Genomic DNA, 144,179 nt, shown 5'->3' on the forward strand with positions numbered 1-144,179 from the left:
TTACTTAGATATCTTATTTAATTTTCAAAGCAACTGTGAGTTAAGTACTGTTTTTTTTTTTTGCCTTTTTTTTTTTAAAACAACATCTGCATTTTACATCTGAGAAATATATGTCTCAGGTAATAGTGATAGAAGTACAGGAGGATCCGGGCAGTTTGGCTCAGTTTTCCTTTCTTGTACAATTTCCTGCACAAAGCAAGCAGGGACGAGAGTTAGAGGTTGTGAAGGGAGGAGGGAGAGAAGAGGAGGGGAAGGAAGAAGAATATGGTGGGCTAGAGGGGAAAGAAGAGAGGAGGTAGAGAAGGATGTGGAAGAGGAGCAGGAGCATTGGGAAGAGGGATAAATAGTATGGGATAGTGACAGCAGAAAAAAATGGGAAGAAGGGTCAGAGGTTACCCTGCAAGGAAAGCTGAAGCAGCAAGGCTCTGGAGTTTGAAAGAGACCCTGAAAATTTCTGCCTGGAAAATAATAGGACTGCACAATTATTCTATGTACTTTGTATCCATTATCTCATTTATCCGTTTTATATCCACTTTGTATCCATTATCTGATTAATCATCACAACCAGACAATGAGGGAGAGAGATATTGTTATCCCTGTTATATCTAAGGTCAGAGAAGATGGATGGCTCTTGAGTCATTTTCTCTTCCTTGGGGAATTTAGAAAGAAAGGGTGGCTTGTGGCACCTAAAGCAACCTTTGAGCCCTTCTTGGTCTCCCCAAAGGCCTGTCTTTCTTGAGCTGATCCCCAAAAGTCAGCGTGTGTTCAGCTAATCTTCTACCTCTTTTCATTTGGTTCTCCTTTTGTGAGCACTCCACGGGGCTGCTGTCCTCTGGCAGCTTATGACTGAAACGGGGTGGGGGTGGCAAGGCAAGAAAGCAATATTATAACATGATTTACACAGGTGTTTCAGGAGCATCTGGCAGGGTCTTCTCTCCCAGATAGAGGGGGGAGTTTGGGAGATTTGGAGGAGATAAAGTCTGTTTTCCTGGATGAGAGAATGCTTGATTTAAATTTTGATGCATGGAATTGAGAAGTAACAGGATGCAGAGGTCTGGAGTTTATCCAGAACTAGAACAAAGCAGGTGGTGCTCAGTCAAAATTTGCAGATTTAATCAATGAAGCCATGAGCTCTTGTTTACCTTCATACCCACATCATCACAGCTGTGGCTGTTGGATGTATTCAATTATCTAAACACATGGCCAGAAATTCACTGAACTGTGCATATGGTACCCTGGCATGATATACCAGCAACCCAAAAAGAACCCCCCTCTTATTCCCAAGGATGGAGCACTTAGAGGAGCTCCTGTGCAGATTGAAAAAAGGTGCCCTTCCTCTAGGCAGACTTTTATGTGCTCCCATTCACCGCATGGCTGGTAAGGCTGTGCAGTGAACAATATGCCCAACTTTTCATAGAGCTCCTGATAAAACATACTAGGGAAGTTAATTGCTAAACCTAGAACTCTAATGGGACTCCATAAGACATCACTGATACAGGAAGTCTCTTTCAATAATTCCCCTCTCATATTCTTGTCTTCCCATAGAAACTCCCATTCCTGACCTGATATCTTTCAATTTTGTCCATTTTCTGAGCCAGGGTAGTCTATCCATGTTTGGAACGTTAGTTGCTGTTTTTTTCTTTTTTTCAATGTGCAATTAAAATGAAAGTGAAAGGTCTTTTATATCTATATTTCTATCAAAAGTTTGAAAATGAAAAACAGATGGAGAAAGCTCATATATTATAAAAACTAGCCTTGTGAAAATAAAGAATATTCTCACCCTTTTAAGATGCAAAGTATGCCTATAGTAACAAAAGAATACAACTTAAGAAGACAATAGGAAAGAAGTTGAAGGAAGAGCTATTATTTGGAAAAGATGTGTGATGGTAAACTTAATGAATGGAGAGAGGAAGACTGAAATTTCAACCAGGGGGTTGATTTTTTTAATACAAGTGAAATATGTAGTTGTATTAGTCAGGGTTATCCAGAGAAATAGGACCAAGAAAGTGCTTGTGTATCATATGAATGATTGGTTTAGGGGATTATGGAGGCTAACAAGTCCCCAAATCTTCAGGTGGCCAGCTGAAGACCCAGGATTGCTGCTGATACAGCTCCAGTATGAAGGCCAGCAGGCTTAAGATCCAGAAACAGCTGATATTTCAACTTGAGTCCAATGACAGAAAAAACAAAACAGAAACATTGTCCCAGCTTAAAGAAGGATCACTCTTTTTGTTGTATTCAGGCCTCCAACTGATAGATAGAACTGCCCGTTTTAAGGAAGTTAATTCTGCTTTACTCAGCCAACTGATTCAGATGTTAATCTTATTCAGGAAAAAAACCCTCATACATACCCAGAGTCATGTTTGAATAAATATATGGGTACACTATGGCCCAGTCAAGTTGTTAGATAAAATTAGCCATCACAGTGATAGTGCCTTGAAATTATGGCATATTAAATGAAAACAAAAATTGCTCAGGCAACAACTACAACTTCTTAACCAAAGGCAAGTTTACAAAGAATGTTTGTTGAAAGTGAAAGAAAGAACAGGTCCTAAACAGAAATTAGCATTTAGGAACATAATAACTACAAATTCTATTGCTCAGTATGTTGGAAAAACAGCTCGGAACTTGCAGGATAAATGGCATTTAAAAATCAAGTTATTGGGGATCCCTGGGTGGTTCAGTGGTTTGGCGCCTGCCTTTGGCCCAGGGCGCGCGCGATCCTGGAGTCCCGGGATCGAGTCCAGCGTCGGGCTCCCGGCATGGAACCTGCTTCTCCCTCTGCCTGTGTCTCCGCCTCTCTCTCTCTCTATGTCTATCATAAATAAATAAATAAATCTTTTTAAAAAATCAAGTTATTTTGGGGCATTTTCTATTGCAAGTGGATAATCAAGTAGATAAATAAAAGCTATTTGTGTTGTTGAAAATTTTGGTATGACTAAATATCATCTGGAAATGGTGTCCCCAAAAGGCACATCATTAGGAAGTGGCTTTTTGTGTGTGTATGGAGAAGAATTTTGAGAATTTTAAAGTAGATTTGTCAGAATTGGTAACCATGATTACAGATGGGATTCCTGCAGGGGTCATTTTTAACATCAGACTTACGAAACATAAGCACAATGTGACAAGATTTTGTCAAGATGCAGAATTTTAGCCAATTTGTTGTTCCATTGACTACAAACCATTTTGAACTCTAAACTTTAATACTATACAAAAATAACAGCCATGGTAGTTAACCACATAGTTCATGTTCCAAATAGTTGTAAATGGATGTAGTGGATGCTAAGAAAGGTTTGAATTCCAGAAAGGAGATTTACTTCTTAATGTTATCAAGGAAAATATCTCCACTTTGGCTCATCAGTGAGGCCTGGGTCAGATTTAGTTGCTTTGGTTGGTGATATATCTCCTTTAAATATTCTGATTTCTTAGATCTCCCTTTAAAAAAAAATCACACCAAAATAAACAAACAAACAAACACACACACACACAAACTGATTTGTCCATAGATAGCATAATTGTGTCTTTGGGAAACTTATCTGGCTAGGAATAATCTAGGTATTTTTCTGCACAGAAACTGGTTTCCAGATATGAAAATTCTGGCCTATCCTCATACTGTAGCATCAAGACTATGATCCAAGAAAGGTACCCCAGTTTAAACACTTAAACTCTATGATAATACTGCTTAACTTTTCAATTCATATCATTAATATGAATGAAAATAACACAGGGAAGTTTTGCTATTTAAGGACCTATATAATAGCCTCAATTCTGCATTTTGGCCTGGGAAACCTAAAATACACATATGATACTTTACAGAAAATGTTTGATGAACCATTCTTTAAATCAATGTTCCACGACAATGTTGATGCCCTCCCTTCCACCCACCAGCCAACCCTGGAGAGCACTTGAAAATTTGGGTGGGCATTCTTTTTAGATTTATCGTTGTCACAGTAATTGAGAAGGTGGATGATTGATACTAGCTTTAGCAGGAAGGAACCAGGGAAGCTAACTATCCTGAAATATATGAGAAAGTCTTGTAGAATGAACATTTGTTCCTTGTCTGGCATGGGCAAAGCTTGTTTATCATTTTTTTTTGCATCTAGAACAGGTTTATATGTATAAATGCACAGCAAATTCCACATTTTTTTTTATTTGCACAGAGGTTTCCAGGAATATTACTGTTGAGTGAAAAGAGGGAGGACTATACTTTACTTGGAATTATGAGTTGGTTGGAACTGTAGGAAACTAGATGAGTTGTTCCTCATTTCAAAAAATCATGTCATTGCAGTAATACTGCTTTTGTTATTTGAGCTGACAATGCAGTACACCTGTACCACTCTGCATTCATAGCACTTGCATTTATGGTGACTCACATATATACATATTATCACACATACCCTTATATAAATACATATAACATCATCTTATATGTAAATTCTAATATGTGCTACATAAGTAAATATATGTATTTAGCCTTTCCTTAACAAATATTACATGTAAATTAGAAGTACTGACAATATTAAGCTGGTTATTTTAAATCTAAATTTAAACATTAGAATCTACAGATATTAGAGAAGTGTCCTGTATATTATGGAACCCTGTCCCCCCTCCTGCAGTCTACTGATGAAATTTCTAGTTGAACTGGAATGTTAGCTCTGTCAATTCTTTGGTTTCCCCAGTCAGATCCAACACCTGTTTCCTGTGAGCTCATCCCTATACTTTGAGGCTTTTCATATTGTACTACAACCTGGAGTTTTAGACGCTCTAAATGTTGACTCAATCAGTGAGAGAATGCTGCTTTTATAAATTTTTCTTTAAGTTTCTTTAAATTGAAGAACTTCATTTTTCTTTTAATTAGTCCTTCAGGTTCAGAGCATGAAAGCCAAATTGTTGAATTTGCTCCCTGACAAAAGCTTCCCATGGAAGTTTTTCTGTGCGGAATTTGTATTGAGGAATAGATTGCCCACTAGGGGGTGTGCATGTACCACATATATTTCAAATGGTCCTCGTTTGAAAAAGAATGAGTAATTTAAAAATAGATGTTCTTGGGGCAGTCCGAGTGGCTCAGCGGTTTAGCACCGCCTTCAGTCCACGGTGTGATCTTGGAGACCGGAGATCGAGTCCCACGTCGGGCTCCCTGCATGGAGCCTGCTTCTCCCTCTGCCTGTGTCTCTGCCTCTCTCTCTCTCTGTCTCTATGAATAAATAAATAATTTTTTAAAAAATAGGTGTTCTTGGATCTATCTGTTCTTTGATTTTCTATTTACCTTTTTTTTTTTAAAAAAGATTTTATTTATTTATTCATGAAAGGCACACACACACACACACACAGAGGCAGAGACATAGGCAGAGGGAGAAGCAAGCATGCTCCTCACAGGGAGCCTCATGTGGGACTCTATCACGCCCTGAGCTAAAGGCAGATGCTCAATCGCTAAGCCACCCAGGCATCCTTCTATTTACCTTTTTTTATAACAATTTTTTAAAGGTTACATTTATTTTGTAAAAGGAGTGAAGTTTTTCTAAATGGGAGGAACTGAAGAAAAAAATACATTTTTGTCGTCAGCCTAAGGGATAATGCAAACAAAGGTAGCATAGTTAAAGGATGCCTAGATCTAAAATAAAACAAAACTCACAATTCACTTTTAAACTGAGGAATTATTTTAAACCATGAATGACACTTGGTTATAGGCATTATTCTGCACTCAGTTTGACAAATGTTTTTTGAACACCTAGTACATGGCAGAGATATGAAAATATCCTTGTGTTTGGGGAGTTCATAGTCTAATGGGAAGACAGTCATCTAAATGCAAAGTATATTGCACTGGTAGATGCTATAACAAAGATATGAAAAAAAAAATACTCCAAGAATCTAGAAAGGATGAAACTAACTATAGTAAAGGGTGTTGTCACAGAGAAAGGGGCATTCCTGGTCCCAACTAGCTAGCTGCTCTTATCCCAACTGAGCCCCCCCAATGTCTATTGACAGATTTCAGCCCTTGTCATGAGGATGGATGTTCTGACTTCCATCTTTGTGCTACTAATCCACAGCCCAACTGCTAGCCATTGGGTAGTATTTGGATATTTATACGAAAAAATCTTAGCACTACATTTGCCCAAGCATTCTGGTTTTCCTAGTCGTTTCATCCAATTCTGGGATCAAAGGACACCCAGGCAAATAGTTTAGTTGAATGAGGCAATAAGGTGTAAAAGTGAGAAGCTGAAAGACTTTGAAGAAGAGTAGGTCTGAAGGAAGTCAGCTGCGTTGGGCTTTGGAAATTACTGGAATCCCAGTTAGCATGACATTAGTACACTTAACTGACTAGTGAGTTGCCAATGGATCCCATGGCATAGAAAGCTTTATTTCACTTGTGTTTCTTAAAGTAAATCTCGATTGTCAGAATTTGCTGGTTTTAGGGGAAAAGACTCTCCTAAGCTTAGGTCCTATGTATGGGTATGTGTGGGTCTGCATAGATATGATTAAACATATGCATGTGGATGAGCTAGATGAGTACCTAGAGGAAGGACGAGCTTATAAAAAGATGGTCATTCCTGTTGTAGGACTCTGCTGCTCTTCTCTACCACCCAGAGTGGTTTTGAGAGAGGGAGATGACCAGTTGGAAGCCTCAGAAAGCTGTAGTGTAAAGTGCCCTCAGTGACACTTTTATGAGACTGCTGTTAAAGGAAATGAGAGTCTAGACAAGGTTTCATACTTTTTAAAGCAGCAGAGTTATTTTTTAAATGAAAGAAATAAAAGGGATGAAAACGAACAACACAACTTGATTTAAACGTCAACACTTCTCTTATCCTCTCCAGGGTAAGTGCCAAAGAGTGGGTGGGCAGGGGGAGGGTGAAGGAAGCAACACCTTGGTATGGATTTTAAAACATTAGGAAACCAAGGGCAAAACAAATAACAAATTTAGGTGAGCGTTTAGGTATTTCTTGGATATTTTGTGAAGCTCTACCGTTAGCTTTTCATTATGAAAAAATTATGGAAACATATACACGAGATTTTTAGCATTTTTATGAAAAGAGGATTATTTGTGAGTCAAGGTTAGAGGGAAACAAAGGATTCCTGATAGTTCTGCCAGGATTTTGGAATAATGATAGATGAAATTTAAACTCAACATAAGCAAGGTAATGCTGCAGAAGCTGAGATTTTCAATAGCTATGTTTATGCATTGTGACAGCTTATAAATTAAAAACCTAGCAACTCTAAGGAAATACACTCAGCCATCACCAAGGGTAATGTAATAGAGGTGACTGTTCTATAAAAAGGAGAGTTTAGACCTGATGCTATATGGAAAATGGAAGAGGAAGTCAATTTGAAAGTAGTATTTTACTGATTATTTGGTGCATTTATATGTCCTACAATGAAAAATAATGAATGCAAAAAACCTCAGAAGCTGCTATGAAATAAGTAGGCCGGGTAAGAGTGGCTAGGAGTATAGGTGCAAAATATATTAACTGTAGATTCAATTAATAAAACTATTGCTTTTTAACTTCTTTGTATAATTCATTAATGTGGAATATTATTTACAAGAGACAAGACAATGTAAGTTGCCCTGATTACTCGGGGGTGGAGGGATGGTGGGGTAGGAGAGAAAACTCAAAATAAGTTAAAATGAATTATAAAGTTAAAATAAGAAAAGTCAAAAGTAGCTTGTGAAATTACTACCTTAAAGAATTTTTAAGAAGTCTTGAGACATCCTAAACTCAAAACCAGAAAATTAAACTATTTTTAAAAGGATTTTTCATTTATTTCTCTGGGGGGGGGGGGAGGAGAGAGAGAGAGAGAGAGAGAGAGAAACAGGAGCAGGGGGGAGGGGCAGAGGGAGAGAGAGAAGCAGACTCCCCACTGAGCAGGGAGCCCAATGGATGCTGGGCTAGACATGGGGCTCTATTCCAGGACCCCAGGATCATGACCTGAGCAAGAAGGCAGATGCTTAATCAACTGAGCCACCCAGGCACCCCCAAAATTGAACCATTTCAATGTAGTCATGTATGATCTTGGCTAAGGCATTAAACTTCTCCCAACCTCTATTTCCTTCTGTCTTGAAGGGTAAACAAATGATTTCTTAGATGCCTTCCAGCTGCAAACTAGTTTTCTCTTGTCTGAAATTATGTTTAATACTAACATAAGTAAGATCAAAGACATTTTGTCATCCATTTTCTTAACTACTAAATAGTTTTGCTCTGAGGCCTACATAACTATCTTCCACTCTTCCTCTGACTCAGTGTATTGATCTGCTTATCTCAGGCTGAGAAAAGACCCTGACATGTTCATAAATCGTGACCATTGGCCCACCATGGAGGGATTTTTTTCTTTTCTTAAAAAAATCTGTTTTTTTCAATGTGTAGGGGGAAGAATATAGACAGGGTATTCAGATAACCCTGGTGTTGAAACCTATTACTTACCAGCTGAATGCAGTAGCAACTGTGTTTCCTTATCTGAAAAAATAGGGCTAACACCCACCTTGAAGAATGAGAGTATTATTCAGCTCTCAGATCAATACATTTGGAGGTTTCTGTTCCCTTTCTTTCCTATTTATAATCTGCTAGGGCCTAACTAGAAAAGAAAACAGATTTGATTATTTTTAGAGTGTTAAACTAAAGAAATCACTGCTGGTGTCCAATAAAAGCTTTATACCAAACGGAGTGAAGTAAGCCTCACAAATAATAAAAATCAGCCTCTGTAACAGCGTTTGAATACCAAGGAGATTTTAGGCAATAGGCATTAAGTCAACATGCACCTCCAGGATTCTTCTGCAGAACATTATAATCGGTCATTTCTTCGCTTATGGGCAAGATTTCCAGAATACCATGGGAAAATTAACCCTCATTTCAGTATATTAGGCTTTGAAGCCGGAATATAAAAGCAGCCGGGGTCTATTTCTAGACGCTGGAGGGTTAGAATGCGTTTAAGTCCTTTCCCCAGAGCCTGGAGCTCTTCCTGGGTGTCAAGACCTGAGGGCATCCCATCCCCTCCCTGCTTAAGTCTTCTGAGCTCCCGCCCCTCCCCATTCGGCTCCTTCTCCTTTTCCATCTTCGCTTTCACCCATAAGTGGTCAAAATAGGAAACGGAAGTATTTGCTGCTTGGTGTAGTGCTCGAAAAGGTTTTTTTAAATCGAAAAACAAAAAATCCTCTCCAGGTTCTTCATTTCGCAGTGAGTCCGAATGTCGGTGGGCCCCCCCAGTCCTCCCCCACCCGAGCGCCGCCGCTTCCGTGCCGAGGCTCGGTCTGTCGGAGGGGCCCGCGCCTCCAGCCGCGCCGAGGTCCCGGACAGCGAGCGAGCGAGCGAGCGGGATCCCGGGAGGCGCGTGGAGCACCGCCCCCTGCGCGGCGGGGAGGTGCGGGGGACGCGGCGGCCCGGCCCGGCCCGGCCCCGCGGGGGAAGCCCGTCCCGGGAGCTCCGGGGGCTCGGGCGGCGGCGGCGGCGGCGGGGACGCGGCGCGGTTGCCGCAGGGGAGCGGCGGGAGCGGCGGGAGCGGCGGGAGCGGCGGCGGCGGCGGGCGCGAGGGGCGGGGCGCACTCCGCAACTTCGGCCGCTGCCTCCCGGGCGCGCTCGGCCGAGACGCGCGGCTGCTGCGGGCTGCGGGCTGCGGGCTCCGGGCTGCGGGCTCCGGGCTGCGGGCTGCGGGCTGCGGGGCGGCCGGGGAGCCGCGCGTCCCGGGCGTCCGTCGGTGCCGGAGGCGCCTCCCGCAGGGAGTCCGCAGCGGCCGGGGGGCCCCGGGACGTGCGGGGCCGCGAGGCCGAGCCGAGGCGCCCCCCAGTGGCCGGCGCGGGCCCCATGGCTGGGCCGGGCGGAGCGGAACCGGCGAGGTGAGCCCCCGGGCCGGCGGCGGGAGCGCGTGGCGGGGGCGCCGGCTCCATGGGCAGCAGCGCACGGCGGCACGATGATGGACGTTAACAGCAGCGGCCGCCCGGACCTCTACGGGCACCTCCGCTCTCTGCTCCTGCCGGAGGTGGGGCGCGGGCTGCCGGACCTGGGCCCCGACGGCGCCGGCCCGGGCTCGGGCTCCTGGGCGCCGCCCCTGCTGCGCGGGGCCGCAGAGGCGACGGCCAGCCCCGTGCCCACCTGGGACGCGCCGCCCGACAACGCCTCCGGCTGCGGGGAGCAGATCAACTACGGCAGGGCCGAGAAAGTTGTGATCGGCTCTGTCCTGACGCTCATCACGCTGCTGACGATCGCCGGCAACTGTCTGGTGGTGATCTCGGTGTGCTTCGTCAAGAAGCTCCGCCAGCCCTCCAACTACCTGATCGTATCCCTGGCGCTGGCCGACCTCTCGGTGGCCGTGGCGGTCATGCCCTTCGTCAGCGTCACCGACCTCATCGGGGGCAAGTGGATCTTTGGCCACTTCTTCTGCAACGTCTTCATCGCCATGGACGTTATGTGCTGCACGGCCTCGATCATGACCCTGTGCGTGATCAGCATCGACAGGTAAGGGCCGGCCGCGCCGTCCCGGGTCCGGCTGGGGGTGTGCCGGCGCTCGCCTTTCCGGGGAGGATCAGCCGGACTCGGCCGGATGAAGGGCTGCGCCTAAAACGGCGGCGCCACACATCAGCCCTCCACCAACCGAGCAATTTCGGTTACGGCATAGTCCCCATTCGCCTTTAAAAGAAGAGCCCAAAGTGTTCTAGTTTACTGTGGTGAGGATTGTTAAGACCAAAGTTAAAGTATTTTAAGCATTAGCAGTTCCAGCAGGGGGTCCCTTGGCTTGGTGTTTAGAAGGAACGGATTTGATCCTGGCTAAACTTGACAGACCTTGCTGTGAGTCTGAAAGTGTCGTTTCTTACTCTAAGAAACCAGTCCTTGAAAAGCCTCCTTGCTTCCAGATTGTGGGAGCTGCTCCCAAGGCCAGTGAACGGACTGAGGATGGGTGCAGAATGGGGGGTTCTACATGTCTGAACGTTGCACTTCTATGGTTGCTGATCCTGAATCTCATTCTCCTGGAAGTCTGATTCTGGTGTTTGACAATGTTGTTTGCATCCTGCAGGCTTGCTGACTGGAGCCTTACTCCCTGTCTGAATGGTTGGTTCTAGCCTTTCATCATACCCCTTGAGAATTTTCTCTTGAGAACCGCCCTCCCCCCCCCTCCCCCCCAGTGGAGTAATTGAAACAGAGGCTGACCATCTGTCAGAGATACTGGGGAAAAAATTCAGGCCTTGGGTGTCAGATTGGGCTAGGAGACTCCGAGGGTTTCTTCAGACTCTAGAATCACAGGATTCTGCTATGGAGCTGGTCTTTGGTCCCGGAAACACTGTATTTAACTGACAACTCCAAGTATGGTCCCAGTGCACTTTGGCCACCTTATAACTGTTTCTCTTGAAACTGAAATAGTAAACCTTAGGATTCACCCACATAATTCTGTTGTTTTAAAACCCGCTTACAAGACTGGTATCCTGTTGTGTTTGATGGTACAGAGAAACGATGGCTTATTTATTTTGTGGACTTACAGAGCCTTTAAATGTGTAAACCCTCAGCATAGAAGAAATAATTGATGCCTCCACACTTCAAATGATAGTCCCTCTAAAGATAGTCTAGCATGAAACAGATTTTCTTCCTTTTCCTCCCAGTGAACACTGCTGTTTGTGGTTTGTTGATATTTAACATGTTGTCTTGTTTTACTGCTTGACTAGGGTTTATAATTACTGAATAAAGGGAATGATAGGTAAAGGGATATTTTCAAGAAAAAATATATTGTAACTGTGTTTAAAGATTTAGGTTTTTTTTTTTTTTTTTAATTGATCCTGCCATTTTACATATCATGTTAGGTAGGAACTTCTGAGAGCAAACAAGGAATTATTTTTAAGAAAAGTGCATGAATGGCATATATGAGAATATTAGCTCCAAACTTGACAGCTGAAGTTTTGAATTACTGCAGTTAAGAATGACAAAAACACATGCACTCACAGTCTGGCTGTGGCAACAGGAAATAGAAGAGTGCACTCAATATACATAGTAAGTATATAAATGAATTGTGAGCATAAAAATTGGACTCCTAAGCCAACCAAATCAGTCATTCTTGCATGAATGGAGTCCTTTTAAATGGAATTGAGTGTAATACAACAAATAGAATTTTTGCTTCAAGAAATGCATTTATAATTTGTTTCCTTTCATAAATGATAAATGATACATAAATAGCACAGTATACTAAATCATCTCCTAACACAGCCAGTGCTTCTGCTCTGCTGGGCTCATTCAGGTTTGGTTTGGGACTACCCTGAGATTCCTGTATATTAGCTAAAGGCTTTCTTCACTCCATGTGCACATGTGACTTACCAGCAAGCAGCAAGGATGTCTTGAATACAAGGAAGAGGTTAATTCTTTTTGGCAAGAGTTTTCAATTTCTTCATCCAGCATATCCTATGATTGTCACAAACCGGGATAATATAGGGATGTAGAGTCTGTCTCTTTATTTCCTATGAGAATTGCTCCACTGGTGAATTCTACTTAAAAATTATTTTGGAGGATGAACAGAGCATTTTTTTAAGATAAAATAAAGAACTGATAACACTGGAAGACACAGATTGCTTTTCTTCCAAGAAAACACAAAAATAAAAAATGAGAAAAAGGAAAATACATTTGATATCTAAGGTGAATTATTTCTGAAGAGACTGTTTTCTTCAGTTTCATTGTAGAATATGACCACGGATATACAAATGTGCTAAGAAAATATGAAAAATTTTAATATTTGTATATTCATTCCCTCTTGAGTACAGGGTTAGGTTACAGTGTGCTTTGTGCAGTACTAATCAAAGATGAGTAATAATATTCCTGCTTTTGAGCTCTTACTGTATTGCGAGGATTTGGATATCCGGTGAGCCTTTAATGTGTCCAAGATGGAACCTTTGATTTTTCTTAATGACATCCACCTTACAGGGATGCCTTTCTAGCCTTTTCAATGCAATTTCATGCTGTTCTTCTTCACAGGCTTCAACACTCCCTTCCCCATCCTTTTCAGATAATGATTCATGATCATTGAAAAAGTAGCAATCATTGAATGGATACTTCAATATCTTTCCACCACCAGTCTTTCCTACATCTGTTCCCTTTTTATTTCTGTCCAGTTAAAAGGCTAGAAGACATTGTGTCCCAGCAAAGACCAAACCACCTGCACTTCACATCCCATCCCTTCTCATCTCAAGGATTTTGTTCCTTCCTTGATCCCTCCTCTCTCTTCTTTGCCTTCAGTGTTTCCTCTCAACTGGGTCAAGCTTGATCTTCTATTTAACTTTGGCCTTATGTCTCCCTCAATTTACTGCTCCACTTCACAGTTAAGCTGCTCAAAGAACTGTGCCCACAAGCTGTCTTTATTTCTTTCCTCCTTAGGTAGCTGAGTTTGGCATTCTCAGGTCTACCGAAGTATTTTAACTGGCCTTGTTGGTTTCATTTCCGTCCATCCTTCATTCATTGCCTATGAATGATCTCTTTTTAAATAATTTAAGTGAGATGATATTTACCTATAGTGAAATGCACAGATATTAAATGCATAACTTGATGAGTTTTGACATATGTCTGTACCTATGGACCCACACTCCAATCAGGATGTAGCATATTTTTATAATGCTAGAAAGTTCCCTTGTGCCCCTTTATAGAATCATCTTTTAAAAATAGAAATCAGAGGTGCCTGGGTGGCTCAATCATTTAAGCATCTGACTCTTGATTTTGGCTCAGACCATGATCTCAAGGTTGTGAAATAGAACCCCAAGTGGGACTCTGTGCTCAGCGGGGAGTCTGCTTGAGATTCTTTCCCTCTACCCCTTCCCCCACTCATTCTGTCTGTCTCTCTCTCTCTAAAATAAATCTTTAAAAAATAAAAATAGAAATCAAATTACACTTTATATATAGTTTAAAAACATGTGAAAGAGTTCTATACATTGTTTAGGTGAATTTATATAAGGAGTAAAGGAAAAAAGAGTGCAGAGGGATGGTGAACACCAAACCAAACTCATGGGAGTCCTTATCTCTGGTGGGGTAGGTGGAGGTGTAATGAGGCAGTAGCACACATACCAACTGTACTGGTAATGTTTTATCTCGAATTTTGATGGTTGATACAGTCTTGTTATTTGTTTAATTTTCTGTATGTCTGAAATATATGTTTTAATTTTTTTTGGAAAATACATATAGAAAATGAACAATCCTAAGTATAGAGCTTGACGAATTTCCAACAGGTGAACACTTTGATGTAATCTGCCACTAGATCAAGAAATTGAAAATTACCGACCCAGTAAGGGGGGAGATCCCAGAGATCCCCTTCTGCCCCTCTCTAGTTTTTGATACTTCAAGGATAACTATTATCCTGACTTTTAGGATCATGAATTAGTTTTACTTGGTTAGAACCTCTTGTAAATGGAACAGCTTAGTATGTACTCTTAATTCTGGCTTCTTTTGCTCAATATAATATCTGTGTGATCCATCCATAGTTTTTAGTGTGTCTGTATTTTATTTTGTTTTATTTTACTTTTTTGGTGAGTAGTATTCCATTTAATTTGTCTATAAGTTCACCTGTAGATAGACATTTGAATTGTTCCCAGTTTCTGGATATTACTAATAGTGCTATAAATAAATAATAAATAATAAACATTTGTTTGTTTACAAGTCATTTTGTGGACATGTTTTCATTTGTTTTGGGTAAACACAATGCTCTATACTAAGGTTCCATATTGTATTTTAATTCTCTTTGCCCCCTTACATCTTTTGTGTTGTTTTAATGCATCTTAATCTACATATTTAAAAAGTCTCTTATATATTATTTTTGTTATTTTAAACAATCAGTTTTTATTCTCAGTTCCCCACAGGTTCACCTTTGCATTGTATTTTTTCCTTCATTACCATGCTTTCATCTGGGGTTATTTTCTTCTGCCTAGTTAAACTTTCATTAGCATCTTTTTAAAGTGAGTTTGTTGGTAAGAAATCTTGTCAGTTTTTATTTATCTGGAAATGTCTTAATTTTGCCATCATTTTTGAGTGACGTTTTCTCTGAGTATGTAATTATATGTGTGAGGGGTTTTCTCGGCACTTTAAGACATTCTTCCATTGTCTTCAGGCTTCCATCATTTCTGTTGAAAAATCAGCCATTAACCTACATTATTATTATGCCTTTGAAGATAATGTGTCTTTTATCCTCTGGTTCCTTTTAGGATTTTCTTTTTGTCTTTAGTTTTTATCACGTTTTCTGTGATGTCTCCAGATGTGGCTTTATTGATTATTTTTTGCTGTTAATTTGCTGTCAACTCCACTGGGATTCTTAGTCATTTTTCTTTTTGTGCACTGATATCTCTGATTAGTTTGTTGTTATCTCTTTACATAGTTTTACTGTACCATTTTTTCTCTCTTCTGTGTCTCAAACATACATAATGTAGGACTTTTTTTTTTAAATTTTTTATTTATTTATGATAGTCACAGAGAGAGAGAGAGAGAGAGAGGCAGAGACACAGGCAGAGGGAGAAGCAGGCTCCATGCACCGGGAACCCGATGTGGGATTCGATCCCGGGTCTCCAGGATCGCGCCCTGGGCCAAAGGCAGGCGCTAAACCGCTGCGCCACCCAGGGATCCCCCATAATGTAGAACTTTTATTCTATCACACGTCTCTTATGCTTTTTCTTTATTTTCCATTTTACTCTGTGGTTTAATGTTGAAAAATTTTTGACCTGCCTTCCAATTTATTAACCATCCTTTCTGCTATGTCTAATCTGTTGTTTAGCTTATCTATTAAGTTATTAATTTCACACTCCTAAAAGTTCCATTTGACCCTTTTTTCCTGTATTTGATCCTTTTTGTTGATTTGAATTCTCTGCCTTTCCATGTAATTTCTCCTTAATGTTATTATACTCTTGAGTGTACATAGGCTCTTTTTATACTAATTCCAATATCTGAGTTACTTGTGGTTTCTTTTTGTGTAATCTGCTTTGGATTTTTTTCCCCTAGGTTTTGGGTCTATGTCTTGGCATGCGAAGCACCTTTGATTATATACTCAACATTTTGTACACAAAATTATGTATGTTGTAAATGATGTTATTTTCCTTAAGAGAAAATATCTGTGAGGCAGGCATATTGGTGGACTTATTATTGTAATCCACTTAGGGGTTGTGCTGACTACATGCTATGTTTTAGTTTTTTTTGTTTTTTTTGTTTTTTTTTTATGTTTTAGTTTTGATAGAGCTCTATCTGCTACTGGCTGATGCCTCTATTTAAGGTGTAGCCTTTTTGGGATTTCAGCTAAGAGCATAAGGTGTTCTCAATGACCTCTCTCCCCTGGCTTGTGTGGAACTCTTGATTGTTCTCTCTTCAGCACTGAGAGACTGTTAAAACTCCTATTGAAAGCCTTTGGGGAGCTTTCTTTTTGGCTTCTCAGCCTCCTGCTCTGCACAGCTTCAGAACTCAGCCAATGTCTTGAGGGGAATACTGGCCAAGTATCGGGCTTAGTTTTCTACTTCTTCCTTCTTATTGGGATCTTGGCCTCTCAGGTTTTTATTTTCAATAGACTACCAAAGTTTTTTCTCATATTGTTGCCTCTTCATAAGCAGCTCTGCTGAGGCTCTTTGCCTGGATCCTTACCCCCTTCCCCTCACCTAGTTTTGGCAAATGTCCCAAGGGAAAAAATGGCTGCAGAATTTTGGCTCACCTCTGTGGTTCTCTCTTGTCCAGAATTATTTTGTCCCCTCAACTCCTGGTTGTCTCAAAAACTGTGATGGCTACAAGCAGGGGTGTGTCTCTGCTTTACCCAGTTTTTTTTAGTTGTTTCAGCAGAAGCAATGGTCTGAAGCATCATGTGGCCTCATCATCGCTAGAAGTAGATGTGTGCCTGAGATATTTTAAATATATACAAATAACAGAAGTGTAACTATGTAAATTGCTCTTCTGAAAACCTTTCATTGGCTTTTCATTTCACTTAGAATAAAACCAAAAGTGTTTAGCACATCTATAAGGTCCCTGATTTGCCCCTGCCTTACTTCTCAATAATATTTTGTACCACATTTCCTCCTGCCTTCCAAAGTATAGTCCCACTGACCCTCTCAGTTTCTCCATCATGCCAAATTCTTTCTGAAATCATACAAACCCACCAACTAACATATTTGCAAAACTATGCATGTCTGGAGTTCTATTCCATAATATATCTATTCCCTAATACATATTTTTGATCCCAGGTTGGAAAGCCTGAAAGTATTTGGCAGAAACACTCCAGAATGGCAACAATTAAAATACCTGAAAAATACCAAGTATTGACAAGGATGTAAAACAAAGGCTACTTTCATATATTACTAGCAGGATTGTAAATTGGTGAATCACTTGAACAAGAGTTTGGCATTATTATGTAGTGTTAAAGATACATACAGCCTGTGATTTTGTTATTTTACCATTAGGTATGTATCAGAGAGACTCTTGTCACCAAAAGTCTTATATAAGATTATTTATAATATCCACAAACTTGGAATCCTAAAACTTGAAATAATATATTTGTGCATCAATAGAATGGATAAATAAGTTGTGATTCATTTGTGTAATAGAATACTATTTGATAATGGTTATCCAATTTGAACATGTATCAAAACTATCTGGAGAGCTTATTAGAACACACATTGCTGCGTCCTACCCCAAGTTTCTGATTCAGTAAGTCTGGGGTAGAGCCAAATAATTTGCATTTCAAATTCCCAGATGATTCTGATGCTCCTGGTTTTGGGACCTTACTTAGAGAATGACTGCTATACTACAATGAAAATGAACCACGGTTAAAATGAATCTCACAAAGTAATTTAAACAATTTGTTGTTATAAAAAAATTGAAACATATTTAGAAGTCAGGAGTATAGTATGAAGAACCTAATGTATCCATTGCCTAGCTTCAATAGGGATCACCATTTTCTTCAACATATCCTTTGAGACTCCTCCATCCTCACAGTATCTTAAGTCAAATTTCAGACATCATGTCATTTCACCCATAAATACTTTGGGGTCACAAACACAATGCTGAGCAGAAGAAGCAGAGTTCCTAGGAACACATACAATGAGATTCCACTATTATTTCAAAAATTTGAAACAAACAACTTTGTTTAGAGACCTAGGTAAGTGGAAATTTTAGAAAGAAAAGGAAAGACATATATAACATGAGAACAAGGAGAGTGATTACTTCTTGGCATGCTTTTGAAGTGCTGTAATGATTTATCTCTTGAACTGTGGTGATAATCACATGAATATTCACTTTTAAAATTATTGTCAAAGCATCCATATATATTCTAAGTACTTTCCTGCTTACACATTTTGTTTTATAATCAAAAGGACAGAAGTATTTATTTAATGACAACTTGTGAGGGGCATTTGGATTTACATGAGATGTGTGGTTAATCTGAGCAGATGCTGGTACTCTTTCAGTGTGATCAGCAGCCATTTATTTTTTTGCTTCATGCATGAGGGCAGGAGTCATCTTGAGGTTGTTAACAGTCACAGGAACTCATCTGACTTATTTGCAAGATCCATACTCCTTGGTTCTGACTGGTGTCTGGCTGAAACCTCGCCTCCTTGCCAGGTACCGTGACTCATTTGCTTCGATAATCTGAGCTGCGTTCTTGGCTTTGATTTTGCTGTTATCAGCAGTGCAGGGAGCATTCTGGCTTCCGTGGATCACCTTTCTCTTTAAAGAAGTCATCTTTGCTCATCTCTAAATTAATTTTCAGCTTGTAGGGACCATTTAAGTATTGATGGAATCCTCTTCTAGCTTTGCTATGGGAAGGTGAGAGGGAGGAGAATACACAGGTCTTCTGCTCTTTGTGAGTGATGCTTCCCAGAAACTACTTTTGTTTCTTCTTATGAATTGATGAGCAGGGTAGAGATGCTAACAGCTAATAGGTGTTTTAGTGCTTTATTGTTCACAGACCACTTTCCACACACAGAAATCTTTGGTCCTTCCTTCAGCGTTGTGAGGTGGGCATTGTTGTCTGTACTCAGTGTGGGAGGACCTGGAGGGAGAAAGTGACTTGTCCAAGACAAGGTGAAACCTATATTCAAAGCCCATTCAAGTGCCATGTACTAATGTATATGTCTTTAAGGAAATAGTAGAAGTTTAGATATGGCCAAGATGGAGTTAAATCCTGATGGAGGTCTCTGAAGAAATGTTGAATTAGACTGGTGATGGAAAGGTGGAGAGTTTCCAGGCAAGGGGAATAGAGATGCCAAGAGGCTGGAGGCAGTGAATCAATCTGTGAGTGAACAGAGAAGGAGCCAGAAGGCAACCTGGGTGAGGTAATAGCACAGGAAAAGCCCAAGTCTGCAAGACCTTGCCCCTTGTGGCAGATGCTGCTGGCTGACTTTCTTGACACCTATCATCTTCTTCCTCCTTACTTACAGGAATTCCTGTTTTCAACTGGAAATGTGGCTGCCCAGAATAAAGACTACATTTTCTAGTCTCCCTTGCAGCTAGGTGTGGCCATGTTACCAAATTTTGACCCAAGAGATGTTAGTAGAAATATTGTGTTTCAGCTTCTTGGAAACTTCTTTCAAGACATTTGGTGTGTGCCTTCTTCCTTCCTTTTTTTGTCCTTGTCTCCATCTTGTTGCTTGGCATTTAAATCTGGTGGCTAGAGGTCTAGCTGTTATCTTGGTCAAGAGAGGACCACACTTGGGAAGGAGGGGCAGTGTGCCAGCAGGGTAGCCTGGATCCTGATGGATGGTGGTTTCCACAGGGTTGCCGGAACCCTGACTTCTTAGTAATGGGTGAACAGATACCATTATGTTGTCTGTCACAACTGCTGAACATAAGAGCCAGTTTCTGACCCCACTCATTGATCATTCCATGGATGTCCACATGTATATATCGTAAAACATTATGGAGAGTGTCACTGTGTCATTTTTTTTTTTCTTTGGAAATCCTTTAGAATTAACAACTACCATTTTTGAGAGCCTTTGGTGCTATGTAAATTCCTAAAGATTTTACACACAATATCTCATTTAATTTTCATAACAAGGATGTTTACTGAGTGTCTCTGCTGGCCAAAGGTAAAAAAGAAAGTGTGAACATTTTAAATTCCATTTTGTAGATGAGGAAGCTGAGGGAACACCATATTCTGTGTGGCAGGAACAGCATCTGGATCAAAAGCCCATGTATCCTCCTGTATCACTGTAACCATTGCCTACTGTGTGAGTAGAATACTGTTATACCAGCATTCAAGGCCCTTTATGATTTAACTCCAGATTCCCTTATTGCCTCAATATGACTAACTCCATTATAGACCCTTCCTCTTCAATATGTCAGAACAGAGCTAATTCTCTTACCCCCCCTGCCAAAAAAAAATACTTGTTCCTCTCCCAACATTCCCATCCCAATCAATGACATCACTCTGCAACCATTTGCTTTGCTAGATATTTGGGTCCATTTTTGAAACTTCCCATTAAGCCCCCTACTCTCACCAGCCGGTCACCAAATCCTGCTGATTACCTCTCCCATTTCCCTCTCCCCTCAGCCATGTTTAGCAGCTCAACTGGAGCCTCTATCATCTTTCATTTGGACCACTCAAAGTAGCCTCCCAGGAAGCTCCCTGTATCTACTGCCTCATGGTAATGCAGCGTGTATAACCCTAGCTGAAGAATAGAATTACCTGGGCAATTAAAAAAAAAAAATTACAATTCTTGGAGCCCAGCTCTAGAGTGATCCTGATTTAATTGGTCTGGGTGGGCCTGGGCATCAGAATGTTTGAAAACATCCCCCAAGTAATTCTAGTGTGTAGCAAGATGGAAAGCCCCTCAGTTAAGATGTTCTTTTCAAAAAGCAAATGTGGGATGCCTGGGTGGCTTAGCGGTTAAGTGCCTGCCTTTGGCCAGGGTGTGATCTTGGAGTCTTGGGATCGAGTCCCACATCGGGCTCCCTGCATGGAGTCTGCTTCTCTCTCTGCCTCTCTCTCCACATCTCTTATGAATAAGTAAATAAAATCTTTGAAAAAAAAAAGCAAATGTGATTTTATTCACAGTACCCGAACTTATCTGCACATTAGAGTCACCTGGGAATCTTCAAAAAATTCCACAGCCCATACCCAGGCTATACACGAGCCCAATTAATGCCCAGTCTCTGGGGGTTGGATTCATACATCCAAATTTTGGAAGCTCCCAAGTTAGTCCAATGGGCAGACAGGTTTGGGACACTAACTAGATCGTGCTGTTCTGCTTTTTTAATGGGTTAACGAGTTCCCCTGTTCATGGGGTAAGATCCTAAATGTTCATTGTGACCTAAAAAATTATATAACCTGACCTCTGCCTATCTCACTAGATTGGGGGTTGGCAAACCTTTTTCTGTAAAGGGCTAGATAAGTATTTTAGTAAATATTTTAGGCTTGTATGTCACGTGGTCTCTGTTGCAACTACTTTGCCATTGAGGCTTAAAAGCAACCATAGTCAGTATGTAGTAGATATATGGGAGTGGTTGTATTCCAATAAAACTTTATGGATACTAAAATTTGAATTTCATGAAATTTTTACATCTCATTAAATATTCATTTTTATTCAACTATTTCAAAATATAAATACCATTCTTATCTGGGGGTACTGTACAAAAAACAGGCAGGCCAGATTTGATCCTGTTGGACTTTGCCAACTTTTGCCCAAGATTCAATTTGATTCAATTCAGTTCAGTTCTCTGTCAGTCAGTCAGTCAGTCAGTCAATCTTCCCATCTCCGCCATGCCCCTAATATTCTGGCAACCTTGTTCTTTTTTTAGTTCCTCAACATTTTGATGTTCAGGGCCTCCGGAAGTCTTTTTATTGTCCCTCCCTCCTTTTCTACCTCTTTGGCTGGCTAATTTTTACCACTCTCTAAACAGGTCCTTGGCTAGATGTTTCTGTAGCATGCAAGTTTTCCTAGAATCTCCAGACCATCTTACATAGTCTTATAACTTTCTGCATTTTTTCTTACTAAGACTCACTTCAATTTGTAATTCATGGTTTGTGAAATTAACTGTAATGCATGCATGAACTATGGGATCAATCATCCATACATTCTGCATGGCAGGACCTGTACATTCTTCATGGAATTATTCTTATATTTTGCATGTCAGGAGTCTGTCTTGTTGGAGACTGTCTGCATCCCTAGTGTAGTGCTTGGCACATGGTAGGTGTTTAGTTAATCGTTGTGGATTGATTTGAAGAAGGAAGATGGGTACCTCAGATTCCCAAAGGTCTGGCTTTGACTACTTATTTTCCAGCTTTCTGTGAAACATTCTTCTTGGTGAAAACATAGACGTTTCCCTGGGAAACCAAATTAGGATCAAGGGATTGATGGACCAGAAGCAGCATGGAGGCAGTAGGACAGCCCCAAGAGATTTTCCCATCAAGGTCTAGTAGGCTAGAGAGTCACTTTTCACTCCCATGCATAGGCAGTACACTGATTTTAATAAGGTCCAAGTGACACCAAAGACCTAGCAGCTTAGAGCCAGGGATTTTCTCTTTATTATAATCATTGTTGCAGAGGGAGAATGCAGGCAAAATTGAATGAAAATCCCAGAGCCTTTTTCTTTCAGTGGAGAAACATGCTCGACCAAGCTCAGGTATCTCAGAAGGAGAGTCACAGGTGTCAGGCATGAGAGTGATACTCAAGTAGGAGAGCGCAGTAACTGGCATTTGCAACATAATTTGTTGAGTGCATACTTTGTGTTAGGGCCACTGCCAAGGGCTTTATGTAATTCATCTCACTTCCTCCCCATGACCACTCTGTGGGCACTCTCATCCTGGCCACCTGTGTGATGAGCAAAGGGAGGCTGTTAGAGCTTAAATAACTTGCCCAAGGGCACACAGGAAGAAAGTAGTGGAATCACATTTGGCTGGGGAAATTCTGACTTCAGGTCTTTTGAGACCCAGAGGGGTGTTGACTTTGTGAACATCAATTGTGAACCACATCAAACACTAGATGTTTTCTACCACCTTTCAGAGAGGACAACTGTGATGTTATTATAATAGTAATTATGTTAGCATAAGTTCATAGTCTCTTAACTAACATTCTCAGAGCCAGATGTGTTTTGGCACCCTCTCCTCCAGTGTTGATCCACGGCATCTCCACTACAGTCCATCTGTATTAGCTTTTGGGCTAGGGTTAGGGTAAGTTCATTATGGAATATTAAGATCCATTTCTTCACAGGTTTAAGAAAGACTCTAGACCAGCAGACCTTAACAGAGAGGCCAGGTGTGTGGTGTGTGTGTGTGTGTGTGTGTGTGTGTGTGTGTGTATGTGTGTGTAGAGAAAGGGAGAGAGAGAGGATGCGTGAGCAAGCCAGAGAAGATAGTGGAGCTGAGATTTCTTTAATAGGGCAAACCCTTGTTACTTGTCTCCTAGATATTTGAGTACTGTGGTGATACAAAGGTGAATAGAGACATGGCCCAGACTTCAAGAGGTTATCTAGTTGAGCATGAATTAATATTATTTATTCACATATCAGAAAATTTGGACCTTTAAAAAGTTAGCTTATATCTATTGTTCTGCAGTCAATCCCTGTGTGCTTTGACCTTTCTGGAGGAGTTTATGAGTCATTCAGCTTCTAGTTGCAAACAGTTGGGTTGTTTGAGTGCTTCCATCAATAAAAACCCAGGGACTCTGTGGTCTGTTTTTGAACAGCCTTTCTGTGCCTGAATTATTCTTGCTAAGGGTGGCTGCAAAATTATGGCTCCTGGGCCAGACCTACCTGCCCACTCTTCTGATGTTGTAGTGAAGCGCAGGCTGCCAGCCTCTGGGGACTAAGCAGCTGTGGGCCTTGAGGGGAGCACTCCCAGTGCATCTTTGTGGAGAGCTTGAGTTTTGCACATTTAGCTGGTTTGCATTCTCACTTTCATCATGGACTCTGTTCTGATTCAAATTCCCGAGCATTCTGTATTTCTGGGCATTCTGATAATATTTTTCTACTCTTTCAAAGAATGGCAGCCGGAAAGCTTTCTTCCTTCCTAATGGTTAATTCAGAACATCTGGCAGAACCACACACCTATAGAGGGCTATGAGCCTTAATGGTTAAACCTGGGAGACTTCAGTGGCATGCTATTACAGCCCAGCTATGATCGACCTGATCCAACTGCCTGAATATTTCAGAATTGTATTTTGAGAAATATATATTCTGTATGTTTGGTGTAAAAAAGTCCCTGATAGTCTCAATAAAAGTCTGAAAATTCTTCTGTTTTGATAAATATATTGCCTATGGTTTCATACTTGTTAGTTTTTGGGGATCACAAAGGTTATAGGCCTTTATTAACAACTTCTTAACATATCGAAATTGTCTTTTCTTATTATGGGAGTCATAGGGGATTTATCTGTTCATTTCTTCAACCTTTATTGGTTCCTCAATCTTCATTAGTTACTCTTCTATACCCTAAATAAGACAAAAATAAGACCTTTTCTCTCTTGAATCTTACATTCTGGTAAGAATAAATAGGCCAGAAACAGATACACTTTTAAAAAACACAGTCATTCATTGGTAACATGTGCCATAATGGAGAATTAAAGCAGAGTGATGTATTAATTTAGAGTGGGTTATCACGGAAGATCTTTCCAAGGCGGTGACATGTATATTGAGATATAAATAACATGGTGGCTCCTTCCACAGTTTGGCTATTGTGGACATTGCTGCTATAAACATTGGGGTGCAGGTGTCTTAGCTTTTCACTGTATCTATACTTTGGAGTTAATCCCCAGTAGTGCAATTGCTGGGTTGTAGAGTAGCTCTATTTTTAACTCTTTAAGGAACCTCCACACAGTTTTCCAGAGTGGCTGTACCAGCTCACATTCCCACCAACAGTGCAAGAGGGTTCCCCTTTCTCCACATCCTCTCCAACATTTGTTATTTCCTGTCTTGTTCATTTTCACATTTCTCACTGGTGTGAGCTGGTATCTCATTGTGGTTTTGATTTGTATTTCCCTGATGGCAAGTGATGCGGAGCATTTTCTCATGTGCTTGTTGGCCATGTGTATGTCTTCTTTGGTGAAATTTCTGTTCAAGTCTTTTGCCCATTTCATGATTGGATTGCTTGTTTCTTGGTGTAGCTTCTTTATAGATCTTGGATACTAGTCCTTTATCTGATATGCGATTTGCAAATATCTTCTCCCATTCTGTAGGTTGTCTTTTAGTTTTGTTGACTGTTTCTTTTGCTGTGCAGAAGCTTTTTATCTTGATTAGGTCCTAATAGTTCATTTTTGCTTTTGTTTCCCTTGCCCTCATAGATGTGTCTTGCAAGAAGTTACTGTGGCCAAGTTCAACAAGGGTGTTGCCTGTGTTCTCATCTAGGATTTTGATGGATTCTTTTCTCACATTTAGATCTTTCATTCATTTTGAGTGTATCTTTGTGTCTGGTGTAAGAGAATGGTCTAGTTTCATTCTTCTGCACGTGGCTGTCCAATTTTCCCAGCACCATTTATTGAAGAGACTGTCCACCATTTGCTTTGACATGGATGGAACTGGAGGGTATTATGCTGAGTGAAGTAAGTCAATCAGAGAAGGACAGTCATCATTTGGTTTCACTCATATGCGGAATATAAGAAATAGTGAAAGGGATTATATGGAGAAGGAGGGGAACTGAGTGGGAAAAATTAGAGAGGGAGACAAACCATGAGAGACTCCTAACTCTGAGAAATGAACAAGGGATAGTGGAAGGGGAGGTGGGCCGGGGGATGGCGTTACTGGGTGATGGGCACTGAGGGGGGGCACTTGACGGGATGAGCACTGGGTGTTATACTATATGTTGGCAAATCTAACTCCAATAAAAATATACAAAAAATAGTGTGGTGGAGCTGGCTCCTTAAAGTTCAGGAGGAGAGCATGCTGGCAAAGGCAGCAGCCGGTGCCAAGGCCCTGGGCTAGTTGACCGGAGTAGAAGGATGAAAGGAGAGCCTCTAAGGAAATGAGAGTAGAGCAGTGGTCACAGATTATATTGGGATTTGGGCCAGGTAAAGAGTGTGGATTTTATTCTAAGTGCAGTAAATCCAGCGCAGAATTTGAAGTCTGGGTGACATGATCCCATTTATAATTTTGATAGTTCACTATGGTTACTTTGTAGAGAATGGATTGGAGAAGGGTAAGAGTGCAAGGCGGAGACCAATCAGAAGGCTTCTGTGGCAGTCAAGATAAGAGATCACTGGGAATAGTGAAGATGGGGAAGAGGGAGGGATGAAGATATGTCTCAGAGGTGCATCAGCAGGGCTAACAGGGTTGGATGTGGAAAGTGAGGGACAAAGAAGATAGAGGACAACATGCTTTTGGCTCAAGCCACCCAGTCAATGGTGATGCTATTTACCAAGTGGGAAAGTCGTAGGACTGGTGGTAAAAATCATGAGTTCTATTTTGAATGGTAAGTTTGATACCTGTGGACATTTGGATGTAAGTTTCTAGAGTTCCAGAGAGAAGTCAGGTCTAGATATACACATTTGGATGTCATTGTAAATGATATTTAAAGCCTCTGTCTGGAATGCCCTCCCCTTTCCTGCCTATTTCCTAAATATTCTTCAAGATTCAGCTAATATATCATGGTCTCTGGGAAGCTGTCCCTGATCCCTAGGTCTGGGTTCGGTTCTCTCCCAGGCTCCTCCTTAGCCTCTGTTATCATCATGCTGAAATGTACTTGTTTCTATTTCTTCCCTACCCCACACAGCAAATGCTGAGGATCCTTGGGAACAGGGGCGTCTTACTCATCACTGTTTGTTCCCAGCTTTTCTTGGCATGTGGAAGGTGCTCAATAAATATGTGATGGATAAGTAAATGAATAAATGAAGGAATGAAGGAAGCATTCATTAATTTACTCATTTGGGTCTTGGGTATAGAACAGGTAGGCAGGGAAAATGAAGAACGTAGGAGCCACACCATTTATGATCCAGTTCTGCCTTGGTGCGCCTTGTTTCTTTTCTCTCTGGGTGGGGACATGATCATAGCTGCCAGGAGCACTTTTTCTGGCTCTGAATGCACAGTTCTGCTTCTCACGATTTATAAAGTCACTGTGGATTTCATTGTCAGGATGTTCTGTCATTAAGGTCTCTTTGTAAGGGTGGTCGGTATAACAGGGTTTTTACCTGCGTGGTGCATTACATGAACATCCCCAGCAGCCTTATTTGATTGGCTTCTGAGCCCCAGAGGCAAGACAAGATGCTGGAAATCGTATAATAGGATCTACTACAGCCACATATATTTCAAACATATCTGAAGAAAGTGGGAAATCACATAATAAAATGTAACCTTGCCTCTGGAACCTCTCATTGCTCTATCTTGGGTGAGTCAGAGGCATTTTTACGATTATACATTGGTTTCTGTCTTGATTCTTCTTCCCTGGAATAGCTCCTATCCTGGTAAATTCCTACGAGACGGTTACGTTCCCCTCAAATGTCACTTGTACATAGCCTTGTGATAGATTATAAAAGTGATCCCAAATTCTTCCCATTCCTCTATGCATATGCCTTTCCTGTGTGACTTTATAGCCCTTCCCATATTGACTCTATGCTTGGCCTTATACCTTGCTTTGGCTTATGGGACTTTAGCAAACATGATGCAGGCAGAGACTTGAAGAGAGCATATGCATTGGAATTTGCCTGATTTTGCTGCTTTGGGGGGCCCTGTGACTGCTTTCATGTGAAGAAGCCTGTTCTGGGTAATGAGAGACTCATGGGTTTGTCCTCCTACTTCTCTGGCTGCCAGTCTCCAGTCAGGAAAATGAGGTTTTCATAAATTACTAAGGCACCAGCAGATCTATCACTTGACCACAGACATAAGAAAACCCACTTGAGATGAACTGAACCAACCTAGACCAGAACAGTGCACTGGCCCACAGAATAGCAAGCTGAATATATATGGCTAGTGTTTACATCTCAAGATTTTAGAGTAATTTCTTATATAGCAGAAACTGATAGCAAGACTTCAGTGATTTGATCTTCCTCTTTCCTGAATTTATGTTCCCATGTTGATTTGTTCATGTTATAGCACAATGTCCATCAAGTTCTCTGGATGTTTGTTTATGAGTCTACCTCCCCAGTAGATCTTGAATACTCCAAGAACAGTAGCAGTATCTGGAGGACTTGTTGGATTTGCCCAACATAAGGCTTATCCCAGTGCCAGGTACCAAGAATGCACTTTGGAAATGTGGGCAGGTTAAATGAATGTATGCAACTCAATTGCAGTATCTTTGAATCTTGGCTTCTGTTTTTACCAACAACCTCTGTACTCATTTCTTCCCCACTCCCTAGCTAGATATCAAGTATCTGATGTTCACTCTACTCTTGACGTTTTGTATTTCCACGTTCTCTTTTATAGTTATGGTGGTCTCTTACCAATCCTTATAATTTCTTAGCATATCCAAAGGTAATAGCAAAGTCCCCCAAATTTTTATAAAAATGAGAGTATGTAGTCATAAAAGACACTGGCCAAAATAAAGCCTTTTGATAAGTATCCAAGTTTCCTTTTTCTAAATTGTATTTTTCAAGTGGCATTATGTGATGACTGATTTTTATTTTATTTAGATTTGATTCGATTTTCAGTGTGTAGGATTCATATTTTCCAAATGAACAGTTTCCCACTGAAAGTTCTTAATTTCATCTTGTCCAAGGTTATGACTTTTCAAACAAATTCATTTTATCTGTAGCTTCAATAAAGATCCCTGATCGATTGTTGGCATTTTGGGAGCCCTAGAAAGTTCTGTGTAGGAGTCTTTCAGAGTTGAAATGAAGGAAGTGAAAGGTAACTTAGGTAAAAATCATTAACAAGTCCAAGAAATTTTTGTTAACTAAATGCCCAGTGAAAGATTAAATGTTACCCTCTATCTGTAGGACTCTGTGCTACATGCTGACCATTTCACTGACTTTTTCCAACAGTCCTGTGTAGTAGATTCTGTTATCTCCATTGTACAAATGTGGAAGGGGTTTGATGAGGAAGAGAATTTGATCAGGTTACTTGGGGTCAGAATCTGGAATCAAACTTGGGTATATTTGATTCCAGAGCTGGTGTCTTACCTCTTATGCTTCTCAGAGAAGGGGATGGAAAGTATGGTCTATTCCTGGTAGATCACGTGTCTTCTTTTAAAGATGAAAATCAAATAATATATCTAGACCTTGGTGATTCACCTCGGGGCACAATATCAGCACCTTGAAATATGTTGACGTTGGTGTGCATGTTGGCTTCTCTTTATCCCTGATTGTCCCAAAGTTCCAGGTTTGGCATGCCAGAGGTCAACTGAGATCAAGTTATCCTGTCCTAAATTACCAAACAGAATCAGAGAATGTGAAAACTGGAAGGGACCTCTGCTAGTTGACATCTCCAGGTCTACTCTCTACTTTTCTCCATTCTGTTCTCTTCCCTGGGAAACAGATACCCTTTCTGGCTTTGGGTTGGGTTCAGCAGGTGGAAAGTTCAGGGAAGTTTATCAGAGGGAGATCCTACCTTCCTTTGGGTCCTCTTGCACTGACTATGCCCCTTGACTTGAAGTCATTGTTCCTTTCCAGGTGGCCCTAGCTACCTGACTCCTTCCTGCTGGGTCCTGTAACTGCCTCCTGCCCTCCTCCCTTTGCACATGGGGTAGTTATTGTTCTGTTGCTGCACTGTCCTTTGTCATCCCCTTACCTCCTGCTCATACCTCCATAAAGAGATTCCTTAAATTATCCTAATTTGAGGGTGCAATTTTTTTCTTGCTGATATTCAGATTGGTATGAACTTCTGGAGGTTATGTAGTCCAACCTTCATGGTTTATAAAGGAAACCAAAGCATAGAGAAAGCAAGTGCCTGCTTGAAGCAACTGACTGCTAAGTGACAAGACCAGAACTGGAAGGCATACCAGACTGACTTCCGATCCAGTAATTCTCATGTACACTCCAGTGAGGACAGCCTAGTAGCTGTGTAGTAGTAGTGTCTAGTAGTTTAGACAGTTTGTTTTATTTCCTTTCCTTGTAGAACAACTTAACTGAATCACATCTTCCTGTAATGACTGTGACCCAGGTGATTCCTCAACTGCACTTGGGCAACCTGTCAGCTATGTCTTTTGCCTTATCTTGGGTGCTCCAGAATAAAAAATGCCATGAATGGGCTTCTGTTTTTATCTGGTTATACATTTAAAAGCAGTGTAGGCAGATGGCTTGTATGTGAGTGTAATTAGCATCTTCCAGGATAAATGGTTTTTGTTCTTTAAGAAATACAGGGTTTCCATGAGCTTAATAGCACCCACAAACCACAATGGCAGTGAATCCGGTTCTTACCATCAAGGGAAGGAATTGTCACACTGATTATGGATACAATTTTCAAATGGTATTCGAGTTGCAGTTACTGAAACTTGGCTTTGCTGATGCACTGGCTCAAGATAAACAGTCAATCAATATTTGTTGTTAGTAGTAGCACCTAGTCTGTCTACAGCATTGCATATTAATTCTTTGACCTCTGAGGCATTCTCTGTTGGCTGTTGATGCAGCCTGATACTAATTAGAATTCAGATGCCTTGACTTCTTTTTATTTTTTCTGTTCATTTTCCATACCCATGATGACGTAGAAAACACACTGCATTTGGAATCCAAAGGCCTCACTTTTGGGTCTCATTCTGTGACTTCCTTATTAGCTATAAGACATCAATTCACTCTCTTTGAGCCTCAGTATCCATATTGTAAAGTTGGGTTGATTATACCTGCCTCATAGGATGTTTTGGTGGTAAAAAGAAAAACGTATGTACAAGAATGTTCTTTTGTAAGTGGAGATGAGTGGAGAGTATTGATTTTCCTGTAGCATAATTGTCTTTGAAATTACAGACTTGGTGGACTGTGGGTCCTATGTTGACGTTCTGATCTGTGTGCTTTACTAGTTCAGATGGGATCTTCTCTCATTATCTGTGAAGCTTGTGATTTGGATGATTCTAAAGAGATGACTCAAGAAATGATTAGAAACCTCATTTCCTATAGCAGATTTTCCATGTTGTGGGCTGGGGTGTTCTAACAGCATCCAGGTTCTTGCTCCAAGCAGCAATGGTCTGGATTTGTGTCCAAATCTTTTTCCCATTGAAACTTTCCACCTCAACACCTCTTTCAGTATGTTGGGGTTCTTCCTCTCCTTTGTCCCCACCCCTTGCAAAATTACAAAAACAATATTTAAAAGCCACAGTTCTCGTAAGCTGCCCGAGACCTGTTTGAAAGGTCTGTTTGATCTTTATTTTATTATGCAAATTAAGTTACCTCCCATCAGCCTCTATCTCTCTCATCAGATCAGCCTACAGGCTGGCTTCCCTTTAGCTTCCCTAGAGGCTGTTGTTCCCTAAGAGCTGCAACATCCTAAGAAAAAAATGACCTTCTTCCCCCTGACATAAATTCTGCACTTTCTCAGAATGCAGAAGCAGCTGGAGTAAGTATTTCTCCCTTTTAAAAAATAGCAGATTTTCCTTCCTGGTAAATGTAGATGTGATTATGATTAATAAAATGCAAATTCACTTAAGAGCATTTAAGCTAGCATAGCGTTTTGTCATTTTGTACTGCTTTAGTCAACTGATAGTAAAAGTGCAATTACTACTAAGTGTGGGTTTTAAAAATGTTTTGACATTTAAAAGGTGTCCTCTTTTTTTGAAGAATAATGGGAATCCCTGGGATATACCCTTTAGCTTATGAGATGCTGCCTGAACTCTATCCTGCCCCAGAACAAGGGGGAAGCTAGCTGATGTCAGTCTAAATAAAGTTCTTGGCCCAGGATCTGGGGTGGTATTAAGGGTTTTTGTATCAGGTTTATGCATTGAGAAATAAAAGTGTCCAGGACAAAAGTGAGTTTGGGAATGAAGAGGACAGTTGGGAGTGGGTAGACCCCAGAAGTAGAAACCAGATACGAGGTGAAGACTTCATGGGGCAACTTGGAGTTGTAACTCTAAGTTATCCACAAATCAACAGATATATGGGAACTCTAAGTTATCCACAAATCAACAGATACATGTAGCTCTAAGTTATCCACAAATCAACAGGTAAGGGAGAATGGGGTATACTGTTCAAAGATAGGGTCTTAAACCTAGCAGATCTCTGTTGACCTTGGGTCCCCAGCCTGAGGCATCTCTGCTTGTCATGGTGGATAAAGAGGCAGTATTTGTGAGAGTGGAGTAGGAGAGATTTTTCTGGGAAGGACTGCAAATAAACACTTAGATTTGTACAGTGGTTCTTATTTTATCTTTTTTGTTGTTGTTTAACCGTTTTATTGAGATATAAGTTACATACCATGGAATTCACCATTCTAAGTACACAGATCAGTGATTCTGAGTGAATGTATAGGGTTGTGTATTTATCACCACAATCCAGTTCTGGAATATTTCCAATACCCCTTCCTCCAAAGACATATATGTATATCTTGCAGAAAAGCATTCTAATGTATGGATATACCACATTTTGTTTTTCTGATTATCAGTTGAAGGACATCTAGGATGTTCCACATTTTGGCTATTATGAATAGTTCTATTTAAGAATATTTGTAGACGGGCAGCCTGGGTGGCTCAGCGGTTTAGCGCCGCCTTCAGCCCAGGGCATGATCTGGGGACCTGGGATCGAGTCCTGTGTCAGGCTCCCTGCATGGAGCCTGCTTCTCCCTCTGCCTGTGTCTCTGCCTCTCTCTCTCTCTCTCTCTCTCTCTGTGTCTCTCATGATAAATAAATAAATAAAATCTTTTTTTTTTTAAAAAAAGAATATTTGTAGACAAGTCCTTTGTGACATTATTTTTATTTCTCTTGGGTAGATGACTACAAGTAGAACTGCTAGTAAGAACATGTTTAGCTTTTTTTTTTTTTAAAAAAAGATTTATTTATTTGTCTGTTTATTTATGAGAGATAGTGAGCATGAGTGGAAGGGGTAGGGGAGAGAGAATCTCAAGCAGACTCTGCACTGGGAGTGGAGACCTACATGGGGCTCAAACTCCTGACCCTGAGCTCATGACCTGAGGTGCAAATGAGAGTTGGATGCTTAACTGACTGTGCCACCCAGGTGCCTCTGTTTAACTTTCTAAGAAATGATCAGACTATCAAACTATTTTCCAAAGTGGTTGTACATTCCCAAAAACAATGTATAGGACTTTGGTTTCTTCATGTTCACCCTGGTATTTTTTATTATAGCTACTCAGTTGGGTGTGTAGTGGAATTTTGTTATCATTAAATTTGTGTTTTCCTACTGATTAATGATGCTGAGTTTCTTACTGGCCAATTGGGTATTATGTTTGGTGAGATGTCTATTCAGAACTTTTCTCCACTTTTTAATTGGGTTGTTTATGGCTTTATTATTAATTGTAGGAGTTCTTTGTGTATTTTGGATACAAGTTTTTTTTTTATCAGATACAAGAATTGCAGATATTTTCTTCCATCCATAATCTATTTTTAGTACTACGTGAATTATGTTATTCATTTACTGTTGGTGAATATTTATTAGTACTTACTATAGTATAGATACTGCTTAACACATTGGGATTTAGAGAGCAAATAAACCAGACCAGTCCTCATTCTCACAGACCCTTGGATGTTCTTGGAGGGAGTTAACATATAAATCAAAACACAAACATAATTGAAAGTAATTTGTGTTGTGCAACAAATTAAAACATGGTAACACTAGGCAGTGAAGTGCTGTTTTACATTCTCTCTGGTGTGAGGACATTTGAACAAATATCTGAATAAAGTTAGGAGGCCAGTTGTGTGATTATGCAAATGGACTCACCTATAAACTTTATTTTAAAATTTTTTTGTAGTTTCAAATTTTTATTTAAATTCCAGTTAGTTAATGTATAGTGTAATATTAGTTTCAGGAATAGAATTTAGTGATTCATCATTTACATATAACACCCAGTGCCTTCCTTAATCCCCATCACCCATTTAACCCATTCCCCCCCACACCTCCCTTCCAGCAACCCTCAGTTGTTTTCTATAGTTAAGACTCTCTTTTGTGGTTTGCCCTTCACTCTTACCCCCCCCCATTCATCTGTTTTGTTTCTTAAATTCCACATGAGTGAAATCATATGGTATTTGTCTTTCTCTAATGGACTTATTTTGCTTAGCATTATACTCTCTAACTCCATCCTTGTCATTGCAAATGGCAAGATTTCATTCCTTTTTATGGTTGAGTAGTATTCCATTGTATATATATATATACACCACATCTTCTTTATCTGTTCATCAGTCAGTGGACATTTGGGCTCTTTCCATAATTTGGCTATTACTGATAATGCTGCTATAAACATCAGGGTGCATGTGCCCCTCTGAATCACTATTTTTGTATCTTTTGGGTAAATACCTAGTAGTGCAATTGCTGGATCAGAGGGTAGTTCTCTGTTTGACTTTTTGAGGAACCTTAATACTTGCTTCCACAGTGGCTGCACCAGTTTGCATTCCCACCAACAGTCTAAGAAGGTTCTCCTTTCTCCACATCCTTACCAACATCTGTCATTTCCTGTGTTAATTTTAGCCATTCTGACAGGTGTGAAGTGATAACTTATTGTTTTGATTTATATTTGATTTGATTTGTATCTCATTGTATTCAATTTGTATTTATATTGAGTGATGTTGAAGGTCCTTTCATGTGTCTGTGGGCCATCTGCATGCATGTCTTCTTTGGAAAAATGCTTATTCTTGTCTTCTGCCTATTTCTTAATAGGACTATTTGTTTTTTGGGTGTTGAGTTTGATAAGGTCTTTATAGATCTTGGATACTAGCCCTTCATTAGGTATGTCATTTGAAAATATCTTCTCCCATTCTGAAGGTTGCCTTTTAGTTGTTGATTGTTTCCTTCGCTGCACAGAAACTTTTTCTCTTAATGTAGTCCCAGGAGTTCATTTCTGCTTTTGTTTTCCTTGCCTCAGGAGTTAAATCTATTAAGAAGTTGCTGCATCCAATGTCAAAAGAAGTTACTGCCTGTGTTCTCCTCTAGGATTTTGATGGTTTTCTCTCACACATGTAGGTCTTTCATCCATTTTGAGTTTATTTTTGTATATGGTGTAAGAAAGTGGTCCAGTTTCATTCTTCTACATGTGGCTGTCCAGTTTTCCCAACATCATTTGTTGATGAGATTGTCTTTTTCCATTGGAAATTCATTCCTGCTTTGTTGAAGATTAGTTGACCATAGAGTTATGGGTCCATTTATGGATTTTCTGTTCTGTTCCCTTGATCTGTGTGTCTGTTTCTGTGCCAGTACCATACAGTCTTGATCACTAAAGCTTTGTAATATAACTTGAAGTCTGGAATTGTGATGCCTCCAGATTTGCTTTTCTTTTTCAAGATTTCAGTCTTTTTCAAGATTGCTTTGGCTATTTGGAGTCTTTTGTGGTTCTATACAAATTTTAGAACTATTTGTTTTAGCTCTGTGAAAAATGCTGGTGCTGTTTTGTTAGGGATTGCATTAAATGTGTAGATTGCTTTGAGTAATATAGACATTTTAACAATATTTGTTCTTCTAACCTATGAGCATAGGATATCTTTGTTTCTTTGTGTCATCTTCAATTTCTTTCAAGAGTGTTTTGTAGTTTTCAGAGTACAGATCTTTTACCTCTCTGATGAGGTTTATTCTTAGGTATCTTATGATTTTTGGTGCAATTGTAAATAGGATCAATTCCTTGATTTCTCTTTCTGCTGCTTCATTATTTTACCCATAAACTTAAAAAAAATTGTTACGGTGTTTTCCACCCTGTATATTTCAGTGTCCTGGGGCAAAGCCCTACTCATGAAAATCTGGGATGTTATTAAAAAATATTTAATTATTGCTACTAACCAGTCACAGTAGACGTAGGTCATATGGCTAGATGATGAAGTGGGGCCACTCAGGAGCTTCCAGCAGCAGCTATATGCCAGCTAGTAGGGAAATATCATGGTATTTTAACAACTAGTACAGTAATATCAATGTATGTACCTGATATGAGATGAGTCTTACACCAGATATTGTCAGGCATTTTGAAGGAAATAGGACTTGAGTCAGAGCAGGGTCCCCAGAAGATGAGTGTGAAGGTACCAATAATCAACCAACCTTGAGTCTCATCAGTAGACAGTAGGGCTTTTAAGGGTCCGGATATAATGTAGGCAAGTATGGAGGCTCAACGGGCTCAAGGTATTTGTCTGCAGCATTAATTCATAACCTGGGCGCCTATGGGAATCATTTGAAGATCTCTTTACCTAGGTCCCAACTCAGGCCGATTAAATCAGAGTATCTGCAAGTGGGGCTCCCACTCTTGCTTTGAGTGAGATTGTACCCAGTCCTGAAGGAGCTCAGTAAGTGAAGGTACTACGTTAACTTTTGCCAGCATGCCTTCTTGTGGTGCTTGAGGGAATGTGGAGAGGAATAGCAATATCAACTCATTTTTTTAAAATTTTTATTTATTTATGATAGTCACAGAGAGAGAGAGAGAGAGAGGCAGAGACACAGGCGGAGGGAGAAGCAGGCTCCATGCACCGGGAGCCTGATGTGGGATTCGATCCCGGGTCTCCGGGATCGCGCCCTGGGCCAAATGCAGGTGCCAAACCGCTGCGCCACCCAGGGATCCCTATCAACTCATTTTTTAACACTCTTTAAAGCACATGACCTCATGTAATCCATTCGTTTTTGTCCCAGGTAGACTTCATTCCCATTATATATGTAAGCACATTGAGGCCCAGAATGATTACAGTTTACTTGAGATCACACAGTTCAGGAGGGGAAGGATTCCTCCTTCTTAGAGGATTAGCGTTCTTTATGTAGACAGTCCTAGAAGCCTTTACTATTGTACTATAAACACGTTCCCCCAACCTGAGGCATGGAAAAGAGACCTCCAAATCCCCACAATGTATGACCCAAGAGAACAACATTAAGACTCCTACTTTGTGTTCTAAGAATACTTTTCCATTTAGATCATGCTTATTTTTGGTATAATTCTAATAAGGTTGCTTATCTGGTTCCCCAGTTGTCAGATTAGAAGCAGAATATTGGAAACTGGAGAGGCGTTGCTCACGGTAGGCACATTAAAACAGCTAAATGTTGCAGGCAGAGCCTCAGGATGGAGAAGAAAAGTAGTTTGCTCCCCTGTGAGATGAATAGGTTGCATTAGTTCATCTCTAGCTGTACAAATCAAGATGTTTAAGATAAAAGCTCAGAAAAGCTATAGAGAACCACACAAGAATGGGGGGGGGGAAAAAAAACCAACCAAAACAAACCAAAAACCTAGAAATCTTGACCAGAGTGGGGGAAATAGTCCTAGAGAACTTGGTATCTCCTGAGGGCTTACCTGTGTCTGAGACAGCGCCGTGCTTGATGCTTTTGATGATGACACTGAGTCATCAGGAAAACATTAGATGTTCTGTAGATGCTGTTTCATAATGTGAAAAAGCACACAAATTATTTTCCAAAGATATCATTTGGTAATACTTATCAAAATGATGCTTCAAGATGCACTGTTTGAAAGTTTTACTTAGTAGGACATCTTCCTTGCTACTTTCTTCATTGTTTTATGAAGTTTTTGTTCCTTGATAGAATAATTCAGTTCATTGTGACAGTATCTTGCATTTGTCTGTTGTTTTACACGAATTCAAAGCATTTTTCTGTCCTAGATTCCAGTTAGTACTTTGACTAGGTTGGTAGTTCTTCTTATAGTGTATCCTTAGTACAAAGCCCTCTTGCACCTCTCATGTGGTTCTCTGCTTGGCTGATAATGAGTCTGTTAGACGGACCGATGGCTTCTTGAGGGCAAGAACAGGGTCTTCTTCATTTTGGTATCCTTTGAGTCTCAATAAATGTGTGTTATATCGAGGAATCCATGAGTGAATGAACCCTGGAAGAATGCAGTCCCTCAGTGGTCCTGTGGCTAAGTCCTGCCTGTAGATTCGTCTCTCACAAGGCAATGCCTGTTGCTTACCTTTCTTTCATTCCCATCGCTACTACCCAAGATAACCACTAACAAATAAATGCCTGCATGCTTGTTGTAGAAAATTTAAGAAACACAGAAAGGAATGTACATGAAAGAAGAAAAAAAAAAGACACCAGGAAGCTCACCGTTTAGAAATAACCATCACTGCCATTTTAGGGTATATCTTTCCAGTCTTTTTGCTTAGGAATTTCTTATATAATTCAAATTTCAGCTGCCACCAGCCTCCTCTTTGAGCTTCCCTGGAAGAATCCACTTGCATAAAACTATTTGTAAGCAATTTATAGTATATTGCAAATTTTCTTTGATGATGGACTTTTGGCTTTCTTTCTCCCTCTTATGGCCTACCATCTTGCCAGTTCCTGCCTTCTTTCTCTTAGTTATTTCCTAGATGTCTAACATCTTGTGGCTGTATTGTTTATTATTCAGAGAGTCTTTAAACCTTTGTGCTCATATCAGATTCTTCTTAGGAGATAGTGATGGTTTAGGTGGTAGAACAACATGATCATTTTTTATAAATGTCTTTAAAAAATGGGTTCATACCTAGTTCTTTCCCCCATTTAAAAAATTGTGGTAAGAGTGCCTGGGTGGCTCAGTTGTGTTAAGTATCTGCTGTCTGCTCAGGTCAGGATCCCAGGGTCCTGGGATAGAGCTCCCTGCTCAGTGGGGAGCCTGCTTCTCCCTCTTCCGCTCCTCCTTGATCATGCTCTTTTTCTCAAATAAATAAAAACTAAAAAAAAAAAAAAAAAAATCTGGTAAAATAAGATTTACAACCATAACCATTTTCAAATATGGTCCAGTACTGTTACATACATTCACATATTTGTGCTACCGGTCTCCAGAATTCTTTTTTTTTTTTTTAAGATTTTATTTATTTATTCATGATAGTCACACAGAGAGAGACAGAGAGGCAGAGACACAGGCAGAAGGAGAAGCAGGCTCCATGCACTGGGAGCTCGATGTGGGATTCGATCCCGGGTCTCCAGGATCATGCCCTGGGCCAAAGGCAGGCGCCAAACCGCTGCGCCACCCAGGGATCCCACCAGAATTCTTTACATCCTGCAAAATTGAAATTATAAACATTAAACAACTCCTCATTTCCCCTCCTCTCAGCTCCTGGCAACCACCATTCTATCTTCTGTGTGGGTGAACTTGACTATTCTAGGTGCTCCACGGAAGTGGAATCATACTACACTTTTGTCTTTTTTCACTTAGCATATTGTACTCAAGGTTCATCCATGTTGTAACATGTGTCAATTTACTTCCTTTTAAAGGTGGAATAATATTACATTGTATGGATAGATCACATCTTGTGTCCATGGACACTTGGGTTCGTTTTACCATTTGGCTGTTTTGTTTGCATCCTGCTGCATGAGCATGGACATATGAACATGAGTATATGAACATGGGTGTACAAATATCTCTTCAAGACCCTGATTTCTAACTTGTTTGGGTATATACCAGTAAGTGGAAGTGTTGGGTCATATGCTAATTCTATTTTTAATGTTTTGAGGAATCACCATTCTGTTTTCTGCAACAGCTGCATCATTTTTACATTCCCACTGTAGATAGAATGTTATATTTTACTGTTTTTCACTTAAAATTATGTTGGGAACAATTAACACATCCTTAAGTCATTTTTCAAAATTATGATTTTTGGTGACTACATAGTTATCTATCATAATTTATTTGGTGATTTCCCTGTATTTTGATATTCAGGTTGTTTCTAGTTTTGTATTTTGATATTCAGGTTGTTTCTAGTTTCTATGTAGATGAAAATACTTCTTTGCTGCTCTGATTATTTTCTCAGGATAATTTCTTGTAAGTGGAATTTATAAGAATTTATGTATTTTTAATATTTATGACATATATTGTTACATTCTTCAGGAAGATTGTACCAATTTAGGTTCTACCCAGAGAAGTGTATATAACAGTGTTTCATTGCATTCTTGCCAACACTGGATAGTATCATTAAAATAGTTTTAACTTTGACAAACATGGCGTTTGTTTTGGTTTGTATTTTTGATTAGAGATGTCCAGCTTTTGCAATATATTGACCAGACTTATATTTTTTTATGAATTTTCTTTGTGTGTTTATCTTCATTTTACTAATTTAGAGATAACTTTTAATTCTGATTGTGAAAATACTGGGTTTAATGTAGAAAATTAGGGATGTACAAAAAATATAAAGGAAATAAAATTCTTACTTTAACCACTTAGTGATAAATACTGTTAAAATGGTGAAAAATAAAATAAAGCAAAATGGTGAATATTCAAATAATCTTATTTGTTTGCATCTCAGTATCTGTATTAATTAAGGATTAACTTTTTGGAGCTCTTTATATTGAAGATAATCCTCTTTTGTCATATATGTTGCAGATTATTTTTCTGGATTATCATTTGCTTCTTAATTCTGTATTTTTTAATGTAGTCAAAGCTATCTTTTATTTCTTAGATTGCTTTTTTGCTTAAGCTGTCTTTATCTTTTGACAATTGAAATATTTGTGATTTATTTTAGTTAATTCATTGAATTTTTTTTTACATTTAGTTCTTGAGTTATATTCATTGCTGTAATAAAGTGTGTTTTACTTTGTTCTGAATACATTGTTGCACTAAGATCTGTTCCTGAGCTATTATTCTGGTTAATTATCAATTTTTATAACAATATTTTGCTGTTTTAATTTATTATCTAATGAGACTATTTCCTTTTTAAAATTTCTTGGCTAATATCATCTAAATATTCTTCTAGATGAGCCTTAGAATCACTTGACTCATTGTAAGAAAACACTCTATTTCTAAGATACAATTTTCTGTATCAATTTTTACTTTTTAATGGGTTCAATATCTTGTCTGATTCTTCTGGGGATATGAATACTTTCAAAAATTATATTTATTTTAAAGTCTCTCTGTGTTTGCTCTAATAATTCTTCTTCCTCTGGTATTAGTTCTTGGTGGTTGAGTTTGGGGCTTCATTTTGGTGGTTTTGGTTGTCCCAGATGTTTTATAGTTCTTGGTTGTGGGCTCATCTTGCCTTTCCATGTAGTGTGCTCTGCTAGGTAGTGTTTTGAGCATGGGAGTGAATAGAGAGTGACACACTTGTCTACCTGTCCCTGCTGTGATAACCATCCCCACTCAGATGACACTGTTGGTTGTCCTGGAGCTTCTTCCTTTACCCATCCCACTTCCTAGCACCTTCAGAGAGGCTCGCTCATGTTTTTCAGCAGTCATTTTCTGTGAGGGTTTTGGACTGCAGTTCCTTTTTAAATCCGATCTAGTCTACCTTTTATCTTTAAGGGATTCTTTTATGATTTTTGGTTCATTGAGAATGCCCCTTCTTGCCTTTCAATACTGTTATGGATTTTTAAAGAACTCTCTGTACATCAAGGAATTGGTGTGTAAGGGTTGAGGCTGTAGTATATACTGCTCTGTAATTCTGAATTGATCTTATTTTTTTTGTTTTTTTAAGAGTTTTTTAAAAAAATATTTTTAAATACAATTATTTTTTCATTATATATTACTATATACATTCAAAATGTTCAGCATAAAAAAAAACTTGTTCAGCATATATATATATTGATATACTACTGTATCATATAAATAAATTTCCTAACATTAAACTATGCTTGCATTCTTGGGAGTGCTTCCTCCATGGTAATTATGAATGATTCTTTTAGTTTACTTTAAAATTCTGTTGTCAGTATTTTGTTGTGATTTTCACATATTACATATCTACCCCATCACACTTATAATTACTTGCTTAATGGCTAAACCATAAGTACCAGGAAGACAGAGACCATATTTTTCCTGATGTTTTAGCATATTGCAGGGTAAATAACAGGCTCTGTCTTATCCCTATTAAAATTAAAGACATGGGACTGGTCTGTAGTTAATTTCAGTAGTTTATTCTTACTTGGTGCTATTTTTTCAGATATTAGAATTATTATAATATATCTAGACAATAATATATATTAGAATATATATTATATAATTAGAATTATATCTGCTATGTAGATATCAGGTTTGTACAATGAGTGGATTTGCATTTTTTTGTCTATAGTAGAACATCTGGTTCTGGAGCCCTTTTTTTTTTTCTTTAATCTTTCAGTTTCCTTAAGTATTATTGGTATATTTACATTGTCTATTTCTTTTGGGGTCAACTTTGGAAATTTATATTTTCCCATATATATTTCAAGCCAGTTGGATTATATACCCTCCTTTACCTAATATTATTATCACCATATGTGCTTTTTAAAAATTGTGTACCCAGTGAATCTGCTTATCCTTCAGCTCTCTGTGATTTTAAAGATGTGTGTATTTTAAGTTTTATTGTATTTAGTATTTTAGTATTAGTATTATTGTATTTAGTATTAGTATTTTTAAAGGTCACCTGAGGGTACTTGTTAATAGGTTATTCACTTAAGTGATTTTTTAAAAATATGTTTTATGTCTTTGGTTTTCTTTTTTTTTTTTTTTAAGGTTTTATTTATTCATAGAGACACAGAAAGAGAGAGAGAGAGAGAGGCAGAAACACAGGGAGAGGGAGAAGCAGGCCCCACGCAGGGAGCCGGACGTGGGACTCCACGTGGGACTTGATCCCGGGTCTACAGGACCACACCCCGGGCTGCAGGCGGTGCTAAGCCGCGGCGCCACCAGGGCTGCCCTATGTCTTTGGTTTTCTTTTCTTTTCTTTTCTTTTCTTTTCTTTTCTTTTCTTTTCTTTTCTTTTCTTTTCTTTTCTTTTCTTTTCTTTTCTTTCTTTTCTTTTTTTTTTGTCTTTGGTTTTCATGAGGAATGTGTATTTTTATGGGAAACAGGGAGTCGCTGCTACTGGAATGTTGGCCAGTTGTCATTTTCAGTGATGCTTATTGTACAACTCCGGACTGAACTTTCTGATTTTTGGCTCCCTCTTTTCAGTCTATTTAGTCTATTTCCATCCTGCTGATTTTCCTAAAACACTCCTTGGATCATTTATTTTTCCATTGAAAGTCTCTCTATTATCTTCAGAATACACTTAAGGTCCTTGAGGTGGCACTTAGTTGTCTCTACCCACAGGTGTGTCTTCTCTTGGCTCTCATTCAGCCCTTACACAAAGCTGAATCCGCCTTTGTATTCTCTATAGTCCCTCGGTAAACCTGCGGTAGAGTTTTTTTTTTTTTTTTTTTTTTTATGTTTGAACTTTGTTCAAGCTTTTATCCATGTTTGAATATTCTTTTCCATCTACCCAAATGCTACTGATCACCCTTGATCAAAATCTGACCAGCTCCACTGAGTCTTTCCTTAGTCCAGCAGGAAGGGGCTTCACCTCCTGTGTGAGGGTAGGCAGAGAAAGGGACAAGAAAGGTGTCCATGGGTGTGAATAGTTGTCTGCATTCTAATTCTAGGGATGGATGGTACATTTGTGGTGTTCATGATATAGTTTTAAAAAATATTTTGTTTATTTATTGGAAAGAGAGAAAGAGAGAGAGAGCAAGTGCACAGGCTGGAGAAGATGCAGAGAGAGGGAGAGGGAGAAGCAGGCTCTCCACTGAGCAGGGAGCCGGATGTGAGGCTCAACCCAGGGGCCCTGGGATCATGACCTGAGCCAAAGTTAAGTGTCTGCTTAACTCAACTCACTGAGCCACTCAGGCACCTTGCTCATTATATTATTTTTAAAGATTAAAAAAAAAAAGAGGGTCATGCCTGGAACAATGTTGACAATATGTTTTAAACCAAGGGTTATGATAAATTTCCATCTGGTATGGCTGTAGTAAAAAAAAAAAAAAAAAAAGACAAACCACAAAAAACAAACTCCTATTATTTATAGATGTTATATTTTATCTCCCCAATTAGACATTGAAATATTAGAACCAAGGACTTCATGTCATATTTTTGATTCACCACTCTACCCTGTGTGAAGCCAAGCTTGGATTGGAAGTCAAGAAACTTGAAAATGAGAATCATGATCATGGTTATCTTCCTAGCTCTGAGAGCTTGAGGGCTGAACTTGTGTGACACTTAAAGAATTTTTAAGTGTGTTTGAGTTAAAAAATGGTCTCATCTTCTGTTTTATTTCATCCCTTTCTCAGAATCATCTGAACTGAATGGGTCATAGATGCATGAAAATGATGAGTTTGAGTTACACAATTTTCCTTGAATTTTTTACTCTTCAAAATTCTTTCATTTCATTCTGTCTCTTTACAAACCCTGCTGAAAACTGATTTGGAGATTTTTGAGGTAAATAACAAAGAACTCTAGGGAGCAGCTGTGACTAGATATTTCAAATTTGAAAAACCCAGACTTCTGTCAAATATTGTAATATTTTCATGTTTGTGAGAAATTGTTAGGAAAGATGAAGAAACAAGAGGATTACCAAGCTTCAGTTTACTGGAAATTATAAGGATATCTTGAGTGACAGAAAAAACTGGAAGGGAATATCAGCAGAGCTCACTTTAAAGATTATTCTCTTTTGGCTCTTTAGATCTAGGACAAATGCAAAATGTACATCTTTAGGTAAAATTTCAGAAACTATGTTTCAGATTACGCTAGCCTTATTATCTCTTTCCCCTACCTCCTTCAGTGAGCATGAACAAAAACGTATACACATACACTTGGATCACTTATCTTTCTTGAGCATTTCCTGAATCTTTTACTACTTTATCTTTCCTTGGTATGTTCTATTTAATTCCCCTATTAAATTCTATTCAGTATTCAATGTGCTGCTTAAATACTGATTATTTATGGAACTTTCCTCTAACTTCCTAGTTGAAATTAATAATCCTTCAATCTACATCTTCATTCCTTTAGGTATTTTATATATGTATAATGCACATACACACTTTGATGGCACTTTGCATATACTGCCTTATTCTAAAAGCCTTCTCCGGACTTAAACTTTTTTGTGGACAGGTACTTGGTGTTATTTTTCTTTGTGTCCCACCTAAGAACCATCATAGTTACTAGCTTTTGATAATTGCTCACTAAAGAGAATAACTTGGAATGAAGTTTTCTGAACCTTCTTTTTAAATACCATGTAGGATTCAAATATGTAGAAGAGATTATGGGGAGATTTTATTAGTATAAATATGTGACTTCAAATTTGTGATGTTTGGGGCAGCCCGGTGACTCAGCAGTTTAGCGCTGTCTTCAGCCCGGGGCGTGATCCTGGATACCGGGATCAAGTCTCACATTGGGCTCCCGGGATGGAGCCTGCTTCTCCCTCTGCCTGTGTCTCTGTCTCTCTCTCTCTCTCTGTCTCTCATGAATAAATAAATAAAATCTTTAAAAAAAATTTGTGATGTTTGGTTGTTAGAAAATCATCTTAAAAAAGCATCTAAAAAGTTTATTAAATGAGGCTCATTTAATAAACTTCCAATGAAATTTGTGTTTATGGAAGACAGTTCCAGCCACATCAGTCTAAGCATCCAATTTAATTCTCTCTCTCTCTCTCTCTCTCTCTCTCTCTCGCACATGTACTCTCTCTCTTTGTATGGTATCAAGAAAATGTGAAAAAAAAAAAAAAAGAAAATGTGGACTCATAAGAGTAGTTGTGAATGACAGTATTTTTAAAAATAGCTTTCTTTTCAATTTAATGGATACAGTAACTTAAAAGAGTAGTGAATACTTGTCTCATTAAAATCCCAGCAAGTAACAAGTGCATAGGGTTATTAATTAAGTATTCAGCTTTAAGAATCAATTAATGGTTACTCATTTTAATTTGTCAGCATTTGTCAGAAAATACCATATGAATGTACCTTGTCATTTAATGTAGTGGAGCACACCTATGTTATAGGATTGTATTTGCTTGTATGATTTTGTGTGAGTAGGTATGTGCAGGTCTGAATTTAAACAAAACAAAACAGAGCAAAACAAAAAGACCTTCAGTCTTCTTAATCAGAGTCATGTTGCCAAGAAGTTCAAATATATCCACAGAAAAGCTTTATCGTAAGGACTCTGGAATAAAGCAGAGTTAACCGGGCAGCACACATTAAGTTCTTTGGGGTCTTGTTTGCATTAAATTTTGATAAAGGACATTAATGAATATGATTGATGTTTTGCCTTATAGTTGTAAAATAATTAACATACTTTAATAATGAAATTTGAATCAAATGTTTGCAGAACCCTGGGGAGCACACTTTGACTATTCGCATGACTAGGATAGGAGATGTTGGCATGAGAAATTTTCCTTGTGTCTGACCTTTTCACTTTTCCAGATAGGAGCTGCAGTGATATGTGTGGAAGTCTCCAGCATAATATCTAGTATATGCACTCAATATTTATTTTCTTGAAGTACTGAATAAATAAATGAGAAAAGAGAAATAATAACAGTTAATATCTGTTGAGTGTTTACTATATGCCAAATGCTCTGCTAAGTGCTCACAACAAACCCATGATTGTGCTATTATTACTCCCATTTTTACAGATAAGAAAACTGAGGCATAAAAAGATTGAGGAACATGTATTAGGTTGCCCAATTTATATATGGCCAAACATGGATTTGAATTCTGGCTCTGCGATAACCCCCCATTCAAACATTTTTAACCATTACGCTATACCAACAAGATGCATTTAGCAAGTGCAGTGCTTTTCCTGGTTATTGATTTTTGTTTAATTGTAGCTGATTTTATGAAACTACATAAGGCTAATCCTTCTGTTTTATTTATCATTTTTTATGGAAATACAGTGATTCTTAATTGTGTGTTGACCTTCAGCAGTACATTTGCCAATAGCACTTAAATAAACAGATCATGTCGAGGCATTTGGGTTTATAAAGCAGATTTGATGTTTCCAGTGAGCCTTTCCACATTCTTTTCAGTTCAGGTGGATGCACTGATGTGTGTTGGGTATCCCTCCTGACAGTTTCATCTAGGCAGAACAGATGAAAATAGCATTGGAAACCAAAGCCCTTGGTTATTTTTTTCTACTTTATATTTCAGTGATTGTCGATTTTGTAGCTTGGGAGGACTAGTTTTGAAGACCATACACAGAAAAAAAATCACAAAAGGAAGAGTCAAAGCAAAGGCCTTGAGAACTGCTGTATCTTTGAGTTACTTTCAAGAGGCTTTTGTTGCATAATAATACAAAGTATGGCTTAGTAAGAAGGAAGTGATATTGTTTTTAAATGACTGTTACTTACTTCTAGTTTCAGTAGTCCTATCACTGGTAGATGTGGTGAGAAACTTGGTAAGAAAGGCCTCATCGCTTCTAAGGGACAAAGACAGGTCAGTGCATAATTATAGTATGATGCTATATTATATCATAGTGTACATATCAAGTACTATGGGATCTCAATAATGAGAGTAAGCAGCTAGAGGAGGAGCACAGCTAGGAAAAACTTCACTGTGGAGGCGACACTTGAGCAAGGTCTTAAGGGATGAATAGGAGTCTGCCAAAGTTATGCAGTAGGGATTAGAAGTCTTCCTGACTTTGTCACTTTGGTCTTTGACTCTGTTTCCCTGCATTTTTCCATATACTTTTCTTTTTCTTCACTTTACATCAAAGGGGAAAGCAACTGAAAATAACTGAAATAAAATACTCCTTTATTTTTCGTATTTTGCTAAGAGGTATTTAAAGAAAGAAGTAAATTCAACTTATTTGTTTTACTTTAAGCAAAGTATAGATAGAGCCTTTATTCATACATTAATACATTGATATTATAATTACTATCTTTTTTTTTTAAACAATTTACTAATACTTAATAAAAGAATGGGCAAAGAATCGAGTTCCTGTAGAAGCAGGGATCAGGAACAAGCATTGTCATTTAGGCTTTCTATCTGGGCCCAATCTAATTTTTGGTCTCTGAGTGATTGGTTTTATCTGCTTTAACAAGATTAGTGCAGTTATTTGTAGATACATATATATAGATCATCCCTGTGAGAGTTTAGGATCTTCCCTATTGTATTTTGACCATGATCATGACTGTTCTAGAAGAATTTTATTTAAAAAATTCTGCTCCATTGATCCCTTGAGAATACCAAGGCTTGATCTGTTCGGGATAGTGTTAACTTTATATACTAGGTGATTAGCTTTTGGTTATATCACGTTGAGTGTGAGAGGTCTGTAGAATGATGGCAAGGTACCTGCACAAGGACATTTACCTGAATTATCCAGATAATTGCTTTAATCCCTGGCTACCTTTGGGCTGTCAATTACTTGGTCATGGTGGCCTTTCTTGTGCCAGGCTTCTCTCCACTAATGGCGCTAATATTTGCTGTTGCGGCTCTAGCCCAGAGTAATTTAGTAGTAACAGGTGAATCATTTATTCAATAAATAGTATTGATTACCCAAGAACCAAACTTGGTAGGGATTGTGAGTGGTGAGTTGCAAAGATAACAAGGGTGCAGACCCTACTTTTGGGAGGATATGGTCTTTATTGTATACAGGTAGCAAGGTAGCAAAGTAAAAGAGGCCTTAAGACCGAGAGGCAATGCAATGAAGGGGTTAGGCATGCAGATTCTAGAGTGAGAGTGCTTGGGTTCACATCCGAGTTCACCCACTTACTATGTGCTAGCTAAGTTACTTAACCTCTCAGTGTCCTCATTTGTAAAATGTGAATAGTAATAGTACCTCTGTCTCAGGGCTGCCAGGGCATTATGTAAGCCAAATATGTATTTAGCATTACAGCTAATGTAATCGTTGGCTAGTCATTCCCTACTCCAGCTGTGACAGGTAAGCCCAATGAAGGCAGGGAGCTTAGTCTGCATTACTTACTCGTGGGTCTTCAGTGTACCAGGCCGAGTAGGCACTTGTCCTGAATCAATATGTTGTAAGGGAAGGTTTGAGGATGGACTTTTGTGGGCCTAGCTGAGTGAGTGAAATATGGAACTGTAAGTCTAAAAGGGACTCTAGACTTTCTAGTTTACTCACTTTGTTCTAGATTTCTGTCCTACTTGTTCTAAAGAGGTATGTTTATTATTAAAGAATGCTATTTTTATAGGGAGGCCTTCCTGAGGCCTCATGCAATAATGCAGAGGATGGTTTTCCCCATGTATTCTGCTAGAGGAAGAGAGCTCCCAGAATGACCTTTTGCCCCCTCAGGACCTCTTATGGGGGGCTAACACCCCTGGGCATTGTGGTAACCACTCCTCTTATCTGCTTCTCCCTTGCTCTTTCTCTTTACATTGAACAAACATCTTGAAGGCAAATGTCAAGACTAGGAATAAGAAGAGCTTAATTTGTCACATCGGTACAGCTGTGTTTGGAACTGCAATTTGCATTTTAATGTCCTGCTTATTCCAGAAAAGTGGCATTTTACAGATTTCCTGTATTATTCATGAATTTCAAGGCTTTGTAGTTTAAAAATAAGAGTTCAGGTAATAACCGAGAATAAGGGAAGTTAAACTCTGTCAGGTTTTTTCTCTCTTTGCTTGTCTCATCAACTTTTCCATCTGTGTAAGCATTTCTTAGCCAGTTCCTAATGTACCCCAATGTCGGGAGCAAGCACACATGGGTATGTTAACCCAGGCATCACATGTAGTCACCTCATCAGCTTCAACGTTCCCAGGAGAACATGTATGGTAAATATATGAATAAATAAATAAAAACCACTGACCTGCATAAAGAAATATGAACCAGATACCTAGAAGCAAGTAAGTATGACAGGCATTTTCCTGCTGCTGAAGCAGATGAACCATCTTTAGCCGAGGCCTGCCCTTGACCACTTGGCATCTACAGAGAGCTAATGCCTCCATGGTGGGTAGCCTGCTTATTGAATGTGTGGGCAAATGCTGAGCAAAAATCAGGTGTCAACCTGCCTACTTCTATAAATTTTGTGTTTTTAATGAAGACGCCAGGTGGTGCAGTTCAGACATAAACCTGGGCACAATGTGTTGTGGAAGTTCCCTCAGCAGAAATGCCTGCAATGAGCAGGGTTTAAGATGGAAGCCAGAGGGGTATGGAAACACCTTGCAGAAAGGCCACATCCCTATGGTCACATGAATTTGGGTGAGAAAGCACACTCCAGGGGCGGACACATCCGATGTTGGGCTGCTCGCAGGTAGCACAGTGACTGTTTTATGGGCTCTCCTGAGAAGTGACTCCACACAGCTATAGGGCCTTATGTTTGGCTGCATTTGGGGCTCAGTCCATGTCGTGGGGTATGTGGTGCAGTTTGAGGAACAGTAAAACATGTTGGAGGAAAAATACAATTTTAAGGACTAAGTAAAGAATAAGAGAAACCATAGTGTTATGGTTAAAATATGATCAAAATATATCACAAAACGGAGGCTCAATGTGGATTGTGGGAATTCAGTGCTGGTTCTTGGCTGAAGGGTCTGTTGCCATAGGCAAAGTATTAGGATTGATGGGGGGAAAACAGCAGGAGTGCCATTTAGTCATTCAGGTAACATTTATTTAGTGCTTATATACCAGGTACTGAATCATGTACTGTGTGGACAAGCGTCTGGGGAGGTGAGGGTGGGCGTGGGAGAGGAACAAACAGACGGATGGGGGAGGCTACACAGCTAACAATGGAAGTTGCATCTAGGACTTCAAAATCCCCTTGATTCTACTTGGCTTTCACAGAGAAGACAATGTTCAAAGTGTATGTTCTGCTACTTTTTCAATTTGGTCATCTCAATTAGACATTTAGGTCTGTCTGCTCAGACATCTCTGATATCATGCCTCTAAGTGATATCTATAGGATAATTAAGTCTTTTACTACATACAGTTCTCTGCATTTTTCATTCAGTCATTCACTCACTCATACAATCAATGTTTATTTAATGCCTGTCATATTAGCCATTGTACTAGGATTTGGATTTAGTTCTAAATAAGGACATGGTTCCTGTCCTAATGCACCTTATGTTACGGAAAAGCCATACAAATAAGTGGATAACCATAGAAAGCCAGGATAGTTGATGATGTGATGAGGAGATGTCCCAGAAACTCCAAGCAAGGAATTCATTGGAACTGGAGAGTCTTTCTGGAGGAAATGGCATCCAAGCTGCCTTCTAATGCCTAAGTGCCTAAGTAAGACTTAGCTGAAGAAGGCTATGGAGTGTTTCAGGCAGAGGAACAGCCTGTGCAAGGGCTGGGAGCCTGAATCTCCCAGCGTGGTCATTGCTAATGAATGAACTGGACAGTAGTACAGAACTATATGTATTGGTGCTAATGCTGCTGCGTCACATGATCAGTGATTACACCTTTTGAAGCAAGGCAGGTGCCATTGACTTTATCCTGACTGAGCATCTTGGAGAATGGGTTGACTACAAAGAGGACCAAGTAGAAGAAGTATTAAAGTCAGCACACATTAATCCTCACTCCTTAAACAAACCCCTGGCTTCCTAAACTCTAATACTGGGTCAGTTGTCGTCGCTATTCCAGTTGGGATAATGCTGGGTGGCTAAATTTTTAAAAATTAGATATTAATAGAATTTATTCTTACAGCTGTCAATGATTGAAGACAGTATATGTGTCTTCACATAGACCCTGTACCAGGGGTTTTACAAACCTTCTTATTTAAACACTGATAGGGTCATGTGAGGGAGGAACACTTATTCCCATTGTGCAGGTGAGGACTGGAGGCTCTGAGAGATAAAGTGACCTGCTCTTACCTTCTTACCTGGTAAGGATTAGAACAGGGATTCAAATTCAGGCAGTCTCAGAGGATGGGCATAGAATCCAATGCTTGAGCTTTAGAGAAAGAACCACACCATGTATTTAGTATGTGATGCAGCAGTTATTAATAGATCTTTCCAAAGTCCTTCGTGATTAATTTTAAAGTAATGGAAGGATTCTAGTGGGTAGACAGTTAATATTTCCTGAGGTGGTTGGCAACACAATTAGACAGTTTTGTATGTGGTGTGTTTGTGAAAGATAATGTATAAGATGCTATACTATTCCACATCATCTATTTAAAAGGATCTGTCTTAGCAAGAATGCCATTAATCTCCATCTTTCTTTGTGTAATTGTATTGTACCTGTCAGGAACTAAATTTTCTAGAAATCTTGCTTGAAGTCACAGTATAAAAATAATAATTATATAGTAACCTTTCTCCTATGGGCAGAACTAGTTGGAAAAATTCGTGATAAAGTGCCATACTTTATCACTTTGGAAGATGAGTGGGGAAATAAAAGAAAACTCAGAAGTGAGTGAGTAGGGGCTTTAAAGTCGAGCAGGAGCATTATGATTATTAAAGCAGATGATGAGGAGGAGAGGCAAGCACAAACCATTCAAACAACACGGTGAAGAAAATACTGAGTAAATTTTAACATCACATGAAAATCCAGGCTATTTCTGATAGTATTATGGATGGACTAGATATTCTATAAAACCCATATAATGTAAAACACGGTGGATAAAATGATAAAAATGCATGTCATTTTAATTGCATGGCTGAGCTGGCAAGTAAATAAGAAGAATCCTCAGAGGCCAAAAATGGAGAGGAAACAAGTATCCAGAGAGGTAAACTAGCATAGAAGCTGGCAGCCTCCCTTGGGGTGAGCTGCTGATTTCTGGTGACCTAGAGCCTTAAATACGAAGGCTGCCTTCCAGAGGCAAGAAGTAAGCCCAGGAGTTTTATAAAGTGTGAAGTGAGATCAAAGCTGCTACAAATTTTGAGTGAATCTTGAAAGGCTGACCTAAGGGGCAAATTTGCACAGAAGTTAGTGGGGAAATTTGCCTTTCTTAACCTTGACACTGGGGAGTGAAAGGTCTCTCTTGATAATCTGCAACCAGAAGCAGGCACTCATAGGGCTTAGGGTCGAGTTCATACTACTCCTGAGGTCCAGGAAAAATAAACAAGCAAAATATCCAAACTAGAATTGGGCTTAAAGCAGCCCTGGATGGGCAGTGTTGTCCGGCCTGGCAGAAATGCAAGCAAATGGTCTCTGGAGAAATACACCCTGGACACAGGCCTCAGAGAATTCCCAGAGTTAAAGTTCCAGTAAGCTGGGGCTCATAATTTCCAAGTTATAAAGCTCCTCAGTAAGCCAGTCTTTACCAGCAAAAAGTACACATGGGACAATTGAATCTGCAGAGTTTAGATGTCATTATTAAATATTGAACATAAGATGCCTGTATTTATGGTTCTTAAATAGAATCACAAGTGTGAATGAGGAACAAAAATGCTCAAAGATAGTCAAAGAGATTTGTGGGAAGGAGAAGAAGTGCTCCAGGATGGATTATACAAGCCTCATGAGCATTCTTGAGGAGCCTCAGGAACATGGCATAGGCAAGGGTTTACTTTGTTTCTGAGGATCCTGGCTGAGTCTAGTTGGCCATTTAAGGCACTGTCATGGCTTTTTTCAGAGTGCCTGTCCTCTGGAAGGATCTGGGCCATCTCATTCCTTGAGATATAGGAAAGGTGATGGGGCATGATTCTAGGGGTTCAGTTGCTCAGGGAAGTCAGGAATTCCAAACACTTTTTTGGAGAGGTCAGCGTCTTCACCATTGCCATCATCACTGTCATCTCTCTGGACATTTATTAAGTACATCTTGTGCTTCATACATTGTGACGAGCACACAACTGGATTATTCAATGTTATGAAATAAGATTATGCTTTATTTAATCTTATTGTATAAGTGTTGTTATTAACCCTCTTTTACAAATGAGGTAATAAAGTCTTAGGAAAATGGCTCCTCAAGCTAATGAAGTTAAAGTCGGATGTGAACTCAGTCAGCCTGGCTTCTGAACTAACATTCCTAAACTTCAGCACTTCTGGAAAGTGCTCAGTGCCCTCTTGGAGAGGCAGTGCACTCAGTGTGGTATCCTGAAGGGCCAGGGGCGGTTGGGTGCATTGTCCCTTGCCTGTAACTGGAATTGAAAGTGCTGTGGACCCACATAAAGTGGTGTCTAGGAGCCTCTCCAGGATGTGGATGGACCACCCCTCCTATTTTTGTGATGTCCATTAATGGCAGGAATCAGCCTCCCAGGGGGAAACAGGGCACAGCCAGAGGTCCCTGCTTGGTCCCGGAGTCCAGCTTGATCCAACCCAAGCAGGGGCATGACAGAACCAAGTTCAGGAGCAAAAGGAAGATGTGCCCAGAGCAAGGAGCAGGGCCATGGGAGTAATTCTTGAGTAAGATGCAGACTGGAGCTTCTTGCTACCAGTACTCACTGTGGCTGGTTATGCCAGAAACATTTAGTGGTCAGAGAATAGCAAAGAAAGGTTATATTCCAGTAAATCCTGATTTTGATCCAGAAAATCTGACACATGAGTATTTCTTTAAATTGAATTGGAGAAGGCTTTTAATTCAGATTCTCTTTTTGTGAGAAGATAAAAGAAGAGCCCTTGTTATATAACAGGACAGAATGTTTGAAATCAAGACATTTGAAATCAGATTCCTTTTTCTGATAGAATCATGCACAACATTTTCTATGGAGAATAAGGCATTTACTTTCTCAGATTCTTATCTTCACTTGAGAGATGAATGGTTATAATAATGTTGACCATTTATTACCCTTCTGATATCTTTTCGATTTTCTGTGGAATATGAACTCAGTTTTCTCATTGTTTACAGAGGACAGTTTTTGAAGACACTTTTCCCATTCAAAAGATATATTTAAAATTCCAAAAAGTTGTGGCCTCTTTGTCAGGGGTTTGGCTCAAATTCCTTATTCTCACTATTCAGCTGTAAGATAAAGGAGGTGTGTTTCTATGTACTGATTCAGAGATGTCCCCTATATACAGTGAAAAGAGCAAGTTGTAGAAAATGTAGACTATGATCTTGTTTATATGAGAAGGTTAAATACCAACATGTGGAAATATAATATGCATAGTGATTTCTGGAAGAATAGACTGCTAACAGTGATTACTTCTGAGAGCGGTGTTAGGGACCTAGGGTGGAAATGGGGAGGACACTTCCACTTTTAAATTCATACCATTTTGTATTATTTGAAATTTTAATTTTGGGTCATATATTATTTTCTAATAAAAAATGAGAAAAGTTAAAAAACTTCAGATTCCAAGCCACATGTCTCATAGATGTAAACATATATTTGTTGTGAGGCAGTTTTGTTTTTGTTTCCTTTGCAGAGCAAAGGAAAGTATCAATGAAACTAAAAGGCAACCTAATGAATGGAAGAAGATATTTGCAAATGATAATCTGATAAGGAGTTATTATCCAAAATATATAAAGAACTCATACAATTAACACTACACAAATAGTTCTATTAAACAAATGGGCAGAGAACCTGAATAGACAGTTTTTCAAAGAACACATACAGATGGCCAATAGACATATGAAAAGATGCTAAACATCACTCATTAGGGAAATGAAAATCAAAACTCCAATGAGACATCACTTCATACCTGTCAGAATGGCTAAAATAATAAACAAAATAAACAAGTGTTGGTGAGAACGTGGAGAAAAAGGAACTCTCTTGGACTGTTGGGAACACAAACTGGTACAGCCACTCTGGAAAACAATATGGAGGTTCCTCAAGAAATTAAAAATGAGATTAACATATGCTCTGGTAATTCCACTCCTGGGTATTCACCCATATAATACCAAAACACTAACTTGGAAATATAGATGCGCCCATATTTTATTGCAGCGTTATTTACAATAGCCAAGATATGGAAGAAACCCAAGTGTCTATTGATAGATGAAGAAGATGTAGTGTATAATGCTAAGCAAAATAAGTCAGAGAGAGACAAATACCATATGATTTCACTCATATGTGGAATTTAAGAAACAAAAAAAATAAACAAAGAAAAAAAGATAAAAAAACCAAACTAGTGGATGCCAGAAAGAAGGTGGATGGGGAGGATGGGTGAAATTGGTGAAGAGGATTAAGAGTACTTATCATAGGGTACCTACCTGGGTGGCTTAGTTGGTTGAGTATCTTCGGCTCTTGGTTTTGGCTCATGTCATGATCTTGGGGTCTGGAGATCAAGCCCCATGTGAGACTCCATGCTCTGGACAGAGTCTGCTTGTCCCTCTTCCTCTGCTCTTCCCCAGCTGATGCACACAGATCACTTCCCATAATTCCATTGGATTTTCTGTCTTACAGATTCACACATGTGGAGAATTTGATTTTGTCCTTCTTGATGATGGCTGACCTTCACACTGGATGTGGATCTGTCTGTTCCACTTCCCTGTGGCATTGTGCCTCTTGCTGCTCTTGGCTCTTCCTGAGTTGTTACATGTTTATTCATTTAGTCATTTATCACATATTTTGGAATCCTTTACCATGTACCACACACTGAACTCCACACTTGAATTTTCAAAAGACAAGTAACAGACCTTTAAAGTGTGTCATTTTGTGAGTAAAATAAGCAAACAACATGACAAGTGTAGACAGGACAGAGTTCTAATGGACTGGGTGCAGGCCTGGATGGTGAGGAATAACTGAAGGAATAGAGGTTAACCAAGGAAAGGGGTGGGGGCAGGGCAGCCTCTGGGGAGCAGCCCCTCCTAGAAGCTAAAGTGTAGAGGTGAGAGAGAACATGGAAGGTGTGGCAGCTTATTTGTGTTGCTCAGCATTATTTCCATCTGTCCTTCTGCACTTGTGGTGGACTTACTTCCCTGCCAGTGTGGTTAGGCACTGCTATGTAATATGCTTTAGCCAATAGGGTGTGAGTGAAGATGGGAAATATTCTTGGGGGGGGGGGTTCATCTGTGGGTGTGGGGTCTCCAGAGCACTCTTTCCTTGAAATGGGATTCTGGAAGCATGGCTTGACAGAGACAGGGTGCTTAGCTAGTCATCACTAAGGAAGAGAGCTGGCCTGAGGAATTGCCTGCACTCACAGAAGATGTGACACCAGTCGAGAATGAACATTGAATAGGATTTCAGAGTTGTTTCTCATCAGACCAGAAGCCAGCTTCTTTGAGCTGGCACAGTATGTGGGAAACAAAGAGCAGGTATAGGAAGAGAGTAGCCTGCAATGAAGTTGGAGCCAAAGGCAGGGGTCAGAGCATAGAGACCCTCATTCATCTCTTGCTATCTTCTTCCTGGGACAAAACACTTACCACCTCCCCCAGTCACGTTGGATTTTATTTTATTTTTTTTCTTTTTATTTTTTAAAATATTTTATTTATTTATTCAAGAGAGCGAAAGAGAGGCAAAGACACAGACAGAGAGAGAAGTAGGCTTCTGTGTGGGGAGCCCAAGGACTCCAGGATCACACCCTGAGCCAAAGGCAGACACTCAACCACTGAGCTACCCAGGAGTCCCAGGATTTTATTTCTCAGCAGATTTAGAAATGTGGAGAGTTTCATTTTGTCATTCTTGATGGTATTGGTCCCTCTTCTGGTCGTCCTAATTTCTCTGTTTCAGCGCTCTCTGCTCCAAAGGGGGGGGGGGGGATGGAGGAGAGCTTACTTTTGCTGGAATTCTTTTTAAACATCTTCAAGAGGCACATACATTTCCTTGGGGACTGCTCTCAGGGACAGCTCTCAGGGGCTATGCAGGCCAGCACCACCCTCAGGTGGCAGGTTTAGTATCCTTCCTCCCACTGGCCCATCACCAGCACCATGACCAGGATCAGGGCAGCGACTCTCGCTTTGGGGTGATTGACTCCTGCAGTCAGCACACTGTGGAAAGTTAGGGTTGCCTGATCCTCCGTCTGATAGCCAGGACACTAGTTGGAGTTGAAGCTGAAAAATCAAGTTTAGAATTGAGAGAGGCAGGTAGAAGAGGACCACATGGACAATGGATGATGGCTGTCCAGGTATGGAGCCATGTTTGGACGGAAGAAAAGGAACGCCCCGTGTGAGAGGCAGTGGGTGCTGGCAAGTGGAAATGGCCTGAATTATTTACAGAGATACAGGGCAAGGATTCAGTGTATGTTTCCGTGGGAACCCAGTTCATTGAAAGGAGTCCTGTTTGAGCAGCCCAAATGGTGAGACTTTTCTTTCGGTTTATTCAGATTCTTTGAGTTTATGATGACTCAGCATGTCCAGTGGTCTACCTTGCTAGTTGAAATGGCTGGCAGAGAGAGACAGGTCATCGTCCTTATCCTTGGGATCTACGGTTTACCTAATTAGAATCCACTTTAGGGGAAATGGAAGAGGAAAGAGCAGGAGGAAAATTTCTATTTGGAAGTGTCTATGGAGTCCAACACTGCCTGAAGATGAAGAGACAAAGAGGCACATGTTGTTTGGGATGGAGGGTGAGGAAGTGGCATGGTTATTGTTGACGTGGTTATTTGTTCTCTTGTACTGATCCTATCTGTTCACTTTCCATCTCACTGCCATGAGATTAGGGCATTTGGGAGCCAATTCCCTTTTCCCCACAATTATGCCACGGTCCCTGTATGTGCAATTGCTGGTTACCTTTTCCAAATCCATTCTTTTATCTTTCTTTATTAACAAGGCTCTGGTTCTGTTTAGAATGGCAATGCATCCAGGTGAAATACTAACTCCCCAACCTCTCTTGGTGCTGTGGTAGTCAGATTACACAATCCTGGCCAATGAGACTGAGATGAAAATTCTTGGGAGTGACTCCTGGAGAAGTCCTCAAAAAGGGACAGATTTGGTTAGCCTTATCTTTTTTTGTCTTTTGGCCTGTCTCCTGTCTTCTAACCTAGAAGACGGTTGGCATGCTGGTTTTTGGTAGGTGCCATCTTAAGGCCACAAGATTAAGTTTGTTACAACTGGGAATTTAGAAGGATAGGTCCATGCTAGCATTGTAGAAGCACCATTGCTGTTAGGACTCCTCCAGGGGAAAACAAACCTCACTTTAGAGAGGTTATTATATTTAGCCAAAAGCATTCCTAGCTAGTATACCCTCACTTACTCTGTAAAATAATAATTCTCATTTGCCATGCTATAGGGAATTCTGGCCAGACCGCAACTAAACTAAGATCTTAAATAATTGGATTTTCTTTCCTTTGTACTTTTGTACATGGATAGCTGTTATTCAGAATAATAACACTGAGTCTGCATAACTTCTGGAATCATCAAAGGAAAATCTATTATAGTCAGTAGACTAAACTTAATTAATGGAAATCTGCCTAATATATTTTAGAAAGATTTTTCACAATAAGGAGCCAACATTAACTTTAGAATTCAATTAAAAACCATCTTATTCCCTAAGTACTCTAGCTAATCAGCATTTTTATACCTAATAATTTAATTTTACTCTGCCTAAATGTCGATTTTAAAATGTTAAAAAAGTTTTATACTTTCAACCTATGCGAGGTATGAGGTATGAAGTTTTATGAAATTACTTACATGATTAAATCAAATTTAGATCATAAACTTAAGAGAAAGAGAAAATAAATTAGCTTCACATCGTTTCTAAGGTTGGTGGAATTTATCTAGTTAATTAAAGCATATAAAGATGCCCAGCACTTTGCTTTTTCAAATAAATATTCTGAACAGAAGCTAGCCAGAGTGTGTATTTGAATTAAAGTATTTGAAAATAAAAAGTCTAAAGAGACAATAGAATGAGACAATGTCTATCCAACATATTGGAGTGATATTGGATATTAAAGTTGCTCAGACCTTTTATAATTAAAATGTTTATGAAATTAAGTTTTCAAATATTAAAGGCATGAAATAGCATAAGGGATGCATTAAAAAGAACAAAGAACAGGTGGAAACTGTTGTCCCAGACTTCCATGTCCAATATGGTAGCAGAAGCCATATGTGGCTTCTGAGGGCTTGATGTGCAGTTAGTAAGAATGGTGATGTGCCGTATGTGTGATAGACATTAGGTTTCAAAGACTTTATATAAGGAAAAGACTATAAAATCACTCGTTAAAATTTGTATGTTATGTGTAGAAATGATAATATTTAGGACATATGGGTTAAATACAGTATATTAAGTTTAAGTTCACCTGTTTCTTTTTAAAAAAATTTTTTACTAGAAACTTTACGTGTGTGGCTTACATTATGTTTATCATGGACAGTGCTGGTCTAAAACAAGTAACTGAAACAGACTCCCATAAATATAGGAGAAACCTAGTGTATAAAAAAGGATTGTTCTTGTAAATGGGGAAAAAATGAACTTAAAAAGCTGTCAGAGAATCTTGAGAAATCTGCTTCCTAGAATCTTGTCTCTACATAGTCTCTTCTCCACAGAGCAGTCCCAGTGAGCATTAAAAATGTAACTCAGGCTCTGTCTCCCTTGCTCAGCTCTCCAGGGACTTCCCTCCTCACTTAGACTAAAACCTGGTATCCCATAATGGCTGGCCAGGCCCCATAAAGTTTGGTTGCTGACCACTTTGCAAATTGATCCCTTACATTTCTTCTTCTTTTTTTTTCTTTTAAGATTTTATTTATTTATTCATGAGACACACACACACACACACACACACACACACATACACACACACACACAGGCAGAGGGAGAAGCAGGCTTTTCACAGGGAACCTGATGTGAGACTCGATCCTAGGACCCCAGGATCATGACCTGAGCTGAAGGTAAACGCTCAACCACTGAGCCACCCAGGTGTCCCTACATTTCTCCTGGCCAGTATCCTGTGCTACTCTGGCCCTTTTGCTGGTTTGTGAGCATGGCCGTGTGCTGCTCTTAGGGCCTTTGCACATCTGATGTGCTTTCTCTGTATGCTCAGGTGGCTCACTCCCTCACCTCTGCTCAGATGGACCTCCTCTTAACTTGCTATGTTGTTTCACCCCTCTGTATACTCCTCATCCTTTAAAATTCATCCACATAGTACCTAACACTGCCTGAAAAGAACCTATAAATTATTTGTCTCCTTGACTTTATCACCAAATTTCCATTGCCTTTAACAATAGTGGAACATAGTAAGTCCTCAGTAAATATTTGTTAGACAAATGAATAAAGTAGTTTTAAAGGAAGCTACCAAAAATGAAGAAAAAAAACACAGTTTGGAAGGAAAAACACCAAAATGTAAATACAGTCTATTTCCAAGTGATGGATAATTTTCATTTTTTTCCTGCTGCCTACCCACACACATTGTTAAAAGAACCATATTTTGTCTAGGCACTCCCTCTTCTATGGTCTTGTTTCACTAAACCACTCATGGAGATCTCATATTTCTTTTTTTTTTTTATTTTTTTATTTTATTTTATTTTATTTTTTTGTGTGTGATGACTTTATTTTTTTTTTTATTGGTGTTCAATTTACTAACATACAGAATAACCCCCAGTGCCCGTCACCCATTCACTCCCACCCCCCGCCCTCCTCCCCTTCTACCACCCCTAGTTCGTTTCCCAGAGTTAGCAGTCTTTACGTTCTGTCTCCCTTTCTGATATTTCCCACACATTTCTTCTCCCTTCCCTTATATTCCCTTTCACTATTATTTATATTCCCCAAATGAATGAGAACATATAATGTTTGTCCTTCTCCGACTGACTTACTTCACTCAGCATAATACCCTCCAGTTCCATCCACGTTGAAGCAAAAAGGGGGTATTTGTCGTTTCTAATGGCTGAGGAATATTCCATTGTATACATAAACCACATCTTCTTTATCCATTCATCTTTCGTTGGACACCGAGGCTCCTTCCACAGTTTGGCTATCGTGGCCATTGCTGCTATAAACATCAGGGTGCAGGTGTCCCGGTGTTTCATTGCATTTGTATCTTTGGGGTAAATCCCCAACAGTGCAATTGCTGGGTCGTAGGGCAGGTATATTTTTAACTGTTTGAGGAACCTCCACACAGTTTTCCAGAGTGGCTGCACCAGTTCACATTCCCACCAACAGTGTATGAGGGTTCCCTTTTCTCCGCATCATCTCCAGCATTTGTTGTTTCCTGCCTTGTTAATTTTCCCCATTCTCACTGGTGTGAGGTGGTATCTCATTGTGGTTTTGATTTGTATTTCCCTGATGGCAAGTGATGCAGAGCATTTTCTCATATGCATGTTGGCCATGTCTATGTCTTCCTCTGTGAGATTTCTGTTCATGTCTTTTGCCCATTTCATGATTGGATTGTTTGTTTCTTTGGTGTTGAGTTTAAGAAGTTCTTTATAGATCTTGGAAACTAGCCCTTTATCTGATATGTCATTTGCAAATATCTTCTCCCATTCTGTAGGTTGTCTTTGAGTTTTGTTGACTGTATCCTTTGCTGTGCAAAAGCTTCTTATCTTGATGAAGTCCCAATAGTTCCTTTTTGCTTTTGTTTCTTTTGCCTTCGTGGATGTATCTTGCAAGAAGTTACTATGGCCGAGTTTAAAAAGGGTTTTGCCTGTGTTCTTCTCTAGGATTTTGATGGAATCTTGTCTCACATTTAGATCTTTCATCCATTTTGAGTTTATCTTTGTGTATGGTGAAAGAGAGTGGTCTAGTTTCATTCTTCTGCATGTGGATGTCCAATTTTCCCAGCACCATTTATTGAAGAGACTGTCTTTCTTCCAATGGATAGTCTTTCCTCCTTTATCGAATATTAGCTGACCATAAAGTTCAGGGTCCACTTCTGGATTCTCTATTCTGTTCCATTGATCTATGTGTCTGTTTTTGTGCCAGTACCACACTGTCTTGATGACCACAGCTTTGTAGTACAACCTGAAATCTGGCACTGTATTGCCCCCAGATATGGTTTTCTTTTTTAAAATTCCCCTGGCTATTCGGGGTCTTTTCTGATTCCACACAAATCTTAAAATAATTTGTTCTAACTCTCTGAAGAAAGTCCATGGTATTTTGATAGGGATTGCATTAAACGTGTATATTGCCCTGGGTAACATTGACATTTTCACAATATTAATTCTGCCAATCCATGAGCATGGAATATTTTTCCATCTCTTTGTGTCTTCCTCAATTTCTTTCAGAAGTGTTCTATAGTTTTGAGGGTATAGATCCTTTACATCTTTGGTTAGGTTTATTCCTAGGTATCTTATGCTTTTGGGTGCAATTGTAAATGGGATTGACTCCTTAATTTCTCTTTCTTCAGTCTCATTGTTAGTGTATAGAAATGCCACTGACTTCTGGGCATTGATTTTGTATCCTGCCACGCTACCGAATTGCTGTATGAGTTCTAGCAATCTTGGGGTGGAGACTTTTGGGTTTTCTAGGTAGAGTATCATGTCATCGGTGAAGAGGGAGAGTTTGACTTCTTCTTTGCCAATTTGAATGCCTTTAATGTCTTTTTGTTGTCTGATTGCTGAGGCTAGGACTTCCACTACTATGTTGAACAGCAGTGGTGAGAGTGGACATCCCTGTCTTGTTCTTGATCTTAGGGGAAAGGCTCCCAGTGCTTCCCCATTGAGAATGATATTTGCTGTGGGCTTTTCATAGATGGCTTTTAAGATGTCGAGGAATGTTCCCTCTATCCCTACACTCTGAAGAGTTTTGATCAGGAATGGATGCTGTATTTTGTCAAATGCTTTCTCTGCATCCAATGAGAGGATCATATGGTTCTTGGTTTTTCTCTTGCTGATATGATGAATCACATTGATTGTTTTACGGGTGTTGAACCAGCCTTGTGTCCCAGGGATAAATCCTACTTGGTCATGGTGAATAATTTTCTTAATGTATTGTTGGATCCTATTGGCCAGTATCTTGTTGAGAATTTTTGCATCCATGTTCATCAGGGATATTGGTCTGTAATTCTCCTTTTTGGTGGGGTCTTTGTCTGGTTTTGGAATTAAGGTGATGCTGGCCTCATAGAACGAATTTGGAAGTACTCCATCTCTTTCTATCTTTCCAAACAGCTTTAGGAGAATAGGTATGGTTTCTTCTTTAAACGTTTGATAAAATTCCCCTGGGAAGCCATCTGGCCCTGGACTCTTGTGTCTTGGGAGGTTTTTGATGACTGCTTCAATTTCCTCCCTGGTTATTGGCCTGTTCAGGTTTTCTATTTCGTCCAGTTCCAGTTTTGGTAGTTTGTGGCTTTCCAGGAATGCGTCCATTTCTTCTAGATTGCCTAATTTATTGGCGTATAGCTGTTCATAATATGTTTTTAAAATCGTTTGTATTTCCTTGGTGTTGGTAGTGATCTCTCCTTTCTCATTCATGATTTTATTAATTTGAGTCTTCTCTCTCTTCTTTTTAATAAGGCTGGCTAATGGTTTATCTATCTTATTAATTCTTTCAAAGAACCAACTCCTGGTTCTGTTGATCTGTTCCACAGTTCTTCTGGTCTCGATTTCGTTGAGTTCTGCTCGAATCTTTATTAACTCCCTTCTTCTCTTGGGTGTAGGATCTATTTGCTGTTTTTTCTCTAGCTCCTTTATGTGTAAGGTTAGCTTTTGTATTTGAGTTCTCTCCAGTTTTTGAATGGATGCTTGTATTGCGATGTATTTCCCCCTTAGGACTGCTTTTGCTGCATCCCAAAGATTTTGAACGGTTGTATCTTCATTCTCATTAGTTTCCATGAATCTTTTTAATTCTTCTTTAATTTCCTGGTTGATCCTTTTATCTTTTAGCAGGATGGTCCTTAACCTCCACGTGCTTGAGGTCCTTCCAAACTTCTTGTTGTGATTTAGTTCTACTTTCAAGGCATTATGGTCTGAGAATATGCAGGGGACAATCCCAATCTTTTGGTATCGGTTCAGACCCGATTTGTGACCCAATATGTGGTCTATTCTGGAGAAAGTTCCATGTGCGCTTGAGAAGAATGTGTATTCAGTTGAGTTTGGATGTAAAGTTCTGTAGATATCTGTGAAATCCATCTGGTCCAGTGTATCATTTAAAGCTCTCGTTTCTTTGGAGATGTTGTGCTTAGAAGACATATCGAGTATAGAAAGAGCTAGATTGAAGTCACCAAGTATAAGTGTATTATTATCTAAGTATTTCTTCACTTTGGTTAATAATTGATTTATATATTTGGCAGCTCCCACATTCGGGGCATATATATTGAGGATTGTTAAGTCCTCTTGTTGAATAGATCCTTTAAGTATGATATAGTGTCCCTCTTCATCTCTCACTACAGTCTTTGGGGTAAATTTTAGTTTATCTGATATAAGGATGGCTACCCCTGCTTTCTTTTGAGGACCATTCGAATGGTAAATGGTTCTCCAACCTTTTATTTTCATGCTGTAGGTGTCCTTCTGTCTAAAATGAGTCTCTTGTAGACAGCAAATAGATGGGTCCTGCTTTTTTATCCAGTCTGAAACCCTGCGCCTTTTGATGGGGTCATTAAGCCCGTTCACATTCAGAGTTACTATTGAGAGATATGAGTTTAGTGTCATCATGATATCTATTCAGTCCTTGTTTTTGTGGACTGTTCCACTGAACTTCTTCTTAAAGGGGAATTTTAAGAGTCCCCCTTAAAATTTCTTGCAGAGCTGGTTTGGAGGTCACATATTCTTTTAGTTGCTGCCTGTCTTGGAAGCTCTTTATCTCTCCTTCCATTTTGAATGAGAGCCTTGCTGGATAAAGTATTCTTGGTTGCATGTTTTTCTCATTTAGGACCCTGAGTATATCCTGCCAGCCCTTTCTGGCCTGCCAGGTCTCTGTGGAGAGGTCTGCTGTTACCCTAATACTCCTCCCCATAAAAGTCAGGGATTTCTTGTCTCTTGCTGCTTTAAGGATCTTCTCTTTATCTTTGGAATTTGCAAGCTTCACTATTAAATGTTGAGGTGTTGAACGGTTTTTATTGATTTTAGGGGGGGATCTCTCTATTTCCTGGATCTGGATGCCTGTTTCCCTTCCCAGATTAGGAAAGTTTTCAGCTAGAATTTGTTCAAATACATATTCTGGCCCTCTGGCCCTTTCGGCGCCCTCGGGAACACCAATTAAACGTAGGTTTTTCTTCCTCAGGCTGTCGTTATTTACCTTAATGTGTCTTCATGGTCTTTTAATTGTTTGTCTCTTTTTTCCTCAGTTTCTCTCTTTGCCATCAACTTGTCTTCTGTCACTCACTCGTTCATCCACCTCGTTAACCCTCGTCGTTAGGACTTCTAGTTTGGATTGCATCTCATTCAATTGATTTTTAATTTCTGCCTGATTAGCTCTAAATTCTGCAGTCATGAAGTCTCTTGAGTCCTTTATGCTTTTTTCTAGAGCCACCAGTAGCTGTATGATAGTGCTTCTGAATTGGCTTTCTGACATTGAATTGTAATCCAGATTTTGTAACTCTGTGGGAGAGAGGACTGTTTCTGATTCTTTCTTTTGAGGTGAGGTTTTCCTTCTAGTCATTTTGCTCAGTGCAGAGTGGCCAAAAGCAAGTTGTATTGGGAAAAAGAGAAAAAGAGAGGAGAGAAAGAAGGAAAGAAAAGAGAAAGAGAAAAAAAAGGGAAGGAAAAAAAAGGAAAAAAAAAAGAAGAAAAAGAGAAAGAAAAAGAAAGGAGAAAAAAAAGGGGGTGGGGAAGGAAACAAATCAGAAAGCAAAACAAAACAAAACAAAACAAAACAAAACAAAAAAAACCACCGGGGAGTATCTTCTGATTCTGTCTACTTTAAGTCCTTGACTTCCCCTGGAACTTGTCGGTCTAGCTGGTGTTCTGGGGGAGGGGCCTGTTGTGCCGATTTTTAGGTGTTAGCAGTTGGGGGAGCTGCTGTGCCCCTGCCTGGTGCAGGGCTCGGTGGGGGTTGTTTACCCCGTGAGGCCGCAGGAGGAACAGCCCCCGTGGCGGGGCAGCTCTGGAAACCTGGATTCAGCTCCGGCAGGAACTCCGTCTGCAGGGCCTGGAGGCTCCGGGGCGGGGCCGCTGATCTGCTCAGCTGGGGCAGGAGCGTCCTCGCTGTCCTGGGCCCTCCCGGCCTCTGCCTGTCCCGGGGGAGGCCGGATCCTGGGCTGTGTCCCGGCGCCCTGTGCTCCGGGGCCTGCGCTGTTGGATTCGCGCTCCCGGGCCGCGCAACCCCCTCCGCGGAGCTGCCGCCCGAGCCCCTCCGAGCTGCTCCTGGAACCGCGCAGCCCCCTCCGCACGGAGCCTCTTCCTCCGCCCGAGCCCCCCCGAGCTGCTCCGGGTCCCGCCGCCCGAGCTGCAGCCCTTAGGGAGCTCGGCGCACTCTCCTGGGCGCGCAGTTGCTCTGTTACTGTCTCAGGGAACCCGAGGGCATCCTCGCCCTCCTGGGTCCTGCTCCACCTCCCTGCGGGCCCCTTTCTGCCCGGGAAGGTCGGTGCAGCTCCTGCTCCTCCGGGACGGGGCTCTCCTGTCCTGGGGACACTCGCCCCGGCCTCAGCCCGGCTCCTCGCGGGGCCCCTCCCCCTTGGAGGCCTTTGTTCCTTTATTTCTTTTTCCCCGTCTTCCTACCTTGATAGAAGCGCGAACTCTTCTCACTGTAGCATTCCAGCTGGTCTCTCTTTAAATCTCAGGCCGAATTGATAGATTTTCAGGATAATTTGAAGGTTTTCTAGGTAATTTGGTGGAGACAGGTGATTTGGGGACCCTGCTCTTCCGCCGTCTTGCCCCTCCCCCCCTGATCTCATATTTCTATCTATGATTGGTTTAGGAATAGGTAGGTGATATATTTCTTGCTGGTGAGCTGTGAGAAGAGGACTTCTGAGAAGGGGGCCATCTGGAAAAGATGTCACTGCTTCAAAAGAGATGCTTATGAAGGACTGGTCTGTCACAGCCCTGCTGGTCTTGGTTTGTGTGTGATGCCATTCCAAATGGCCGCAGCCATATTAGGTCTATAGAGCTGCTGAGTCCGAATGCTGAGATTAAAAAGTTGGAAGATAGCCCAGTCCCTGATGATGTTGTTGAGCTGACAAATTAACTATCTCAGAGCTGTCCTACTTTGTGACTTCTTGTTTGGGGCGATGATAAATTATTCTTATTGTTTATGTCATTTGGAGCTGGGTTTTCTGAAATGTTTTCCCCAGCCAAGCATATCTAAGTGATGCTGTATTATAACAAAATTCAGGTGAAGCAGCCTCCAAAGTATAAACCTGTCAGACAAAAGTGCAGAAGTCATAATGAGATACTATTGTACAATAGTGTTTTCCTAAGGAGTAGGCTAGGGACACAGCACAAGAGTGCTTAGTACTTAAGGGGAGAACCACTCCAAAAAAGAAGAAATACCTTGAATTAACAATATTATTATATAAACTTAAATTATAAATATAACTCAAAAATGTGAAAACAAATGACTCCCCTTTTCATGTCATCTCTGCAGATTCAACCAAATTTCAAGTCCTGAGTTCCCTTCTGTAGTCATGTTATAAGATCACTGACAAGTTCTACTGAAAACAAGGAAAATGCCTGGAACAACTATTATTTTAGTCTGGGAAACTATCCCTACCCTATGTTTACTCTGCATGTTTTAGGGGGAGTGGGAAACTCCCATTTGGGGCATTGAGTAGGAAGGGTATTGTTTTCCTGACCCATATGATTGGCTCAGGGATGGATGTGTGAACCAATGAAAGCCAATAAAATGAAAGAAACAAGACTTTTTTCTGGGTTTGCTGGGAAAGAGCACAGTCTTGAATCAGACTGAACCTTGCAAAATAAAACTCTGTGGATGCTGGAAGCAGAACAGACATATACTGAGCTTGAGAATGGAGCCATGTTGTTGAGTATAGAGATGAGCATTGTAGAGAAGCCAGATTCTAGTGACATCATTTAAGCCCCTGGACCAAGACATGCATGAAACACAACCTCTACTTTTTTTTTTTTTTTTTAATTCACAGGCCATAACATTTGCCTTCTTGCTTATGCTTGTTTGAGCTTAGGGTTCTATCATCTCAATGAAAAGGACCTGACCGAGAGTAAAAAGATCATAAGATCTTTTGATCTTATGAGATTAAAAAGTTGGAAGATCATACCATTTGAGTAGTTGTCATATGGAAAAGAGTGAGAATTATTCTTGGTTACTTTAAAAGAATATCACCCACAGAGGGGAACCATTAAAAAGGCACATTTGTCCTAGAACTAATGTAGAACTTTTAAACACTTTTGGCTGTCCAACAGTATAGCTGTTTGCTGTAGGCAACTTTGACTTATCTGACAACGTGTGAGTCTAACCAAAAGCTTGGGATATTCTAGATGGGAATTTCTAAATTTGAGTTGGTCAGGGATTCTAAGCTCTTGCCAGCTAGACTTGTAGTGATTCACCAACATAAACTGAAAAAAAGAGGGATTATATGAGAACATATTATATCAATGTGATTTGTAAATGATGAAGTAGAAAATGTGTATTTGTGAGGAGGAGGTTCTGGAGTAAGAAAAACCTTGTTTGAAATCCAGTTTTGAGCTTTATTAGCTGGGTGACATTGGGAGAATAAGTTAACCTCCCTGAGACTTATTTTCCTCATTTGTGAAATGTGGCTGATATCTACCATACAGGGTTGCCAGGACTAAATCCAATGCCGTGTCTACACATTTATCAGAGTTGGGCATTTTGCATGCTCAGTAAATTTTAGTAGTTATACAAATGCTAGAAAAACATGAGGCAGAATTATTTTTGCTCTTAATCTTTTTGCATAATGATTTTGGGGATAAAAGGAAAAAATACATGTTACACAAAGCATGTTGGGTTTCTGGATAGACACATGCATAAAAGAAATATAAATTTTTCTCCTTGCAAGTAGAAAATAAGTTTATCAGCTATGATTTTTTTATTCTAGAAAGATTTTTGCCTTTGTGTAAAGGTATGTCATATAAAAAAGGGCTAAGAGGAAGAAGAAGAGCCTCTGGACTAAAGTTGTGGTGATTTTGTAATGGTTTACTGTGCTAAAGGGGAAAGGAAGCGGAGGAGGAAAATCTCCAAGTCTTATTGATATATTTTGTGTTTTTGAGAAGTGGAAGACAACTAAGTGGTTAGATTATGTTGGTGAATATCGACTACTAGTACTGGGTACCATTTAGAGCTAGTAGAATAATATAATTTTAAGGAAAAATACTGAAAAAATATGAGAACAAAGGGTTAGAATTAAATAAAAGTATAAATAACCACCCAAATATCTGATGCCTATTTGCTTTTTTAAAGTAGATATGTAAATAGTGAGATTATTCAGTAGATTAGAGCAAAAATTATGCTGCTATAATGTGGGGTTTTGTTTTTAGAAACTTGTTTTAATACTGTCTAAATTTAGGAAGTTGTCGAATTATTTTATGGTGATTTTGTAATCAGTTTTCAATTGAAATTTCTTCCTAAGTACTGCTTTTTTATACATATAATGATTTATAGTTCTTACCAAAGGGATTCTTAAAGAAGTCTTTGTTTTGTTTTAGTTTACTTTGAAAGATATTGATCTTTTCAAATGCTATTTTCTCTTTCATTTCTTTTCTCTTTTAATATCTCTCTTATTTAGCAGTCTATAAAGGGTCTTTTCAATTTATTCATTTTGTTCAACAAAGTAACTCTTGGTGTTGGTTATTTTGCCCACTGTTTCTGTTGTTACAGTTTAATTTTTCTTTGGTTTTTAGAATCTAATCTTTTAAATTATGTTTCCAGGTTAGAATATATTATATAATTGATTTTCTAATTCTAAAAATTCTTTTGTTCATTTGTTTCCATAATTATTTTAAAGTATATATTTGGTTATAATTACTTATAAGGCCCAAAGTTTATTATATTAAAACTTAAACCAGAAAATACATTTTGATAAGTATATGCTGATTTATATTCTACTCTACTTTAGTGGAAATATATGAACATTTGTGATAGGCCTAGATCAGATAAGCAATTTAGTTCAGAAAGAAAACATTGAAATTATGCAGACATAAGAAGCATTTCAACATTAAATATATTTGCTAGTTGATTGCTTTGGGGGAAGATTAATGGAAATGGGCAAATTAATTATCAGATAACAGTAATAAATAGAATAGAGAATACAGAGTAAATTTAATTCATAACTTCCCATACAATTAACTTAAGAAAGGAAAATGATGTTATCAAAGTATTAAATACAGGGACAAACTTCTTCGTTTTAAAAAAGATTTATTTATTTATTTATGAGAGATACAGAGAGAGGGAGAGGCACAGACATAGGCAGAGGGAGAAGGAGGCTCTGTGCAGGGAGCCCAATATGGGACTCGACCCGGGACTCTGGGATCATGCCCTGAGCCAAAGGCAGACGCTCAACTGCTGAGCCACCCAGGCGTCCCTGTGGGACAAACTTCTTACTCAAAGCTATTGGTACCATATTTTTATACGATTTTTAAAAACTCGAATCTTGGTGGGTTTAGACGTTGTATATGATATTCTTAAAGTAGGAGGAATATAATGTTTACATTCAAATAGTGCAGCAACTTGAGATACTTGTCACTGAGGAAACCTGTTTTCTTGTTTCTTCTGCAAGGATGGCTCAGGACACATATCCTGAGCTATTGTAGGATTTCTGCAAACTAGGCTCTGGGCTCCAGTTCATGGGAGTATTCTTGGCTACTAGAAAGAAACATCCATTCTATGCTCTGTATCAGTGGGATCTTTAGTAGCTGGTGACCAGCCTTGGCCAACAACATCCTTCCTTTTCTTCAAAGGCCAACCGAAGGACAGGTGGCCACTGTTTTTAGAGTTCACATCACAAGGAAGACATTGGAGTTGTTTCATTATTTTTCTGCCTGGGTGTTTGCATCTGAAGTGTGGATTTCTTTTTGGCTTTGATTGGTGGACAGCAAAGTATGAATGTTGGTAGAAACCATTAGCATTTATTTATACCAGTATTTATTTATAATTGGATAAATAAATGATGGCAAAGCCTCACAATAGAATGCTAGGAAGCTCTAAAAAAAGCATGAGGGAGCTCTGGATGCACCAGTGTAAAAGTATCTCAAGGATATATTTTGAAGTAAAAAAGGCAATGAGCAAAACAGTGTATCCAGTATGCTGTTCTATATATGAGGAAGTTGGAGAGAAGAAATATATTCTTATTTGCTTGCATTTGTACAAAGAAAAGCTGGAAGTGTACACAAGATTCTAATAAAGGTGGTACCTATAGAATGTAAGGGGTGAGGAAGACGGGGCAAGGTTTGAAGTGAGACTTCTCAATATTGACTTTTATGATATTTTCATTTTTAAGTATGAAATGTCAGATATTCAATTAAATAAATTAACATTAAAAATTAAAAAGAATAAGTCATGTTGGAATTATGAAGAGAATGTATTAGGAAGGAGAAGAATAGATATGAGAGGCCAAATTAAAAGCCACTGCAGTAATCTAGAACAGTTAATGATTCTAGAATGGTGGCTGTGGAGGCAGAGAGAAGTGGGCAGGTTTGAGAGTTATGGAGAAGATACACTAGGCAAGACTAGGTTAATACCTGGGGGAAATGATGAATGAGAAGGAGTCCAGGATGACTCCCAGTTTCCTGACCTGCACCCTTATATGTTTTCACCAAGTTGGAAAAATAGGAAGGAGACTCAATTTGTAGAGATGACAATGTGTTTGGACACTTCCAGATGGTGCCAGACTCATATAAAGTGTTTAATAAAAGTCTGTTGGATGAAGGAATTAATAAGATGCTTTAGAAATATCAAAGTAGGGATAGCAAGGAGGCAGTTGGATTTGTGAGCCTAGACCTCCATGGAGTAGTCTGGGCTGGGGATTCAAATTGGTGGATCATCAGTCAATAGAGGGTTTTAAAGCCCTGGTAATGGAAGAGAACAGCTAGAGAATACAGAATTAGAAGGACAGTGGGGTTGGGATCCAGCGTGGAGGAGTTCCAAAGCATAAAGGCCCCATAGTGGAGGACAAGATGGCCAAGAAGATAGGGCAAGAATAGGCCAGAGGCACAGGAGAGCTTGGGGAGTATGTCAGTACTGAACTAAGGGAAGTTTCAAAAAGGAGGCAGTGACTACAGGCTGAGGGCTGCAGAGCCATCAAGTATGACAAGAATGGAGCGATGTCCACTGGATCTGGAGAGACAATCAGTGGTCCTAATGGGATCTGCCTCAGAGGTCTCTTGGACTGGAAGGTGTATCACAGTAGATTGAGGACCGCTTATATCAGATAAGGGCCCCACCATCTTCCCAGTCAGCCTGGCTTGAAAACTGATGAGTCTCTTCAGCTTCTCCTTTCTCTTTGTCCAGTTTTACCCCCCAAGTCCTTGCTAAATCATTTCTAAGTGCTATCTACTCTGTTTCAACAGTATCTTCTGCTTCTGTCTTCTTTTCTTTATTCATACAGCCACTTCACCAGCTCCAGGACAGCTAGCCCTCATACCAATAAATTCCATCAGCACCCATGCTGCACTGCCAAGTGCTCATGTGGGGGGCATAAAACCCTCTGTTCTTCCTCCCAAGATGCTTCATATGTCCTCTCACTCTCTCTCCCATTGGATCCACTCAGGTTGCAGCCTCATTTGCCAGTTCTTTCTTTAAAATGGAATTCTGGGAGGAAGTCAGGCCTAGTTTTTGAGTGTCTGCCAGGTGGTGTGAAAACTTTAAGTACACATTCTCATTTCCCCATCACAGTGACTCCATCCTTCCCCCTTTCTTCCATGGGAGGCAGCAGAAGCTCTGGACAGCTGAGCATCCATTTCAGAGTACTCTAGCTAGTGAAAAGGACAGAGCCAGAATTCACACCAGATCTGCCCGGTGCAGGGTTTCCACAGTTTCCATTTTAGCCAGATGTTGAGTATTGTCTAGCCGCCAAATGAAGACAATGCTTCTCTGTGCAGCATAAGGTAAAGAATTGGGTGAAGGCCATGCCACAGAAGTTGAGAGTGGGGAAGCTTTCAAGAAATCCTGGGGAGCCTGCCATCACATTTTGAGGGACCACAGCTTGTCCCCAACCCATCCTCCACTCTCTGTTCCTCTCCCCTGCTTTTTCTCCATTGCACTTAAACAATGATCTGACCTACTGTCTACTTTCACTTATTTATTTATGATCTCTGTAAGCTTCATAGATTATTAAAATTTTATTTATTCAAAGTTATATTATTTTCAGGTATACAACATAGTGATTCCACAGTGCTATGCTGTGTGTGCTACAAAAAGTGTACTTACCATGTGTCACTGTGCAACACTATTGCAATGTTATTGACTTTATTCCTCATGCTGTGCTCCTCATCCCCATGGTTTATTTATTTTGTAACTGAGAAGTTACCCAGTTTGCACCTCTTAATCCCTTTACCGATTTCACCTATCCCACCAACCTACCCCTCTGGCAGCCACCAGTTCTCTGTATTTATCATTCTGTTTCTGGTTTTGTTTGTTCATTTGTTTTGTTATTTTAGATTCAAGCTTCGTGGGTTTTTGTCCCTTTTGTTCACCACTGTAGCCCCAGTCCTTAAACAGTACCCACCATACTGTAGGTACTCAGGATATATTCTTTGAATGAATAAATGAATTGGAGAAGGCAAAGAATGAAATTTGGATTTGCTTCAAACACTAGTGAGTGCTTGTGGCTTACTTTTAGGGGCTGTAGATGCCAAGACGAAGCAGTGCTTCATTCCTAAGCATGAGGTGGAGTGCTTGTCAGCAAATGCAATTTCTGAGATCATGTGTTAATGAGGAGAATGCGATAACTGTCTCAGTTATCAATTGTTGTGTAAGAAACCACCATGTAACTTTATTTGATTCATTATTGTTCCAAAATCTGTGGTCAGGAATTTGGGCAGAATTCACGTGGGTGGTTCACTGACACCAAATGGTATCATAAAGGATTATTTATTTGACTACACTCAGCTGGTGTCTGGGCCAAACTAGAAGATCCAAGAAAGCTTTATCCACATCAGTGACTCCTCAGAGCTCCTCTACAAGGTTCTCTCTTTTTTAACATGCTTAGCCTGGGCTTCCTGGCAGCATGGTGGGCTTCCACGAGGGGATTTTCCAAGCTGTGAAGGCAGAAGCTACAGACCTCCTAAGGCCCTTGGTCTCAGAAGTCACACATCACTTATTCTACTCTCTGTGGGTAAAGCAAGGCACAAGGCTAGGCCAGAATGAAGGAAAGGGGAAAAGTTTACCTCTCAAAGACAGGGTGGCAAAGAATATATAGCCATCTGTATAGTCCACCACAGCCCATTCGGAGACTAGACTGTTAGGATGCCAAGAACTGGCTTCCTCCCAAAATGTACGCCATGATTCAAGAAATTGATGAGAATTTAAGAATGCAAAGATAATTTGTAAAATCTTCTGAGAAATTGAGTATGGTTAATAAGCAGTCAATCCCAAACTTGCCAAGTTCATAGAGAGATCTGTAAAAAAAAGGACTGAAGGGCAAGTGAATGAAATTACTGAATGAGACCTTTTTTTTTTTTTTTTTTTTTTTAAAGTAGGCTCCATACTCAGCATGGAGCTCAACTGAGGGCCTGAACTTATGACATTTACATCAAGATCCAAGCTGAAATCAACAGTAGGATGCCTACTAACTGGCTGAGCCACCTAGGTGCACCTTAAAAAAGGCCTTTAGTTATTTTAGAGAAATAATTTTTAAAAAAATTTTATTTATTTATGAGAGACAGAGAGAGAGAGAGAGAGAGAGACACAGAGAGAGAGACAGAGAGACAGGGAGGCAGAGGCAAGGCTGAGGGAGAAGCAGGCTTCCTGTGAGGAGCCCGATGTGGGACTTGATCCCAGATCCCGGGATCATGCCCTGAGCCAAAGGCAGATGCTCAACTGATGAGCCACCCAGGCATCCCTAGAGAAATAGTTTTTTGAAAATTATATATGTTCATCATAAAAATGTCAAGCAATTATAAAAAACACAAATAAGAAAGCAACAAATTGTCAAAACCCTCCCTGCGCAGAGAAAAAAATGATAGTGTTAACATTGGTGAGGCTCATTTTAGATGTCCCTTTATGCTTCTGTCCACTTAGAAGGACAGCTGGCAGTTTGGCTATTGGCTGTTTCAACAGACAGATCCAGAGAAAGTTGATAGATGAAAAATTATAAGAAGGAGATCACATTAAACATATTATTCTAACAAAATATTCAAAGTTTACTTGAATTTAAGAGAAAAATAAAATTAAAATGAAGGAAGTACAAACTTTAAGCAAGGGCTATTAATTTTAATGCTATTAGTTCCTAAAAGATTGCATGAAGATTATGGGGAAAACATGCAACCATCAAGAAGCTTGATTTACAGAAACTGTATGTTAAAATTTTACAGACAGTATCAGTTCTTTCCTACTACAAAAGTTGAAGTGATCAGTCTTCCAATGGTGTATCTTACACCATTTTCATTAGCTCCTAATTCTTGTGGCTTATGCTATTTTTACTTTGTAAAATTTATATTCTGTTTTTCTAATATAAATCCCACAGGTGTTATTTCTACATTTAAACAGGTTCAGTGATAATCCTGGTTTCTTTGGTTCTAAATTCTTCATTTAAAATTTTTGTTTAAATTTTATTTATTTGAGAGAGAGAGAAAGAACAGAAGGAGAGAGAGGGAGAAGCAGGCTCTCCACTGAGCCTGATGCAGGGCTCAATCCCAGGACCCTGAGATCATGACCTGAAGCTGAAGGTAGACCTTAACCAACTAAGCCACTCAGGTGCCCCTAAGTTCTTCATTTTGATTCACCTTTTAGTTGGATAAATTTTGTTTCCACCCACCCACCAAAATGAGTTTATGGGTGCTATATTCCCTACCTACATTCTTTCATGTTTGAGAATGCCCACTTGTTGACTATATAACCTTAAATAATAGGTATCATGTTCTTGTACACTCACGTCTTTCTAGACATTTTTGTGTTATGTTACATTATGGAATGATGCTATTGAGAAATAGTCTGATTGTTTTCCCCTTGGATATTTTTTGATATCTTTTTTCATTCATGCAGGTGCCTATATACACTTTCCCATATCTTAAAGTTCCATAACTTTACATGGATAGGTCGATAGGTCTTATTGATGATAATTCTGTGTTACTTTTTCCAAACTGTGTTGTATGTCCTTCCAATCATAACATTCCTCTCTTTCATGGATTTAACGAAAATATCCTATATTATATCTCTGAATACTTTTTACATTTTGTACCTCTAATTGATATTGTATTGTTGCTACTTTGTCGAGTTCTTTCGTTTCTTCTGGAGCACCAGTTATCCTTATGTTGTATTATTGTTGTGTGTACTCCTTGTCTGACATCTTCTCTCTAATTGCGTGAATAAATTCTTCCCTCTGCATTGTTTATTTTACTTGCCACCTTCTCTCCATGCCACTGATTTACTTTTCACCTGTGTTTATTCTATTCTTAGCTGCTTCTAATTTATCTATTAGATCTGAACTGGTGGTGTTTTAACCTCAATTTATTTCCTTAACTCTGCAGTCTCTTTTTCTATCTCATTCTGCTGTTTCAGCATCTCATCTTTGAGTCCCTGCTTTAGTGATTATGTATGTATTTGGCCCTTGAACAACACTGGTTTGAACTGCATAGGACCACTTCTATGTGGATTTTTAAAAATTAGTTCAGTACTGGAAGTGTGTTTTCTCTTTCTTATGATTTTTTCATAGCATTTTATTTTCGCTAGCTTACTTTGTTGTAAGAATACAGTATATATAATTCATATTACACATAAAATGTGTGCTAATCAACTGTTTATGTTATCAGGCTTCTGGTCAACAGTAGGCTCTGAGTAATTACATTTTTGGAGAGTCAAAAGTGAATATGGATTTTTTACTGCATGAAGGGTCAGTGCCCCTAACTCTTGCATTGTTTAGGGGTTATATGTATTTGTTGAGGTCCTTTAGAATGAAAAGTATTTGTAAGAAAACTGCTTCTAATCTAAGGGTGTGCTGTCTTTTTAATTTTGTTTTCAACAATTTTATGCATGTTCTGTTGCTTTCTTCTTTCACTGTTATTACAGTAGTATGTTTGTGTAGTTGCTGCAACATTCTTTTTAAATTTGGCTCATTCTTAACATGAGTTATTTAAATCTTAATGTTTGTTTTGACATTGTATAGTTGAACTCTCCTTGAAAATCTGCCTTATTTGATATCAGTTAGTTTTCTCCCTTTAGGCTACTACTTATTATATCTGCTTTTCTATAGCCTGAAAGTGTAGGGTTGGGGGAAAGGGGAGGGAGTAGACCACTACAGCTCAGTGAAAAGCCCTTAGTGAAGGACTGTTCTTTATTCTGAATTCTCATGAAATGTCCTGTATCAGAGCACATTCCACTAAGCTGAGGATTACCCACCTTCTGGACCTTGGTGTATCTCCCATTTCAGCCCAGTGTCTTAGAAGATCATAGATTTTGGTGCTCCTCCTTACCATGGCTAAAATGATATTTGAGGGGTTTTGTTCTTGATGGTTTTCATGGATTTTCTTTAGGCTGGCTCTTCCTCACCTCAATTTACTTCAAATAATACTAGTCAGAAATTATTTACTCACCCTCTTTCTTCAGCTGCTTCTATGAGGTGGTATTCTGTGGGTAGTATGTGATTAGAAGTCACTTTGTACTACCATAAAACAGAATATATATGTTTTCCTTGCCTGTGATCTTTTGAAGCTTTAACTAAAGTTTTATGTCATTTCTTTGTTTTATTGCTGTTGGTCAATTTTGGGTCACTCCTTGTCTTTCCATTTCTGTCTGTGAGGAATAAAATTCTTTGGTGGGAAAATTTAGACTTTACTGTAAGGTCAGAAACAACTGAAGTGATTAAATACCAAATATAACTCAGGGGTCACTAGTAATATCTTACATTATTTATTTTCATGACTTTGTATAATTAGTTAAAAATCCTTTGAAAATTTTTTGACAGATACAGAGTTTTACATATTAGGTAGTTAAAAATAGAGTGACAGGTAAGAGAAAACTTATGTGTGTGTGTGTGTGTGTGTGTGTGTTTTGTTTTTGTTTTTGTTTTTGTTTTTGTTTTACCTTGAATGATGGAAAAATTCAGCAGAAAACAATCGTCTTATGGTAGAGTACAGACAAGTTAGTCCCCCTGGAAGATTTGTCTCAGTTTGAGTAGATAGCAAATAGGTCTCTGTTGAGCTCACTTGGTAGAAAATTTTTTGTATCCTTAGCATCTGTTATCACCAGGTATCAGTGGTAGGCAGAATTCTAAGATGGCCCCAAGGTTCTCTTTTCCTTGTGCGTATGCCCTGCATAATTCCCTCTCCTCCAGTGTCAGTGGGCCTGATCAAATCAGGTGAGCCCTTTTCAAAGAGGATTTAAAGATCACAGAGGTTGAGATGTGTAGCAGGTGTTTCCCTGCTGGCATTGAAGATGCAACCTTTATGGATTCTGCAGTGACAAGGAAATGAATTCTGCCAATAACAATGTATGCTTGCCAGAGTTCTATGATACCTCAGCCCTGGCCAACACCTTGATTAGCCTGGTGAGACCCTGAATAGAGAACCCAGTGGAGCCATATCCAGACTTTTGACCTACAGAACTGTGAGAACATCTACAGATTTGGTGTTATTTTAAGCTACTAAATAGTGGTAATTAATTATGTAACAACAGTAAACTAATACAGTATATGAATTTTTAAAAATACTTTTAGCTTTAAGTGATTTGCTTTATTTTAATTAAGCCTGATTTTCTCCCTAAAGGTAAGCTATCATTTCTTATCTTATACTTTAGTTTTTCAAAGAGGAAGTTTTTGTTACTCTTTCCAAATTTTTACTTTTTTTCTTCAACACTGGGGTCAGAATGGGAAATTGAGATTTTCACTTGTCCTAACTATGACTATAGCCTGGAGATACTGATAAAAATGGTTTTAAAGGATATAACCCCATTATAACAGTGGTTTTAGAGAATAGGCCCATGTGTAGGTTAATGGCAAATGTTAAGTTTGATGTGTTCTTAAAAATTTACTTTTAATTTTTAAAGTTAAACTTATTTATTTATATTCTAAACACTGCCAAATCATGACTGCACAGCTCACTTAATTTCTACAAAGGGAATGTATTTATGTAACACACCCAGATAAAGAAATAGAACATTTCTGGAACTCTAAATTTTCCTGAGACTCCCTTTTATGCAACATCCCCTGTCCCTTCAAGATAACCACTATTCTGGTGTATATCACGATAGGTTAGTTTTGCCCGTTTTTGAACTGTGTTCTTTTTTTTCCTTTTTGGGTGCTTTAGCTCAGTATTATGTTTGAAAGAATTACCTATGTTGGTGAATTGAGCAGTACGTGGTTCACTCTTATTGTTTTATAGGATTTACTGCATAAATACACCATAATATATAAACCTATTCTTTTATTGTAGAACTGTACTTATTTTATTCTTGTGGAATGGGTTGGTTTCATTTGGGGCTATTACTGTTAGCGCTGCTATGAACATTCTTTTTTTTTTTTTTTTTCAAAATTTTTATTTATTTATGATAGTCACAGAGAGAGAGAGAGAGAGGCAGAGACACAGGCAGAGGGAGAAGCAGGCTCCATGCACCGGGAGCCCGACGTGGGATTCGATCCCGGGTCTCCAGGATCGCGCCCTGGGCCAAAGGCAGGCGCCAAACCGCTGCGCCAACCAGGGATCCCTGAACATTCTTATATATATATATACTTTGATATTTTGATGAATGTTCATTGTATACTTAGAAGAATATAGGGGCACCTGAGTGGAATAGTTGGTTAAGGATCCGACTCTAGGTTTCTGCTCAGGTCATCATCTCAGCCCTGAGTTGAGCTCCTCACCCAGCATGGTGTCTGCTTGGGATTTCCATATATATATATATATATATATATATATATATATATATATATATATATATATATATCTTCTCCATATATATATGCATATATATTATTTCTCCATAATATATAGAAATATATATTAAAATATGTATACACACATACACATACATATATATTCTGGTTCAATAAATGTTAAAAATAGTTTCCCAAAGTTACCGCATCAATTTATACTCCCACCAGCAGTGCATGAGAATGACAGTTGTGTTTTGTCTTCACCAGACACTTAGGATTGTAATTTTTACCATCATCATCATCATTTTTTAGAAATAGTCTCTATGTCCAACACAGGGCTTGAACTCACAATCTTAAGAATAAGACCTGAGCTGAGATCAAGAGTCAGATACTCAACTGACTGAGCCACCCAGATTCCCCCATCATCATCATTTTTATTTTTAAAAATTTTTATTTCAATTCAATTTAATTCAGTTTAATTTAATTAACATATACTATGGTATTAGTTTTAGAGGTAGAATTCAGTGATTCATCAGTTGCATACAACACCTAGTGCTCATTACATCACATGCCCTCCTTAAAGCTCATCATCACCTAGCTGCCCTATCCCCCCACCCCCCACCCCTCCAGCAACCCTCAGTTTATTTCCTATAGTTAAGAGTCTTTTATGGTTTGTCTCCTCCTCTGATTTCATCTTATTTTATTTTTCCCTCCCTTCCCCTATGATCCTCTGTTTTATTTCTTAAATTCCACACATGTGTAAGATTATATAATTGTCTTTCTCTTACTAACTTATTTCACTCAGCATAATACCCTTTAGTTCCATCTATGTTGTTGCAAAGGACAAGATTTATTCTTTCTGGTGGCTGAGTAACATTCCAGTGTGTGTGTGTGTGTGTGTGTGTGTGTGTGTGTGTGTGTGTATCTCATCTTTATCCATTCATCTGTCAGTGGACATCTGGGCTCTTTACATAGTTTGGTATTGTGGACATTGCTGCTGTAAACACTGGGGTACACGGGCCTCTTCAGATCACTATGTATCCTTTGGATAAATACTTAGTGGTATAATTGCTGGGTCATAGGGTAACTCTATCTTTAACTTTTTGAGTAATCTCCGTACTGTTTTTTGGAGTGGCTGCACCAATTTGAATCATCATCATTTTTAATTGTAACCGTTCTGATGCGTGTCGGTGGCATCTCAGTGTGCTTTTTAAAAAATTATTATTCAAGAGAGACACACAGAGAGTGGCAGAGACATAAGCAGAGGGAGAAGCAGGCTCCCCACAGGGAGCCTGATGCGCAACTCAATTCCAGGACCCCAGGACCACAACCTGAGCCAAAGGCAGATGCTCAACCACTGAGCCACCCAGGTGCCCCTCTCAGTGTGCTTTTAATTTGCATTTCCCCTGATGACTCATGATATTTAACACCTTTCTGTACGTTTATTGAAGGCTAGTAATTTTTAAACTTTGGGTCATGGTCCATTATTGGGTCATGAAATCAATTTAACACACTATGACCAACATTTTAAAAATCTGAAGTAGAATAGAAGAGAGTGAATTGCAATTTATAATGGTAGGTTGGTATTGTGAAACTTTTGTTTCAGTTTCATAATACATAAATATATGCATGTCTGTGTCTATGTCTATACCTGCATACACACATACCTATGCCTTAATTTCTTATTTATATACTTAAATATATGTGACTGAATGACTGGAAAATATATTCATTATAAGAAGTATTTGTTCTTATTTCTTATTTATTGTTAAAAAGGTTTACAAAACCCTGTTGTATTCTGTACATTTAAAAAAATCTACAATTTAATTAAGATATAAAACCATGCCTATTTCTTGCATTTCACACAGTGGGAGACAAAACTGATAACTGGCATAACGCAGATATGATCCATGATGCTTTTGCTGTGCCAAACTGGAACCACCATTAAGATGAAATATTTAAGTAAAAGTAAAATCTTTCATACAAGAGGAGAGTCTTTGTAATTGAACAAGGGAAGGCTGCTCTGACAGCAGTACACGAGATAAGGAACAGAACAGTTCTAAATACAAAGCCTTGGGCCTCCAGATCCTCTTGAGAGAGAATCTGTGGATGGCAACCTGTGAATCTGTAGGTTTCAAAAGCTTCTCTGTGATTCTGACAACTTTGGGAACCACTGTTACAGGTTGGAGATTCCAGTGGATTTCACCTGTGAGGGAGGAGTTCTCATGGAAGTGGTGTGCAAAGTGTATAGACCTTTTTAAAGTTTAACACTTGCCAAAGAGTAGTTCTATCCTATTTCTTTTACCCCCTTTATTCTGTAGCAGTAAAATTCAGGAGAAGTCATTTCATTGAAGAACCATTACCTGTGATTTCTATCTATATAGTAGAATGGAAGACAGGCAGCAGAATTCACTTGCTTTTTAATCCTTCTTTGTGTAGATTATAACTTCCCAACCCTCTTTTTCTACAAACCCCTTTCTTTAATAGAACTCCTGTTGTGAGTTGCATATGTGTCACAATTATATAATACTTTGGTGCCTTTGTCTCTGAGATTTACTTATTTTAACATTTGTATGCATTTTAAAGTTAAATTCTGAAGGCTTTATAAGTACTTTGCTTTCTAATTAACACTGAACATAAATGTTCATAAAATGTAGTATGACAAATATTAGCCATGTGTGTTAGGGAATATTTAGAATCAATCTAGATTGCCTTCCCCACCCCCTCTCTCAAAGGTAAGACTTATACTAGACAAGATTTGAGAGAATGAATGTATAATTTGGACAAACACTTCCCTGAATACCAATATTACTTTATATATTAATTATGGGACTTTAAATGCCAGTGAATTCTGTTTCCTTTGTGTGAATTTACGAAAGTAATAAAACACTTTTGGAAAGCTTATCAAATAAAACAATCTAAGATTTAATTATCAGCTTTTTAAAGATTTTATGAATCAGATTGTCTGTATTGCCAAAATCACTTAGGTGGCTTAGAAATCACAGAATCCTCCTTAATCTTTTATTTTATTCTCAGAATTAAAATGATGTTCTTTTCTTTTCTTTTTTATATACTGCTAACAAAAGTTAGGCATAGAAAAATCCAAGGAAAAAATTTAAAATGACTCAAATCTCTTCAACTTAGATAAAAGTGCCATTCATATTTGGTAGATATTCTAGACATCTCAGTATACACACACACACATATACATACACACTCATATAAACACCTAGTTTTACATAAAAAGATTAATGCAATATATGGCACTCTGTATTTTAGGGCTAGACATCATTTTCTATCCACTTTCTTGTGTTTACATGTCAGTAAATAGATAAGTATGTTATAATATTTAATGGTTACATTATATATCTACATCTGTATCCATATTTCTATCTGTATCTTTATGTATACATGCAACAGCCCTACTTTAACCTCTTATTAATAGATATTTACACTACAGCTTCCCCTTTCTATTAGGTATTTAGTTAACATCCTTCCACATTAATAATTTTGCATTTGTACAGCTATATTCTTGAATTCCTAGAAGTCTGATTGCTGGGCCAAAAGGTAAATGTTGATGTATATTCCTTACCAAACTACCCTAAAGAACTGTCATCATAGTTGCAATTTCCACTAACAAAGTGAGAGATGCTTATTTTTTCATACTTTCTCAATATTGGCTTTTGTCTTTCTTAAAAATTAACAAATGACCAAAAATTCTGTCGTCATTTAAAAATTTGCATCTTTCTGATTATGAATGAAATTGTACATTATTTCCAAGTGCTTATTGGATATTCTTATTTCTTCTTTGTTTAATTGCTTCAGTATTTTTATTGGGATGGCTGTCTTTTTCTCATTGACCTGGAAGAGATCTGTGGACTCAGAGTTTGTCTTTTGACTTTTAACTCCGCACACGATCATTTTTAATTTAAACTAAATGTCCTTTATTTGTTTTTGTTTTGTGTATAAAATTTTTTTGTCAAAAATGTAATCACTATGTCATTTTATAGTTTCAAGCTTTTGTATCATAGTTAACGAGCATTGTTCTTCCAGGATTGCAGAAATACTCCCCCATATTTCTTCATAGTAGCCTTACTTTTTTACATGATAATCTTTGATCCATCTGGGATTTATTTTTGAATAAGGAGAAATCTAAGCCAGGTTTATTTTTACTTACCCCAATTGCTAGCCAGTTGTCAGACTTCAAGAATACATACCCAATTTACTACTGATTTTAAAATGACTCATTTTCTTTTATTATTCCCTTAGATATTTGAATCTATTTGTGGGCTCTATTCTACTCAACTGACCTGTCTGAGTACTTATTACTGTGTTTGTTTCTGTGGCTTATTACTTTTTTTTTTTTTTTTTTACTTTTTTTTTAAAATAGAATATGTATCCTTTTTAGATTTTCTGTTTTTAAATTTTTCAATTTTCTTCAATTTTCTTCCTTTTTAGATTTTCTGTTTTTAAATATTTACTTGATAAACTTAAAAATTATTTGGTCAAATGAAGAAAAGCCCAGCTGGAATTTTCAAGTAGAGTTGTATATTATTTTTAGATTAATTGAGGGGAAATTGGTACTTTTATAACACTGGGTTTTGTTTTTTAAAATGTTTCTCTATGGATTCAAGCATTCTCTTTGTTATTTCAGTAGCATCTTATGTATTCTTGTAGGCCCTGGCATTTAAAACATTTATCTAGATATTGTTGCTGTGAATAGAGTTATTTCTTTTTATTGTATTTCTAATTGTTAATTGATTTAAAAAAAAACTATTGACTTTTGTTTATTTATTTTATTTCCAGACACTTTAATGAGCACTCATTTATTTTTTAAAATCATCTTTTGGTTGATTTTAGCCGTCAGTTCTCACCAGGTGGTGCCCAAGAGACTAAAAAAGTAATTATAACTACCTTACTGTAGGACATGACATGATCACTAGAGAATGGAGTCTAAAACAGGATTTTGTGGAATATAATTTGTGTACCCAGGAAGGACCAAATATGGGCCAACTCACATCACAGAAATGCAATATAAGTCAGACTTAGTATATTAGAATGAATGAGCATGCTGTGTTTATGAGATTATTTAATATTGTGAGATGTGCTTTGGTACTCAATTTCTCAGGATTAATCATTTTGAATTCCATATTATTTATGTGAGCATAAGAAAGGCTGGATTTAATTAGGCATGAAGATAGAATTCCCTGTTTGAGTAAGGAGTATGTGAGGGGTGAAAGGGAAAACTGAATCGAATTCCTCAAGAATAGTTTACGAGATTCTGAATTCCAGTCTTACTAATTTTTTGTATAACCCCACAAATAAAATATAACTTTTCTTGTTGAGTGATCCTACTTCCTCCTTCCAGCAAACACCAATTGCCCTATCTAGGCATATCCAACCCTCCCCATGTGAGTAGTTGTAAGATGGTCTCACAATGCCATCTGGTGGCTACCTGGGGAACTGTAGGGACTTGTCTCTTCCTGTTGGACCTCCTGCTGGGTTGGTATCCTGGAAGCTGGATCCAAGCTTGTGCCTGTGGCTATGGGCAAAGAGAGAAGATAATCAAAATCCAAGTCCTGGCAAAGCCTTGCTGGGGGAGTTAAGAAACAAGGAAGAAGCCAAAAGGCTACATCCATCCACAGGAGTCTATGGAGAGCAAATGTGAGATCTGTAAAGAGAGTTCTGGAAAGCAGTTCCAGCAGAAAATACGTGAACCAAAGCAAAACAAATAAATATATTTTAAAATTTTATTGTTATTATTTTTTAATGGAATATCTCAGAGCAGAGATCAGCTTAACTGTATGCTACCAGTCAGTTCCAACACTTTGCATCAGGAATTTCCTCATTTACCTTTTTTTTTTTTTAAATTTTCTTAACAATTTTTCTGCAACTTAAAACTCAGATAATTTCAGATAATTCCCAAATGGCATTGCCCTTCCTTGCTCCCTTCTTACTTCCTTTGCTCTTTTCCCTTCCTTTGCAGCTCTAATTCTTGTGTTCTCAGGAGAACCTCCCTCTTTCTCATCCTTCATTCTGTTTGGGAACCAAACCTTAATCCTAGTTATACCTTATAAAGCTAGGGATAGTGCTGATGGGTCAGCTGTATGGAGGAAAGGGACCTAAAGGTTGTAAAATGAACCCATGCCACTAACACCTGAATCCTTGGAGAGAATCAGGAGTCCTTTCACCATTACCATGACCCGCAGTCTTCCCGTTCAACCCAACATGATTTCCTCAAGTGTCTGCATTCAAGATTTTTATCTGTTTTATTCACTGCCATATCCCCAACTTTTAAAACAGCATCTAGCTTACAAGAAGAGCATGATTAATAGTGGTTGAAGGAATGAATAAATATTCTTTATGAATGAGAAAATGTGGCTGATCCTTTTTACTAATATTTCACATTTACCTTGTTGTAAGTGCTGTGCTGATGCTAATTCTCTTTTTTTTTTTTTCTGATGCTAATTCTCATGGTGAAAATATGATTTTTTGACTTTTGTAGGATAATTTAAGCAAAACATGTGAGGCTATTTCTAGCACAAAATAATTGTTTTTAAAACTCCAACCCATCAACTGAGAGACTTCCAGAAAATAACCTCTTGGTAATTTGGGGGCTCTCTACCTTTTCTTTTCCTGCGTTAAGAGTCCTTTTAGGGGCAGCCCAGGTGGCTCAGCGGTTTAGCGCCACTTTCAGTCAGGGCCTGATCCTGCGTGGAGCCTGCTTCTCCCTCTGCCTGTGTCTCTGCTTCTCTCTCTCTTTCTCTCTCTCTCTCTCTTTCTCTCCCTCTGTCTCTCATGAATAAATAAATAAAATCTTTAAAAAGTATATCTTTTATATCATACACGAAAAAAAAAACAACAAAATGACCAGCTTTTTCTGGTTTTGGCTTCTTATGAGCTCTTTGCATTCTCCCTAAAATAGAAGCTAAGACCATTCAGTACAGAGAAGAAAACAAATTTGAAAAGCTGAAAATCGTTAAACATTTAACAAAAACATCTTGCTGTGTATGTTTTCTGTTTGCTGAGTCTCTTTTGCATTGGAAATCCTTGATGACAGAGATGGAGAAATATTTATTCTCTATGTAGATCGAAGCGCAGAAAAAAACATTGGCTTTACCTCCTATTTTTCAGAATTTTGCCCCTTTTTTTGTGATCCTTCTCAGGAGGGGAGAGACAAGGTAGGCTGTTCTTATTTTATAGATTGTTCTTCTGACATTACTCTTGTGTGAGAATTTTCTGGGTGTAAAAGAAAAAATGATTACTTGCTACTTTCCATTCCCAAACCCTAGGATTTCCTTAATAGCTCACAAATCTCTATGATCTTAAAGAAGTGCTTTTGCTATGGTGCAAAGGGGAAGTTAAAATGAATTCAAAGCCTGTCTGAGTTAGGACAATCCAGGAGATCAGTGGGTGTATAATATCAGAGCGTGGTAGACCTTAGTTAATTTGTGAGGATGTGTCACAACATCCCACGTCAGGCTTGACATTTTGTTCCCGGCTGACTTCAGTGGCAGTGGTCGTGGGGGGAGGGCGGATGTTTAATCTTTGGTTCCCTGACTGTGTGGAATAGGAGAGGCTACAAGGTAGGAGAAGACCAGGGCCTAGCATTATGGACAGAGGGCCCCCAGGCTGATTGCTGGCAGCACCTCCAGATGATTGTATGACCTGGAAGGAAGGAGGTAATATCTCAGAGCCTTTGTTTGCCTCTCAGTAAAATGGGAATTAGGATGCCTCCCTAGAAGGGCTATCCTGAGGAATGGAGCTGCGGGGGAGAAAGCCTGGCACCTGGCTAGTGGTGCTTCTGGTTGCTCAGGTGTGATCATGGAGTCACACGTTGGCTTTCCGTTTCTCCCCTAGGTACCTTGGGATCACGAGGCCACTCACGTATCCCGTGAGGCAGAACGGGAAGTGCATGGCCAAGATGATTCTCTCCGTCTGGCTTCTTTCGGCCTCCATCACATTACCACCGCTCTTCGGATGGGCTCAGAACGTAAACGATGACAAGGTGTGCTTGATCAGCCAGGACTTTGGCTACACGATCTACTCCACGGCGGTGGCATTCTATATCCCCATGTCTGTCATGCTGTTCATGTACTACCAGATTTACAAGGCCGCCAGGAAGAGCGCTGCCAAGCACAAGTTCCCCGGCTTCCCTCGGCCCGAGGAGCCAGACAGCATCATCTCCCTGAATGGCATGGTGAAGCTCCAGAAGGAGGTGGAGGAGTGTGCCAACCTTTCAAGACTCCTCAAGCACGAAAGGAAAAACATCTCCATCTTTAAGAGGGAGCAGAAAGCAGCCACCACCTTGGGCATCATTGTTGGGGCCTTCACGGTGTGCTGGCTGCCGTTCTTCCTCCTCTCCACAGCCAGGCCCTTCATCTGCGGCACTGCCTGCAGCTGCATCCCACTCTGGGTAGAGAGGACATTTCTGTGGCTGGGCTATGCAAACTCTCTCATTAACCCTTTTATATATGCCTTCTTCAACCGGGACCTGAGGACCACCTACCGCAGCCTGCTTCAGTGCCAGTACCGGAATATCAACCGCAAGCTGTCGGCGGCAGGCATGCACGAGGCCCTGAAGCTCGCCGAGAGGCCCGAGAGACCCGAGTTTGTGCTGTAAGGTCACTTATCACTATTTTCCTTTTATCCCCCCACCCCTGGTCTGGAAGTTCTCAGAGTATATCACAGGGGGCTTCCTGAATCAGTAGCCAGCTTCTTTCCTACCAGCAGATCAGATTGGGATTGAGGATACTAGACTCCAGTCTTCCAGCCAACGGAGTTCCCAAAGCTAAAGTCAGGTACTTACAGGGACAGGAAGTCAGGACTGATTTGTCAATGAATTACAGTCAGTGTGATGGGCAGGGAAGGTGATGTTTCCCATCCTTTTCCCATAAACAATGTTGGAGTCATGTCCTGTATCTCCCTTTCTTGTAACATTGTTATTGTTGTTTTGCTCTTACTCTTACATCCAGTAAAGCTTTTTTGATGCCCTCCTCCTTCACTGATAAAGTCCTTTGAGAAAGGGAGCAAACTCACATGAGCTTAAAGGAAGCAGCCTGGAACAAAGGAGAGTGGAGAGCATGGGGACATGCCAAGATGAGGCAGTCTTGAAAGCTACAGAGCTTTTAGGAAGCGCTGCCCACCTTTGGAGGAGGAGAGAACCCTGTAGAGGGTGAGTCTGTCTGGGAGGCCTCTGACTTTCCCAGAAGCAACTGCAGTAGGTGTTAGAATCTCAAGAAGGATCAAAGAGGGCCAGTGGTGATAAAGAATGGGTATTTCACATGCAACCCACTCACTGAGTTTGGCATGGTAATGAAGGAAGAAGACGACAGAGTAATTAGGGTTGTCTGCACATCACACCCTGATTTTGCTTTAAATCTGAGGCAGAGGCAGCATCTTCCTGTTTGAAAGCTGTTTGAGGGCAAAGAAATTGGGACGAGAAGATGGAAGGTGCTGGTAAGAGATCAGTGTTGAGCATGAGAGGAGGAGGCACTGCTCTTCACTGGACCCAGAGGGAGGGAGCAGCCGGAGAACCATGGGCCGCCAGGCATCTTGTCCAGACCCTTCATTTGACAAAAGAGGTAATAGATTGGGGGCTAATGTGGCCCTTAGTGAGCTAGGACACTCCTAGGTCTAGATCCTATCTCATCTGAATCTTACTTCTAGAAATTCTTCCTTAATTAGATTCCTTTATGTGTAACAACCATGGCAAAGGACACATTCCTGCTCTTGCTATCCCAGAAAAATAGCCCTGCTCCAGGACACTAAAGTGCCCTCAAGCATCACAGCATACAACGGAGGCTCCCAACCTAGGATACTCCCCAAATGACAAATAACTGAAAATCTCCAGGACTCAGCCTATTCCCTAACTTCACTAGCACAGCATCCATGGATATTTGCCTCTGGGTCTTTAGCTAGTATGGAGCATTAGGTATGATGGGGGTCAGCAAACTTTCACTCTGAAGAGCCAGATAGTAAGTGTGTTAGGCTTTGCTAGAGATAGGTCTCTTGAGAAAGCAGTCATAGACACAAGTAAACAAATAAGCCTGGTCATGTACCAATAAAACTTTATTTACAAAAAGTTCAACAGCCAGTTGAATTTGGCCCATAGGTGATAGTTTGCTGTTCCCTGGTCTAAGAAAATGACTATCCTCTCATTACATCTCATTCTACTTGATTTATAATGATTGTATTTATAATTATAGAATACGAAAATCATTTGGAATAATTGCCTAAATCTCCATTAACTTCCGGAAATTTCTAGTAAGAGATTTGGAGTAGCTGCTGTTTTAAAAAATCAATACCAGGCAGCTTTCTAGTCAGTTACAGTGTGGGAAGACTCCTTTTGAAATTTGTGCCTATAACTGTTCCATGCACTGAGAAGGATGCAGAAAATATGTGATGTTTTTCTGGTCCTGCATATGTTTCTGTATATTTCTGTTGGACAGTCTGAGCATAAACACACAGGTATGCACAGTCACCCTTTTTGTAATAAGAGCAAAGGAGAGGTGGAAACAGGAAAAACTGTAGGATTCAACGGAGAGGAAAATAACTCAGAGCTTACCCTAACCCTGATCAGGGAAGACTTTGGAGAATATGGGCATTCATGTAAAGGCATTGGTATGGGGCCTTCTGCAAAGGACAGTCAGGCTGGCACTGAGGTTTGATATGGGGCAAGATTTGGAGATCCAGTGGAAAGGTAGAATGAGATAAAATTGTGAAGGCTCTCCTATTCTAGCCCCAGCAATTTGGGATTTGGGTATAGATGAGTAGTTTTCAGCCAGAGTTGGTTTTGCCCCCAGAGGACATTTGACAATGTCTAGAGATATTTTTGGTTATCACAGTTAGGGGAGAGGAGGACCTACTGCCATCTCATAGGATGCTGTTCAACATCCTGTAATATAGGCACTGTCACTCACAATAAAGAATTACCCCACATTCTGTAATACTGAAGTTGCAAAAACCGTGGTGTGGACAGAGGGGAGCCATTGCCTGAATCTCTGCACATAGGAGAACAGGAATCATCAAAGTGATGGAGACTGATCCAGAGGCACCAGGTGATATGAATCAGAAGGTAGAGGCTGGAAGTAAAGTTTCTTCAGTGGCTGGTTTTCCCCAGAAACATGTGAGGCCTTTCATGTGCAAGGCATGATGGCAGGCATGTCAGAGGGTAGAAAGATAAAGAGGTGACAGTCCTTGTCTCTGGAAGCTCACAGTCCAGTGGGCTGGGTAGATGTGGTGATAGTAGTTAGTAAGACAAGTAATCAGAATATCTCATACTTGTATTCAAGCACACACCAGCTGAAGAACCCAAACAATTCATAACCTTACTGGAGTTTCTGGAAGAATGGCTGGTGTCCAATCCAGAGCTCATGGCAAGCCTTCTCAGGATCCTTTATCTCCCCGCCCCGACCTGTCTCTCCAGCACCCACATGTCTTGGCCAGCCTACAGACTCAGGGTTCCTCCCTCTCTGGCTGCTTGGGTTTTAATCTTGTTCATTTATGCCCCTAACTGCCTTCTTGGCTCTATTTTTGCCTCCTACATAATATAATGGCTTTCTTCCTTTTCTGTGTAAACAGTCTACTAGACTGTATTGCTACATCCAAATATCTACCCATTTCTTCCCATTTTCTTGATCAGCACAGTGAGACTCAGGAGTCCAACCGGCACTTGGGTAGGGAGTGGAAAGAGAGAAAAGACTATGCATGCTTTGCTGCTAATCTTAATTCACTTTGTCACCTTTTCACAAGTATCCGAATCTGGCAATATAAAACCAGGTGTGAGAATGTGATATAAACAAGAATTCTTTTGTTTTTCTTTTTAATATGACCACCTTATTTATGGAGGTGCTTTCGAATGCTGTAAATTGTTTTTAAGTGTCACGTTGTGATGATTTTCGTTCTTTGACACTGTTATTGTGAACAGTATAGAAAGGCAGTTATTAAAATACTTTCATATGAAAGAATTTCATGAAATTGTTTTGAAGTAGCTCTTCTTTTGCCTCTCCTTTCTCCTCAGTGATCATATTGCCTTTCTCTTCAAAAAGCCTCTTATAATCCCTGTTGATTGCACTGGTGAGTTGTAGTAGAGTAACCTTGGGTTCCTTTTATGAATTCTGTCAATCTGCTGCTCCAGGCTTTGTGCTGAAGCTTTTGAGTTTCAGGGTGAATCTACCTTTTCTTTATGGAAACCAGTGATTAAAAAAAAATTCAAATGGAACTGGAAGGAAGCCCCAAGTTGGGCTTCCTGCTCATCCGGGAGTCTGCTTTTCTCCCTCTCTTTCTCTCTCTGTCTCTCTCCCTGTGCCCCTCCCCACTCACTACTCCTTTTTTTTCTCTCTCTTTTTCAAATAAATAAATAGATAAATAAAATCTTTAAAAATAAAAATCAAGCAGTACAGATGGGTATATAAGAAAAATAAGCCTGGGCGAAAACTATCCCTGGGGGAAATCAGAAAGGAGGGGATATTTGGAGTGGGCCTTGAATAAAGAGCAGGAATTTAAGAAGAAGGGATGGCAGGGATGGAAGTGGAGTTGGGCCTACTCAAAGCAGTTGGGACAGTATGGACAGAGGGGCAGAGATGTGGGTGCAGGTAGATAAGGCAGATAAGGAACCTGGAGTGGATCTTCAGCAGTCCCTGGAAGCCAAGTGAGTCCTCCTTCAACATGGAGGACCAGGTGGGCAGTGTGGGTCAGGGGAGAGACGAAGTCTTTTGAACAGGAGTGAGACCAGGACAGGGCTTCACAATAGGAGAAGGGAGATGAATTAAGAGACCAATATAAAAGTGGGATCCTTTGTCATGAGGGCCCACAAGAGGAGCGTGGCACTGAGACCAGGAAAGAGGCCAAGGATGTCTATATGTTCAGTACTGGTTGACTTGCAGGTGGGTTGTGAGGGCAGGGGAGTCAGACGGTGCTGCCACTTGAGACCTGGAGGGATTCAGTCCATTTCATAAACCAGTGTGAACAGAGCTGTGCTCAGCTGTAGAGAAGTATAGTCTCTCCTCTATGCTGAGACAGGTAGAGTCCTCAGGCTAAGAAGAGGGGGAGCATCGTCTGGGACACACCTATTTCCATTGCCCACTCCCACAAACCCAGGAGCCTAGAGCTGTGGTCTTAGCTGCAGCATGGTGCTTCTCTTCAAGCACTGTTCTGGGAGGTGACAGACAAAGCAAGAGGTGATATCTTATGGAGACACTGATCCTGTCACCAGGAAAAACCCATCTGTCCAGTCTTGAAAGCCAAGTGAGAGTAGTACCGTTGTTGGGATGGAGAGACTAAGCCTAGGGTTGCAGTGCCAGGTCCTGAAACCTCAGTAGACCGAAGTCTCAAGCTCGCAGATAGTGTTTGGTAAGCTGAGTCCTATGAAGGTATAGAATTAGGGGACTGTGGATCTGGATGGAATGTGGCTCTACACCAAAGAGAAAGAGACTTTCCCTCAACTGTTGGCCAAGACTTCTCCATGACTCACTCACTTCTGTGAATCTGGGAGGAAGGAAGTGAGGGAGATGGAGTTTCCCAGTCTTTGCACACATGTCTTTCTATGATGCATACTCCTAGGCCTGAAGGGAAGAACACTTCTCATAAGTGGTCATCGTTATTCTTTTCATGTGGGGCAAGTGCAGTAGTATTTTGCAAAGATTTTTGAGAGTGGAGCCATTTTTGGCTGCAGCCATATTATAAAAGTGGATTTCTAAATGGGTTATCTGGGGCCAATTTACAAATGTATTAAGGCCCTGGGAACTTATAGACGTCATGAAATTTATGAAAAGAGCCACAGCATTCTTTCCTTCCCTTTAGAGAAGCTCCTATAACCCCTTAGAAGCCACAAATAATTCAAATTACTGAATGCTGTAAACATTAAATCCATTCACCCCAAAATGAAAACTCATATTTATGGTTTTGCTAAATCATTGTCTGGTCTTCTCTCTCTCTCTCTCTCTCTCTCTCTTTACAGACAAAACTCTGACTACTGTAGGAAAAAAAGTCATGATTCATGATCAAAAGTGGAATAATGGAGACGAAATGAACAAGGCAAGACAGAGATGGAAACATAACCATTTGCTGAGCCCACAGAATGGAGCGTGGCTTGTCCTTTCCTGGGGTAGCTGAAACGTAACAACCAGGGTGATCTGTTGTACAAAGCATATGATGAGGGAGATGGTAACCTCTTGTCCTTCTCTGTGGATCAGTGCTGTGGTGTGCCAAGGAAAACAGTTCTCAGTTTAAGACAGCCAGATCAGCTCATCAGTAAGCACACAGACAGAGCTGAGTCCCAGAAAGGAAATGGTTTCTGGTGCTTTGTGTACATCCAAGCCCCTACAAATTGAAGAAGGTTCCAATGCAAACTTCCCATGCTTCCAAGTCTAGGCATTGTGGTGAATATTCAGGAATCATTCATGAGACAGAATGTATTTTGTGGTAGGACAGAAGGGTGTTTTTCCAAGCAAACTGTGATAAGCCTAGTGTTGAATATGTTGCATGTCCGTGTTAGAAAACAGAATCCCATCATCAGCTAATACAAATGATGTCCCAGAGCAGTGTCTGGTTAAAGCTTCTGTCAACTAGTTTCGCTTTTTTGCAGGGTCCCTATGACTTCCACACCAATGTACTTTTCTTTGTTTAACTCATTTATTGTTATGGTATAACTCAGGAACAGATCTCAGGATGGAGAGAATCAGAAAACCTGAATAAAGCTTTTCCTCACACTTCTTCTGAAGGGTCCTGAGGGATGAAGGGGATGCCTTCCATGAGGCTTTGTGCCTGAATAAAGAAGGAGTGCTACCTAACTGCACTGTCTACCAGCATGGTTGTTGGCATACAACTTTTGGCTGTTATGTCCACACAAATGCAGTGGGCTCATGGGCTAGTTGATAACTGTGTGTCTTTGGGGGAGGAAGTGTGGGAATAATGGGGTTTCCCTGGAAGGTTGTGATGCTTTTGGGGACAGAGCATCAATGTGTTAATTCTGGGCAGTGTTGTATTAGAGTGAATTGTGTAAATTGGAGGTAGCCTGGGCTGCTACTGGGAAACACTCAGAACACTATTCTCTCCCTACAGGAGAATTTGTTTTTTGTGTTCTCTGTAACCTAAATCAGATGTGTGCCTGGCCCATTCTGTTCTTCTTCCTCCTCCCCCCCATCCCCAAAGCGAGAGACATTAGGGCAGGTAAGGACACAGAAGAGGCCCCTTTGTGGATAGTATGTTTTTAAAAATTACACTATGTAATACATAATGAGACAGGAAGTTGGTGGATCAGATGAGTACCTCCAAGGGGAGAAAGCAAACGCAAACCTTCGTTAGATAAAAGAGAACTGACAGAGAAAATTATTTTTCTACAAGGAATGTAGCTGTTCTCTCACAGGATAATGTGGAATTCCAATGTGGATTATGGATTTCTTCCTCTTTCACTGACATTGCATCTCACCAGACACAAGGAAGGGTCTGGAAGGGGAGGTGGGCACGGTCTTTTCAGATAAAGCGTGTACAAATTCCTGAACCATGAATTTGCAAAAGTGACTGTATATACTTATATTCATAATTTAAATGATTAATTCTGGTCAGATAAATGTTGTTAAATTTGAAAATGTTTTATTACATTACATCAAATAAAGTTTATTTGTAGCTGTAATAAACCAACCTAAGTAATGATTTTTAATTGAAGGTCTGCTGTCATAGCTGTCATAAATATTCTATATGTAAATAGCAGAAGGCCAAGCCTTGAATGTTTTGCTAAAATCCTAATGGGTAGTTAAGACAGTCTCTAATGAACTGCATTTCACCGTGAGGATTTATTCAGTTTATAACTTTTTTTAAGAATGACTGTTCATTCCTTGATTTAATTAATGGGCACTTATTGGCCTTCTGCTACATTCAGCACTGTGGACATCAAGGGAACAAAGATGGGTAAAACAAGTTTTAGGAAGTGTGCCATCAAATTGAAGGCAGACATTTCTCAGATAGTCACTGTATCATAGAGTGAGGGCTATGGCAGTGTGTAGGGAATCACAAATGCCCGTAGTGTAAGACAAAGTATTATGGTTAATTGGATTGGTCCAGCTTTTCAAATGGGTTTGCTTAATTTTTTTTATTATGACCTTCGTTGTTGAAATTGGCTCTTTCTCATGCCTAACCTGCATGCCTGGGTATTGAACTCTGCCTTATTCCGGCTACAGGGGCAGGACAGTGTAGGCTGTGTTCTATGTGCAAAGCAGCCAAATGAAAGGAGAAAGTAGAAATTGAGAGAGAATGAGAGAAATATCGAACAACTTATACTACTTCACACATGACATAATTTGTGCAAAGGTACAGCTTTTGTTTTAACCCAGAATTGGGAAAATCATGGAAAGAAATACTTTACACATATTTTATGACTGTTCAGCAAGAATGGCTGTTATGACTAATCTCTTTTTTCACTCAGAGATATCAGCTGTCATCCTGCAAGGCTGGGTATTGGGAAATGGTGCTTAGGAAAGAGTACTTGTAAGCTGTCACTTAATGACTATTGCTTTAGTGTCTGGTTTTATTATGTAAATGTTAAGCAGGGATACTCATAGAGTTTTAGGTTTTCTGGAAAGGGTTTCATAATTCTTAAAGCCTTTACGAGAGTGTCATGTGCTTCAGGTTCTTGTATATATTTTCAATGATCATGTTTTCATGCAGGTTTATTAGATTCATTGATTATAGGCATATCAACAATATGAATAGAATGCACAGTTTTTCAGATAGTTTATGCTAATATATAATGATTGCTTGAATTGCCATGAATTGGAGGAGGTAGAATTTTCCTTGCAGCATTTTGACTGTCAAAGGAGTCCTTAATTTAATGGATAGAGATATTTACAGATCCTGCATTTTGTTAACTGTCTATGCTTCCCACCTCAGGGCCTTCACACATGCTTTCCCCCTCTGTCTGGAATATTCAACCTATTTTCAATTATTAATGTATATCTGCATCATTGTTTAGTAATTCTTCAGGGGCAGGAGCTGTGTCTATTTTCCTCATCAATATGCCCAGCACTTTGCACTGTGCTTGCAACATATATAGGAGGCATGTAAAAAATATTTCTTAATGGGAAGGAAAGAAGGAAAAAAGGAGGGAGAGAAGGAAAGTGGGAGAGAGAAAGAGAAGAACCAGAGTATTCTAGGGATCCTTTTTAATATTCAGATGGGACTATCGAGGAAACCTGGTATGATCAAGTGACATGTTCAGTGAGTGGGACAGAAGGGAATTATGTTCTCCTGTGTGCAATGTAGGGCAGGCTGTGTACTACATGGAGCTGCTGCTTTTGCATGAGCTTCTATATCAAGAGAGCAACCTTTTCTTAGTTTTCTGTCTTAGTAGAGTAGAACCATGTGTGTCTTATGGCCCATATGTTGAAACTTGTTTACAGCTAGCCAGCTGGTCCCTACCAGCCCACAAAGAAGCCATTCTGAAACTTTCAGGGGGTCAGCACGTTTAGGAAGCGCTAGGAGAAATGCATGTATTGTGATGTCATTTCTTACTTCATCCAAGCAGTGTAGATGACAAAAGGGAAATCCGGTCTGACATTTGGTGTAAAGCAGGCAGACCTTGAGAACCAACTTGGGATCCAATTCACAGAGACAAAAATTTATTTAATTGGATCTCTCTTTAAACTTGCTTTGTCTACATTTTCTCTGGAGAAGAAAAGTAATTTCTTAATTAAAAAAAAAAAAAAAAAAACTTTGCTTTTTAAGCTCCTGCTGGTGAAATAAAAAATTCTTTAAAAAACATTGCGTATGCAGTCCAAGCAATGGAGATGTGATGTGATCATCAATAAAAAATGTAAAAGCAAAATATTACTATGCTAATCTGAAGCAGAAAGTGCGGGAGGTTGACAGCCATCGGAAATAGTTGCAGATAACAATTATGTTGGGTATTTGGCATTAAAATACCAATGCTGAGTTGAGGGAATTAAGACATATTGTAACTATTGCTCTCTAAAAGCACGTGAAGTCTTAGACTCTATTCAAACTATAAAATCGATGCTCAGAAATTATAGTACAAAAGGAAAGTAATGGACAAGAAATAAGATGCTGTAAAGAAAGGAAAGTCTAAAATCCATTGTTCTTCCTCTAAGAAATTCATTCATTCTTCCACTCATTTATTCCAATACACATTTATTAATATGTCAGAGACTGAATACTAGAACCTAGTGGTGAGTAAGACAGAATTGATCTCCATTCTTATGAAGCTAAAAATCTAGCAAGGAAGCTGAATGTTATTTAACACAAACGATTATAATCCAGTGTGATATGTGTTATGATAAAGCAAATAGAAGGAGGTTCAGAAAGAAGTGCACACTTCAAATATTGATGTGAACATTTAAATCTCAATGGAGGAGAGAAGTTATAATCCAAAGTATGGATGGTAAGAAATATCTAGACTTTATCTTTGATGTATATTATGTAATATTTTTAATGGTACCAAATTACCTTTCTTAATTACATTTTTATTGGGCTCTTATTAAAATTCTCTTTTTTCTCTAAATCCACACAGTCTCACAATGGGAGAGATGGTGCAGAGCAACAACAAGACAGCAGAAAGTCTGCTGTGCACATAAAAGTTTGTAACCTGTAGGAAAAAGATAGAACCATATCCACAGAGAATTGTAGAATCTCATGGATGATCTAATATAACATCCTACTGTTTAGCAGGTGAGAATGTGCTAAAATAGAGTGGTGTTTTGTCTGAATTTGTTTAAAGGAGTGTGGTGGAAAATAGTGCTCTTTGGTAAAAAAGTTTAAAAAAAATCTGTCGCATAGCTGTGCGTTCACAAAATATAACAAAATTACAGGAAAAAGTGAGGTAAAAATACAAAATAAAAGTTCAATTTTTTTTCTCATTAGTTTTAGTAGACATAAAATTACAGTTCAGTAAATATAGTTAGAACAAACATAACACAGAGAAAAAGAAAAAAAATCACAAAAACTGGGCATTGTCCCCTGAAAGTGTACAGTTATGGAAAACCAAGCAGTTTCTGGGCTAGGAAATGACCAGCACAACCATGACACACTCAGGACACTGTGTGCCAGGCTCTTCCACAGGATATGCTGTGGTGTGTGTGATGCAGGGAGGTCACTCACTCAGTTCCCTGACTGAGTCGCTATAGAGCTTCTTAAACATGAAAACTTCTAGACCCTCTTTTTGGAAATTCTGATTCATTATGTCGGGTGCAGCAGAAGGTGAAGAGAGCTGTTAGCCAACCTACCAGCTAATTCTGGTGCAGCTGAGTTGGGTTCCAAGAGTTGAGAATTGCTACTCCCAAACATGCTGACAAACTGAATCATGTAGTGGATTCTGTGTGCAGTTAGTGTGGAAGAGCATAATTAATATGAAATAATAATATCTAAGTTATTTATATACAGTTCTAACATCTTGTCAGAGAAATACACAAGATGCTCACAAATTCTCTTACATACTCTTTAGTACTCTGTTCCTGCTAGTTTTTAGCACCAAAAATCCAGAAATTTTGTTGAAAATAACCCACAGGTCACCTTAGATCATTTCAATTATATTTAAAGACATGGATTTTGGTTTTAAGAACAGACCTGGCTAGTTCCTACATTATTGAGTAATTCCTGGCATGAACTGATTAATATTGGTGCTAGCACAAGGTCAGCTGAGAATCAATGTATCACCTCTATATCCCCATGCCAAGTAGCTGATCCAATGTTTGTCAACAAAGCAAAGACTAGATCTTTGAAAATATGTGTTGCATATTAGCCGTCGAGAATCAGAAATTGATATTGGCCAAAGTCCATGCTTTTACTAATATGTGTGTGTGGTGTGTGTGTGTGTGTGTGTGTGTGTGTGTGTGTGTTATGGCAGTAATGAATATAGCTCACATAGGTTGAGTATTTATTACTCATCACTCATTCTGATAATCCTCACAACAACCCTATTGGGATTGTTATCTCCATTTCACGAGAGACCTGATGCTTGTAGAACTCAAGGACATCAACCCAGATTAGCAAAACAGCCCTCCAGCTGATGTGTCCCTCTTTCTTATATCCTCCCTTCCATTCCACAAAATGCATCTCAGTGGTACCAACTGGTTTTGTGGTTCTGAATATATGTGTCTGAACCCTGAGAGATTCTTGGGTCACTGAATTCCCCAAAGCAGTTGTTGAAGGTTAAAGCCCCAATCACAGAAAGGAGGCAAAGGTTGTGACTGCTACTTCCTAATCCTATTCTTGGATTCCTCCCTATCTGGGTACCTAGCAGCTCAGCACTCTCTCCCAGTTTGCAATTCTATTGCAGCCTGCCTGTGATGGTTAATTTTATGTGTTAATTTGACTGGGTCACAGTGTGCCCAGAGACTTGGCTAAACATTATTTCTGGGTGTGTCTATGGGTGAAATTAGCATTTGAATCCATAGACTGAGCAGATCACCCTCCCCAGTGTGAGTGGGCTATATCCAATGTCTAGAGGGTCTGAATAGAACAAAAATTTGGAGAGTGGGAGAATTAACTCTGCCTGACTGGGACAGAACATTGGTTTTTTCCTGCCCTTGGACTGGGACAACCGGCCTTCTGTTTCTCAGACCTTCGGACTTGAACTCAACTACACCACTGGCTTTTCTGGATCTCCAGCTTATAAACAGCACACTGTGGGACTTCTCAGCCTCCATAACCATGTGAGCAATTCTTTTTAATAACTCTCTCTATATAAAACTCTATACATACATTATATGTATGTATATATTACTATAAATATATCAATGCAATACTTGTTTACATGTATATAAATATATATATGATATATATATCATATATATATATCATCAATAAGCTATGTGTAATATATATAAAATAACTTACTGGTTCTGTTTCTCTGAGGAATCCTAATATACTGCCCTAATTGCTATTGCTCTATAATGTGTGCCTTTCTATATTCTCCTCATTAAAACTTTTCTGTGTCCCACTCTCTTATCTTCTGATGTCTCTAAACTGTCAGCCAATTAGTCAAATACACGAATCCATATTTGGGGGCAATGTCCCCTTCTTACAGGATACATAGTTAACTGAGACAAGCAATCCCTTGGATCAATGTCTGAAACCTGAGAGAGTGTTGGTAGGAATTTCAGACAGTGTGATAAATTGGTGGTGGCAATAGCAGCTTAAATCATACCTGTGTGCCTCCTTCTTACCTAGGATTCTGTGAATCCCATAGCTGTTTAGTTACTTACAGACCCCCAGGGGCCCTGTAGCTGAAAGCATGCTGTTATCCAGATCCGTCTATGTGACCTGGTCAGGTCTTTCTCCTGTTCACAATGGAGCCAACAACTAGTTTTTTATTTTATTTTGTTTTTTAAATTTGTTTAGTTTTTTTTAAAGATTTTATTTTTAAGCAATCTCTATGCCCAGCGTGGGGCTCGAATGTACAACCCTGAGATTCAGAGTTGCACACTCCACTGACTATGTCAGCCACGTGCCCCAACAACTACTAGCTTTTGAAAACAAAAATGATTTAGGTTATTAAATAACAGCTGAGATTTGTCAGGGAGGCTTGGCCAGTTGCCCCCATCCTGGTCTCTGTGGAGACGGGCTTCAGTGAGACAGCTTTAGCTGCTCTTCTGGCCAAAGACAGCAATTCCAGGGAAAAATGTTTACTGTCACCCCCATTATTCCATCAACTTCCTCACAATGGCTCTGTATGAAATGTTAGAATATATTTTGGAAGTGGAGATAAAATTACCACCTGAAACTATTCTGGGTGGATGAATCAAAGATCACTCTTTATACTGCTTATTTTCCTGGCTCTTAGAAAGTTAATTGCAGCAAGCTTTTAAATACTGGCTTTTTAACTTTTCTAAAAAAAAAAAAAAAAAAAAGATTCAGTTAATTAAATCAATTAAGGGAAAATTGGGCCTAATTCCCATTCATCCATTTGGATCATGCAAAGCACAGATTTTTTTTGGATGAAAACCATCCCTTAAATATTATAACATAAATTGTAGTGGGGCATGCAAGTTTATGGCCATACTATGTAATTTAGACTGAGATAGAATGTCTTCATTTCCATATCACCACACAAAAATAAAAAGGACAAAAAGGACACCCATTTATGTAATTTATCTACCACTGGTGAGGACACATAAGAAAAAGACATGTTTTCATGAAAAGAACCAGAGTTTTAGAATGATCTTATTATATAAGTTTGAGCTTCTGAAAGAATAAAGCAGAGCTTTTAAATTTGATATTTTAAAAAAAGTGGAAAAGAATGAAGTATAATAAATACTCATCTATTATGTTGTCATTTTGTCATATTTCAAGTCCTTATGAATAAAAAAATTAATGGACAGTTAAGGACCCCTTTTGTACTTTTCATTAAAGATGTATAACCCTGGACAAGCACTCTAATCTCTGTTTCTAAGTATCAGTCACTTCCTCTATAAAACGGAGATAATACCATCGTTACCTTATGGAGTTGTCAAAAGGAATAAATGAGTAACTGTAAAGAGTGAAAAACAGAGCCTGACCTGCCACTGCACAAATGCTATCCTTTGCCATTGCTCTTACTCGTCCTCCTTAACCCCATTCTTCTGCCAGAGGCAGGCACTTTCCTCAAGTTACTCTACATCCTTCTAAGCAGTGCTTATCTGCTTTTAATGCATGATGGTTGCATTTAAAAAAATTAACCTGTGTAATTTTATATGTATTGCATACTGTGTCTACCGTCCTTCTGCAGCTTGCTTTTTTCTCAGTGCTAGGTTTTTGAGATCTCTTCATATTGGGAGTTACAGATCAGGCTTTCCCATTTTAATTGCACTATAAAACTTGGTTACCTAAATATTCAGTGACTAATTCCACCATTTTTGATCTTATGGGCATTTAGTTGATGTCTAGGAAACTATAAAAAATGCTGCTGTGAGCATTTATTGATGTGCCACCTTATGTATATTAGGGAATGTTTCTGCTATATGGGGCTTCCCAGCCCTTTGCACTTGAGTCACTGCCAGATGTTTCTGTACCTCTAAACCAAGGCTGCCCTAAGAGCTGATAAGGTATCTTATGGCACAATCACAACCCATTTACCCATTTAGTGCAGACCTGTTGGGAAACTCTGCCCAGAATACTGGTCTTCAAATTTAGGGTATGTGCACTGTGCCAATATCAACCTCCACCCCACCTCATACACACACATAGGCATGCACGCACACATCCTAGAATTTTCCCAATATGGATAGTTTATGAAAGCATAGATTTCCACATCCTAAACTTGACTTACCTGAGGACCACATGCAGTGTCCATCTCCTCATTCACCAACCATTGTCCAAAAGAAAAGTCTCTTACCCACTGAATATCTTACTATAGTGCTGCAAAGGGACAATTCAAAATATTGGGATCCTCATAGTCTTCATCAATTGAGCCCTTTTAGGTCTGCAGTGAAGCCTCATGTCTTTCCTTGCACATATCTCTGTTAAAGGCAAAAACTTGTATGGATTTTAAAATTCAGTTAAAAGGGTGTCTAGTTAAATTTCAATTTCAGATAAACAGCAGGAAGTTTTGTATTATTTTAGTATAAGTATATCCTGAAGTAGTATGTCTCAAAATGTACCATGGGAACATTTATATTAAAAAGATTGTTGTTAACTGAACATCAAATTTAATTGGGCATCCTGAGGGAGAAGAGGCAAGATGGCAGAAGAGTAGGGGTTCTCAAGTCACCTGGCCCCATAACCTTACCTAGATAATTTTCAAAACATCCTGAACACCTACGAATTCAACCTGAGGTTTAAAAAGAGAACAGCAGGAATGCTACAGAGAAAAGGTTTTGCTTCTAACAAGGTAGGAAGGTGAAAAAATAAAAACAAGAATAAAGTGGGGGTGGGGGGAACCATGAGTAGCAGGGCTAAACAGAGCAGTGAAAGCTTCCGGGACAGGGAAGCCCAGCCCCGGAGATGCGGGAACTTTAAAAATCCACGCTGGATTTTTCCCAGATGGAAAAGTGCTTAGCAGGGAAATCGGGCAGAATCACAGGAGGGGCAGTGAAGCCTCCAGATTCCTGGAGTCACTAATAGAGGAGGGGCGCCCGGAGGAAAGCTCACCACAAACCAGGGGCTGATCTTGGTAAAGGGCTGGAGCACCGCAGGTCTCAGAGCATTTGGGAGAAGCTGGTTGGTTAGGCAGGATGGCTGGGAAGCATCCTTTACCCTAGAGCCCAGCTCCAGATAGTGGTGGCTTTGAGAGAGGCGGTCCCTGGGAGTGTGGGTCCAGCAGCACAGGGCTCCAGATCCCAGGGCACCCTAGTGGACAAAGCCAGTGATCCTTCACTCCCCCTGGGACAGGTGGAATTGGGGAGGGCACAGGACAGCAAGGACTTTCCTGCTGCTGGGCGGCCCCAAGCTGTGCAGGTCAGTGCACCTGCACCTGCCCCGGGAGCACCTAGGCCAGTGCAAACTGGGAGACTCTGGTTAGTTACTCATGGGGAGCTGACTCCAGAGCTGGAAATCTGGCTGCCACCAGTGTTGTTGTTCCTCTTTGTTTCTCCTTGTGCCTGGGAGAGGCAGGGGGCCAGGTAACAGACCTCACAGGGTAAACAGCTTGCACTGAGCCCGGCACCTGATGGTGGGTGGGGCATTTCCGCCTAGGCACAGACACCTGAGAATCAGTGCAGCAGGCTTCTGCCCCAGAAGACCGGCTGGAAGAACAAGGGAAGAGCAAATTTATTGACCAAGCAGCACTGGAAATCTCCAGGATGAGGAAAAATAATATACAGAACTAGAAGGTGCCCCCTTTTATTTTCTTCTTTTTCTTTTCCTTTTTCCATTACTACTCATTTTTATATCAGACTAAAAATTTCCAATATTTTTTCTTTTTTCCCACGTTAACTGCAATATTTTACCAGCTCTTCATTTTTAACTTTTTTCCTATTTGACTCATATTTCTACAATTACATGTCTTAGATATATTTTTCACTTCTGGATTCCCTTCAATGTATTCAATTTAATTTTGGTAGATATACGAGATATGGGTTTTTGTTTTGTGGGGGTTTTTTTGTTTTGTTTTTTCTGCTTTGTTTTGTTTTACAATGGTGGAAATTAGTACCTTCTAAAATGTGATCAACATACACCCAGAACAAAGTGGAATACCATGCTGGTTCATTCTCTGAGATTATATTATCTTTTCCTTCCCATTCTGCCCCCCTCTTTTATCTTGTCATGTTGGGGCTTTCTATAAATATTGCTGGTTTATATAAATTTGGGATTGAGCATCTTCTAACATACAGAAGAAAATACACTCAGAACCAAGAGGATAACCTTCTAGGACCCCTCAGGTAGATTACGTTCTCTCTTCATTACCACTTCTTAACCACCACCATCCCCCTCCCTTTTTTTTCCTCTTTTATTTACCTACCCCCCCTTTTTTTTTCTTTTCTTTTTTCTTTTTTGTGATTCTTGGTCTTTTATTTTTACTACTGTGTTTTAAAATTTGCTTTTCATTTTAGTGGTCCTTTTGTTTTATTTTGTTCTGTTCTTTTTCTATTTTTCTGGTCTCTGACCTCTTTGGAATCATGTAGGGCATATTTTACTTAGGTTGTGGTTGATATTTTTGACTCAGCCCACTCATACAGCCACTCTGCACTGAATAAAATGACTAGAAGGAAGAATTCACCACAAAAGGAAGAACTGGAAACAGTACTCTCTGCCACAGAGTTCCAGAATTTGGATTTCAATACAATGTCAGAAATTCAATTCAAAAGTACAATTATAAAGCTACTGATGACTCTGGAAAAAAGCAAAAAGGACTCTAGAGACTTCCTTACTATGGAATTGAGATCTAATCAGGCCTAAATATAGATTAAATAAGATGCAATCTAAACTGGATGTCCTAACTACTAGGGTTAATGAGGTGGAAGAGAGAGTGAGTGACAGAAGACAAGTTGATGGTAAGGAAGGAAGCTGAGGAAAAAAGAGAAAAACAAGAGCCCACGAAGAAAGGCTTAGGGAAATAAATGATAGCTTGAGAAGAATTTACATCTAATTGGGATTCCAGAAGAGGCTGAGAGAGAGAGAGAACCACAAAGTATATTTGAACAAATCATAGATGAGAACTTCCCTAATCTGGGAAAGGAAACAGGCATCCAGATCCAAGAGATAGGCCCCCCAAATAATCAACAAAAACTGTTCAACACCTCGACATTTAATAGTGAAACTTGCAAATTTCAAAGATAAAGAGGAAATGAAATTCTTAAAGCAGTGCAAGACAAGAGATTCTTAAATTATATGGGGAGAAATATCAGATTAACAGCAGACCTCTCACAGAGACCCAGCAGGCCAGAAAGGGCTGGCATGATATATTCAGGGTACTAAATGAGAAAAACATGCAGCCAAGTATACTTTACCCAGCAAGGCTGTCATTCAGAATAGAAGGAGGGGTAAAGAGCTTTCCAGATAGGCAGAAACTGAAAGAATATGTGACCACCAAACTGACTCTGCAAGAAATATTAAGGGGGACTCTGTGAAAGAAAGAGGGAGCTCAAAGAAATGGTCCACAAAAACAGGGACTGAGTAGGTAATATGATGACACTGAACTCATATCTTTCAATAGTTACTATGAACGTGAATGGGCTAAATGATACCATCAAAAGATGCAGGGTATCAGACTGGATAAAAAAGCAAGACCTATCTATTTGCTGTCTACAAGAGCCTCATTTTATTTTATTTGTTTTAAAGATTGTATTTATTCATGAGAGACACAGAGAGAGAGGCAGAGACACAGGCAGAGGGAGAAGCAGGCTCCATGCAGGGAGCCCCACGTGGGACTTGATCCTGGGTCTCCAGGATCACACCCTAGGGTGTAGGCGCGCTAAACCGCTGAGCCACCGGGGCTGCCCAAGGAACTCATTTTAGACCTAAGGACACCTGCAGCCTGAAAATGAAGGTTTGGAGAACCATTTACCATTCAAATGGTCCTCAAAAGAAAGCTGAGATAGCAATCCTTATATCAGATAAATTAAAGTTTATCCCAAAGACTATATTAAGAGATGAAAAGGGACACTATATCATACTTAAAGGGTCTATCCAACAAGAAGACCTAACAATCACTGGATATTTATGCCCCTAATGTGGGAGCTGCCAAGTAAATCAATCAATTAATAACCAAAGTAAAGACATACTTAGATAATAATATACTTATAGTAGGAGACTTCAACATGATATTTTCTGCAAATGACAGATCTTCTAAGCAGAACATCACCAAAGGAACAAGGGCCTTAAATGATACACTGAACCAAATAGATTTCACAGATATATACAGAAGTTTCCATCCAAATGAAACTGAATACACATTCTTCTCAAGTGCACTTGGAACTGTTTCCAGAATAGACCACATACTGGGTCACAAATCAGGTCTCAACTGATACCAAAAGATTGAGATTGTCCTCTGCATATTTTGAAACCATAATGCTTGGAACTAGAACTTAATCACAGGAAGAAATTTGGAAGAACCTCAAACATATGGAGGTTAAAGATCATCCTACTAAAAGATGAATGGGTCAGACAGGAAATTAGAGAATAATTAAAAAGATTCATGGAAACTAATGAAACTGAAGATACAACCATTCAAAATCTTTGGGATACAGCAAAAATAGTCCTAAGAGGGAAATATATCACAATACAAGCATCTCTCAAAAAATTGGAAAAAACTCAAATACAGAAGGTAACCTTGCACCTAAAGGAATTGGAGAAAGAACAGCAAGTTAAACCTACACCAAGCAGAAGAAGAGAGATAATAATGATCCGAGCAGAACTCAATGAAATAGAGACCAGAAGAACAGAACAGATCAACAAAACCATGTGTTGGTTTTTTGAAAGAATTAATAAGATAGATAAACCCCTAGGCAGCCTTATTAAAAAGAAAAAAGACTCAAATTAATAAAATCACAAATGAAAGAGGAGATATCACAACCAATACCAAGGAAATACAAATTATTTTAAGAGCGTATTATGAGCAGCTATATGCCAACAAATTAGGCAATCTAGAAGAAATGTACGCATTTCTGGAAAACCATAAATTACCAAAACTGAAACAGGAAGCAACAGAAAACCTGAACAGGCCAATAACCAGGGAGGAAATTGAAGCAGTCATCAAAAACCTCCCAGGACACAAAAGTCCAAGGCCAGATGGCTCCCCAGGGGATTTCTATTGAATTTTAAGAAGAAATAATACCTATTCTACTAAAGCTGTTCCAAGGGATAGAAAGGGACAGAATACTTCCAAACTTGTTTTATGAGACCAGCATTACCTTAGTTCCAAAACCAGACAAGTACCCCACCAAAAAGGAGAATTATAGACCAATATTCCTGATGAACACAGATGCAAAAATTCTCAACAAGATACTAGCCAATAAGATCCAATAGTACATTAAGAGGATTATTCACGGGATCCCTGGGTGGCGCAGCGGTTTGGCGCCTGCCTTTGGCCCAGGGCGCGGTCCTGGAGACCCGGGTTCGAATCCCACGTCAGGCTCCCGGTGCATGGAGCCTGCTTCTCCCTCTGCCTGTGTCTCTGCCTCTCTCTCTTTCTCTCTCTGTGACTATCATAAATAAATAAAAATTAAAAAAAAAATTTAAAAAAAAAAAAAAAAAAAGAGGATTATTCACCATGACCCAAAGGGATTTATCCCTGGGATGCAAGGGCGGTTCAACACTTGTAAAATAATCAACGTGATAGATCACATCAACAAGAGAAAAAACAAGAACCATATGATCTTCTCAATAGATGCCAAGAAAGCATTTGACAAAATACAGCATCCATTCCTGATCAAAACTCTTCAGAGTGTAGGGATGGAAGGAACGTTCCTCAGCATCTTAAAAGCCATTTACGAAAAGCCCACAGTGAATATCAGTCTCAATGGGGAAACACTGGGAGCCTTTCCCCTAAGATCAGGAACACCACAGGGATGTCCACTCTCACTATTGCTATTCAACATAGTACTAGAAGTCCTAGCCTCGGCAATCAGACAACAAAAAGAAATAAAAGGCATTCAAGTTGGCAAAGAAGAAGTCAAACTCTCCCTCTTTGCAGATGATATGATACTGTATATAGAAAACCCAAAAGACTCCACCCCAAGACTGCTAGAACTCATACAGCAATTTGGCAGTGTGGCAGGATACACAATCAATGCCCAGAAATCAGTGGCATTTCTATACACTAACAATGAGACTGAAGAAAGAGAAATTAAGGAGTCAATCCCATTTACAATTACACTGAAAAGCATAAGATACCTAGGAATAAACCTAACCAAAGAGGTAAAGGATCTATACCCTACAAACTACAGAATACTTCTGAAAGAAATTGAGAAAGACACAAAGAGATGGAAAAATATTCCATGCTCATGGATTGAAAGAATAAACATTGTGAAAATGTCTATGCTGCCCAGGGCAATTTAGACATTCAATGCAATCCCTATCAAATACCATGGACTTTCTTCAGAGAGTTGGAACAAATCATCTTAAGATTTGTGTGGAAGCAGAAAAGACCCCGAATAGCCAGAATAATGAAAAAGAAAACCAGAGCTGGGGGCATCACAATGCCAGATTTCAGGTTGTACCATAAAGCTGTGATCATCAAGACAGTGTGGTACTGGCACAAAAACAGACACATAGATCAATGGAACAGATAGAGAACCCAGAAATGGGCCCTCAACTCTATGGTCAACTAATATTCAACAAAGTAGGAAAGACTATCCACTGGAAAAAGGACAGTCTCTTCAATAAATGGTGCTGGGAAAATTGGACAGCCATGTGCAGAAGAATGTAACTAGACCACTCTCTTACACCAGACACAAAGAACACTCAAATGGTTGAAAGATCTAAATGTGAGACAAGAATCCATCAAAATCCTAGAGGTGAACACAGGCAACACCCTTTTTGAACTTGGCCACAGTAACTTCTTGCAAGAGACTTCTATGAAGGCAAGGGAAACAAAAGCAAAAATGAACTATTAGTTCTTAAGGTAAAAAGCTTCTGCACAGCAAAAGAAACAGTCAACAAACTAAAATATAAACTACAGAATGGGAGAAGATATTTGAAAATGACAATATGTAATGGGAGAAGTCATTTGCAAATGACAATGATATAAAGGGCTAGTATCCAAGATCTATAAAGAACTTTTTATGCTCAACACCCAAGAAACAAACAATCCAATCATAAAATGGGCAGAAGACATGAACACTAATTTCTCCAAAGAAGACACACATCGCCAACATGCACATGAAAAAATGCTCTGCATCCCTTGCCATCAGGGAAATACAAATCAAAACCACAATGAGATACCACCTCACACCAGTGAGAATGGGGAAAATTAACAAGGCAGGAAACAACAAATGTTGGAGAAGATATGGAGAAAGGGGAACCCTCTTGCACTGTTGATGGGAATGTGAACTGGTACAGCCACTCTGGAAAACAGTGTGGAGTTTTCTCAAGAAGTTAAAAACAGAGCTACCCTATAATCCAGCAATTGCACTACTGGGGATTTACCCCAAAGATACTGATGTAGTGAAACGCCAGGACACCTGCACAGCAATGTTCATAGCAGCAATATCCACAATAGCCAAAGTGTGGAAAGAGCCATGATGTCCTTTGACATAGGAATGGATAAAGAAGATGTGGTCTATATATACAATGGAATATTACTCAAGCATCAGAAGAGATGAACACCTACCATTTGCTATGAATGAACCATACCCTACCCTGGAAGGTATGCTGAGTGAAGTCAGTCAATCAGAGAAGGACAATCATCATATGGTTTCACTCATCCGTGGAATATATGAAATAGTGAAAGGGATTATAAGGGAAAGGAGGAGAACTGAGTGGGAAAAATTAGAGAGGAAGACAAACCATGAGAGGCTCCTAACTCTGGGAAACAAATGAAGGGTAGTGGAAGGGGAGGAGGGCAGGCAGATGGGATGACTGGGTGACCGGCACTGAGCAGGGCACTGGATAGGATGAGCACTGGGTGTTATACTATATGTTTGCAAATAGAACTTCAATAAAAACGAATAAAATAATTGGGCATCCTGTGTGTGTGTATGAGAGATAAAGACACAGTGAGAAGGAGTAGAAGAAACTCATGTGGCAAGTAAGTGTTTTATATTTTCTAGAACATTTAATTGGATTTGTAGAAGACATATTTCCATTACCTTTGCAAAAAGATTATTGGACATTATAAATCCATATACACTCTTCATTTGGACTTCATTTCCTGCTCATTGTCACCCATTAACCAATTCTCAGCTCATTTGTTCATTTCTATCATGTACTTACTAGATTTTTATAACTTAGGTATACTTAGTGGAACTTATTATAAAAATGCAGTTAATCATCAATATGGTGTTGGCAAGCTTCATACTCCTAGTGGCTTCATTCCTTTTATTTTGTTGTTACTTTCATGAACCCTGTTTTATTTTATTTTTTAAAATATTTTATTTATTCATGAGAGAGAGAGAGAGAGAGACAGACAGACAGAGAGAGAGGCAGAGACACAGGCAGAGGGAGAAGCAGGCTTCACGCAGGGAGTCCAATGTGGGACTCGATCCCAGGATTCCGGGATCACACCCTGAGCCAAAGGCAGATGCTCAACCGCTGAGCCACCCCGGCATCCCCTCCCTGTTTCATTTTAGCAGTAGCAATATCCATATCTGGATACATGAACTAACTGAAAAAAAATTCTCCATTCATTTAATCAAAAGCATTTCCAATAAAAATTTACATTTTTTACATTACTTATCAATATGTGCAATACATTTTGGTTCAGCCAATAGTAAGTTAGTAGTAATTTATGTAATAGTAATTAGACAAAACAATAATTAGTAATGTAAATTATTACTAAAATAGTTATCACTGAAATAGTGATAATTTTTTAAATCATTAACCCTCAGAGTCTTAAAGGCACACTTTTTTATTTTTTGCAATTTATTGTTATATACACATATCTGTAACAGGTAATAAGTTGATCAAAAAAGATATTCGTATGTAAAACATACTACATTAAGATAAACTTCAGTGGGATGTGGAATGGAAATACAAGTTTAAAAAAAAGACTTAATTTCCAAATGTTAAATGAGAGCAGTTTGTGTAATCTTAAAAATAGGTAGTATTTGTTATCTGATACCACTTTTGAATAGATTTAAATGAATGACATCACCGTTTTATTTTTTAAATGTCAGTATTTATAACAATTGCAAAATTACATCTTCTGCAACTATTCACATTTATGATTTAAAATTTTACATGTCTAAAATTTGCAAGTGGCTGCATAGTTTTTCAAAATTACCTTATGGAGTACATGTGCAAAAAAATGTGGGAATCCAACAGCTTTACAGCGTGCCTGCCTGATTGCTGTGTAGGAGGCAGTGTATATCCTTAACTAGATTTTGCCAAACTTTGAGTCGTTGCCCCATTTTGGACTCCCACTAACAGTATATGAGGGCTCTTAGAGCTTCACATTTTCTCAAACATTTAGCATTCTCAAACACTCAACTTTTAAGGTTTTGCCAGTCTGAAGGGTGTAAAATGCTATCACTTTGTGTTTTTAGGTTTGCACTTTCCTGATTACTGGTGGGGTTAAACTTCTTTTTCATGTGTAGTTTGGCCAGGTGTCATTTCCTCTTCTGTGGGCTGCCTTCCTCATATCTTTGCCTGTTTTCCAATTTTTAATGTACATCTCTGTAATGTAAGGAACTCATTTTTACAACATGTTGACTTTTGCAGCTTATTTTGGGGAAAACATCTTTATGTTTCTCTACCTACTACTCATGACATAAAATGTAAGCATCAAGCATTGCATATGCAGACAACTGGAATTCCTGGGAATATTTGTCTGGGGTTGCTGTTGCAGTTAGGTGGGGTTTTCCAGAATTGAATGATTTAAGGTGGGAATTGGGGGTAAGGGGAGATAATATAAAGATGAATCTATTTTTTTACTTTCCACAACAATGTTTATTAATCCATTAACAAATGAAAGCAGAAGTGAAACGCCGGGACACCTGCACCCCGATGTTTATAGCAACAATGTCCACAATAGCCAAAATGTGGAAGGAGCCTCGGTGTCCATCGAAAGATGAATGGATAAAGAAGATGTGGTCTATGTATACAATGGAATATTCCTCAGCCATTAGAAACAACAAATACCCACCATTTGCTTCGACGTGGATGGAACTGGAGGGTATTATGCTGAGTGAAGTAAGTCAATCGCAGAAGGACAAACATTATGTGGTCTCATTCATTTGGGGAATATAAAAAATAGTGAAAGGGGAAAGGAGAAAAAATGAGTGGGAAATATCAGAAAGGGAGACAGAACATGCGAGACTCCTAACTCTGGGAAACGAACTAGGGGTGGTAGAAAGGGGGGTGGGCACTGAGGGGGGCACTTGATGGGATGAGCACTGGGTGTTATTCTATATGTTGGCAAATTGAACACCAATAAAAAATAAATGTATAAAAAAATGAAAGCAGAAACCCCTCAGAATGCGATTAGTTTTCAGATAATCCTCATTTTAAATCCATTTTATTTTAAACTCAGAAATATTAAAGAATTATGCTGGAAAACTGCTTGTTTGAGGGAGGTAGTCACCTTTGGCAAAATGCAACTTCACAGCTCATCTTTAGGAGACACTACAGATACTCAGGTGAGAGAAAGTTATATAACAACTAATACAGTCCTTGAAACAAAGATCTTTGCATGTAGAAAAATTCTTATATTCTGAGAAAGAATAGGGGAGGTAGAGGAGAGAGTTACAAGAGATTTTTCAGTATAAACAGTACAGGGGGTACAAAGATCTGACTCTCTTCATGATCCTTTTTAATCATTTGTTTTTGGTAATATAACCTACTTTCTCCCCCTCTTGACAAATTTCAATAATTATGATTATTGGAAAAAATAGGATTCATTTCTGTTGAAATTCATTTGGCAGACATCTTTGAAACAATATTTTTATTCAAAAAAACTGAATTTTTGGGATCCCTGGGTGGCGCAGCGGTTTAGCGCCTGCTTTTGGCCCAGGGCGCGATCCCGGAGATCCGGGATCGAATCCCACATCAGGCTCCCGGTGCATGGAGCCTGCTTCTCCCTCTGCCTGTGTCTCTGCCTCTCTCTCTCTCTCACTGTGTGCCTATCATAAATAAATAAAAAAAAATAAAAAAAACTGAATTTTTATAAAGCAATTTTCCACAACCAATTAGAAACGCACACTCCTTTTTGATAACTTTCAGAAGAATCTGTGATTGATCAGATGAAAGCAAAAACATATCCCTTCACCCATTCCTAGTTAAAAAGAATATGCCTGGTTTTCAATGCAATGTATCTCTGCTATATCTGGCAGAATTGAAATTGGGAAGATTGTTAAGCAGATTCTAAGATGATTTGGGAAGTTCTGGCTTGCTTACCTCATACATGCAGAGATGTACTGAGATTCCCATCACTAACATGCAGAGATGTATTAAGATTGGTCTCATGCACAAAAGTGTTCAAGAAATAGGTTCACCTAAATAGGTTTAAAACTGTATGAGGGCGAGGGTTTGGGGTGACTGGGTGATGGGCACTGAGGGGGGCACTTGGCGGGGTGAGCACTGGGTGTTATGCTATATGTTGGCAAATTGAATTCCAATAAAAATTTTTTTAATTAAAAAAAAACTGTATGAAACCCCGGTGTCCCTGGTCTTCACAGATCTGTTCTCTCCTTTGACGCTCTGAGTCACATGTGGCAGCAGGGAGTCCTGTCTTCATTATTTTCTCTCCCCAGGTATCTGAGAAATTTGCAAATGGCTGTGTAGTTATTCAAAATTACTTTATGGAGTGCATGTGCAAAAATCCATAGATGGCCAACAGCTCTAGAGTGTGCCCAAAGTAAGAAGCCATCCATGGCCCTCCTTACCCCATATCAATTGTTCCTTATCACCTCAGTCAACTGTCCACCCTTCTTAGGTCACTCTTGATGCTTGATGAGCATTTTCTTCTATTTCTGCTGTACAACAAAGGTAGGTTCAAGCCTTGCTTACATCAAAGATATAGGTACAGGTGGTCACACTGAGCAAACCTTGCATGTGTGTCTGTAGTACAAGGGAATTACAAGATGGAAAATATGACTGTGGATCACTGCCCCCACTGTCCAGTGGCCATGCCTGTCTACAATACGGAATGCTCCTGATGTCTCACCTTAGCTTCTGGCTCCACCGCCTCTCCACACAGTGGAAAGGCCTTGCACAGACCTTCTATTCATCCTGCTGACATGTAAAGTGAAGGAAAATTGGTTAGTTCTAAAGCTGTACTTAATTGCCTAATCTATTCTACTATGCCATTAGTTATAAGATGTAGTATTATTCTGTGTGCCTCTTGCCCAATCAGGGATTTATTTACAAAGGCACCAATTACAAAGGTGTGGGGGACCCACAAAACAAAGTTCAGAAACCTGAGGTTAACATCGGAGAAGCTGTCACCACCTCGATAAAAGAACAAGTGGGAGATGTTATAGGAGAGAGAATTGTAGAGCAGGCTGCCTGAGTCAGATACACTGCCAGGGAGAGAACAAGGCAGTGAATGCTCTGCCCTTCCCCTCCTTCCTCCCACGGGTCCAACCCAAGCTGAAGCAGAGAGCACAGGAACATGTCCACACAGTGTAAAGATCACAAGGAGTGTGGAAGGTGGACCTGGATGGACAAATAGGAGATATTTAAGAAGTCACTAAGAAAGAAGGAATTCTTCCAGTTAAACTGAGACACTGCTCCCTTGTCACCTATAATTTTTAGTTTACACTTACTGAAATAAGGCTGTTAGACATATAAAAAAAAGGGGGATTTATTTTTATCACATAGTACCTTTCTCAATTTAAAATAACTTTACGCTCCAATGCCATATAATAGTGTAATCATTTTAAAAGCATTTGGTGCCAGATATTTTTTCCCCCAGTGGCCACAATAATAGTTCTTGTCCCATATGTGTTTCTAGAACCATATACTTCCACATGAAGAGGGAAAGCCTATTTCTTCCTGCTTTATGTCTAGGCTAGTTTGCAACTTGCTTATAACTAATAGAAAGCATCAGTTCTGGCATGATTTCTGAAGCTAAGTCTTGAAAAGATGATACAGATGCCACTTGGCTTGCTGGAATATTTGCTCTGGAGCCCAGGGCCTCTGCATGTTCATGGTCTCAGTGGTCGTAGCTATCATGTTGTGAGGAAACCAAAACTCACCCAACTCCTGAGGGATCCTATGGAAAAGCCCACTATGTGAAGTGAGAAAGATGCTTTGCCAGTTTCCAGATGCTCCTGCTTCCTCCACGTCTGCTATGTTGGTTGCAGCTTCTAAGGGACTGTAATCTCATGAGATATTTCTTAACTAAAACCACTCAGCCAAGCCCTTCCTGAATTCCTGGCCCACAGGAACTGTGAGAAATAATAAAATTTTGAGGTGATTAGTTATGCAGCAGTATTAACCAAAGCAATTTTCAATGTCAATTACACTCAGCAGATGTAGAACCAACAATGTGTCTACTTAATTGAAATATGGCAATATGAATAACCATGACCAAATTTGCACATGCACAGGCAATGACAACTATGTCATGTTGGTCCCCTGGCCAAAGCAATTGTGAAATGGCATCTATTTTAAGATGCATGCCAGTGGAAAAAAATATGCTACTTAGTATTGAAAACATGCAGGAAAATTGGTGCAGAGGAGGAACAAAGACAGTGAAAAGAGGAAACTGGTAGGTATGGTAACTTACTTGGAAAAAACTTAATACTTTGTCATTAAGATGATACATGCTCATCAACAAGAAATAAAATCAAAACAAAAATAAATGCAAAAAATCTACTAAGACAATAAAATCACCAAAATCTCACCATCCAGAGATAAACTTCTAGATTTCTTTTTTTAAATTTTTTTAAAATTTTTTTTATTTATTTATGATAGTTACAGAGAGAGAGAGAGAGAGGCAGAGACACAGGCAGAGGGAGAAGCAGGCTCCATGCACCGGGAGCCCGATGTGGGATTCGATCCCAGGTCTCCAGGATCGCGCCCTGGGCCAAAGGCAGGCGCCAAACCGCTGCGCCACCCAGGGATCCCAACTTCTAGATTTCTAAATGTACATGGACATACATATAGAAATGTGGGCATAAAAAAAAAAAAGAAATGTGGGCATATGCACGCTTTATAAATAAGTTCATCCTACACAGCATCCTTTTTTTTCTCACTTAAAAACATGTTGATTTTATGTTTCTACCTCAATAGATAAAACACTACCTTATTTTTTAAATGATAGCAAAGTATCTTATTTACTTAACCAATCATTTAATGACATTTTATTTTGCTTTTTCTTTTCAATTTTGCTTTTACGATGATTAAAACAGGCATATTTATGTGTACATGTTTTCCCTATTTTGTAACTATCTCTTTGTAGAGGATTTCTAGATATAAAGATATAAGATTTTTAGATTGAATGAGTTGCCCAGTTATAATTGTGATCAAGAAAAATGCCTTCCAGAAAGGTTTTATCCATTCATACTTCTATCAACAGCTTTTTTTTTAAAAAAAGATTTTATTTATTTATTCATGAGACACACACACAGAAAGAGAGAGAGAGAGAGAGAGAGAGAGAGACAGGCAGATGGAGAAGCAGGCTCCATGCAGGGAGCCCGATGTGGAACTTGATCCCGGGACTCCAGGATCACGCCCTAGACCAAAGGCAGGCGCTAAACTGCTGAGCCACCCAGGGATCCCCCCTATCAACAGCTTTTGAAAATGCCAGTGTTCTGTCTCCTTTGCCAAGAAGCAATGCAGATCGTATCACCCCAAAGGGTGCTGCTTTGGTATATTAATTATTTTGAATTAAAGGCACTTGAAAAATGGCAGGTACAGGATGGACACTCTGACCCTGCTTTTTATTTCTGAAGGCAGGAGATAAAGCTCCCATGTGAAAGGTGTCCTCCCTATACCAGGAGGAAAGAAAACATTCTTATCACCAGTGATAGGGAACTGAGGCTGAAAGAAATCTGTCCCAGCAGACCTTGTTAAAATAAATCTTATCTCCTTTAGCTTCCCCATATAGTTACTTTTCTATTTGCGTATCTTTGTTCAATCCACTGTAAAAGCCTGTAGGTTTTATCAGTTCTTTGGGTCTCATTTCTTATGAGGGCTCCTATGTCATGTAAAACATAAATGTGTGTGCTTTCCTCCTGTTGATATGTCGTATGTCAGTTTAATTCTTGGGCTCAGCTGAAAAACCCTAAAGGGGTAGAGGTAGAAATTTGCCATCCCTACATCAACACTTGGCTTTTGTCATTCATCTGATTCCAATATGATGGTTTTAGAAGATTTCTTTTAAAAAGTTGAGGATATGAAATCAAGATACAAAAAAACACTGTGTTTCTACACATTACTAGCAAACTATCAGAAAGAGAAATTAAGAAAATCCCATTTATCGTTGCATCAAAAAGAACAAAACACCTAGGAATAAATTTAACCTTGAAAAAGGTTTATGCATTGAAAATTAGAGACACCTAACTCTGGGAAATGAACAAGGGGTGGTAGAAAGGGAGGTGGGTGGGGGAGGTTGAGGAGACTGGGTGACGGGCACTGAGGGGGGCACTTGACGGGATGAGCACTAGGTGTTATGCTTTATGTTGGCAAATTGAACTCCAATAAAAAAATATACAAAAAATTATAAGACATAAATGAGAGAAATTGAAGAAGACACAAATAAATGACAAGATCTTCTGTGCTCATGTATTGTAAGAATTAATATTGTTAAAATGTGCTTGCTACCCAAGGTGATCTTCAGATTCAATGCAATCTCTATCAAAATTCCAATGACTTTTTTCATAGCAATAGAACAAACAATTCTAAAATTTGTATGGAACCACAAAAAACCTCAAATAGCAAAAGCAATCTTGAGAAAGAAGAATAAAGGTGAAGGCCTTGCTCTCCTAAATTTCAAACTCTATTACAAAGCTATAGTAATCAAAACAGTATGGTTTTGGCATAAAAATACACATAGATCAATGGAACAGAATACTCAGAAATAAACCCATGTCTATATGGTCAATTAACTTCTGACAAAGGAGTTAAGGATATACAATGGGGAAGGATAGTGTCTTCAATAAATGGTGTTGGGAAAACTGAACAGTCACATACACAAAAAGAAGGAACCTGGACCACCATCTTATATCATATACAAAAATTAACTCAAAATATTTACAAATCTTGTGTCTGGTAAGGGGTTAATATTCAAAATATATAAAGTACTCACACAACTCAATAGCAAGAAAAAATGGGCAGAGGATCTGAAGACTTTTTTCCCCAAAAAGGACATACAGATGGCCATAAATATGTGAAAAAATAGTGATCACTAATCACCAGGGAAATGTATATCAAAGTCACAATGGGTTATCACCTCACACCTGATAGAATGGCTATTGTCAAAGTGGTAAGAAACAACATATATTGACAAGGATGTGGAGAAAGGGAACACTTGTGCATTTAGGTGAGAACATTTACCATATTTACAATAGATGAGATATAGAAACATTGATAAATATCCATTGATAGATGGATGAATAAAGAAAATGGAGAATAAATACACAATGGAATATTATTCTGCCATAAAGAAGAATGAGATCTTGCCATTCACAGCAACATGGATGGACCTTGAGGGCATTACGCTAAGTGTATTAAGTCAGAGAAAGACAAATACTACATAATCTCACTTATATGTGGGAAAGTAAACACAAAAACAAATTAAAGACAAACAAGCTCATAGATGTAGAGAACAGTTTAGTGGTTTCCAGCGTGGGGGTTGGGGAGTGAGTGAAATGGGTGAAGGTGGTCAAAAGGTACAAACTTCCAGTTATAAATAAATCAGTCATAGGGGTATAATGTACAGCATGGTAACTATGATTAATAATGCTGTCTTGCATATTTGAAAGTTGCTAAGAGAGTAAATATTAAAAGTTCTCATCATAAGAAAAAAGAATTCTATAATTATGTATGGTGATGGATGTTAACTAGGCTTATTCTGTTGATTATCTCACAATATATACAAATATCAAATCAAGTAATATACCTTAAACTAATATAATGTTGCATGTTAATTATATCTCAATTTTTAAAAAATGGGGAATGGGGGAAGTTTACCATAAAAATTTCTTTCTTGTTGTTTTATTTGCAGTTTAGAAAATAATGAAACTGAATGTATCATTTTTTGGGTCCATTCTAATTTCTTTATTTGTAAATTGACTATAGTCTGACCATCTTTTTTTGTTATAATTTATTTGTAAGAGCTCCTCATACAGTGGTAGTAATTCTTTGTCTATCATGCATGTTACTAAATGGTTTTTCCTAAGTCTCTTAAATTTCTATAATTGTGGTATTTTTGTTTTTGTCTTCGCTGCCAGGAAATATTTAACTTCTATGTAAATTTCTATGGTTTCTGGCTTTGGAGTCAAGTTAAGAAAGAGACGTTCCACTCCATTATTCTTGGGAGTGTTTTCTCCTACATTTTCCATTTATTACTGCTCTTTAACTGGAATTTAACTTATGAAATTTGACTTTTCCCTAAAATGGCTAGCTGGTTGTCCCAAATTATTTAGTGAATAGCAGTTCTTTCCCTTGTGATTTGAAATAGCACATTTAATCTCTAAATTCTCATAATACTTGAGCATTTCTGGATTTTCTATTCTGTTCCTTGGCAGTCCATCTTTTCCTATGTCAGTACCATCCATGTTGTTCTTGTGGCTGTTTTTAATCATCGCTGAATACAATAGGGATGAATATATCTTTTTTTTTAATTTGAGTTTTTATTGTTAGTTGCTATTGTAAATGTAATTTGTTACTAGTTATGGTTAGTATGTGAAAAGAGAAATGGCGTTTTTGTATCTTTATTTTGAAACTAGCTATCTTACTGATTATCTTGACAATTCTAAAAATTTTGCAGTTTGTTTTTCTGGACTTCACAAGTATGACATTTTATTAGCTAGAAATACTAATAATTTTGCATTCTCCCTTCAAGTATGTATGCATCATTTCATTTTCCTTTTTTTCTTTTTTTTAAGATGTTATTTATATATTCATGAGTGACCAGAGAGAGAGGCAAAGACACAGGCAGAGGGAGAAGCAGGCTCCCTGTAGGGAACCTGATGCAGGACTCAATCCCAGGACCCCAGGATCACAACCTGAGCCAAGGCAGATGCTCATCCACTGAACCACCCAGGTGCCCCCATTTTCTTGATTAATTGCATTTCCTTCAATATTCAGAATGATAGTAAATAATTGTAGTAATCTAAGATCTTTATCTTATTTCTGGATTTAAAGGAAATACTGCCATTATTTATCCGCTAAGCATAATGCTGGCTTCAGAGTTACAGTGTGTATTATTTTATAATATTCAGGCAGTATCCATTCAATACTACATCACAGTTTAAAAAAAAAATCTCCAATAGATTTGGAATCAAACAAATGTTTTTGGCAGCTAAGAGAGTATAATATGTTAATTTATTTACTGGTATCAAATTATCCTTGCAGTCTAGAATGAATTACACTTATTAATGGTCTATTATCCTTTCAGCATTCCATTCAATGATATCTCCTAATATTTTATTTAGCATTTTTGGGTCAATATTCATAAATGAGGTTGGTGAGTAGCTTTCTTTGTTAAGGGTTGGCAATTGTGTCATGTTGCTTATAACATATGTTTGGAATGTATCCTTTTCCTTGAAAGTGTTCCAGGGCTCAGTAGCAAGGTTTATTCCATATAGCTTTTAAATATTTGGTCACACGATTATACCAGGTCTTTTTGATAGGTGGCTTAAAAACAAAAAAAAAACAAAAAAAAAAACAAAAAAAAAACTTTTCGTTTTCTTCTGACTTTGGTTTCAAGGTAAGAAAGACTTTCCAATTTAATTTTATTAAAAGTGCTTGATCATACTTTCATATTGCCTGTTAAAAACGTCCATCTTTAGCTAATTTTGTGCTTGTTCTTTAAGTAGATATTATATAATATTTTGGGTTAAAAACTAATTAAATACTTTATGCAGATATTTTGATAAAGAATGTATTTTTCAAGCATTGCAACAACTCTGACAACAACCACAAAATACTTGACTGAGTTGGCCAGAGCTGAGTTAAATTTTAACTGATGACAGTTACTCTAATTTCAAAGTTGAATATTATTAGATAAGAATTGCCCTATGTATGCAAGTCTCAAAAAAACTTTTCCTCTTCATGAAAGTTTTTTTCAAGTTTTTCCCCCTATTTCTCTTTTGAGGATACATGGATACCTGATTTCACAACTGTCATTCTCTTTCACAAGCCAAGAAGAGAAATCCATCCTCTCGGAAAGAATTTATCTTCATGCAACAACAAGACCTCATGGGCAATTTCTTAGCAATCTGACTGGCTTCTGGGTGCAGTATATCTAGTGGCCTGGTGCTTCATGATTGCTAGGAGATGTCACAGGTTAGACGGAGAGAGACAAGAACAAGAGAAACCAAACCAAATAAACTACAGACACCGGCAAGGGCCATACTTCTCCCACCTTCCTCTTGCAACCAAGGGCAGCTTCTAGGAAAGCTCATACTGTATCTAGAATTTCTGTAAGGACTTCCTCACTCATGATTAGATTCATCAGTGTAACTTTAATGCTAGACTATGTAGTGAGTGTTTTCTTATGCTTGCTAATAGTTGTGATGACAAAACACAATTTTCTAAACCTGAAATGGAATGCTTCTGATACAAAAATATTTTAAATTGGTGTTTAAATGACTGAAGTATATAATTAATATTAAAATGCTTTTTAAAAATAAAGTCATTAGAGGCATTTGGCTTAGGAAAATAATCAGAAATAAGGTAAAGATTTGTGCACATATCAATTTATCTCAATGTTATTTCTGTAAGCTTTATAGACCTGTCATCCAAAAGTGGTTAGAGGAGCAAAGAAACACAGATTAGTAACAATAACAACCAAACAGTTTCAAAATAATTCAAGTTCTGCATGCATTAGGGTCCTTTGATTATAAGCACCAAAAAATAACTGTGGCTAACTTGGGCAACAAGGGAATTTGTTGGAAGGATGTGGATAAATCATGGATATGAAGGAAAAATTGAATATCTAGTTCTTATAAAAGATGGGTCAAAGGAACAAAAGAATGATCACCACAGGGCACTACCATCAGGATAAACTGTTCGCCATCCTTTTGTCACTTTACTCAAGATTCATATACCTGGGAAGAAAATTCTGAATAACCTTACTTATCCACCATTTGACCAGAACAACACTGATACCCCGAGTAACATTTTTTTTTTCTTACCATGACTCAACAGAATAGGGAGAGATAGCAGAGATTGCCATCTCCAGGATGTCATACTACATTCATGATTTCCCTTGCAGCCTAGTGGGGACTACGTGACTGAATTCTGGGCAATGGAATGGGGCAAAAGTGATGTGTGCCATCTCCACCTGTGGCCCCTTAAAACTCCTGCAGGATTGGTGTTCTGTTTGTTCATCTCCAGGCAGGATGTGGAAGGATCAGTGCAGGACTCTGAGGTCCTGGGAATGTCAAATACAACACATGAAAGTTGCTGAATTTCCACATCCTCACATGAAGGCCACCCACTGGACACCCATTAGACAGCAACAGGAGCAAGGCATAAATTTGAAATCTGGAGGGTTTGTTTCAGAAGTCGGGCCACCCCAATAGTCAAAGATGAATGTTGATCAGGCAAAAGGAGCAAAACAAAACAAGTAACTGATTCCACTTCAGTTTTAATACTTGTCATTTTAAAGGCACAGTGAGGAGGTTATAGAGACCACTGCAATAGCTCTCATCTCTCACGTAGTTACTCCCACATCTTATCCTCAACATCTCAGAAAACTCCTCTTCCAGTCCTAGCCCACGCACTTCTTACTCAACTTCAGCTTCCCTTCTTTCCTTCCAAATCTGCATCACGAAATCTCAAAGAATCATTAGGCAAAATCTCCTCTGAGGGTGGGAGAGAGATGGAATAAACAGCTCTCAGCAAGGGGGAAATAGAGGGAAAATTCATGCATTAATAATATCGTAACATTTATAACAGTGAAAATTTGGAAACCATCTAAACGTTAAATAATTGGAAAATGGTTAAATAAATTATGGCATACTTGATACTGGCTCTGTGAATAAGATATAGTCCCTGTGCTCATAGACCTTATACTGTAATAGAAATATTTTATAGCCATCAACAATAAACAGGGCAGCCTGGGTGGCTCAGTGGTTTAGCGCTGCCTTCAGCCCAGGGCATGATCCTGGAGACCTGGGATCAAGTCCCACATCGGGCTCCCTGTATGGGGCCTGTTTCTCCCTCTGCCTGTGTCTCTGCCTCTGTGTGTGTGTGTGTGTGTATGTGTGTCTCATGAATAAATATATAAAATCTTTAAAAAAAACCAATAAACATGCTTTGGAAATAATAATATGAAAAGAAATCTAATGGTATAATTTCTAATGAAAAACTCCAGGCAAGGAGCTGCATATATGTAAATAAAATCCCAATTAAAAAATTATATATCGGGGATCCCTGGGTGGCTCAGTGGTTTAGCCCCTGCCTTAAGCCCAGGGCATGATCCTGGAGTCCCAGGATCGAGTCCCACATTAGGCTCCCTGCATGGAGCCTGCTTCTCTCTCTGCCTGTGTCTCTGCCTCTCTCTCTCTCTCTGTTTCTCATGAATAAATAAAATCTTTAAAAAAATTATATATCTAAGTCCTTATATATATATGTGTATGCACATATATCTGTAAGTATGTATATCAATCTGTTAAAAGTGATTATTTCTGGATATTGATATTACGGGTGATTCTTATTTCCTTTTTTTATACTTTTCTATATTTTCAAAATGTTAAAGATAAGTAAATTTTAATAGTAAGTGGGTTTACAAGCTATTATTATTTTTTCCCTATAATTTTATACATTTTCCAGATTTTAATAGAATGTATAATTAGAAAAAAGTAACAATCAGTTTACAGTATTTGATATCACTGTGTACTGAGAGATGCAGATGTGGCCTCTTGATTTAGTAGACTTTTGCCTCTAAGAGCTCCATAGACCTCTGTATGTGTGTGTAATCTAATATGTATTGTATATATAATCCAATTGGATTTTTACAACAGGGTGGAGTATTCCCAAAGTACAATTTGCATATGCTTACTTTGACTATATCACCATGAACTCTAATGAAATTGAGCTTACATGCCCTTCAAAATACAAGCACTAGAATTTCATCAGATGGCTTTTAAGCAAGCAAATTCATATCTTTAAAATATGGAGATGAAATGATTAATAGCACTGGGCAATTCTGTTCAAATTTATTTAGAATTTTTGCTATGCTTTCCTCTTGCTGATACAGAAATCTACAGAGATATTAAAATGCAATTTACATTGTGGTTAAAGAAAATGACTTTTGCTTAATACAATATAGCATCATTGAATGCTAACCCCATGACTCGTGTGCCTCCTTGAACTACCAAATACCATTGAGAGGAGTGAGTGAATTATCGTAGGTGATTTTAATTTAGATTACTAAAACATTTCCATAGGCATAGAAGTCCAAGTTGATTAAACTACAAACTTATCTGATTATAGCACTTATTATATTATGGTTGAAGTTACAGGAAAGTACTTCAATTGATTGGATAATTATGAATAAATAGGGAAGGATATGACTTAGAAAATTTGTTTCAATTATTTAAGTGATTGCTATACGAAGGAAATTAAGAAACTGGAATTGTCTTGACACCGTATCAAATTGCCAGGCAGAAGTTCTGACCATGAATAACTTCATGGTGTGTATAATGCCATCAATTTAGACATGTCTTAATTATTTTCTTAGTTTACTGTTTACATAGGCTAAGAGATAGAGACAAAAAAATGAAAACTCAACTAATAGAAGCATTTCACTAATTGGCAGTTTGTCTCTAGCTCATATCTTCAGTTGATTTTAGAGAAGTCTCCCTACAAAAGTGTCATTAGATGTGCTAAACAGACCTCAGAAAAGGAACCAGGAACGGTATTTTTACTGGTTTCTTTGGTCTCAAACTTCTAATTCCCATTGACAGAGGTGATCTGATCTTGAAATTTAAATGCTCACGTTATTCTAACGAATCTTTTCTTTTGCTGAAGAAGGTTGAGGCTATGAGTAGTTGCATAAGTTCCCAGCCATGTAACCTAGGAAGTGGTGGAAGAGCAAGTGAAAGGCTGCTTCCTCCCAGTTCCCAGGGTACATGCTGCCATGTCCCATTGCATCAGATCTTGATCAACTTGGAGTTTTTCTGGTTCATCAAATCTTTCTTGTTACATGACTACAAATGACTACATCTCTCTTTGGAGTGGTACATTTGTTACAATTGATGAACCAAAAATTGATAAGTTATTATTAAGCCCATAGTTTACATGAGGGTTCACTCTATGTGTTATACAGCCTGTGTGGGGTTGACAAATGTGTAATGACATGTATCTGCCATTATAGTATCATACAGAATAGTTTCACTGCTCTAAAAGTTCTCTGTGTTCCGCCTATTCATTCTTCCCTACCCCAGGTCCCTGGAAGCCACTAATCATTTTGCTGTCTCCATAGTTTGCCTCCACAAGCATGTCATATAAATCATGCAGTATGCAGCCTTTTGAGAAATCATGCAGTATGCAGCCTTTTGAGACTGACTCTTTTCACTTAGCAACATGCATGTAAGATTCCTCCGTCTCTTCTCATGGCTTGATAGCTCATTTATTTATAGCATTGAATAATATTCCATTTTCTGAATGTACCACGGTTTATCCATTTGTCTATTGAAGGACATCTTGGTTGCTTCCAAGTTTTGGCAATTAATAATAAAGCTGCTGTAAACATCCATGTGCAAGTTTTTGTGTGAACAAAACCACATGAAAGTTTTCAATTCCTTTGGGCAAATGTCAAGGAATGCAATTGAGAGATCATATACAAGGATATTTTTAGCTTTGTAAGAGATAGCTAAATGTTTTCCAAAGTGATGGTGCCATTTTGCATTCTGCTAGCAATGAATGAGAGCCCTTGTCCCACATCCTTGCCAACAATCGGCATGTCAGCATTCTGGATTTTGTCCATTCTAATAGGTGTGTAGTGGTATCTCCTTGTTTTAATGTAGATTTCCCTGATGACGGGGAAGTGGAGTGTCTTTTTATATGCTTATTTCCCATTTGTATATCTTCTTTGATAAGGTGTCTACTAAGGTCTTTAGCCCATTTTATAAATTGGGTTGTTTGTTTTCTTTCTGTGCATAATCTTGTTTAATGTAATTCTCAATATTTATAAATAAAGTCTTTTACCTTGTTTCCTGCACAACTCCCCCTGCCTTTTCAAGTAAATTACTAGGTTTGTTTTGCTAATATGTTAAGATATCTTGCATTTACATTCATGAGTGAGGTCTAGTTTGTAACTTTCTTTTCTTGCAATGTTTTAAATCAAGGTTTGATAACAGTTATTATGGCTTCATAAAATATGTTGGACAGTGTTCACTCTCTGAATATTCCTTGGTAATATTGTCCTGTAAAGTCAACTTTCTGTGAGACTATGATTTTTTTTTGAGACTATGATTTTTTTGATGCAGGTTTTAATTACAGACTCATAATTTCAAATTATTATAGACAGTTCAGATTGACTTTTTCTTCTGTATCAGTTTTTGTAAGTTTTATTTTTTCTAGGAATTTATCTAATTCATCTCCTCTTTTTTTCTTCAACTAATACCTCCAAAAGTTGATAAGTTTTATTAGTTTTTTTTTAGCATGCAAGTTTTGACTTGGTTAATATTTTCTATTGCAAGTATTGTTCCTAGTTTATTGATTTCTTCTCTTGTCTTACCTTTTTTGCTTTATTTTAGTTTGCTATTTTTTAGACTTTCTTGAGATGGATATTCATCTCACTGATTTTTAGTTTTCTAATACATACATTAAATTTATACATTTGTCTCTAATTGTGTTCTAAGTTTTGACATGTCATTTTTTCATTGAAGTATAGTTGACACATGATGGTACCTTAATTTCAGATGTACAACATAATGATTGGACAAGTTTATACATTATGTTATGCCCACCAGAAGTATAGCTATTATCTGTCACCATACAGTCCTCTACCATTGACTATATTCCTTAAGCTGTACCTCTCAAACTCATGATTTATGCATCCCATAACAGGAAGTCTGTACCTCCCCCTCCCTTCAGCCATTTTGTCTATCCTCTCATATCCCTACCCTCTGGAAACCACTAGTTTGTTCTCTGTATTTATGGGCCTATTTGCTTTATTTTTTAGATTCTTCATGTAAGTGAAATCATAGGGTATTTGTCTTTCTCTGTCTGGCTTATTTCACTTAGTGTAATACCCTCTAGGTCCATCCATGTTGTTGCAAATGGCAAGATCTCATTCTTTTTTATTGCTGAATAATATCTTACTTTATGTATATACCACATATTTATCCATTCACCTATTGATGGACACTTAATTTTTTTTTTTTTTTATTTATGATAGTCACAGAGAGAGAGAGAGAGAGAGAGAGGCAGAGACATAGGCAGAGGGAGAAGCAGGCTCCATGCACCGGGAGCCCGACGTGGGATTCGATCCCGGGTCTCCAGGATCGCGCCCTGGGCCAAAGGCAGGCGCTAAACCGCTGCGCCACCCAGGGATCCCTTGATGGACACTTAGATTGCTTCCATATCTTGGAATTCTAAGGGGAACCTCTTCCCCAACTCCTTCCACAGCCAAGGTCAAGAGAGTCATGTATTTCTATTGTCTCCCTCAAGGGTGAAAATCCTTGGTAGGGGGAGGAGTTTCAGATTTAATTAGAGTTTCTGACTGACTTCTTACCTTGCTTTCACAGATTTGTTTCCAGTCTTCCTTAGCTCTGTTAAATCCCAGGCTCTAGGCCTCCTAGGGCTAATGGTAGGCTAATGCCTGTTTTTAGCTCTTACATAATTCTTCTTTCCCTACCAGCTCAGCCATGAATTAAAAAGGATTTAAAAAGATTTCATGCAGAATTTTAAGTTTTAGGACTGTTCCAGGAGCAGTTGCTGTGAAAGTTCTTAAGTCAACCCTATTGTTGATACAGAAGTCTCCCCCTTGTCATTCTATAATTTATGATTCTAAAATGACTTGATTAATGACTATTATATATGGTTACATTTGTTACACAGCAACCCTTCCCTATTTGCATTTGCCCAGGTCTACATGAGTCTAATACATTTTGACTCAGGGGAAATCAGGGGAAATTCAGCCATAATCTGGAAATTTAGTACATTGTACACATCAAGCATTTAGATAATTGATTTGATTCTTCATCACTAAGATTTGCAGTGTTGTTGAGACACATCAACTGTCTGCAGGTTCTGACTTGCTGCTCTCATTTTAGATATAAGAATAATTCATTCATTTTGGTTTTGGCTCATCTTGTTATCTCACTACTGTTCTATCTTTTGTTTAAAAATACAACCACATTTTAAAAATAGAAGGCATTATTTTAGAACTAGAGGTTAGTATAAGAGTACAGCTAATCCATGTTGGCATAGAATTCTGATTATAATCAATTCCTTTCTTAGCATATTCTCTTGAGGTTGGGATGACATAGCAGAGGACACTAGTATCACCAGTTATATGATACATTACTGAACTTTTTATTTTGGAGTATTAGGAAAAACTTGGAAAACAAAGAGTAATTTGGGGGCTCTTAGGGAGTTCACTAATGATGATTTCTGTTATAATTTACTAATCCCATTTTACCTACATGGGACTTCAGATTATTAATCAGATGATTTACCAGTATATTGAGAAGAGTCATAAGCTTGGAGAAAAATAGAAGCAAACATATTAGTTCTTATGAAAAAACCAAGCTTCTTCCTAGAACTTTCTTCAGACAGTTTCTAAATAACGAGACATGCCAAGTTTACAGTAGAGGGGCCCGTTGCATTTATTGTTTCACTTGTTCAGTAATGTCCATCTGAGGTCAACAAAGCACAATAAGCCCTTGAACAAATTTGTTATTGTTCTAAGGTCTCATTGGTGTCCACAAATATCCTTCTTGTATGAATATGACACACCATTAGTAATTCACCTTAAGAAGGTGATTGACATTTGGGGATTGACTTCAGGAACAAAGATAGATTTGGTCTAAACTACTCAGACCCTACCAGTTGAATAGCTCAACACCTCATCTGATGACAATAATAAGAGGAATAATAATAATTAAGCAAGCTTATGTTGCTGTAGTGTTTTACAATTTACAAAGAGGTTCTTATTTACCTTTTTCAGATTCTCCCACGAGTCCTGTGAAGTCGCCAAGGCCAGGATTATAAATTCCTCCTTTCACAAATGAGGAAACCAAGGCTTAGAGAGATTGCATGACACAGCTGAGATGGAATATCAAATGTCTTGATTATCCATGGAGTGTCCTATTCCCACTCCAGCCTGGTGACTTGGCAAGGCTCTTACTGCTGCGGGAGGAGAGTCCAAACAAACTGCAGAACAGATCTTGGCCACATGCCCTTGACATGGTCTGGGACATGATTCCCTGACAAGCTCATGTTATGAATTTCCTGAGGACTCTCATGTTATGACCTCTGTGTGATTAACCAATACTTTAAGCAACAGTTAGTTTGGAATAAAACTAAATAAAATCAAACACAGAAAAAACTTCTACCAGAAACTGTTTGGTGAGTGCAATGAAGGGAGGCATTGAAAGGGGAGACAGTGTGATACTTTGGAAGTTTATTCTTTTATCTTTTTTACCCGTTATTAATCAAGTTAATCTCATTTTCTTGCCTCTCAATGGTATGAAGTTCTCTGGAATGTTCCTCCATTTCATGTCTCTCTCTTTTTTTTTTTTTTTTTAACCCTGCTCTTGATTGACATTGAATGGAGTTGGTTAATATACTGGAGCATGGCAAAGTTATAAAGAACATTTCTTGAAGAAACCTGAGCAAAGTGATGTGAATATTTGACAGCTTTTCTTTCACTTGTATGAAGACCTGAACGCTCTTGTAAGCCCCTTTTACAATCTCTCTCCAGGTTTTGCCATGCAGGTCCTGGTGGATGGATCTACTTCTTGAAACATTTACCTAGGAATTGTCTAGTAGAGAGATTCAGAGTGGCAATAGAAGACAGTGCCATGAGATTTGTTAGACTGTTGATTTGGCATGTTTGGACCAAAAGCTTCTTTCTTTTCTTTTCTTTTCTTTTCTTTTCTTTTCTTTTCTTTTCTTTTCTTTTCTTTTCTTTCTTTTCTTCTTTTCTTTTCTTTTTTTTCTTTCTTTTCTTTTTTTTTTCTTTCTTTTTTTTTAAAGATTTTATTTATTTATTCATGAGAGACACAGAGAAAGAGGCAGAGACATAGGAAGAAGGAGAGGCAGACGCTGTACAGGGAGCCTGATGCGGAACTCCATTGTAGGACCCTGGGATCACGACCTGAGCCAAAGGCGGAAGCTCAACCGCTGAGCCACTCAGGTACCCCTGGACCAAAAGTTTCTAATTTCTTTTTATTTTATTGTATCTGGGGGTCTTATTTTTTTTAAATAATGGGCCACATTTAATATATGGCCCACCTTTTCAATAACGTATCTCTATTCCTCTCTCTGTGATCCCACTACCATTGCCTGGTTTAAGCTTGTGCACTTCTCAAATACATCAATCCATCAACTTTCTAACTGGCCTCTCTGACTCCATTTTGGTTTCCACCCCCACTCACTTTCATGGTGCTGAGTGGGATTGTTATAAAATGCAATGCTAATCAATGCTAGTCATGGTACTCCTTATTTAGACTCTTCAACTGTTTTCTTATACTTTTCACTAGTTTAGCACAGAAGACTTTGTAGATGTTGGCTCTTCCTCCTCTATAGCCTCGTTTTTCACTCAAGTACCCTTTGTGTAGCCAAACTAAACCATTTGTAGTTGTCTGAAGGTGTTGTGGTATCTCAGACAAGTTACTTTAATCTTTTGTTAGTGATAACCCGACTGCACATCCAGATGCTGAACTGATTCAAGGACTTTTAGACAGTCAAGGATGAAGTGACAGTGCAGGCCTGACAGTTGGCTCAGCTCCTCCCTAGTTGTGCAGAGTGGCTATCCACACAATATGATTCAGGGCCAAGCAGGTTCCATCTCCCTCTTTCTGCTTTAAATGCCTAGAATTGTGCTGTCCTTATAATATTTCCCTGTGACAGTCCCTGCCCCATTAAGATTTTGTCTTCAAATGTCAAATACAACAAAATGGCCACTTTATGTGAGTGGCCATAAAGATGTTTAAATCTATTCTTTAGAAAACTGAACCAGAGGCTCCTTTTAAAAAGAGATTTCCTTCAGGCCACACAGTTCCTGGTGACATCTGGGCTGGAACCTGGGGGTCTTAGCCTCCGGTTCTGATACTTCCTATGCTGTGATTCTGCTGCCTGTTAGTCAAGTCATTCTTAGTTCTATGTGTATAGGGTGACCTAATGTGCTTGCTGCCATTCTGACCCAGCAGGTCTCTGTGGACTTAGGAATCTCCATTTTCTGCCATCCCCTGGAGCATTGTGATGCAGGATACAGATGAAAGGCTAAGCTTATCAGAGGGCAGCCAGTCCCTTTCTCAGGGAACTTGAGAATCTGAGTGTCTAGGTGACCTAGGTCTGCCAGTCAGACTTGCATGAGAGGGAAATGTTGGAGAGGGCCAGGAATAGAATCTGCTGCCTTGTGCTTCTTATAGAAAATGTTAGCTATCTTTAAAAGGCTCCTGAAATGTACCCTCCACTTAGAAACAGTAACCGCCTTAAGTAGATCATAAGAGGAATAACAGACAAGTGGCTGGGGGTGATGGCACACTCAGGGCTCAGTCACTTCTCCATCCCCCACAGGATACTGCTCTTGTGTATGGTCCTTGGACTTTCACTCAGGGCCAGTCCTAATTAGTCATAGTGCGGGGGAACTGCTCTTGGTCACTTTCCAAGCCTCTGTGATTGGGGTTATTTGTAGCTGGCCCCTGGATTTTCTGGTATGTTATCCACAAAGGGCATCACAGAAGGGAGTGGTAGTTTATCACTTAGCACAGGTTTTACACTGCAGAATTTCCTGATACTGTTAAAAACTCATTACTCTTTCTTCTAAGGAATCTTTTTTTTTTTTTTTTTTTTTGGAGATTGGATTGTGTGCTAACTATATAAAACTTTCAAATTAAGCAAAAAAACTTTCTTAAAAGCATTGTTTATAGACTAGAGGAAGCCCCTTAAGGGCAGAAATGTACTACTTATCTTGCTCCCTTGGGATAGACGCTGAGAACGTTCCTTAGTGAGCATTTATGAAGGGTAGTTTCCCTTGCAAGGGTGATCCTTTGGTTCTTAACACTGAAGGCTGGATGAATTTATGCGGTGGGGACCTTAATGAAAATCTAATCTAATCTTTAAATTTTATAAGTGAGGAAAAGAAGGACAAGCATGAGATGGTGGAATAAGTGAATAGAAGGGGCTCCTGATGGGAAGGGCAGGTTACATTTCAAGGCATTTGTGATTCTCTGCTGGACCAACCCCCCAGGCTTGCCCCTATGGGGTCCGTAGGCCCATAAGAGTCTCACACATCACCGGACAGGTTGATTCTGAGATTCTCGGGTTTTAAATCCAGGTGATCTGCTATTGGCTTTCTGACCACTTTAATTTAATCTCCTGTTTGTTTCATAAACAAGTATAGAGAAGGGGAGGGTCCTTGATTTAGAAGGGCAGCAGTTCCAGGCACATTCATGACTCACTTCTTTTAAAGAGAGGAGTTTGAGATTTTAGCTAATATTGGCATCATTTCTCTTAGAGAAAAAGCCTCATTTCAATCTCTCCTGGGTCTCAGGGGTAGCAGGTATATATGTATATATTTATAGTAGGTGGATGTTGTATGTCTGTGTGTACAAACAGTGTCTGTCTGTTCCTGAAGTTGTACGTGTTGCCTGATTTTATGGCAGCAGTGTCTCCTGGCATCTCAGCAGAGGACTCCCCTCTCTAGGTTTCAATCGAATGGAACCTAGACTCGCTCTGATCTCTCAGTGACTCTTTGGGCAAGAACAATGGTGGGGAAGGTGGATTGGACACTGGTGGAGACTTAGATGGGGAGTCCTTATCAAGTATGCCAAAGGATAATTTTGACATTCCTTCATGACAACATTTTATCTCTTAATGAAAAGAACAGGGTTAAACTAAGTCTGCGATATCTCTTAACACCTTTTTTTTCTTTTCCCCCTCAATTTCCTTCTTATCTAAAATTAATTCTTGTCTTAGAGTCAAGACTCTTCCCAGGGACTGGACATGAACAGCACTTCTCTGTGCAAGGTCACAGCATTCCTAAGCTCAGCTGTTCCTCTCTTTCCTAATAGCCCTCCCTCAACCCTTCTGCCAATTGTTCCTTCCCACGTCACTTTCAGGTGCCTTCAGGTTGCTGCTTTACCCTCCACTCCTTAAAAAGCAAGGCCTCCGCAGGCTCTTCTACATAAAATCACAACCTCTTACCTCCCCTTCCTCAGCACTCAATTCTTTGCTCCGTTTTTTGGTATCACTACTCTATTTGTTAGTTTGATTATTGTCTACCTGGTTCCACTAGACACTGAACTCCCCAAGGATAGGGATTTTTGTGTGTTTTGTTTACTGCTATGTCCTTAGCACCTAGAAGAGGATTCAGTGCACAGCGATTGCTGAAAAAATGTTTGTTGAATGAATGAAGTGTGTGGGGAAGTGAAATACTTAAAGTACTACTGGAGCAAAGCAAAAACATAAACATAAGCTTCGTATCTCTTCTGCTGCTGGGATTTTAGCGCTTCTAGAGCCCATCTTCTAAGATATGGAACGAGAGTCTGTGTTAGACAAATAGGTTAAGGACAAAAAGGCAGAGGACATTATACTGTCTCTTGTAACCAGGAAACACAGGGCTGGGTCTGGGGATGCAAGACAGCTCCAGGACCATGGCTCTCCATGTTTTTTTCTCAGCTTCTATAGTACTTCTTGGCTTCATTCTTCTGGTGCCCTCAAATGGCAGAGGACATGGCTGCTAAAAGCTCTAAAATAGTGCCTTTGGGGGCACCTGTTCTAAGCCAGTCAGGAGAACATGTGACTCTTGACCTTGGGAGTGTGAGTTCAAGCCCCATGTTGGGTGTAGAACTTCAAATAAATAAATAAATAAATAAATAAATAAATAAATAAATAAATAAACTAATTCTAAAAATTGGTACCTTTACAGCTCTCAATCAAGGGGAAAGAAAGAATATTTTTCTGTCTGCATTTAAAATCCTAGAAAGGAGCTGCATTTGGTCTAACTTGGCCATCTCCTCCAACCAAGGTCTATAACCAGTCCAACCTCCTTTGCTTGCCACACGACAGGCCAGGAAGTTGAGAAGTAAGATGTTGGGGTAGGAAAGTGACTATGTGGGTAGCCTGGATGGCCCAGCAGTTTGGTGCTGCCTTCAGCCTGGGGTATGATCCTGGAGACCTGGGATCGAGTCCCACGTCGGGCTCCTTGCATGGAGCCTGCTTCTCCCTCTGCCTATGTCTCTGCCTCAGTCTCTCTCTCTGTGTGTCTTGAATAAATAAATAAGATCTTTAAAAAAAAAAAAGGAAAGTGATTATGTGGAAAGACCGTGCACTGAGGAGATGGCAGATGACTATCTCAGAACACTACTTCCCTTCAGCATGAAATTTAAGCTTCTTTAATGTCAGCAAAACGAGGAAGTGGGAGAGGGTTGAGTCAATAGATAACTGACGTCTCTAGACATCTGAGGAAGTTCATGTAACTTGTTTGCCCTTGGTCAGTCTTTGTCTATAGGAATCTGGTCATGTTGTTCCCATAAATCATAGACATGACTCAGTCATTTCTGTATGTACTTCTTTATCTCCTCAGGAGAAGTAGGTTTTGAGCAAAAAAAAAAAAAAAAAAAAAGCAGTTTTTACAGATCTTAGCTGACAGCAAAATTCCTTCAATGATCAACATGCCTACATGGAGGCCCATTAGAAGCTTCTAAGCTGTAGGTCCCAGCACCAAGGAAAGTAAAAGCAATATGAAGTCAGAAGTGCTAAGTTTCTCCCTGTTCCAGATCTAAGCTCCAAGAAAGCGGGAGCATTTTCACTTTCCTAAGCTGCAGAATTTCAAGATCCTAGAATAGCACATAGCACAAAGTAGGTGCTCAGTAATTATTGAACGGATGAATGACTTACTGTAACAGAAGCAGGATGCTGACTGGCAGCTGCACCACCATCAGATGAAATGAGGCAAGTGTTGTTACCCCCATTCCCCTCCCAAAATATTTAATACACCAAGAGAGGAAGGGATGCTGGGCAGCCAAAATGTTAGGTGACCACCTCGGAGTCTAAAGTCTTTACAATTACTTTTTAAATCAGAGGTACTAATTTTCCATTTTAATTATAGAGTCTCTTTCTGGGAAAGCTTTGATTGAAGGGGTTAAGGATTGGGGTTGAAACGAACTGTGGTTACCTTCTAGGTATTAGCATGGTGGGACAAAAGGCCATTTTTCTAGTTACAAAATTTTTGCAGAAATAAAAGGATTAAATATGTGAGGGACTAAAGGGTGGATAGGTGGTCACACTTAAGTTATTTGAGAAGTTGGTTAACAATATCACACATGGGAGGAGGGGCAAGACGGCGGAAGAGTAGGGTCCCCAAGTCACCTGTCCCCACCAAATTACCTAGATAACCTTCAACTCATCCTGAAAATCTACGAATTCGGCCTGAGATTTAGAGAGACCAGCTGGAATGCTACAGGGAGAAGAGCTCGCGCTTCTATCAAGGTAGGAAGACGGGGAAAAAGAAATAAAGAAACAAAAGGCCTCCAAGGGGGAGGGGCCCCCCGAGGAGCCGGGCTGAGGCCGGGGCGAGTGTCCCCAGGACAGGAGAGCCCCGTCCCGGAGACGCAGGAGCTGCACCGACCTTCCCGGGGGGAAAGGGGCCCGCAGGGAGTTGGAGCAGGACCCAGGAGGGCGGGGATGCCCTCGGGCTCCCGGGGACACTAACAGACACCTGCGCCCCGGGAGAGTGCGCCGAGCTCCCTAAGGGCTGCAGCGCGGGCGGCGGGACCCGGAGCAGCTCGGGGGGCTCGGGGGCGGCTCTGCGGAGGGGGCTGCGGGGGGGGAGCAGCTCCGGGGGGGCTCGGGGGCGGCTCCGCGGAGGGGGCTGCGGGGGGGGGGAGCAGCTCGGGGGGGCTCGGGGGCGGCTCCGCGGAGGGGGCTGCGGGGCGGAGCAGCTCGGGGGGCTCGGGGGCGGCTCCGCGGAGGGGGCTGCGGGGCGGGAGCAGCTCGGGGGGCTCGGGGGCGGCTCCGCGGAGGGGGCTGCGGGGCGGGAGCAGCTGGGGGGGTTCGGAGGCGGCTCTGCGGAGGGGGCTGAGGGGCAGGAGTGACAATCCAACAGGGCAGACCCCGGAACACAGGGCGCGGGAACACAGCAGGATCCGGCCTCCCCCGGGACAGGCAGAGGCCGGGAGGGCCCAGGACAGCGAGGACGCTCCTGCCCCAGCTGAGCAGATCAGCGGCCCCGCCCGGAGCCTCCAGGCCCTGCAGACGGAGAGCTCTGGAGCTACTGCGGGGGCTGACTCCAGGGCTCCAGGGCTGGCCCCGCCACTGCGGTTGTTCCTCCTGGGACCTCACGGGGTAAGCAACCCCCACTGAGCCCTGCACCAGGCAGGGGCAGAGCAGCTCCCCCAAGTGCTAACACCTGAAAATCAGCACAACAGGCCCCACCCGCAGAACACCAGCTGGACGGACAATTTCCAGGGGAAGTCAAGGACTTAAAGTAGACAGAATCAGAAAACACAACTGTGGTTTTTTTTTGGTTTTTTTTTTTTTTTTTTTTCTGTTTGCTTCCCCTACCCTTTTTCCCCTTTCATTCTTTTTCTTTCTCTTTTTCTTCTCTTTTTTAGTTTTTTCTTCCTTTTTTCTTTTTTCTTTTTCTCTTTTCTTTCCTTCTTTCTATTTTTCTCCTTTTCCCAATACAACTTGTTTTTGGCCATTCTGCACTGAGCAAAATGACTAGAAGGAAAACCTCACCTCAAAAGAAAGAATCAGAAACAGTCCTCTCTCCCACAGAGTTACAAAATCTGGATTACAATTCAATGTCAGAAAGCCAATTCAGAAGCACTATTTTTCTTTTTAAAGATTTTATTTATTTATTCATGATAGTCACACAGAGAGAGAGAGAGGCAGAGACTTAGGCAGAGGGAGAAGCAGGCTCCATGCAGGGAGCCCGATGTGGGATTCGATCCGGGTCTCCAGGATCGCGCCCTGGGCCAAAGGCAGGCGCCAAACCGCTGCGCCACCCAGGGATCCCCAGAAGCACTATTATACAGCTACTGGTGGCTCTAGAAAAAAGCATAAAGGACTCAAGAGACTTCATGACTGCAGAATTTAGATCCAATCAGGCAGAAATTAAAAATCAATTGAATGAGATGCAATCCAAACTAGAATCCCTAATGACGAGGGTTAATGAGGTGGAAGAATGAGTGAGTGACATAGAAGACAAGTTGATGGCAAAGAGGGAAACTGAGGAAAAAAGAGACAGACAAATAAAAGACCATGAGGTTAGATTAAGGGAAATAAACGACAGCCTGAGGAAGAAAAACCTAAGTTTAATTGGGGTTCCCGAGGGCCCCGATAGCAACAGAGGGCCAGAATATGTATTTGAACAAATCATAGCTGAAAACTTTCCTAATCTGGGAAGGGAAACAGGCATTCAGATCCAGGAAATAGAGAGATCCTCCCCTAAAATCAATAAAAACCGTTCAACACCTCGACATCTAATAGTGAAGCTTGCAAATTCCAAAGATAAAGAGAAGATCCTTAAAGCAGCAAGATACAAGAAATCCCTGACTTTTATGGGGAGGAGTATTAGGGTAACAGCAGACCTCTCCACAGAGACCTGGCAGGCCAGAAAGGGCTGGCAGGATATACTCAGGGTCCTAAATGAGAAGAACATGCAACCAAGAATACTGTATCCAGCAAGGCTCTCATTCAGAATGGAAGGAGAGATAAAGAGCTTCCAAGACAGGCAGGAACTGAAAGAATATGTGACCTCCAAACCAGCTCTGCAAGAAATTTTAAGGGGGACTCTTAAAATTCCCCTTTAAGAAGAAGTTCAGTGGAACAATCCACAAAAACAAGGACTGAATAGATATCGTGATGACACTAAACTCATATCTGTCAATAGTAACTCTGAACGTGAACGGGCTTAATGACCCCATCAAAAGGCGCAGGGTGTCAGACTGGATAAAAAAGCAGGACCGATCTATTTGCTGTCCACAAGAGACTCATTTTAGACAGAAGGACACCTACAGCCTGAAAATAAAAGGTTGGAGAACCTTTTACCATTCAAATGGTCCTCAAAAGAAAGCAGGGGTAGCCATCCTTATATCAGATAAACTAAAATTTACCCCGAAGACTGTAGTGAGAGATGAAGAGGGACACTATATCATACTTAAAGGATCTATCCAACAAGAGGACTTAACAATCCTCAATATATATGCCCCGAATGTGGGAGCTGCCAAATATTTAAATCAATTAATAACCAAAGAGAAGAAATACTTAGATAATAATACACTTACACTTGGTGACTTCAATCTAGCTCTTTCTATACTCCATAGGTCTTCTAAGCACAACATCTCCAAAGAAACGAGAGCTTTAAATGATACACTGGACCAGATGGATTTCACAGATATCTACAGAACTTTACAACCAAACTCAACTGAATACACATTCTTCTCAAGTGCACATGGAACTTTCTCCAGAATAGACCACATACTGGGTCACAAATCGGGTCTGAACCGATACCAAAAGATTGGGATCATCCCCTGCATATTCTCAGACCATAATGCCTTGAAATTAGAACTAAACCACAACAAGAAGTTTGGGAGGACCTCAAACACGTGGAGGTTAAGGACCATCCTGCTAAAAGATGAAAGGGTCAACCAGGAAATTAAGGAAGAATTAAAAAGATTCATGGAAACTAATGAGAATGAAGATAAAACCTTTCAAAATCTTTGGGATGCAGCAAAAGCAGTCCTAAGGGGGAAATACATCGCAATACAAGCATCCATTCAAAAACTGGAAAGAACTCAAATACAGAAGCTAACCATACACATAAAGGAGCTAGAGAAAAAACAGCAGATGGACCCTACACCCAGCAGAAGAAAAGAGTTAATTAAAATTTGAGCAGAACTCAACGAAATCGAGACCAGAAGAACTGTGGAACAGATCAACAGAACCAGGAGTTGGTTCTTTGAAAGAATTAATAAGATAGATAAACCATTAGCCAGCCTTATTAAAAAGAAGAGAGAGAAGACTCAAATTAATAAAATCATGAATGAGAAAGGAGAGATCACTACCAACACCAAGGAAATACAAACGATTTTAAAAACATATTATGAACAGCTATACGCCAATAAATTAGGCAATCTAGAAGAAATGGTCGCATTCCTGGAAAGCCACAAACTACCAAAACTGGAACAGGAAGAAATAGAAAACCTGAACAGGCCAATAACCAGGGAGGAAATTGAAGCAGTCATCAAAAACCTCCCAAGACACAAAAGTCCAGGGCCAGATGGCATCCCAGGGGAATTCTATCAAACCTTTAAAGAAGAAACAATACCTATTCTACTAAAGCTGTTTGGAAAGATAGAAAGAGATGGAGTACTTCCAAATTCGTTCTATTAGGCCAGCATCACCTTAATTCCAAAACCAGACAAAGACCCCACCAAAAAGGAGAATTACAGACCAATATCCCTGATGAACATGGATGTAAAAATTCTCAACAAGATACTAGCAAATACGATCCAACAGTACATTAAGAAAATTATTCACCAAGACCAAGTAGGATTTATCCCCGGGACACAAGGCTGGTTCAACACTCGTAAAACAATCAATGTGATTCATCATATCAGCAAGAGAAAAACCAAGAACCATATGATCCTCTCATTAGATGCAGAGAAACATTTGACAAAATACAGCATCCATTCCTGATCAAAACTCTTCAGAGTGTAGGGATAGAGGGAACTTTCCTCGACATCTTAAAAGCCATCTACGAAAAGCCCACAGCAAATATCATTCTCAATGGGGAAGCACTGGGAGCCTTTCCCCTAAGATCAGGAACAAGACAGGGATGTCCACTCTCACCACTGCTATTCAACATAGTACTGGAAGTCCTGCCTCAGCAATCAGACAACAAAAAGACATTAAAGGCATTCAAATTGGCAAAGAAGAAGTCAAACTCTCCCTCTTCACCGATGACATGATAGTCTACCTAGAAAACCCAAAAGCCTCCACCCTAAGATTGCTAGAACTCATACAGCAATTTGGTAGCGTGGCAGTATACAAAATCAATGCCCAGAAATCGATGGCATTTCTATACACTAACAATGAGACTGAAGAAAGAGAAATTAAGGAGTCAATCCCATTTACAATTGCACCCAAAAGCATAAGATACCTAGGAATAAACCTAACCAAAGAGGTAAAGGATCTATACCCTAAAAAACTACAGAACACTTCTGAAAGAAATTGAGGAAGACACAAAGAGATGGAAAAATATTCCATGCTCATGGATTGGCAGAATTAATATTGTGAAAATGTCAATGTTACCCAGGGCAATGTACACATTTAATGCAATCCTTATCAAAATACCATGGACTTTCTTCAGAGAGTTAGAACAAATTATTTTAAGATTTGTGTGGAATCAGAAAGGACTCCGAATAGTCAGGGGAATTTTAAAAAAGAAAACCATGTCTGGGGGCATCACAATGCCAGATTTCAGGTTGTACTACAAAGCTGTGATCATCAAGACAGTGTGGTACTGGCACAAAAACAGACACATAGATCAATGGAACAGAATAGAGAACCCAGAAGTGGACCCTGAACTTTATGGTCAACTAATATTCGATAAAGGAGGAAAGACTATCCACTGGAAGAAAGACAGTCTCTTCAATAAATGGTGCTGGGAAAATTGGACATCCACATGCAGAAGAATGAAACTAGACCACTCTCTTTCACCATACACAAAGATAAACTCAAAATGGATGAAAGATCTAAATGTGAGACAAGATTCCATCAAAATCCTAGAGGAGAACATGGGCAACACCCTTTTTGAACTCGGCCACAGTAACTTCTTGTAGATACATCCACGAAGGCAAAAGAAACAAAAGCAAAAATGAACTATTGGGACTTCATCAAGATAAGAAGCTTTTGCACAGCAAAGGATACAGTCAACAAAACTCAAAGACAACCTACAGAATGGGAGAAGATATTTGCAAATGACATATCAGATAAAGGGCTAGTGTCCAAGATCTATAAAGAACTTCTTAAACTCAACACCAAAGAAACAAACAATCCAATCATATAATGGGCAAAAGACATGAAGAGAAATCTCACAGAGGAAGACATAGACATGGCCAACACGCACATGAGAAAATGCTCTGCATCACTGGCCATCAGGGAAATACAAATCAAAACCACAATGAGATACCACCTCACACCAGTGAGAATGGGGAACATTAACAAGGCAGGAAACCACAAATGTTGGAGAGGTTGCGGAGAAAAGGGAACCCTCTTACACTGTTGGTGGGAATGTGAACTGGTGCAGCCACTCTGGAAAACTGTGTGGAGGTTTCTCAAAGAGTTAAAAATAGACCTGCCCTGCGACCCAGCAATTGCACTGCTGGGGATTGACCCCAAAGATACAGATGCAGTGAAACGCCGGGACACCTGCACCCCGATGTTTCTAGCAGCAATGTCCACAATAGCCAAACTGTGGAAGGAGCCTTGGTGTCCATCGAAAGATGAATAGATAAAGAAGATGTGGTTTATGTATACAATGGAATATTCCTCAGCCATTAGAAATGACAGATACCCACCATTTGCTTCAACGTGGATGGAACTGGAGGGTATTATGCTTAGTGAAGTAAGTCAATCGGAGAAGGACAAACATTATATGTTCTCATTCATGTGAGGAATATAAATAATAGTGAAAGGGAATATAAGGGAAGGGAGAAGAAATGTGTGGGAAATATCAGAAAGGGAGACAGAACATAAAGACTCCTAACTCTGGGAAAAGAACTAGGTGTGGTGGAAGGGGAGGCGGGTGGGGGGTGGGGGTGAATGGGTGACGGGCACTGAGGGGGGCACTTGACGGGATGAGCACTGGGTGTTATTCTGTATGTTGGTAAATTTAACACCAATAAAAAATTAATTTATTAAAAAAAACAATATCACACATGATCTTTAAAAAATTTAAATGTAGGAAGAAATATGTGTAGTACATTTTCATAGATTAAAAGAAGGAAATGTCCTTCATGGGCTTTACTAAAAACCTCTAAAATTGTATTTTTTGATAAGTGAAATTAGTTTTTCTAAAAAATCTGTCCAAGGAAATAATAAGAAATGTGCAAAAAAAATGTAGGTGGAAGCCACAATTACAGTTACTTGTAATAGAAAAAAAAAAAAAAAACCCACAACTGCTAAAAAACAGGAATTAACTAATCTGTGGTATATTCATATATGGAATAAAACAAAAATCATGTTTGAGGGCACCAATAACATAGAAAATTGTCCCAGTATTGAAAAAAGTATGATTGGAGGTCATGATGTGGAGCATGATTCCAATTTTATTTTTAAAACTATCATTTGAGATGCCTGGGTTGCTCAGCGGTTGAGAGTCTGCCTTTGCCTCAGGGTGTGGTCCTGGAGTTCCAGGATCAAATCCCACATCGGGCTCCCTGCATGGAGTCTGCTTCTCTCTCTGTGTCTCTGCCTCTCTCTATGTGTCTCTCATGAATAAATAAATAAAATTTTTAAAAAAGTAAAAAAATAAAATAAAAACTATCATTTGAACAGTGTGGTTCTCTTGACATAGAGGATTAAGTTATTCCTGGTGGATTTTATTTTCTTCTTTATGCTTTTCTGTGAATTTTGAATTTTTTAAATGAACACATATTTCTTTGTAATAACATTAAACATAAAAAACTTTCCATTTTTTGGTAATTTTTCCAATACTCTTTGTAAATAGAGTTTAAATACCTAACCAATCTTCAAAAGTACTCCTAGTTATATTTGACGTGCTGAAATTTATACTGAGGCATTTGGAAATGCATGTATCCTGTGGACATT

At 39.3% G+C, this 144,179-nt stretch overlaps 1 protein-coding gene across 2 annotated transcripts; it reads left to right on the top strand.

Annotated features, from left to right (window-relative positions):
- Positions 1–9,785: 9,785 nt before the first annotated feature.
- HTR7 (5-hydroxytryptamine receptor 7) lies at positions 9,786–95,656 on the top strand. Of its 2 annotated transcripts, none has more exons than XM_077878432.1 (3): positions 9,786–10,439; positions 87,879–88,642; positions 93,979–95,656. In XM_077878432.1, exons 1-2 carry the CDS (start codon positions 9,895–9,897, stop codon positions 88,639–88,641), a joined length of 1,308 nt encoding a protein of 435 aa, XP_077734558.1. In that variant the 5' UTR covers positions 9,786–9,894; the 3' UTR covers position 88,642; positions 93,979–95,656. The 2 variants fall into 2 exon arrangements, with proteins under 2 accessions (XP_077734558.1, XP_077734557.1); XM_077878431.1 differs by having other exon boundaries at positions 9,788–10,439; positions 87,879–88,637.
- Positions 95,657–144,179: the final 48,523 nt, after the last annotated feature.

This window comes from Canis aureus, chromosome 29 (genome assembly GCF_053574225.1).
Source record: "Canis aureus isolate CA01 chromosome 29, VMU_Caureus_v.1.0, whole genome shotgun sequence".
In the NCBI taxonomy this organism is placed as follows: domain Eukaryota; kingdom Metazoa; phylum Chordata; class Mammalia; order Carnivora; family Canidae; genus Canis; species Canis aureus.

Excerpts from the sequence above, each read along its gene's own strand:
- HTR7 (XM_077878431.1), top strand. The coding sequence starts at position 9,895 with ATGATGGACGTTAACAGCAGCGGCCGCCCGGACCTCTACGGGCACCTC. Across the intron at positions 10,440-87,878 it reads TGCGTGATCAGCATCGACAG|GTACCTTGGGATCACGAGGC; the intron begins GTAAGGGCCGGC and ends TTTCTCCCCTAG. Across the intron at positions 88,638-93,978 it reads GAGAGACCCGAGTTTGTGCT|ACAAAACTCTGACTACTGTA; the intron begins GTAAGGTCACTT and ends CTCTCTTTACAG.